At 40.0% G+C, this 144,179-nt stretch overlaps 1 protein-coding gene across 16 annotated transcripts; it reads right to left on the minus strand.

The window, feature by feature from the left end:
- Positions 1–16,743: 16,743 nt before the first annotated feature.
- On the minus strand, positions 16,744–117,439 carry MPDZ (multiple PDZ domain crumbs cell polarity complex component). 16 transcript variants are annotated; one of them, XM_054809274.1, is made up of 53 exons: positions 117,090–117,439; positions 113,543–113,625; positions 110,449–110,638; positions 109,634–109,771; positions 108,728–108,803; positions 107,974–108,140; positions 97,921–98,133; positions 96,844–96,983; positions 94,595–94,808; positions 93,512–93,559; positions 92,757–92,885; positions 91,325–91,528; positions 88,252–88,366; positions 85,761–85,849; positions 83,884–84,079; positions 81,331–81,420; positions 78,929–79,012; positions 77,541–77,683; positions 76,752–76,919; positions 75,585–75,770; positions 73,400–73,609; positions 71,648–71,761; positions 68,936–69,091; positions 65,704–65,991; positions 64,663–64,786; positions 60,931–61,129; positions 58,003–58,044; positions 51,873–51,977; positions 50,993–51,088; positions 50,335–50,512; positions 48,071–48,181; positions 47,459–47,542; positions 44,534–44,635; positions 40,413–40,572; positions 39,615–39,811; positions 37,440–37,531; positions 37,082–37,172; positions 36,657–36,737; positions 35,453–35,545; positions 35,286–35,360; positions 33,674–33,851; positions 31,139–31,284; positions 30,728–30,811; positions 30,427–30,620; positions 30,021–30,168; positions 26,841–26,927; positions 25,384–25,480; positions 24,682–24,725; positions 23,459–23,581; positions 21,131–21,235; positions 20,902–21,014; positions 19,709–19,832; positions 16,744–18,865 (listed from the first exon to the last, which is right to left on the minus strand). In XM_054809274.1, exons 5-53 carry the CDS (start codon positions 108,741–108,743, stop codon positions 18,719–18,721), a joined length of 6,390 nt encoding a protein of 2,129 aa, XP_054665249.1. In that variant the 5' UTR covers positions 108,744–108,803; positions 109,634–109,771; positions 110,449–110,638; positions 113,543–113,625; positions 117,090–117,439; the 3' UTR covers positions 16,744–18,718. The 16 variants fall into 16 exon arrangements, with proteins under 16 accessions (XP_054665249.1, XP_054665251.1, XP_054665250.1 ...); XM_054809276.1 differs by lacking the exon at positions 47,459–47,542 and having other exon boundaries at positions 50,993–51,085; positions 113,570–113,625; XM_054809275.1 differs by lacking the exon at positions 47,459–47,542 and having other exon boundaries at positions 113,570–113,625; positions 117,090–117,438.
- Between the last annotated feature and the right edge of the window lie 26,740 nt (positions 117,440–144,179).

Here is a 144,179-nt window from a genome sequence, read left to right on the forward strand (position 1 = left end):
GCCCATCTTGGAGCCAGCTGGCATTGGCTCTATCAGACACAGGGGGAGCTTCTAGCAGCTTCTCACAGAAGCCACCCCTGTAGCCCCCCCGCTACCAAAACCTTGCCACGCAAACCCAACACAATGGATAATCCCAGTTTAAGTCTAGGGCTGTGAGCCGACTAAAAGAACGTTTGGCTGACATGTTTCGGATGCTGCTTTGCCAATCACTTCCCACCACCTCCCTTCTAACCCAGAGGTCCTCACAAACAGCAGCCGCCCTTGGGCTGACAGTTTGACCACATTGGTAAAGGGTAACATGAAAAATTCCCCAAAACATAGAAAGATTAGAGCTCTCCCCCCTCTCCGCCTCAAATTTGTCTGTTGCCTTGAAGCATAAGGCCAATGGGATTCAAGCTCAGTAACAGCTACAATGGAATTTTTAGCCTATATCTGTGATCCATTTTCCATGCCAGCCGTATCAAAGCCAAATACCATCTCAGTTTGTCAGCGGCTCTCCCAAATTCTTTGAGGACCCTAGATATAACCATCAATTTTTAAATTGTGCTTCTAATTTCCTTGAATATTTTGGCATTTCTCTTGTAATGATATGTTCAAGACCAAATAAAACTTCCCTGGTCAACTCTTATCAGATCCAGTATGTTGTTACAAACTTTTATATTCCCCCACTTGAATGCTTTTATTGAATCTCTGGTATTACAGCCTTTCTAGTCCTTTTTACTATTTATTTACTATTTAGAGGGGAGAACTGCATCCTCTTCCTCCACTGAGTATCTTACAATAGCTTATATCATTTAGATCCACTAAACAACTTATATAGCTTCATAATTCCCTCTTTTACAATAAGTGAAGCAATTAGTGAGCAACACAAGCAGTCTCACACTCTACAAGGTGACAGCCCAAAGAAAGTTTTGGTACTTTGCATAGTGTAGGATAGGACGTCATATTCTTTGTCATTAAGGCAGCTGTGAGCTGGTACCTCCCCTGGTAAGTGCTCCAGTGGTGCTGTTGGTAAACAGCTTAGGGTCAGCCCTTTTCCTTACTGTGCTTACATGTGTATTACGTGTTTGCCTTGAGGAAAATATTCAAGATTTTAGATCCCGGAAGGACTGAGCTTCATAGTCTAAATGGGGTAAAGGGTGACATGAGGGGCAAGATCTAAGAAAGCAATTCGGTTAACTAGTGAAGGTGGCTAATTAATCTGAGAACAGTTTGTAAGCAATCTACTTGTGGGTGTTTGATTTTTCCTGTATTTTTGTACAGAGACATTTTGTAATCTCAGCGGACATACAGATAACAAAACATTTAGACTCCTGTGAGCCAAAGCTCTTTCAAGTTAAGAAAGTACCATTTCAGATAAAATTCGTCTTTTAAAACATTCTAAAAAAAATAAGAGAGAGAGAGAGATCTTCAAGACATCTCTCAGGGAAACACTATACTGTGATAGTTTCTACAACCAAAATAGTTTTGGAGTTTCTTTGATCGCTTTGGCTGAACTAATTTTATCGTCTGTATTCTCTAGTGGTCACCTCTGTGTGGAAAGGATCTGTTTCTGTTGACGTCTTCCTGCACACCAAGGATAACAAATGGTACGTTCTCCCTTGTTCATGATATATGTTTTTTTGTCACAATTGTTTCTGAGGGGGCAAGGGGAGTGGGCCCTGAGGGCTAAGATCATCTTTACCCAGCTTTCTTTTCAACTCTACTCACAGGTCATCAGCCGTTTCAACTCTGCTCACCAGCCACCAGCCATTTCCAGTCACTGCGTGGTAGCCTTCCAAGTCCGATGCCTCTGCTTGCAAGTCCTCTCTGGACGGGCTGTTCCGCAGGGTGGGAACCCCATGACACGGTGCGTGCTGCGTCTCATCTGCCCTGGCGTGCCTGATTCAGCCCTGCGTAGTTCAGCAGCCCCTTGCCATTTGACCTGCCTTTGCTCTTCTGTGCTATGCGATGTGGAGCACCATGGGATGTGATCTCTGCTGACACCAAAACCAATTCCGCTGATGGCAAATGTGCACCAGCGAATGGGCTAGACCAGTCCTGTTTCTGCAATCTGAGCTGTAACGCCTTTTGAACTGAGGCATCGCACATTGTACCTGGCAAGCAGAGGTTATTATCTGGACCTTTTCATTTCCCTAAAGCAAAAAGTATCTACAGTATAGATTCTAGATTTTAAATTATAATTGTTGAGTTGTCACAGTGTGTTAAAATGCAACACTTGTGTGCAGTAGAGTAAATAATAATTATGTAATAAGACAAGATGGAGAATAGCTTTAATAACGTTCAAATGTGTACCTGTGGCAGTGAAAAGGAAGCTATTAAAATAGCTCCTGAAAGCAAACACTTTGCAGGTACTTGGAGTTGGGAGAAATTATTTGGAGGTTTGTAAAAAGTCAGTGTGTGAGGACCATTTGACTTTAAAGCATTGTGAGAGCTAGCTCACCCCTTTTGTGCTCAAGAGACTTAATAATGAGACATTGCACTCTGCTTTATATGGCTTCATGTTTCTAAATGTTGCATCCATCAGTAACCATATGAGGGTAAACACAATTAAAATAGTGTGTATATATGTACACACTTATATAAAATAATATATATTATATATGCTTTTGTATATAGATATAGTGTATATATACCATTATATAGTATACACATATACTATATGTACACTATAGTATAGTCTACAGTATAGTATACTGTAATGTACATATATAGTGTGTATTTATACTATATATATTTATATATCTCTCATACCTCTGACTCAAAAATCTAATTCAGGATTTATATCCTACTACCTTAGAAAGACTGAAGTGAAAACACAAATAGTAACCTGTGGTTTTGTGACCGCTCACAGAGACAGAGCAGAGAGAAAAACGAAAATCGCTCCTCTTCCTACGACGTCTCCATTAAATAAATGAAGCATAAGATGCAACACCAGAAGCTACTGATCACAAAGGCAGCAATCTAGCGACGATTGTTCCACTTCACTAGATCTTTCCTAAACTGTTCCAGCAGTGCCTCAGTAATATGTTCACAGCTAATCAGGGCGAAGTGACATGCAGAGCTAACAACCCTTGAAAAACTAGCGCTGCCATTTTCAGCAGCTGTTGAAAAGCACAGAAAAGAAAGGAAGGGTAAGAAAGCCAAAATTCCTGTTAACCTAGCAGAGCCCACTGGCCCTCGTCCCACGTATCTGCAGTTATGATCTGTGAAACGCTGCCCTGCATCAGGGAGCAGAGCCCATTGTCTGAGCAGGAAGCGAAACCCAGAGCGTGGCGGGGCCGGGGCCACGCTGGAGCGCAGCGCTTGGAAAGCCCTCTCGCCCGAGAGCTGCACGGCGCCGTTCCCTCCCGGAGAAACGCACTGCGCTTCAGACTTCGGCAGCATTGACGTCTGCACTACTTCTACCCACTGTGGGTGAAACAACGCCGCTCGCTTCATCTGCCTGAGCCCTCTTGGTCATTCCTTCACTACCTCTGACTTTCTGGCTAGAGCAGACAGTATTGATTTCCATCCACAAAGCTCTAAATAAAATTTGGGCTTTGCTAATTTTCCAATTGTTCCTCCCTTTAGCACTGCAGCTTTCCTGGATGCAGAAGACAGGCAAGTGCACCTTTTCAAAAGAAGTTCTACATTATAATCTTGCACGTGAACCTTGTTCCCTGTACAGTCCTTAAATAAGCTAGAATCGTTGTTGGACTCAGTGTAACTGGTAATAAGTATAGGTCCTAGGTACAATTCAAAGAGAAGGTGGCTGTCTTCAGCAAAGAGCCAGGAATGCCACTTACCAGATGCTGCTTATGATTCATCACAGTGGCTTAATACACTAAGCTGAGGACTGATTTGTCAAACTGCAGTGGCCAAGTAGTAACTTGGAGAGACATGTTGTAGAGATGTATATTTCAATGGCAGTTCCTGAAAGCCGTCTAATATTTCCTTCCTAAAACACGTGCAGAGAAAAAGGATTCACTTTTTTATGGCTGTAAAACATGGAAGCATCTATGTTGAGGACAGGACTAAACACATGCTTAAATCCCATCACTCAGATGCTGCTCTGTATAAGAATGTATAAGAATGTATAACTAAGCCACAGCACAGTTCCTCCCTGTTTGCCCTCTTACGTGCAAACACATTCATTGTGTCCTTCATCTGAAACAGGTTAGACTTGGACCTCAAGTGAACACTACCTCTCTTTATCAAGGCACAGGTATCACAATAAAAATCTGTTAGTTAAAACATTTTATAAAAGTTATCAACAGCTTTGCTTGCTAACAACTACCTTATGTCGTCAAAACTTTATTTCAAGTATACGTATTTTTGTCTGGATTTCTCTGCATTAGCACTTACTCTGTATCAGAAGTTTAGGCCTAAAGTATGTCTGTGACCACACTAATTCACCTCATGTAGCAGATCACCCAAACGACACCTTTTGGAGGAGACCGAAGCTGAAGCTGTGGCACAAGAGCAGTCAGCTGAAGGAGTCACAGGAGACTTAGTCCAGAATATCTACACTGAAAAATAAGTAAGACGGATATCAGGTCTTCAGAAACAGCAGTTCCACTCTACAGATTCATTTCTTCGGAAACATGTACTTTGTAAATGCAGTCTCCAGTTTACTTGCATCTCCTATTGGAGTGCTTTTCCAAATCTCCTGGAATAATCAAGTCATAACTGAACGGCGTTGTGGCAGGAAGATCTCAGCAAAATCAAGCCATTGGAATAAACTGAACTGGTAGCTTGCCGATACTTAACTGTATGACTTCCCTCAGGATGATACCTGAAGCCTCTCTCAAAACTGAAATAAAGTCCTGAATTCCATCACGTAATCTGGAACAGCAGACAGTCCTTAATGTATGGTAAGACTTTTCTGGCAATTTACATCCTATTTGTCCCAGATAAATGAAAGTATTTAGGAAGGATTTTCTTTATATTCTATTAGGGTATTTGGACAAGTTTCTTCATAAAGTTCATGAATTTATACCTTTAATGGGTGGGATCATGTAGCTGGATTCGCATCACAACTACACTTTGGCTTAAAAACACATTTGGATGAAAAATGGGCACTTGTTCTGGCTCCTTGAAGGTGAGGGAGCCGTGATGCCCTCACCCACTGGACCGATCATCCCTTAAAGCATTTGGACCATTTGTCAATTATTTGTCCATAACAGTAGTTCCAAAGGAAGTTTGCACCACTGCTGGAAACTTTCATTGAGCAGATGGTGAGGGGTATGATATTTTTAGCTCGCTTGGCTACAAGGTAAATTTATGCTTTACAGATCTGATTCAGATCTGCCCTGCTTAAATTAATCACTAATGCAAAGCCAGCTGCTTACTATAGCTGCCTTAACTCCAGTTACAGGTTTTATCTGCTAAAGTAGTAATTATATGTCTTTGGAAAAAGCAAGGAGGAAAACAATTACACAGATGGAGAAGGAAGACTTTCCAGCTGGAATTCATATTTATTTTCCCACATCACCTAGCTTAGGAGCCTATCAATAAAGCATGCAATACATACACTACTTCTCTCTAGACCTGAGCTTGGCTTTAAACGTTAGCCATCTTTCACATTGTATGCTGCTTGCTTTCAGCTTGCCTCATCTCGTCTGAACGCCACAGCATAGCCTCAAGACAGTTTCTTGGGGTAACTGCACTTTGCAAAAAAAACCCTCCTTGTGTTTTATTTTGGTGGTGTCCCGCTTAAATCTTAACTGAGCTGTAGGGATCAAAATATACACAAATCTGAATCTCTGGCCTGTCTGTAAGATGTGTGGAAGACAAAGGTTGCTGTTTAAGGAAAACACAAAGGAGATTGCTTAGCAGATCTCCCCACTGACTCTTAAGTGACAGAGCACAATTTTCCCAGACTACCTGTGGTCAGCAGAAATTCCTAGGCAGGAAATTTCTCGATGTCTCTGAGCCTAGCGTTGCTGAGGTGCACAGTGAGCACTAGCAGAGTGACTGCCAGAAAGGCAATGCCAAGCCTTCCTGCACCTCTCCTGAGACAGGATAGCCTAGCGTGCGGCTCCTGAAGTTTTCGGTCGGATATCTTTGCTCATCCTCACTTTCTGGGTTGTCAGCTACCACACTTACCACCACTTATGCAGTATTTTACCATCTGTCTTTCACACAGTTTCACCCTGGCTTTTTGGGAACCACATGGGTTGTTGACAAGGATTCCGCGTTTTCCAGCTTCCATCTCCCTCCTGCCAAGCACAGTTTCCTAATTAAATAATGCTGGGCAGTGTACACAAGCAAACAATTACCCACACAGCTTTGATGTAAGCAAGTTTAAGACCACATCCATAGTCGAGAGGAAGCTGGAATTAATCATCACTACTAAAATGTGTGAAGTGTGGGTTCCAAAATTGTTTTTGGTCAACAAACCATAAGCTTTTATTGTGTGGTTGGCTTTCCTGGGCCAGGGCTTGAGTCTAGCTCAAGCTTTAATAAAAGGCACAGCTTTTGTGACAAAATGGAAGGCCATCTCCCTATTTCTGACCCACCTTCCTTGCTCTGATCCTTCCTCACAGATGAAGACTGCGTTACCCATCATTTTGAGACTTCACTGCATTGAAGACACAGCCTCAAAGCAGCCTTAGCTGTCTCTGGGGACTGAATGCAATTAACAAGGAGGATGTGTGACTTCCCAAAGATTCGGCAGCAAATAGGTGAAGGAAAATAAATTTGACCCTCCGGCCCTTACGTTGTTTTGTATTCTGTTGCTTCTGATCTTGCACATGCATCATTCTCGCCCAGCCTTGCCACTTCACCCAGCAGCTGGCCACTGCAATCCCCTTGACTAAACTTATAGCTACAGCAGTGTTCCTGGGATTTTGATTAATAGTTAATTCCCGTGGCAAAAAGTGAATCAAGGAAAAATTTCCCCATAGCGATTTAAGAAGCAGTCCTGCATGTAAGTGAAGTCACACCCAATGCTAATGGAACAGCATTTGAAACCAAAGGGGGAACCAAATGCCTCAGGCCATTTTATCATCTGAGGTACACAGGTGTAAATAAGAAAGGTCTCTGATGTAGATTAATAGGCATCACAGGTATGTAAATGACCTCTGAATTTGGCACATTATAGAACTTACTTGTTCTTAGATCCTAAAATATCCTAAAGGATGACTTTATAACACAGAATAAACTGATTCCCTACAAAAAAAAAATACATGTCCTTTTAAAATAAATGTAATTGGAAGAGAAACCTTGGAAATACTTCAAAATTAGTATTAAAGATCAGAGGTTACTTACTCTGAAAAATTCTTACTTCAAGTTTCACTACTGATAAGAAATACTATCAAAAAAAAAAAAAAAGAAAAAGAACTAAAGCACCAGACTGTCTTCTCATTTTTCGTAGGCTGCACTGGTGCAATCCTACAGCTCTCAGGAGCGGTAGTCTGGTTTACCTAGGCACGTCTCTCTGGCTTGTTTTTCCTCTTGCAGTAACTGCAGGTCCTTCACAAAGAATAGCATCCAACAGCACATACTTTTTACAACACCTGGCTAGAATTGTACTACGGCAACTAAACTAAATTTTACCACATGTAATAAGCTAAATGCATTCCGTCTTTTGCCCAAGTATGTGTGTTGCATCCCTTTCCCTTTACTTAGGAATCTTCCCAGCTCAGACCACAGGTGGGCTTCTGGGCAGAACCTCACTACTCCTCTAAACTTATACGAAAAAAAGATCCTCAGTGCATTGACAGCAGATTCACAAAACAAGGACTCTTCCCCCAAAAGAGCTATTGAATTACATAACTTCTGGTCTGCAAGACAGACCATCCCCTCTCCTCGCAAGGAAAAAACAAAACACCGAAACAGCCAAGATGCTGCAGAAAGGTTTCTGTGATTCCACCATATCTAAAAGTTGTTTATACACACAGAGGTTTTACATCTCTCTTGGCCTTTTCACTTTCCAGCTGCAAGTTAATGGGTGTGAGAACAATGTCAACATGTGCCACTTTGAGAACAATCTTTTATGTAACCCAGATTAAAATTTAACTGGCCTGTTTCACTATTCAGTATGTGCAGCCTTTTCAACGGGATCTGATAAAGATCAGTTTTGCTGGAACTTGTTTTCAAAGCACTTACAAAAACAGCTTCCCTGTCACTGGCACTTGGAGCAAAACAAATCACAGAACAAACTCTGTAAAATCCGCTGCATTTGAGAATGAAGTACAGTAGTACTCTGGACAGGCTTAGTACAGTTTTATACGTGCAATAAATAAATAAGGCCAAAAAGAGGCTGGAAGGATTTGTGGTACAATGTCAGTCGCTAATCTTGCTTTAGCTGCACTGTAATGCTAGTTCCACTTCCAGTCCTGTAAGTAACCTCTTCGCTGGCCTGCTAACTGCAAATAGCTGTCCACTAGTAAAGGATGCCTGAAACAGGCTGTAAGTGTGATTGACAAACCTTACTCAGCTCTATGTTCGCATAATTGACTCTTATCACCAAGGAAGTTCAGCCCTCCAAGCTGCAGCTGAAGGACTAGCGTGGGAGTGAAAAGAAGGGCTGCAAAATCTTCATTTAAATTGGGGAGAAACAGATGATCAAACTTCAGTGCTGTTAAATCTCTTATCTTCTTTAAACATATGCCTCTCACATACTGGTGGGAAAAGGTGAATTTCTATAGAAAGCTGGTAGGTAATGATATTCTGGATGTACTGTACGTGTAAGCAAGCCTCAAAGATAGCCCATGCATCTCTTAATAACAGGCTGTCATTTCTGCAACAAACAGCTTACCGGCTGAAAGAGTCCACACATGCATCAGCCCAGTCTGCTGGGAGTTCCTACGAGCTTCTATCAGCCAAGACTGCAGTCCTTGAAGTTTCTGTACCTAAGATGAAGTATGCCTATAGCAAATAAGCCTCAGTACAGGTGCATATTTTGATATCAGTCTGTTTAATGTACTTTAGAAGCAAGCCACAAGAGCCAGATACCCTGAGCTGATTATGAATCTGTCCTTCAAGACAAGCATTTAGGAGACGTTATTCCAGGAGTTCAAGACCTTCAAACTTCAAATTTTAGATCCTTGCCAAAAACTCTTGAGACATGTTATCAAAGTGGGATGTGGAATTTGGGTATACAAACCCTGTTAATAAATAATAGAATTTGTGATCACCTACACAGTATTTTGAAACCAAAGTCAGGAATGCACTTTTCAGAGGAGATTACCAAGTTTTTTACCTTGCACAGCACCATGCATACCTGTGTATATTCCTCAGGATTGGCATAAAACTTTATGAATGTGCGGATCCAGAGTACTTACATGCATTAAGCATGTGGTTTGCAAAAGGAGTGCAAAATCTGTGAAAATGCACAGCACAAGCTGGCAGTAACCCGTGCCTTTCTCTTATGACCTTTTTTCATCTCCTAATGCCCTGAGAAAGAACTTCATAAAGGGCTTCTTGAAAGGTTATCAGTAAATAAGCAGAAGTTATACCTTTATTGCTTTTTCATAGCAGAGCTTAAAAACATCAGTTCTTGGCTTCTCACAGAGATAGTCAGGAATGATTTCTTCCTTACCTTAAATTCTTCTTGGAAAGCTAAAGATGCCAAATAATTTTGCAAGATAGTGTAAGCTTCCATAAAGTGTCAGGTACAGACGATTTTTTTACCCTCTCTGCAAATGAGCTCTCTTGAGGAAGGCATAATTTTGGGAAGTGTATATCCCTATGGATATTTTTGGAGGTGCTTTTTTACTTCAGTTTTAAAGTGTTCATTTTGTGATGTCCAGCATGAAACATTTTGGATTTAATGCCCATTTTGTTAAAGCTTGTGGCCTTCAATAAAGATCAAAAGTATTAAAAAAGAGGGCTAGAATAAGGTAACTGTTCTTGCTACTTTTTTGCTTGGGAATACATCAGACTAGACATTTTAAATACACCAGAAGTTAAAATAACTTTATCCTGATTGAATAATTTCCATTAGGCAGCCGATCAGAGCTGGACACCAACCACAGACTCCAGTGGCTGTTAGCTTTGGAGTGCTCGAGTTTGTTTAAATCTGCATCCCACGCCGTTTGAGACTTACCTTGATTCTCTAGTGCTATCTAGCGGCAAGTACTGAAAATGATTAATGCGTAGAAATGCAGCTGCACAGAAGTCAGCATCGAAGGACAAATCCAGGTCCCTCTTCTGTGGCTAGTCTGACTTCAAGATGTACGTGTGTGGGCTGGGTACCTCAGACAGAGAGCCTCTCCCATGAAGCTTCAGCACCCCCAGGCTCCCAGGCTAAGTGCCCACGCTGAAACCAGCAGATGACTGCATAAACACTTCTTTTTCGTCTTGAAATACCAAAGAAACACTCATGCAGGCAGTGTTATCTTGATTGCTAGTGGCTACCTCCAGGTCTATTTGTCCCTAAATGGGTAAGCACTTCCCCTTTCCTGTTGCCATTCACTTTTAAACTGGAAGTTCAGAATAAGGCAGTTCCAGCCACGTTTCACTACTGAGAAAAGCAGACAGACTGCCAGGCGCCAGCATATACCTTTGTCTCCTTGCTGCTTGTTGCCCTAGATTTTTTTGCAGAAACATAGAATGGTTTGGGTTGGAAGGGACCTCAAAGCCCATCTAGTTCCAACCCCCCTGCTGCAGGCAGGGATGCCCTGCACTAGACTGGGTTGCCCAAAGCCCCATCCAACCTGGCCTTGAACACTTCCAGGGATGGGGCCTCCACAACCTCTCTGGGCAACCTGTTCCAGTGCCTCACCACCCTCACACTAAAGAATTTCTTCCTAACATTTAATCTAAATCTACCCTCTTTCAGTTTAAAACCATTACGTCTCATCCTATCACTCCATGTCCTTGGAAACAGTCCCTCTCCATCTTTCTTGTAGGCCCCCTTCAGGTACTGGAAGGGTTCATCTTCATTGGTTCATGTTCTCCCTGACATTGAGAAGGAAACCAATCTAATTCAGGGTTGCCACTTTCAAGCTTGGTCAAAGAAGTTTGCTAGCTTGGACAACAGATTTAAGGTTTAAGCTCAAGTCTGAGTGTCAATAATATACACAGGTACATGAATTCAAACTATCAACTGAGTAAAATTGAGTATAGTTCCTATATATAAGGAACAGTCCTATGAGCATGAGATCTTGCCATGGGCCTATATAAAAAGCTTTTAGCAGTGAGGAACTCTGGAGTGTATTCATACTTCATGGGGTGCTCTTAGCCCCACAAACACTTTATCACTATCCCAGACCCAAACATTTGTCATCTTCAAATAGGATTTCATTGCCCTGAAAGCACAAACTGGAATGTACTCCATTCTTAAACATACCAGGGTAATAGAAAAGATGTACACTCACATTAGAAAAACATTAATCAGGAATCACGATGGTCACAATCTAATGGAGAATAAACAGATTATTGGTCTGCTGCAGTTTTTCCTAACATTAAAATACATCAAATATTTATTCCCTTTTTAAAAATCCTTTGAAACCTATGGATAAAAAAGGGTTAGAGTGCCTATTATAATTTCTTCCATGAAAAGAAAATTCATGCCTGAAGGAAGGATCTGCAGGCTAGTAATTAGCTCTTTTACAGTACTATTCCCCAAACTACACATGCATATATACACGTGTGTGCACACACAACGCGCGCACACACACACACAAAGCCTTTGACATCCTCCCCTCACACATAACACACACCCCCGTCCCCAACACACACCCAAATCAAAAGAAATGGGAGCAGGGGAAGTGCAGACAGGAATGGTTTGGCTGCTGGCAAAATAGCTAGCTTTGAAGAGTTTCTGACTTCTTAGGGTGGAAAGAAGAGGATGCCACATGAGAGCAAACAGTAAACTGTTAATGAGTTATTTCTACTAAATGCTAATATTCCATAAATCTGCACTTAAAGACAAAGGTCCAGTTGTATTTTTCTTCCAGCTCTAGCGACTGCAATAGGAAAAGTAAAGGCCTTTTTCCAGAGGGCAAGAGACAATATACAGAGAATTCTGATGGTCAGCTGCCATTTGACACGAGCAAAAGCCAAGTTGTTCCTAGGGACATAAGGCACAGATTTAAAAGGGAGCATGCTTAGTCCTAATAGAAAATTCAGCTCAGTCCAGGAGGTTCCCACCTTGACTTGAGCAATTCCCTTTCCTGGCCAGGACAGATTTATACTTACTTCAAAGGCTTTGTAAGACATGCAATTTAACACAAAGGCAATCACTGTTGTTGTTCAGTGTTGTGAAAGGGGCTGTAAATGCTTCATTAGGAGACTGTGTCCACAAACATGTTTGTGAAGTAATTAACACACATATTTGGTTAGAACAACCTCTGACTCTACATTAATGATAAATTTGAGTGGATTATTTCTCCTTATATATACACTTAAAAGTGGAATTGTATGATAGAACTGAAGATAAAAGTAGAACAAATGCAGGTCGTCTGCGTAATCTTTAAATTAAAGCCAAGACATTCAAGGCTAGATCTTAAAAAACCAAAACAACCCACAACCCACCAAAAAACACCTGACTTCTAGGACTGCACGTGAAGCTCGTGAGATTTGTGGTACACGCCAGTATGCCAACTGAGGAGAGCCGAGGACGCATCAATCCTGTCAGGGAGTGCCCTGGAGCCTGCTTCTCCCAGGGTTTGGTTTCTAACTACCACATCTCTCAGAGGGAGAATACATCAGCAACAGCATCAGAGATTTTGTCCACCCAGGACCTAACACTCAGAATTTCTCATACAGACAGAAACTTACAGTTATTCTTTCAAAATCTGCTGGACCTTATTTTCCATTAAAGCATGACTTACAAGGGAAGCTCTGGCAGAGCCCAGAGGGTTGTGCTAAGCAGCGCAGACTCTAGTTGGAGGCCTGTAGCCAAAAGTGTGCCCCAGGGGTCAGTGCTTGGTCCAGTCTTATTCAACATATTCACCAATGACCTGGACGAGGGGACAGGGTGTACCCTCAGCCAGTTTGCTGATGACACAAAACTGGGAGGAGTGGCTGACACACCAGGAGGCTCCGCTGTCATCAGGTGAGACCTGGACAGGCTAGAGAATTGGGCAAAGAGGAACCAAATGAAATTCAGTAAGGGCAAGTGTAGGGTCCTGCACCTAGGCAGGAATAACCCCAGGCACCAGTACAGGTTAGGGGTTGACCTGCTGGGAAGCAGCGCTGCAGAGAAGGACCTGGGAGTCCTGGTGGACAACAAGCTCTCCATGAGCCAGCAGTGTGTCCTCGTGGCCAAGAAGGCCAATGGTATCCTGGGGTGCATTAAGAAGAGTGTGGCCAGCAGGTCGAGGGAGGTTCTGCTCCCCCTCTACTCTGCCCTGGTGAGGAATATAGTGTCCAGCTCTGGGCTCCCCAGTTCAAGACAAGAAACTCCTGGAGAGAGTCCAGCGGAGGGCTACATGGATGATTAGGGGCCTGGAGCATCTCTTGAAAGAGGAAAGGCTGAGAGAGCTGCGTCTGTTTAGCCTGGAGAAGACTGAGAGGGGATCTCATCAATGCTTATAAATATCTAAAGGGCAGATGTCAAGAGGAAGGGGCCAGACTCTTTTCAGTGGTGCCCAGTGACAGGACAAGGGGCAACAGGCACAAACTGGAACACAGGAAGTTCCATCTGAATATGAGGAACAACTTCTTTACTCTGAGGGTGACCGAGCACTGGAACAGGCTGCCCAGAGAGGCTGTGGAGTCTCCTTCTCTGGAGATATTCAAAACCTGCCTGGAGGCCATCCTGTGCGACCTGTTCTAGGTGATCCTGCTCTAGCAGGGGGGTTGGACTAGATGATCACCAGAGGTACCTTCCAACCCCTACCAGTCTGTGATTCTGTGATTCTGTGAAATGGCGGAGCCTAAGCCTTCTCTTTACAGGAACTTTTCCAGGACACAGGAATTCAAGCAGTGAACATTCTAGGTACATGCAAAAAGAAGCAGCTGCAGATGCAGCTGGTATTATCGAGCATTTAAGATCACCACGAAACAACACTAATTTACTACATTAAATGTGTCACTTGTCCTACCTAAAATTCCCAACTATCAAAAATGAAGTCTCTGACCCAGACACTAGGTTTACAGTTGCTTGGATTCCCCAAGAGAATTCTAACATTAAGAGCGACATTTTCCTTCACTACCTGTATTTGCAAATATTCATCAAAACCAAGAAAAATGACATAACTGAAACAATGATGGAGTCATTTTTTTAATTCAATTTAATTTCATTTTCATTCAGAAGAATAACACCTTATTAACTTTTTGCAGGCACTTTACACTTGGGGAAATGTATAAAATATAGGAAAAAGAGTTCATGTGGACTTACTAAAAAAGCATGACAAAAATATGAACATTATCACTTCTAACCATCTTCTAGTTTTGGCAACAGTAACAAAGGTTAATGCTTTCCCCATATGACAATCTTTATTATCGTCTGTCCTCAGTGATTTCTGTCACAAACAAGACTTTCCAGTGAAGGTTTGCTGCTTTAACCATTAGGATTATATTGGTATTTATATAACTCATCTGCAACACAGACCTTTCCACTCCTATCATCAGACATACTCACATTTAACACTGAGTAGTGAATAATTTTTTTTCAAGCTGTAACAAAATGTGTATGTCTTTGACAGTTGCAGTCAAAGATTCTCCAAAAACAGAGAACAACCCATTTCCTATTAACTACCCAAGATGCTGCTCCCATTGCTTTTTATAAAATCCCCAATAATGTGAAACTCTGAAGTGCTGGGTGCCCTTAAGTGTTTGGCATCCCTGAGATGACAAAGTACTACAAAGTTACAGCTTGCAGAGACTTTTAATGTGCCTCAGCCTAAGCGCATGGGATGTGCCCAACAAGAAACTCAGGCTCCCTTATTTATGGCTGGTGTGCAGCAGTGGAAACCTGACAAAGCATCCTGAAAATGTACCCTGGGGTCTTAGTCCTCCCAGTCCTGGTACCATGCACTCTTCTGTGGCTATGAACAGTGAGGAGCATAAATAAATGCTATGAAAACACACGAAACTATGACACTCTGTTGTTGGCCAGTGCTGAGAGTCTCAAAAAGGTAACCCCATCCCATAGAAATACTCATGAAGAAGAGTCACTCTCTTTCAGTTACAATGCATGCCTTGCTCAATCAAAGTGTACTCTTAACTAAACTGAGCTTAACAAAGTGTAATCGTAACTAATGAACTGCCAAAGGCTGAAATACCAGAAAACATTAACAAATGCTGACAAATTCAAAGCCTCCCATCTTAGACAAAACCTTTCACTTGTCTATCTATGGGTAACCTGGACATCTAACTGCAAGCACTTAAAATATCCAATATAGCATCCTCAGCTAAGAACACAGGTAAGAATTCTTGTACTCCCTTTAAGTAATTATTAAAAAAGTTATATATTTAAACTGCCTATCTGAAGATCAAAAAAATGGACTGACCAGAAAGTAGTTTGATGAGAAAGACTGAGTGAAAGCCTGCTTAGTTCACTTTCTAGAAACAATTTGCTACTGCAACTTCACAAAAAATAGAGTTAAAATTAATAATCCAGTTTGGATAATTCTGTTACCTTCAACAGAGATCTATACAGCTTTCAGGATTAGTAGTTTATCAGAAATTTTTCTCCTCTTCTACTGAAAAAGGAGAAGCAACACCTTTTTTCTTTTTTTTTCTGCCCATTTCACATGGCCATTTTCACTGGGAGTAGAAAGTTCAATAGTACTGTGGAAGATTTTACCACAGGAGAATGAAAACACGTGGCAAAAAGTTAGGAACCTTGATCTATTTAGGCATCATCTTCCATTAGTAAGTATACTGTTCTCTAGTGTTTGAAATAGCTCAGTCTAACCTGACATTGTTAGCATTTTCCCATCATCAGTGGCACGATTTCACAAGCTAACACATAATCCTGCAACAGTGGCTTTGAACTAAAATGCATTAAGATCTACACAGCTGTTGAGAAAGATGCACGATCTCCAATTCAGAAAGAAATAAAAACAGCTTGTATATACACTGCAGGTGTTGAATGTGCTATGGACAACAGTTTTAATAGTGTTTGTAAAGGAAGTGAAAATTTTTGTGTGTTCTTAGCAGTTTCAAGTGGTGCCTAAGACAGAAGTGCTCCCTACACATGAATATTTTAGATGTTTTAACCTTGTCAAGTCCCATTGTTAACACAGTCACACAGAAGAAAACATAACCAAAACCAGGAGACTTGGTAGAACTGGGGCCATAGTGCCCCGTACCTTACAGGACTAACCCCTGTGTTATTAAGGTTGCATTGAATACCAAATGATAAAGAAAACCAAACCTCTTAAGCCTATAAAGTTTGTTACACCTCATGGTCCAGTGCATGGCAGCAACTAATCAGCAGTCACGCAACAGCTTCCCTGGTGTGGGGCTCAGGGGAGATCCTGCGTTTTGAAGCAGCAGCGTGGGTCACAGATAAAAGCAAAGTCACAGACTCCATGGCTCACTGTTTTTACACCCCCGTGGCATGTCCCATACCTGAAGGAATGCTTTTTAAATAGACTGAACAATTCAAAAAAGCAAGGCACCTTCCTATTAATTCCTAGATAGTTTTGGTATCTGGTCTCATGGATTTGCTAAGAGTTTGCAAGGGAAGATAAAATCTTAAACTCCAAAGAAAGCAATTTTTAGCAGATGCTTCAAGGTTAACATAAAGAGTAATGCCATTTGGTTTTGTTATTTATTTTATTTTAATTAATCTTTCACAATAGAACAAACAGTGCAAGCATGCCATTGTAAAGAAACCAGAAACATATCCACTACTTTGTTTCTTCATCTTGACAGTTTGGAATTTATTCACTTAAATCCTCCATTTAGACACAACAACAGTAATAAAATATCTGTACACTACTTCTGTTACAAATATAGATACTATTTAAAAAGACTTTACATACTCTGATGTAGGCATTTCTCACTCTAACCAAGGAATAAGTATAGAAGAAGAGCAATTCAGTCACATCATCCAGTAACGGTACCATATGTTTGCTTTCATTTTAGCCTATCACTGTATAACTTCTAGAATAGTTAAAGAGATAAAGAGAGTGGGGTTTTTAGTTAATTCACTTAGACCTAAGCATCAATTTGTTAATCCTGTTTCACAGATATTTCTAATACTGGTTTTGTGTCTCACTAAAACAAATGCTAGTTTTTGTCTCTTACCCTAATAATGGCTTGAACATTGCCTGCATTTTCAGTTCAGATTTCTTTTAAATGACAATTGACATGGTGGGCTTCTTGCTACAATTTTTTTTGCTAATTCACACAAAAGGTCTTGCTGCTAATCAGCATGCCAACTAGCTAGGTATCTTTCTCTCTCAAAAGACTTGATGAATCAGCTAAGGGTTTCAGTGAGTGCAGTTTTTGGATAAAGTTTTAGTGAGGATCCCAACTTAGGAAACTGAGAACATTGATAAATGTATTGACCACACTGCTGCCCAAAGAACAGATCCATGATTGCATCATGCTTACTAGACAGTCTTGTGTTTGTGCCTCTAAAATTAATAAACCCAAACCAGTATTTGTGGCCCTCAAATTTCCTCTTCTGCTTAATGCTGATGCAGAAAGACGTTCACTGCTGTCTTACTACTCACCTCTACTCAGCCTTTTACCCACCCTCAACTCCTAGTTTTAACCTCTTCAGTCTAAGGAGGACTCTACCTTTGCTGCTACTGATAATGGCAGCAACACCGTAACATCAGCTTCTTCCACCTCAGCTTAACAAGTCTCTGTCTGCAGCTAAGTAAACCTGCCCTGCACGGTTTGTTCACAGCTCTGATTCAAGCAGCTCGCAGAAAGGTCTGCACTGAGCCCGTACTTAAATTTTGCACGTTGGAAGAGGACAACCTTTGCTTACACACATTTCATATTGTGACTGTTGCTTTCACACCCATGTAGGCTAGAAAATATTACCATCATAAAAGAAAAATCTAGTTCTTCTAAAACTGCAGCTGCTGGGCACTCACATTCACCAGCAGCAGTTTCCACTAGCAAATGGACTGTTCAGCCCTGCGCACAAGTCCTCTCCTTTCAAAACAAACACACACACTCCCCTGCCTCAAAAGCAAAAACCCCAAACGCTCAAACCTAAGCCAAACTAAACCACAGTTTTTATTTTTTGGGGAAATGTAAACACACAAACAGACAAGCAAAAATACTCAGCCAAGTTACCCTCCTGGTTTCTTCGACTTGGGCATTGTGGAATACAAATAACCATCTAAGTCCATTAATCATCTGCCTCCAGATTACATACTTTTCCTTCTTTTCTCAAAAATTCCGTATTTTGTTAATGCTTTCTTTCTTCAATAACCTTATTTCTGTTTTCTGACTACTGCTGCCCATGCCACCCCCTTGTTGACTTGGTGATTTTACAATTTTTCCAACATATTTCAAATATCCAAAGCCTCTTAGCACAACACTCCAGTTTTGTTGTGTGGTCATTAATGCAAACATTCCTTTTTTTTTTTTTTTTTTGGTGGCTTACAAGCATTCATTACAATACTAATAGCAAAAATATCCATGTCTTTCCATAGTTGACATAACTCCATCCCCATGGTTTGACAGTAAGAGAAATATTTCTATTGTATACAAAAATATGGTTAGATGTTATTTTTCTTCAGTATTGTAACACAATCCTGTGAAGCTGGAAGAGGAAGAAGACTATATAAACACTTGCATTCTCTTTGCTATGTGGAATGTAAATAATATAGTCTTATTAACCCTAATCCTTTGGGCAGCAAATTCACGACAAAACAGTCAAAGTCACTGTTCCTTTTGTCTTTTTCAGAATAGCAACCGCTTCCTCATGGGTCACCCCTTCTAAACTCTGCCCATTCACAGCAATGATTTGATCCCCTCTCTTCAGGCGTCCATCTTCTGCTGCTGCACCCTGAAACGATACAACACATAACTGCAGATTCATCCATTTCTTTCTCACTCTGCCACATTGTCCTTATGGTCTGAATAAGATGGGTTCAGTGCACGAAATCCCTTAAAACTGTTTTGATTTTCAATGATTTAACTACAGTCAACTGTAGTACAGCTTGCTAGTGCCGTGCCCTAAGTTTCACAACATCTAGAAATCGGATCTACAGATTTTTATATTCTATTAACCCTGTTCATCCAGCTAGTATAACATATAAACTTTACTACAGAAGTAAGATCTTCAAGACTTGAAGAAGTTTTCAGCAACTAGCATAAGAAATTCAGTAAACAAAACCCAGCTCTGTACTTTGATTTACCACAGAAGTTTGGGATTCTGGATTCCAGTTTTTTCTGACTCAGGGCTGTTTCCCATGGTAGTCCAAACTATCAAATCCAGGTCAGTACCTGAACTTCTCCTAAAGTTTAGACTGAGTTCAATTATTTTATCTTGGTCTACCTTTCAGACTCTCAGTCAAAATAAATAAACCAGTCCCTTCTACTACCTGACGAAAAGACACTTTAAACATAAAGCAAGGGGGCTGTTTTTCTAAATAGGTGCACAATTCCAGTTTTGAGAGTTGAAGAAGATTCTGCCAAATGCAGAGTCACATGCATTTGGAAATTCTGACTCTTCCTAAGACTACAGGCTTCAAATACTGCAAGCACATTTTGACCAGTGCTTGCACTAAGGAAGAAAAGCTGTGAGAAACTGTAACAATTCTTTGGCTTCAAACTCAGGCCATGATTTAAGACAGCAGCTGCTGTGAACTAACTAATAAATGGATTGACTGAACAAATTTACACTTACCTTTGCAAACACCGTCTTTACATAAATGGGTAGGTCTCCATGGGGACTGCCATAACCACCCACAATACTAAAGCCTAGACCATCTGGTCCTCTATCCAGAGTAATAGTCTTGTACTGAGGAGGTCTAAGAAAAGGAAAAAGGGTACTGTGATGTTGTCTGAACTTATAATTTAACATGTAGAATATTCACCAAGAAACATTTTTCCTTTCAAGCTTAGTAATACATTTCCCTTTCCACTGTAACTACAAATGCTTTTATTATAATGCACTGGCTATTTTAGTTCATGTAAAACACTATAATTGTCTAATGCCCTCATTCTTATTTAACGGTAGCTATTTCAAACACCTCTTCCACACAGCTCAGGGCATAGTTACAGCTGCAATGTCCCACTAACAGTGCTTACTAGCGAAGTAGAGATGCAATACCACTACTTCAAATCTCCATAACAAAAGTCTACTTTAAAAATCCTGTAACCCATTACACCTCCTAAAACAGATCTAAAATTAGCCCAAAAGTAAGGTTTAATTGCTTGTCCCCTCCTTTAATATATGACTGTGTATTTGTATGTATACATTTATAGAGACAATTTATAGGTACATTTCCTCTCGTATACTTTGAGTATTAGGAATTTTGAAGCTCCATCTCTTGAGGTAGATCTGTGTAGATCATTCTCTCTTTTCCTATTTCTAGAAGAAAAATGCCTCAGATTTATGACAGAGTTTGAGGCAGAACTTGTTTACATAGCTGTACCTTGCAGCATACCAGAAGCAGTATACCTTGTATACCAGAAAAGTTGGATGCTCTTGATAGCCCAGTGCTAGAAAGCACATTATGGAAACACAGGTACCACTGTGGAAAGGGCCTTGCTAATTAAGTCTGAGGAAAAACATTGTGGGTGTATCAATTAATCCCAGCTACCAAGACTCAGTGAAACAAAGGAGGCTGTATTTACAGAAAAGAAATCAAATCACGTCGTAGCTCTATAGAGGGGTAAAATAAAGCAGCACAGCAAATCACATCATGAAAAATTCAGAAGAGGACCTATGGCCTACAGGTCCCATGTATACCAAATGTGTAAGTCATGATTAAGTCAAACAATTCATCCATTATTTGCTAGAATTTCTAAGTTTTTTAGGTTGAGTTGCATCTAAAATAACAGGCTGCAGAGTTTGTATATTCTATAGTTACTGACCCTAAATCATCCTGAAAAATGCTGGTTGAAGTTAGTCCCACAAATGAAAGATTGGACGTAGGTGGATCCTGCTGCTGACCAGTTACGACACTTACTTCTCCTCCAGCTACAACCTAGGAACAGTTTGTAAAACAGTAAAATGAGAATGCTGACACTAACATAATTAATTGTAACAGCTGGCAAAATAGTATTCAGAAAATATTCCAAATGTCACTGAAGATTTTTTTACCTGCAACTCAATAGTCCCTGAAGCACTTTTTAAGAGACTAACAGCTTGGGAGTGAGTCATGCCCTCAGCAGATGTTCCACAGATGCTAACAATCCTGTCCCCAACCTGCAGAAGAGAATGTAGAAAATCCAACTAGCAATAAGTTTAGTTACTTTTTTTCAACAATAGCAGATCTGTGCATTTGCATTTAGCCAGATTTTATCAGTGATATAGAGCAGGAAAAAAGACATTAGCACCTGTTCATGGTCCATTTTCTCTCAAAGGCAACATAATGACATACATGACACATGAACTACATAATGACCTCAAAGGTATAAAATTTAACATAGAATCATAGAATGGTTTGGGTTGGAACGGACCTTTAAAGATCATCTAGTTCCAACCCCCCTGCCATGGGCAGGGACACCCTCCACTAGACCACGTTGCCCAACGCCCCATCCACCCTGGCCTTAAACACTTCCAGGAATGGGGCCTCCACAACCTCTCTGGGAAACCTGTGCCAGTGCCTCACCACCCTCACAGGAAAGAATTGCTTCCGTATATCTAATCTAAATCGACCCTCCTTCATCTTAAAGGTCACTACCCCTTGTCCTGTCACTACACTCCCTCATAAACAGTCCCTCACCAGCTTTCCTGTAGGCCCCCTTCAGGTACTGGAAGGCAGCCATAAGGTCTCCCTGGAGCCTTCTTTTCTCCAGGCTGAACAATCCCAACTCTCAGTCTGTCCTCATAGGAGAGGTGCTCCAGCCCTCCTGTCAGCTTCATGGCCCTCCTCTGGACTCGCTCCAACAGCTCCATGTCTTTCTTGTACTGGGGCCCCCAGAGCTGGATGCAGTACTCCAGGTGGGGTCTCACAAGAGCGGAGTAGAGGGGCAGGATCACCTCCCTTGACCTGCTGGTCACACTGCTTTTGATGCAGCCCAGGACATGGCTGGCTTTCTGGGCTGCAAGCGCACACTGCCAGCTCATGTTGAGCTTCTCATCAATCAACACCTCGAAGTCCTTCTCCTCAGGGCTGCTTTCAATCCATTCCTCACACAGCCTGTAGTTGTGCTTGGGATTGCGCCGACCCACGTGCAGGACCTTGCACTTGGCCTTGTTGAACTTCATGTGGTTGACACAGGCCCACCTCTCCAGCCTGTCAAGGTCCCTCTGGATGGCATCCCTTCCCTCCAGCGTGTCGACCTCGCCACACAGCTTGGTGTCGTTGGCAAACTTGCTGAGGGTGCACTCGATCCCACTGTCCATCTCACCGACAAAGATGTTAAACAGTGCCGGTCCCAGTACCGACCCCTGAGGAATGCCACTCGTCATTGATCTCCACTTGGACATTGAGCCGTTGATCACAACTCTTTCAGTGCAACCATCCAGCCAGTTCCTTGTCCATCGAGTGGTCCATCCATCGAATCCATGTCTCTCCAATTTAGAGACAAGGATGTTACATGGGACAGTGTCAAATGCTTTGCACAAGTCCAGGTAGATGATGTCAGTTGCTCTTCCCTTATCCATCAACACTGTAACCTCATCATAGAAGGCCACCAAATTTGTCAGGCAAGATTTGCCCTTAGTGAAGCCATGCTGGCTGTCACCAATCACCTCTTTATTTTCCATGTGCCTTGTATTAGCAGATTACAGTGGTTTAGTGTATTCAGTGTAAAAAGGTAATGATGCTTTATAGAACTGATCCTAGTACTGTAGAAATATACAGCATGTAAAAAAAGAGGTGGATTTTGCATGTCACCTGAAGACAGACAGACTGAAGCAGTAAATTGTCATCAGAGATTAGATGTTTGAATGCATCCTGAAATAACACTGTCCATTTTCCAAGGAGCGTGAATCAAATTCAACCACCTCTGGTACAGACTGGATACAGTTCGCACGTAAGTGCTGTATCAGACATGACCTCCCACTTTAACTCAGAACCTAAAAAGTACTCTCTCTATCCTAACACAGATAAGCGTAGGAAATATGAGAGATAAAACAGACTGCGTACATATAGCTGCAGGAATGACCACCATGGTCATCAGTGGAGCTCACTTACTGAATCCATCATTCTGAACCATTCTCTCTACTTTTAATTTTCACAAGCTGACTACCTCTATGATCCCAGATTGCTCTAGGACTTCCCAAAGTTAGTATCTTTCAGCAATTACCTTTTACCATACTACCAACCTGAGTTACTGTTTTGTCAATCCAAACAGCAAAAATTCCTGTCACAGTCAGAAGCATGTATGACTGTATCATTCAACTGCTAATTTATTGCCTGCCTAGAGTAATTACTGTGCATTATCCATGCAATCTTTACAACCTTCTTAACAATTAACTTACTCTGAGTTTCTGAGTCTGAGCTGCAACTCCATTCGGATGCATCATGGCAATAAATATAGGAACATCTCCAAGAGGACTTCCTACACCTCCAGCAATGCTCACTCCTAGTGAATCTGTAGGGGCCTGTTATTGTAATAAAAAAAGATTAGATTTTTCTGGAAAGAAAAACACATACAAAGAATTGTAGGCTTATCTCAAAAAATTACTAAAGCCTCTATCTTATGAAAATCAGAATTCCTATGTCTCAAGCCATTTTTTAAGCTAATACACTTTGCATCATTTTGAGAAAGTGCAGAGAGCACAATATATGTTGTTTCTTCCTATCAGGGGTAGGCCACCATTTCCTGACATAGTTGTATGTTTTGTCTTAACCAAACTAAATACTTACAGAATTCAGCATCATACCCTTAATGTCAGCGTAGAAAGTCTGGGCAAGGAAAACTGGACAGATGGGACGGCTTGTCTCTAATATTGTCTATACCCATCTCCTATTATGAACTCCCAAAGACAAGAATTAATCTTTATGCTCCCCCTAGTGTCCTATTGTTGAAGAACAAAACTAGCTGTTTACTACTGTACAATACGCTACTACCTAACTGCAAAAACTGCTATTGTAAACTGGTGTTTGCAGACTTTACTGTAGAAAGAGAATGGCTAAACACAATCCATGTAATTTAGTGAACTACATGCAAGGCAAAGTCAAATAGATACAAATATTCTAGACAATCAGAAGCAGTCTGTGACTCAGATCTCATGCTCCTGTAAATAAGGAAGTCAACTGAATTTCACAGTTGAAAAGATGGCAGCTGTCATCTAAGAGCCTACCCATTAAAAATATGTATGAAGAAAGACATTAAATACCAAAAAATGTGCTTGGAACTTTAGTACAGTTCCCTTGACTTCATTAAAACTGAGTCTGGATTTAACTCAGTCTGATAACAGTAAAACTAGGTCCCATTATCTCTTACTAATCCTTCCTCCTTTTGCTTTCAAAACAGGTCACAAAATGTGATAGCATAAATCAAACTGATTTTACATAAAAATACAGGCAGTGGAGATCATACAGTCTTGACCTGAAAAGACAGGCAAATTAATTAGCTATTGCCACATCAGTTCCTCTCTCAAAATTATTAACATGGCCAGACTTCTTCTCTGTAAACAAAACTATTGATGACATCTACAAAACTGGTTCCTGATATATACCACTTTTTGCTGTAACTTACCTTTTTTATTTCAACTGTTCTTAGTCCCTGTATTTCAGAAGCTGCTGCCAAATTAATAAAAAAAAAAAAAGAAAGAAAAGTTGAACTAGCATTTTTAGGAAACTTTTCCATTAACGTTATCCAAACAACTATGATGATTCAAACTTTCTGCTGGATTATTACAGACATACGTTTTAAGAAGATTTTGAAAGCGGCTGTCATTGAATTAATAGGATTAAAAAAAAAGGTGAAAAAGTAATTCATTCTCTCCATTTAAATAACTTTTGGAATAAAACTGCTAAGCATGCTCAAACAGAATAGAAAAAATCCACTATTTGCTAGCAATACTTTGGTCAGAAGTGACTTTGTTCTAAATTTGAGCACAAGGCAGCTATTCCACATCTATTCTAATTTAACTATACAGTATCTAGACTTCTATGAATGAGAGCTTGACTGAAGATGCATTTAGGATTAAACAGAAAATTATGGCTCAATTTAGATTCTCAATATCTAAACTGCTGGTATAACAAGCTGCTAGTTTCTTTTATAAAAGGCTATCCAAACATATATATGATTTACTGTACAATAACCAACCCTGCAGAGTCTTAATGACCAAGGAATCACTTTCAGGCCTACAGTACATAATGACATTTTAGAGCAAGTAAAAGATCTCAGCTACCAGTTCACATATATAAAATACTGAAAGCACCAAAGAAACCTTACCAGTATTCTTCTTCAGACCACTTTCAAAGACTTCAGGTGCACTGGACCCAGAAACTGGGAAACCGAACGATGAGAGACTGCCACTTCCTTCGCTGACCTAAATAGTGTTAGACTGGGATTAGAGAGCAGCTTCAGACACCCAATTGATAAAACTAACCCACTGTATTCAGTGGATTTTGCTGCATTTTACTTTTCCTGTGCCCAGTTAAAGCTGATACAGTGAACCTCCACATATTTCCTGGTCATTCTAGAGGGCTCCTTGTTTGAAACATTGTTAGACCAACAGAGATTGCATGCCTACAACCCCACACAATGCTTTGAAGCACTGCTTCTGAGGGCCAGACTGTGCTCTTACATTTGCACCTTCTATCACCTCACAGAGATCTTCTGGTGCAAATGTTAGCCACAATTATCAAAGTAGAGACAGAATACAAAAGACAGATCTCTATACATACATCCTCATGTGTACTCTCATATTCACCCATCCCGTCAGCTAAAACTAAGATTAGGCTCTACACTCAGCTTCATCTGCACAATTTCCAGAAAGATTTTCACTATACCTGCAGGGCAATGTAAAGGAACAACATGGCTCCCAGTGAGACTAGTTTGCTGACTGTTACAGACTCTTCACAGAAAACATTCAACACTGTGAACTACTTCTTAGTTAAGAACTTAGATTAAGTCGGCCTAGAGCCTGCATATTTTCATCTTTTTTTGGCATTACCCATTTTGAAGAGAGAATAACATTTCAGTTTTATCCACTTTTAATCTGTTCACTTGAAACTGTTTAATTATGATTTGTCTTAAAACTATTTATCTTCAGGACTTCATGATCTGCATACCCAGTTTAAAACCAGAGAAAGTTCTAAGGTAATTTGTGAGGTGTCAGAAATATAGCTCCTACTAGAGAGAATCAGAATTCAAATGCAGATACTATTTCAAGTTTGTAACACTCCACCATTAGACCAACAATAAAATAAATAAACTTGAGAGGAGCCAGATGGAAAGGGTACAGGTTTCCTGCTTCTGATGACCAAGACTACGGTAAGAAGTAAGGAGTGGATAAATTCATTAAGTTTACTGAAACAAAACTCCACTGCATGCCTAGCACTGCTAAAGTAACAACAAGGTTTAAAGTTCACTCCAACTTCTTCTGGTACCGACAAGAAAGAATCAGAGCTCTCTCTGCTTCCCAGGCTGCAGCCATGAAAACCAGACTAGGAAACACAGCAAAGCCATTTCTGGAATACATTTTTGGCTGGATCATGTCTTTAACAGATAAAATATGCTACAGTGAACATATAAAATGGTTATCAAAAAGCTGCAAAGTACTTTTCTTCATCTTGGATCAAGTATGTGGAAAATCATTGTCATCATAAAACCAATTCTTTTTATTTGCTTTCATTATTTAACCACATTTTATTCCTTCCAAACTAAACAGTTTTACAGTTACGCACCTGGCTGCTCTGGGATGTTCTCCTCTCAGAGTGGAATGGACCAGCTTTTATTCTTCCGACCTCTAGTCTTACTGTACCTAATGAACACTAAAGAACCAGTCATTTATAACATATCTCTTCTGTCTACAACATTAAAGCCTATGACAATATTTAAGTCACTTATTGGATGGTGGGAAAAAAAATATGGACAGAGAGGAAAATAATGGGCTAACAACCCTGCAAAGAGCACGGAGCAGACAGAGGTCATGGCAGGATCAGAGCCACACAAACTAAGTACACACCATGATATTCAATACTGAGCAGGCTACTTTTTGGATTAACAGATGTGAAAATTCACAAGACTCATTCTGTTACTTTTCACTTAACAGAGTTAAGTAGTTTTGGCTTCTCCACTGTAATGTCAACATACATTTTCAAGATGGCATTTTTTCAAGAACAGTGAAATACACTATTTTCACCATAAGCACTAAAAATAGTCTGACACCTCAAAGTATTAATCATTATTTCTGTTGATATGACTGACAACATGATACTTAAACTGGTAGTTAGTCATCTCTTGAAATGATCTGTTACTCTGGATACATACCAACCTAACTAAAGAAATTTTGGGCAGGAATTTTTCCAAGCATGTATCTATAGATTAAGACATCTTTCTGCATCTGACTCCCAACAGGAAGCTGGGTGATAGGGACTGTTTGCACATTGGAAAATCCTTCTACTACTCTTTAAGCTTTTAATTATACTAATAAGTATTTACACATCTGCATAAAATGCATGTATTGGAAAAACATTCACCCTGCAATCAAATATTTAGAAAAAAAGACATTAGGCTGATTTTGGAAACAGATAAGTTATTATCACAAACAACATTTAGAAAACTTGACTTCCGAAATAATACAAGTAGTGTCAAATCAACGTATTCAAATATAGAAATTTCAAAATTTTGTTGCTATTTTGTTTTTCCTTCTTTCTTCCACTGGGAAGTTGTTAGTATGAACTCCTGTATCCAAAGAACTTAATATTACATGTTTGCCTTTATTTATCAGGCTTTAGCTGTATTACCCTAAGAGAGGTTCATGTATTTGTCAGAAAATTCACAGTAAGAAATAAACCAATGTATCTAAACTAACAGCAGGACATACCCATTCAAACAGGGTTTACATACCTCATATCCTGTTGCTATTCTCTTAAGGGTGACACTAAAAGAAATTTATTCCTAAACTGCTTTTTAGTTTTTAAATAATGTTGACTTCTCTATGTCCTGGGAAAGACTTGATCACAGCTCAGGCAAAACCATCCTTTCCTGCTTATATGAATTGACTTGTATTAAACCATATGGACAACTCTTACGCAAAATGGAAAATTTAGGAAGTAGTCTATGTACCTAAAATTACCACATCCTCACATAAACTGCAAACCCACAAATGAGATTTAAAAATTGTAATGTGTGAAAGTGGGAGTTAATTCTTTCTAACTGAACTTGTGAATAAATCAATTCACGTTTACTTTTGTTACAGCTTTCTCTCTCTTCCTGAATTCTTGCATTTGATATATCTGTACATCAAATGAGGGGAAAAAATGATCAGCTTTTCACATTTTTTAGGGATACTTAAAAAGAAACTGCAAGAGCAGGCAGAATTCTCAGCCTGACAACACATTCTAGTGGTCTCATGCTATTTAAAATACATTGGGATTTTCCAAAGATTATAAATAATTTTCTAGCAAAATACGTTTCAGACAGTTTCAGACAGTTCAAGACAATTTGCTCCTAGATCTTACTCTCATGAAAGAAAACGGAACTGATACCTGAACTAAGACTGGTGACTGCCTACATGTGAGTGATCGTGCTTTATTCCATTTATACTGTGTGAACCAAACAAAATCGTTAACAATAACATATCTGAGGTATTTTAAAAGCCTTGTTTCGTAGGGCTAGGACAATTAATGACAAGCACTAGTGAGTGGGATGAAGTACTTCAAACATGAATATACGAATGATAAGTGGGAACTAAGAATCTTCAATTAGATACCCCAAAATGCTTGCCAAAATAAAAGAAACTTTCCACATAAAATGGCGTTTTAATTTAGAAGAGATGTTGAAGTCCAGCATATGAAGAAGAAATGCACTGTCTTTAGATAAAACAAAGTATGAGGTGAGAGAGGAAAAAGAACTACTATCCCAGAAGAGTATATTAACGAGTTCACTGCCAAAACACAGACCTAGTTCTGGCATTCTCAATTACTGGCACATGCTGAAAATACAGAGAAAGTGCTCCTACCTCCCCATTCTACACTCCCTCTCCCCAAAGAAAAGGAAAAAAAAGCTCAAGGAACTATTCAAAACCTGGGAAAATATACCTTTGCATGTGAGTGCAAAGAAGCATGGTTGTGTGACTATATATCCAAGAGTCAGCTATGAGTAGTGGCTGTTAATTTTTTTCCAGTGGAATGGTTTTCCATTGGAAAATGCTGACTTGATGGAATCCTTACCATGCAGCAGGAATGTCTCAAAACCCTGGATGGAAAACAGACAAGCTGGCTGACCATTTGGACTTCCTGCCAGACCACAGGAAATGTTGTATATCTGACTTCACTCTGATTTGGAAATAGGGGGAGGACATCAGAAGGACAAAATTTATTGAGAACAGAAATTCTGGTTCCAAGAGCTGCAGATCGGAGTTTACTTTGTGAGAAATATCTTTGTGAGAAATCAGTTTCTTTTACTAGCTGCCTTGGTCACTGGAAAATGCATTATAGTATATAATGGCTGTACACTGAAAAAAAAAAAAGAACATTATCAACTGTGAAAGTAATTACTTTTTGGCACAACTGCTCTGATGAATTCTCCATCATTTAAAGTCAGTTCTGCATATCTTCCTAAAAATGTGAGATAGTTATCAGTTTGTTGGAAAAAATACAATGTTAAGTTTTACGTTGCTCTAGATAATGGTCTTCTAGTGCCCTATAAACATACTGCACCCTGCACCACCACTACTCCCATTTTCATCGGGCAAAGTACCAAAATCTGAATGCTCTAGACTTCAGGAAGCTTAGATTTGGGTTCACAGCTCATTCTCACTGACATCTGAGTAACAGTCTGAACTCACTCTGAATAGAACTAAAGCCTTCAAAAAATCTGGATCTCAATTCTTCACTTTTATGCACCTCTTTTCTCAATACCTTTAGCAAAGCTGCAACGGCCTCCTGGTTAGCATTTCGAACATCTTCTCCATTCACTGTCAATATCTGGTCTCCTTGCATCAATCTCCCATCTGTATCTGCTATTCCTCCTTTGACGATGTCTGACACAAACACCCCTGTATCATTTCTGCAAATACACACATGGATTTTTGCATCACGGTATTGTTTGAGGGCCATTTTTATAACTTGCTGTTGGGAACACAATAAACGTCTCATTTTTCTGTTGAGTAACACTGGGCTAGTTCCTCTTGGAATGGCCAATTAGCTTAAGCACAAAAATGACATGCACAGTCTTCAAGCCCACAGCATCTGAGCACCAGACTCCAACAGAAACATGAGCATGCCCAGCAAGTCCCAGACATTGACTCTACAGGTACATTCATACCTTTTCCCAACAATACTCAGTCCAAGGCCTTTTCCAGGCTTCTTTTGGAGCTCTATATTGAGTACATCATACATGTCTTCCTCCTTGTACTGGGCCTCATCTCTGTACACAGTCAGACGAACTTTCTGGGGAGTCTGTCGGAGGACATTTATTGCTTCATCATGTGTGGCATTCCTGAGGTCAAGCCCATTCACCTGCAATGAAAGCATACCATGATAAAGTGTGCAGGACCTTCCAGCAGACAAACAGAAGATGCCCACCTAGCAAATGACAATAAATGTGACCAAAGAAACCACCACACCTCTAATATCTGATCCCCAGCCCACAGTCTCCCATCTTTAGATGCTGCTCCTTCTTCATATACTTCATGGATAATGATTGCTCCCTGTGGATAAATAAACCAAAAATAAATTGCATGTTGAAAGAGCACGCCCTTATTTTGAACCAAGAGCAACTGAAAATTTCTACAATAATTCATCAGTGATAAACAAAACAATCAGATGTATGATGAGTAAATTACCAAAATATTTAAGAAGTTTATTCACACTTTCAATTTTAAAAGTGCTTCTTTTTTTTTTTTTCCTGAACTGGTATGTTTGGTATCTTTTTATAAATGCTACAGAAACAAATGAAGAAAAGATCTCTTCTACCGGACATTTTAATTTCATTATTGTTATCTCACTTGAGTGACACATGTATTTTTCCAACCAACCAGCAAAGTGTCTGCTCCTCCAACTATGCTCAGACCAAGACCAGTCCGCCCTTTGGAGATATCAATGGTTGTTTCACATCCAGGAATGATGGGACAAGTAGCTGGGTCAGAAGCTAACGTGGCTGGAGTTGAACATCTGCTTGTGTCTAAAACAACAATTAGAGGAAAAGGAGTTAATATTAGAAGTGACTTTAAAACAGCATTTTGAGAGTGCATTGACAGCTCTACAGAAACAGCTGAGCAGCTGACCTATAAAGAATGATGCTGCCAACTCTCCCTTCCCCTCAGACAGCTACTATTCTGTAGTTTTAATCCAGTTGTCCTCTTTTTATACCATCAAGTACGTGGATCACAGTCTGGAAAGCCAAAGAATCTATTGTATACAACAGATTCTATTTGGGATAGAATTTAATTTAAACATCTATACCAGCAACTCTGCAATGTAGATCAGAAATAAAGGAAGTACATAGCATGTATGAAACACACGGATTCAAGGATGTCAACCCTGCGCTCTCACAACGGGTCAAGTCAAGGTCCATCTAACTAAATAGTCCATCTCAGACTCAGATCTGTACCATGAGAAAGAATGTTAAGTGTGAATCAAATGTAGTGATATTTCACAAGGCCAGCAATTCATGGTCAAGTCAAAGGTTTTATACACTTCATTATATTTAGAGGCCCTCAAAAAGACCTTTTTTACACCAGTCTAACTTTTCACTGGCCACTGACACAGCTTTTGGAATCAGTAATTTTCATGGTGTAAATGTATATTGTCATAGTGTAAATATATACGGCATCCTTATGTAGCAATTTACCTGTATATTCAGTATCTTTGGTATGTCACAAATGGATATTTGCTTCAGTGTTTTAGTCAGTTCTGTAACCTTCAAAGAAAAAAAACCCTAAAAATACTAGGAGGGGATATTGCATAGCAACTAAAGGAAAAACTCAGAAACCTAACTGTTCAGATTATCACTTATGTCCTCTGTGCTTTAAAAAAAACACCAAAATTACATTTTTTCCAAAAGTTAAAAACAGGGATCTAAATCCTTTTGAGGCACTTTGAGAGGGCATTGATGAAAAGAACTTCCACTGAAACTAACAGAGGACTTGACCATTCATAAATATGCATTTATGACAAATACTTAGGTATAGCATGAGCAGTAGGTCCTGCAGGAACAGCAAGCCTCAAACCTAATCTTGGCCTCTGAAAGGAACCAGAAGGGCAATTAAGATTTTTTAAGGGTAAAGCTTTTGTGTGAGTAGAGAACAGATTACTCAGCTGCTCTGTTATGCAAGTTCTTCATGTGTATGATGAGCAACTACTGAAGCTTAGTTGGACATAAGTAGGGTAGTCAAGACTTAAGTATAATAATTCTGTCCAGAAGGTATAAAATGTACATGAAATATATGAACCAAAAAATTGGAAGGGAGTCTGCAAAGTTGACTGCATCTAGATAGCTGGATAGTATTGGGCCAGAAATTGCCTACATAGTACTGCTGGAAACATTAAAGTTGGGTAGAAATCAGGCCAATCGGGAAAAAGCAGTTAGGGATGGGTTGCTTATTTGGAAGGAGTCTGTGCAGAGCAAACAAGGGGCGGGGCGACAAAAAGGTGGGCTTGGTAAAAGAAAGCTGGGGAATTAAAATACAAAATCAAGTGGAGAAACAAGAGGAGGGAGATATTCCAATAATTGGGTTGTGAATGCCTGTAAGTGGTAGTGAAGCCAAGTTGCAATCACAAATCCCCAGGATGCTGGAGGGAGCACTGCTGAAATCTCCATCAGGTCTTTACCCCCAAGACTTGCTGTGGCAGGGTGGAGATGGAAGGGATAGACTTGGACAAAGCAATAGATTTTACCCTAAAACTAAATGCAGAAGGGAAAACAACAGAAATACTACCTAGTATGTTCTCTGTGTGTTTCTTAAGATTTCTTTACAGTAGTATAATTGTGTATCAATACTACTGCTAGTAATAAGCAATAGAAACGTGACTCGGTAATAACTGCAGTGATGTACATATAAATTAACTGTGATGTGCGCATTACTCAATTAAGTTTTTATTAGTTTCTTAGCAGTGTGTTGCTTAACCAATAACCATCATCAATCAGTCGCATCTCGACTCTCCACTCTAAAGAGAGAGAGTCAAATGTGGCCAGTAATAAATGGCAAGACAGTCTCAACCGTTCCTCTCTTCTAGAAAAGATGACATGACTTTTCTCCCTCATTTGAAGGAATGCCTCCCACCTAGCTCTAGACATCCATGACAGAAGCACCTGCTGCACAGCCTTTGGGAGGAAGGAGGAAATCCCTCCATCCTCCTGCCTCTACAACAGGCCTGTAGGAAGGCAAGAGGTAGGTCTTTGGTGTGGAGCCTTACTGCTTTATTTAGATGGATCTGTAACCTGGAAGTACAAGAAAATGCAACTCAGAAGACATCTGAATGTGTACAAAAAGAGAAAAATTGTTTACAAGCTGTGTCTTCATTTTTATGTCACAACCCCAGTGAAGACAGACACACAAGGAGAATCTTACTTTTGGTGGCTTCTGGTTCTGGTGAGCTGGAAGAGGGGATAGTTGCTGGTGCCTGCAGATTCCTCCTCTCTGCCAGGGCAGTGCTAGAAGGGACTGGTGCTGCAGTCAGGCTATCCATCTCTGCGGAGTTGATTGTAAGCCTCACCGCAGTTTTGGATGCCTTCAGGAGACTAATAAACTAAATGATAAAGAGAAAAGCTGGTGAAGAGTGTAACTGGACTGTTCAGTTGTGAAACAAATATAAAACAGAAGAACTGTTCTGCAAACTGGAGCTACAAGTCACAATCCTGCAGGTTTTCTTGGTAATGAACAAGTACAAATATCCATGTTTTTTATAAGAAACAGCAGTAGAGTTAACTGTAGCTCAGACCTGGCTGATGTTAATCAAGTAGCTTCCATGCAACTTCACCAAACTATAACAGATTAGAATGTGGCACTCTTTCAATGGCTTCTCTGGACAAAATACTATGTTTACAGCAATTATTAAAAAAATCAGGAAACTAGTATTGTCTTTTAATGCTTGAGTGGAGCCCAATTCTGATCCCACAGAAGTCAATACCAAAACATCTACTGATTTAAATAAATGTGCTACTGTGATCCTAGTTCCTCAATCAGATGCACAGCTGGAAGGAAAATCTGAAAATATTACCTGAACTACGGGATGGTGAAAAGAACACTAGGGTGTAATGCAAAACTTAGTTTAAAGGGATACTGAAAAACCTTCAAAATTAATTGCCATCTCACAGAAGAGACACTAAATCCTCCTGAGACTTTACATGTCAGTAGACGTATTTTCAGAAATTACTTACTCAATCTCTGTCTCTTCTTCCAAAGACTACCAACTTCGTTGCAGACAACTTCACTATCTCTTACTCATTTACAGCTTCAGAGATAGCAGCATATCAAAGAGTAAGATGGATGCTCTCCTAATTGCCCTTTAACAAACAGAAAGTGATCTTCTCACGCCTAAAGAATCACTTCTCTTGGTAGCAAGGCAGATGCTAGAAAAAAGCCCTCCTTGATTCATTACAGAACCCAAATTGAGTTTGCAGAGCTACAAGTTAGAAACAAATCTAACTGTCTTGTTATTTAGGAATGGAGACAGTTTTCTCCAAAGGGCTGAAATACAAGACTTGGAATATAATGAGGCCATTATTATAGACACTCCCCATGTATAAGGACAGTTCATGACCTGATTTACCACTGATGCAACTCATCCATGTAAATTAACACATATTAATTTTATTGGTTCTAATACTTTTAAAGTGGAGTAGCTATGAAGTCATTATTTAGCGACAGTTCATGGCTTTTAACCCATAATTAAGTGCCTCTCAGTCATCAGATCTGAACAACAAAGAAAAAAAAATGATATCTGTAGCACAGAGATAGACGATTCATGTAACATAGCAACTGAGCTTTAAATTCAGGCTTTATCTTTTTCTGCAGTAGTTTCCTTATCCAAACAATGCCTATGGATATTTGGTTCTTTAAGCCAGCTTTGAAAATAAAGTCAAAGTATAGTCATGAAAACCTCACTGGTTTGTTTAAGACACAATCATCTCCTACATTAAGTGGTGTGATTTCTGCAACATTCCTGACACTTCAGAAGCACCTTTTCTACTGGATATCCCACAACAATTTCATCATCCACTGCCAGGATCTGATCTCCAACTTTGATTCGTCCATCCTGGAAACAACACAGAATAAAAAATATGAGCTCTGGATGCTACTCCAAAAAACATTTTTCATTCCCTATTTGGATGTTAAATGTTCTCACACCTTTGCTGCAGCACCATGATCTGTTAAGCTCTTAATAATTACTCCATTACTTGTGTCTTCTTCACTAATGGCAATTCCCAAGCCTCCTTGATCCTGGGGCAAACAGAAAAATGCAAATGGTTAGGCAGTGTTTATCAAAATGTTAGAATACATTCACTAAAGACTAGTGAAGCCTGCAGACATAACAAAAGTTTGGGTTTTCGCAGTGCATCAATATTTTTGTTTTAAACTTATCTATTTCTGAAATAGATTTTGCCAACCTACAAACAGCATATTGGCTACCAAGATAAATCTGAAACACTTCTAAATTCACATCTACTCCTCTGAAACTTAAAAGGTCAATTGTGATTCAGTCATTAAATTCATAAATAGGAGTAAGAAACACAAAATATTTGGAAACTACAAACTGAGGTAAATAAAACTTGATGATATGGCTTGAATTCATTATTTGAAACCACATAAAAAATACACATAAGAGTGGAAAATACAGAGGATGGAAAATGTATGCTCTTCCTGTGAAATTAGTAAATGTTTGTGGTAGAGTGAAATTTCCCTACTGCTTTCACCTAGAATTAAACCATCCAGATACCATCATCTGTAAGATATTCTCCTGGCTAATAATGGAAGGCTAGATGCTTTCCAAGGAGAAAAAATTACCAGCAGTTTGCAAGTCTTTATCCTTATGTTCACTGAATGCAACTGTCTTCTCCATGTCAATAAGCAGGAGCGGCATTTTTCTGCCCTCATTTGGCAGCTTCACAGGTACAGAACAGCTGGCCATTTTCTCCCAGCTGCACAATTTCCACTAAATATGTATGTTGTTGCGGTGATTTGGTGTTTATACTCTGCTAATTCATTTACTCTGAACAACTAAGGCAATGATTTTACCTGAGGCATCACCATCAGCTGGCTACCACAAGTTTTCCAAGTAGGACAAGATATGACATCTTCCAGAGACACAGAACAATTGGCAAATTTATGTGACGTTAAAGTGACTGACTCATGAGGTTGCCAACGACAGTCATTGCATCAGGAAAACTTTGGCAAGCATTTACAAATAGGAAGAGAAGACCTCTAGAAATCTCTATTCTGATTTCCAGTAAGTAAGAGACTAAGTTTCTTTGTCATAAGAGGGACTCCAATACAAAAAAGCAAGCTAGTGAATACAAATATAGCTGATGTAAATTTAATTTTCAGCACATACCTTAGGGAGTTCCACATACTGAATGTTTTTACATGAACTGAAGTCAGAACAAGCACTGGAGTTTGTAGTACTGATATCAATCTAATAGAAAATGAAAACATAGCTGTGAGCAACTATATTCAATATTTTGCATCAAAATAAAACAACACAAACATTTAAAGGGTGTCCAATCATTTTCTGGATTCATTTAAACTGCTATAACCCTATTCATGGGAATGTTAGATTTACTTCATAGTTTAGATGAACATAAAATAAAACAGAATTGAGCACAGCTGTACTAAATTTAGCAGCTTTACTAAAATCTGATTTGTTTTTCCATTGGATTTCTTATTCTTTTGTAGTATTTGCTAAGCAGACCAGGCACTCCTCTATCCAGAACAATGTTAGTATCTTATTCAAATGAGAAGAACAAAAATTTACTTTACCTCTTGATGTTGAAGAGTCCCTGAAGTACACTGTGACACCTCTACTGACTTTGCAGGGCAAACAGCCATCTGATTTACTGCATCTTTATTTCTACAATAGATTCAGTTAAAGAATGTAGTAAGAAAGTAGTAACACAGCACCATAGTTCTTAGAACAAGTTTAAGTCTAGCACTTCCTGTTACCTTATTTCTGGCACTAACTATGCAAATATCAAAACAGAAAACTCAAGACATATTTAACAACTACTAAAAACTGGGCTCAAAAGCACATCTGCCAAAATTAAAACAGAAACAGCCGGTAAAAATGTTAGCATATTAAAAATAAACCTGTTTAGACAAACCTTTAACCAGAACTTACCTGATAAAGATTATTTTTACTTTAGATGGTGCACATTTGATTATTGAGGAAGCATTCTGATGAGTCCTTCCATAGAGTATTTGCCCATTTATCTATATAAAGGAAGGCAGCAATTATTTCTCAAAGTATTTTCATTCCCTAAAACTAATTTTTAAGCCTGAAAAAAATCCATTATCCCACATCACTGCCTAATGCAGCAATTGTATTAAAATAAGAGTATTTTGTGTCCTGCTTTTGCTCCCTCTTCCAGTAAAAAATTCCTTATAGTTTAATTTCAGACTAACACTGTAATTCTGTGAGTTTTACTGGGCTGACTTGGCACATCATCTATTTCCACTTGCCACTGATCACCCCATGACTGATATGATGATGAAGCAGGGCCATGGGAAATTCTAACCATAACAAATAAATGAATCGCTTATATCCAGCAACAAGATTGCTATTATTTATTGAATCTCAGCTCTGATCCAGGCACTTTATACAAAGGAGTCTGAACACTGGTGCATTTACAATCCGAAGATCTGACCTGACAATCATTGTCTTCATTTGGCTGAGCAGACTCACTGAAACCCCTTGAAGCTCCTATGTTTCAGATATGATTGGAGGTATCAGTGTGAATTTGCAGAAAAAGGCCATTATTTGCTCACATTTTGTTAGTTGCATTTGTTCTTGGAAATGGAAAACTACAGTGCAGAAGTTCATTCTAAGAAAGGGGAAATGATTGGAAAAGGACAGCTTGGGCCTGCACAAAGGGAAAATAACACAACACACGCTGAGGTAATACTAAAAGAAGCTGAGAAGCAGAAAAGCAGTGAACAGTGTGCAACAGTCGCAAGACGCCGAACTGAGGGTTGAGCCTAACAGCAACCGCTGAGCTCCCACAGAGGCTGTGTCCACCAAGCATGGTCACAGGGATGCTGAGCCCTGAGCCTTTACACCGGCCGTGACAATCCAGATGCGGCACTGCTTCCCGCATTTTCTATGGGCTTGTGAAGAACCACGGACAGGCTGTTAGCTGGGGGACGGGGCATGGCCCGCCATAGCTGATGGACAGCTAATGGGAACATAAGGAGCAAGCTCAGATGTCTTCTCTTAGAAGAGGTTGAGACAATCTCTTGGCACCAGTTTGCAGGTTTACGGCGTGGACAGTAAGCAAGAAATCACATGAGAGCAGACTCAGACAGATGTTTCAATGTGTTCTGAGGATACTCAGCATCTGAAACATCAAGGTTTTAAAAACTGACGTTTTAACTGATTCAAGAGAATCATCTAGTAAGTAACATTGGACTCTGCAACTAACAGGTCCCTCCATAAGACTAGGTGCACAGTGCCACAAATCCCTTAGTTTCTCTCCTAGTCTGCAACTGCCAGCCTACATTGTTTACTCTCTCAGTGTCTCCCTCAAGCTTTGTTCAGTCTCACCATTCCCTCCCTGAACCATCTCTCCAGTGCATCCTCAAACACCTCCACATACAGTTTTGAAGTTACACAAAGCCTTTCTGTGAGGGTAATGCTACCTACTGCTATCAGAAAGAATGAGAAAAGCTATAGCAGAGAATATATCTGCAAGTATCCTCAACTGAACTGTGATAATACAAACATATACCTTATGATCATATACATATAGAGAATGTTAGCTGCACATTCAGTGGTTGGGTCTCTCCACAAAGCCATCAGGATACAGCCTGAATGTGTCAAGAGACAGAAGTTCATAATGCAAATGGATCTATTCCTGTTTCCCCAATTTAATTCCCATTTTATATGTTACACAACATAAAAATATTCTGATATTGTCACACTTCCAATAGACAGAGAAGTAATTAGAAAGTCTGGAGCGCTCCACAGATTGATGGACTAAAGGATTTCAGTATTTTCCATCATCTGCAATGCATTGCCCTTCCATGCATCTCCATCACCCAGAAACTGCTGTCATCCCCCATTTTTATCCATTTTAAACATGTACCTTTACTTAGTGCTACTACAACCAGGAAAAAAAATCCCAGCTGCAACTATTTGGCATACAACAGAATGAAAATCTACTAACATAATGTCAACTTGGAAAACTTGGGGATTTCAAAGTACACTGAAGAACATCTGTATTGCAGCAAGAATCTAATATTGTAGTGCATTTTAAGTCAGTATGTTTTGATTTCAGTATAAATTGCAAAAACTCACCTCTAGTAACTCATCTGCAATCTGTAACCTGCCATCTTTGCCAGCTGCTCCATTTGGATCAATTCCCACTACGAAGACACTCATCCTGGATCGGTCTTTGTTACCAGCAAGACTAAGTCCCAGACCTGTCCTTCCTTTTTCCAGCTCAATCATGTGTAGTTCCCCCAGCAGATTTCCATAGCGCTGCATGATCTTTTCTAAATGTAAAAGCACAGGAAGCAGACGTTGGATTTACATTAGAAAGTTTCACAAGTCACCTACAGAGTCAAGATCAGTGTCCAGTGGGCAGTATCTGACAGAAAAATCCCGAACTGGATGACAGAATCTTAAGTGTACACAATGCTTAAGCTAAGCCTTAGGTGATTTATAACTGTATTTCTAGTTCCTTGTTTTCCTTCTAACTTCGCAAAACATTTAAACTTCTCTTAAAAATAGACTTTTCACACATAAAAGCAATAATCTCCCATCTAGTAACACCTTCAGGTAACAGAAGCTATCACATCACTGCCATCAGTTACCTAGAATACACTGAAATTCTTCAAGTTGTCCTACACATGAAAACAGTGAATTTGGACCACAGAGGAGAAGAGATTGAAGTGCAATGAAGAAGAACAAATTAGTTTTATATTTCACCATGTGCATCTGACCAAGCACACCTGAAAGCTGACAGTAACACTTAACACCTAAACCACGAAGGACATGAAAACACAGTAGTTCAAACTGCCCCCCCCATAACTTATGCTACAGTGCTATTTCAACACTGAATATTTCAAATATTATCACAAAAGATAAACTTACTCCAGCTGTAACCAAACTCATCCTCCTGCTCCGCATCCTCTGGGACCCTGGTAGATGACTGTGCAACACCACAAGTCATTTCTGAAAATGCTGAAGGAGGAGACAGAGATAAGTTCCAAAGCGAAGTCTTTTCTGGCTCTGCATCAGACTGACCAAATGCCTGTGGAGAGTAAGAAAAATGCAGTGGCTAAGCAGATGCAGACTCTGTGTAGGGCAAATTAGTACACAAAAATGTTGAAATGGCAATAACTATGGCTTTGAAGTTTAAATACCAAGCAGCTGGAATTCTAAATGAGTTACACAGCACAGAAAGGCTGCAAGAGATCAAAGACAGAAACAACCACCACGCAAGGTAAAAGATAACATCACTCCAAAACGTATTCGGAAGCAAACAGAACTTATAATAAAAGCCCAATTCAGTAAAGTTTTATGTGCCACTTTACACTTCAGAAAAAGTCTCGTACAAAGACTCAAGTGATTTTTTTAATGCCATATTTGTAGAAGACTTCTACTTCATTTTATTTTTAAGAACCACCGCATATAATTTCTTCCTATGATATACTTTGGAAGCCAAATAGGAAGAAAAGGAAAGGAAAAAAAGAACTTCGTGCTTTCAAAAATGCCTCCAGAAAAAAGAAAGAAACTGGTCTATTAACTGAAAGGACAATTTAAAAACAAAATGAAACTGACTATAATGCAAGAAATCCACAGTAACTGGACTTTTTCAGTCTTATTTACTGGTTTCCTATAAGCTGCACAGGGGAGATCAAATAAAGGAGGATACAGACTAAATCACAAAAGAGAAAAATACTTTTGGTCTTGATGTATGTGGTCTATTCATATTCACCAAAAGTTAAAAGTATAAACACACGACTACTGCAATACAATGGTTAAAAGCCCAAATCCACAATCTGGCAAGCCCCCATTCAAGTCAGTTTCCCTGAGGAATATGGACTTTGATCAGGGATTTGGCTGTTTGTAATTTATATAATTTTGCCTTGCTCAAAGTAAACATGTAGGCAATAAACTTGTATCTGAATATCACCATTCTGAAGCTTATGCATGCCCAAGAGACTGATACCTGGTACATCAGATGTTGATGTCAACAACAAAAACTTTAGATGAAAACCAAGTATTTTTCCAACACTAGGATTTTTAGGTGTTGTCATAGCTTCATAATCCTGCTCTCATCATTTCTACTTTCATTATCTCCATCAGCAAAAATCTGAACACAGTATCTCAGATGGTGTCTCTGGGTGCCAAAACCACAATTTCTTCATCAGAGGCAACAGTGAAATGGATAATAACATACATCCTGGAAGACTTTAATCCTGTAAACTGAGGATGTTGAAAAAAACAGAAAGCTACCAATTTAGTCATACTGAGATTTAAGGAGGGTCCCATGAGTTACCTTCATTCTCTTTATACTCCAAAGATTTAAAGAAAATGCAAATGCCCTACTTCAGTTCCCTCATTCTGCTTCTGCTTGAAGGAGATTCTGCTTTCATTCAGGAACTTGTTCTAGGAGCTTAACTAAGAAGTCATTAAATGTCAAAAGTGTGGGAAGTTTTAATATGGCACACAAGCCAATTAGTTATCTAAAAAATGCCATATAAATGCCATATGATATTTTGTTATATGAGTCACACTGATGTGTGCTTCAAATCTAAGACAATGCCATCCTGCTGAGATGATAACTTTCATCGCTAAACTTCATGGAGGAATTATTTATAGTTTATGCAAATTATACTTGAAAACATGCTAACAGTTACTGGGTGGACATAAATCTCAACTGAAGCAGCAAAATGCTAGCAAAGACATTGTTACCCATCAGAATCAGAGCAGGGTGGAAACACTACTTAATAACATTCAAAGTGATTTTTAATAATTAAAAATTCATGTATCCACCATGGAGAAAAGCTGGTGACAGACCTCTACCTCAAGGAGGAGTGAAGGGGAGAGCAGTTCTAGAAACACTAATTTTTCAGAATGCTTCCTAGAGTTTTAACTAGAAAGCTACATAACATACTGAAAAAATGAGGAAATACAGTGTGAGAGCAGACCAGATCAGCAGACCTTACAGTAGTCTGTGTTTTAAAACCAAAATTAACATATCACTTTAGTGGTATTCTTGGTAAATGACAGTGTCCAAGAACTTTGCAAAATTAAAGAAAACATGACCAAAAAAAAGGACAAAAAATTGCTGTCAAGGTCCTCTAGAAGATCTATAAGGTATAGGTGTATGGCTGCATCCTGATAGATTAACACTTATGAACTGCAGCCACCATAATCTGATTGACAAAAAAAAATGCTTCTTTCTGTATTTCTGTGAATTTGGACATAAATCTGAACATGTCTGATGTTTAAGGAAATGCTGAAATGAAAGTAAAAGCAAGGTTCTTTTGCGAGAAGGGTAAAAAGGGGGTTACAATGCCATTTGGGCGGAGGCGACCATGTCCTACCTCCAGAACTGTCTGCCACACGTGCACTGCCAGCAGCAGAAGCTGTCCCACGCAGTTTACACACACATAAGACTTTTGCTCCCTGAATCGGGCCACACAGAAAAAACCTAAAATGCTTTAACTCATGAAATACTTTCAGTATGCCACAGCACAGTATTTCATTTAAAATGCAAAGCATCAGACAGTGCATGAACCCATCTGACTACCTGGGTCACTCTGATCACAGCCAAGCAAATATTAAAAATGGCAGCAAGTTTGGAGCAGTATCACTTTCAACAAAGGAGGCACACGCAGAGGAAGAAGCAGTACTCTGGAAAGTATCACAGGCCATGTACAAACGTACAGCACACATATGGTAGGACCCACTCACTGGAATCAAGACAAACCTTGAACGGTGTGGGAGCAAAAGGGTTAGTTGGGGAACAACGGAAGGTAACCCTAATTGGATTCGATACCTCCTACAGTAACAGAAAACAGCAATCCACATGTTACAGCACCTTTGGCAATACACAACATTATTAACGAATAACTAATTTTTGATTACGGATTCATTTTGCTAACCGCAGCAACTTTATTAACTCCGTTTATAAATGGACTAAAGTATTTAAGGAGTTATTAAGGACCCTGATTCAGCAAAGTTTCTTACTGTACATGAACCTTAGTTCAGCAGAAGCAGACAGAGATGACAACAGGCCATTCTTATCTCATTGTTAAAAAAGGAATTATTCAGAAACTGCAAAAAACCCATTAGGTTTTCTCTAAAAATTTGTGCAATCTTTTTCAGAAATACTTTTGAAAATATAGAAGATACAAGCCATCATTTATGTTATGCTTCTACTCCCTCTCCTCAGAACTGTAACAAACACAGATTTCAAAAAACACACATGTAATTATACACCTCATATCATAAATGCTCGTTGTACATTCAATATATTTGACAACATGGGAAAACAGACAAAGGGCACAATCACTCTCAAGATGTATAACAGCTACAAATTATTTTATTAAATCAGAAATGCATGCACATAAGAATTAAGCCTTTATTTATTGTTGTGTTAAGAGATTAACTCTGTTCCCAATATGAATAACATGCAGTAAGCACTAACCACAAAAGACAGAATCTAACTTTTTTCATATTTCCAAAGATGTCAGCATCCTGTTCATGATGCATTAGAAGAATTTTCAAGAAGCAGAGGGAAAATATTTTCAGCATCATAAAACAAAAGCTGTGAATGAGGGTTTTTTTCATGCAAAAAGAAAAAAGAGATATCAAAGCTGGAAAGTCCTAACCACATAAAAAGAAAATTACGTACATAGCAGCAAAACACCTCACACTGATGAGAGAGTTACGCTCAGGTGGATATTCTAATATACACCACAGGGACTGATTTTGTAATTGAGAACCTACTCCTTTGGTAGCTCTGATTGGATCAGATTTAGTGGTTATGATTAATGGAGCTGGCATTTTTGAACTTCTTCAAAACTTTTCTAAGTACATGTGTGTCTGTCTTTTTACTTCACTACACAAAATTTCCACTCTCATCAGCACAATATTTTACCCAAATTAGTATAAAGGAATTTAAATCCAGAGAGACAGTAATGGCAAAGAAGCACACATATAATGTTTGGTGAGTCAAAAGCAGTGTGTCATCATCCAACCTTGTCAGTGTTGAACTGAGAAGAATCAGCAAATGGGTTAGTGCTGCTGAAGACAGTTGACCTACACAAAAGACTGGTCTGCAGGAAAGGCAGGGAAGGGTTCTAAAAGGAAAACATAATAGAAACTAAACAAAAACATATTTAAACAAACCCTTTGTGACTCATGAAACAAACATTTTTTATCAGTTTGTGCTAACCAAACAAGGTCCGCTTCCTGCACTTTTCTACAGACACATGAAGGTAAGCAAAACTGTATTTACCCTGTGTTTGTATCAGCTATGTCACAGAGCATTGAGGAAAAGCACCGACGCTCATACCTGTTCTAGCCCACAAACTGCATAAAGTGCAGAATTCAGCAGCATGAACACCAGAAATTTTACTTGCTGTGCTAATTGTACAATTTTGCACAAGCATCTCAGCATTGGGGATACTCTTACACACTAGCTAATTACAAAATTGTGGGTTTCTGGATTAGAATAAACAAAGTTCTTTGTAATAATGTAGTAGGTTTAGTTTTATTTTAAAAACCATAGATTAATTCTCATAACCTGATTTACCTCTTGTAGTAACACACTCACGGTGTATTTCACAAAACAGGAGGCTTAGTAATATTAGGCATCTCTAAACAGACTGTATATCTAATAATAACTTTTACAGATCACTTTGCATCTGTAATTTTCTGAATTTATAGTTCAATTAAATTCTCTGCTCTTCTTAAACAATACAAGGTACTTTATTATTATTTAACATCAAAAAACAGTTTTCACATTTAAACAAATTTAAAGGGTATAATTTGACTATTTATATTCCTTATGCAGCTTTTGTACTGTACCCTACTTTGAGATCAGAACCTGTTTAATAAAGAGGGGACAGCTCTGATTTTGCATACTATGTTGGAAATACTGTTCAATGTATACTTAAAAGTGATTTCTACACTAGGTGTATCCATCTGGCAATTGCCTATGCGTCTTAGGGCTCTAAGTTTAATACTGCTGGAAAGCAAGATGCATAATAAGTGGAAAGGAATGTGAAAGGCTTGGAGCATCAACTGATACATTTTTATCATGGTAATATAATCCAGATATATGCTGCTTTTTAAAAATTTTCTTAAAGAATCTTGTTTTTTTAAATGTTCTGAAAATAAAAAATGCAGCCCTAAACATTTATTCTCAAATATCATTTTGCAAGACAGAGAGTAATGTAATTTGGTAAGACAACGTATGTCTTAGTTCTACAGTGTTTTCAGCAATGAGAAAGTCGAGCTGTGCATGAACAAGGTTTCTTCACTGGCGAGTCACCCAAATTCAACAGGCAGTTTCCATATAGTACAAGATTTTCTGTTTCCACATGCGATTCACATTTGATTTTGTCTTTTACGAAGACAATTTTGGGAAAAGTAATTTGCCAGTTCAATGAACCTATTCACTTTAACCATTACATTTGTCATCTGCATAAATCTTTGAAGTGTATCTTGATGAAATTTCAAGCAACTAATATAATCATCACAAACATTTTTTATATAAACAGTGAAATCCTAATAAAAGAGGAAACAGAAGATCAGCCATAGTAATTCAAAATCTTGTCTTTTGTATTTTGTCATGATGGCATAGCAGTTAAAATACTACTGCTAGCTCTAATTCTAATCTACACAACAGCATTGTATTAATATGGACTGACCACCATGATAAAATACGGAGCACATGAGTTTGCCTAAACAGTTAGGTTTTAAGCAACATGCATGAACCATGCTTTCTTGCACAGTCTAGGACAAGAAAACAAAATGCTAAAATAAAGAGTATTCTTCCTTTTACTGGTTTTTTTTTTGCAAAACAGAACTTAAAATAATAGGATTTATTTTACCTTTTTTCCTTTTTTTTTTTTTCTTTTTTTCAACAAACTTGTGTTCAGCATTTTATTAATGTGTCCAGGATGCTAAGGTATCAGAAACTAGCTAGCATTTCATATAGCATAATGCTGTAACCCTACAAATTACCTGGGACCATAACTGGAACAAGTTGCCCGGAGAAGCTGTGGCTGCCCCCTCCCTGGAAGTGTTCAAGGCCAGGTTGGATGGGGCTTTGGGCAACCTGGTCTAGTGGAGGGTGTCCGGGCCCATGGCAGGCGGGTTGGAACTAGATGATCTTTAAGGTCCCTTCCAACCCAAACCATTCTGTGATTCTATGATTCTATAACCATGCTGACAGATTAATTCTTAATCAGAAATACCCAGAGCAGTAACAGTATGCAACGCAGATCTGATGTGTAACTGCTTGCTAGCAAAACTATCAACTAGCTTTTCACGGCCTATTTGCATTATTTGGGCTATTCTGGAGTACAGTTAGGCTCCCTAACTACTAAAGCAGCTGGAAGGAAGGAAAAAAAGGGGAAGAAACTCACTCATTAGCAACATATCACTTGAAACTGACTGCCGTTCTAAATAGTGTTCCCATATTAAATACAGCTACCGTGTGCAGGCAGCTATCTGAGTGACTGCACATGAATGAAGGCAGGAAATTTCCTTACAAGATCTTATTATAAAGTACAGATGCAAGTTTCAAAAGATGAAAACAATAAATAAAATGCCATTTACAAAGACCACAACATAAAGCATGTGTACAGTAAGAGCATTTGCAATGTTCCCACTTACAGAGAAACAAGGGTTTGTTAATAAACAATCAAGAAATAATCAACAAGCTTAATAATTGGGAAATAAAGAGAACAAAGAACTACAATTAAAAATAGCAAAGGAGCATTCTCTAAATAAAAGTAAGTTGTGATAAAGTAATGGCATCATTCCCATCCCAAACTGGCCTAAATATTCAGCAGTGGCAATTTTGTTCACATCACAGCAAATGCAAAAGCCTTACTTTAGGAGCTTGAGTATCAGTCACCAACACTCAACAGAACTTTTTCATGCAACTTTACCTTAGATGACTGGCGATAAAATGGGTTAGTAGTTTTCTGCCCACAGGGAGCAGAAGCTGAAGAAGGGCTATAAAGAGACTCTGGCTGGGGAACAAGAGTTACGAGACAACTAGTAAATAAACATGCAGCTTACACAGACTCTACAATGAGGAAGTTTAGTTTCTAGTGATGCAAGCAACTTATATTAAAGCTCAGTAGCTTTTGTCTGCAATGTCCATGCAGCTTAGTGACGGAAAACTTCCGTGTACTTCTAGGTCCTTTCATTAATGTCCAATGAATTTTTTAACAGGTGCTGTATTTCTGCATGCGCTCCTCAGACATGCTGTCAATCTCTAAGAGTTGGTTTTAGTTAAGACTCCTACTCTGCCCCCCAACAAATTATCTTTCTTGAGGCTTTTCAAAATAGTTTGAGGACGGCGTGCTGGAGGGTAATTCCAAATCCAAATCGATTTCATTCTAAATGGAAATAATACTTAAATCAAATCTTTGTTTCTAAAATAGCTGAGATGGAACTTTCAGGATTAAATATCCCATGCCCAAACACCACCACCTTGAACATTTGTTTCATCTATTACTATGTATTACATCTCTTCTCATATTCTTTATGCTTACCCTTGGTTTGTTTATAATGCTCTGTACCATAAAGACTACAGGATTGCCTGCCCTCCGTATGGCTTCCACAGCTTGTTCGTGACTGGCATCTCTGAGGTCAACTCCATCCACCTGTAATTGGAAGGCCTCATCTTAACATTGCAAGAAGCTACAAGAATCATGAATTAGCTCTGGGTTTTGCTTAGGGAACTTCTACTAAAATCTAAGCCCAAACCTCTGTTACTGGTGGAAAGGTGTCTACTGACTTGGCCTGAGGTCCCTCATACACAGGTCTGAGATTTCCAAGAGCACTGAAAGGACATCAAATAAATATTCTCCATGGTTTTAAAAACAGGTTTTTCAACATTCTTGGTTCAGGCTCCATACGTTTTCCCATAGACAACATAATAAAAGAGATATGATAATAAGAAGAGATAAGATAATCTGAAGAGAGTAGTAGTGTTTGCCAAATACCCCTTCCTCTAAATCCTATCTCGGAATAACCTACCTCACAGGACTTTATGAGGATTACAAACTGAAACTTGTTAGGTGCTGGAGGGTCTTTCATTATGGGTTATTATGTCAGTGCAGTGTACTTTATTTTTTTTTAATACAAGCAAGATAAGACCAATTTTAGCTACGAGGCACTCTCCCCAGAAGCTAATTTTGTAGGCCAGAGTTGAAAAGCTTTCTCTCTTCTAGAAGAAAGCATTTACAAAGGATGGCTAAGGACAATTTTTTTGCCTGGCTGCTTTTCCTTATGTCTTCATATGTACTGGTGTGTAAAACAGTTTGGTTTGTGATCCAGGTAAGAACCATGTTATGGTGAGGTTAGCATCAGTAAAGCATTCTCACAATGACACAACAGAAGCTAGAAGCTAACACAGAAAGGTTATTTGTTAGTGGCAATTCTGGCACACAACGTTATGTAATGAGGATTACCCCTATCTTTTTAATTGCCTAACTCTCCCTTAAACTTAACCATCCAATGTAAATAAAAAGAAATAAAGAAAACAATCTTGAGAGACAAAATTCTAAACCCATGAGGAACTGAGCAATAACACTAAGGCTCTCCAACTCCCCATGTCTGAAATACTGTATGCACTAGTAGAGACAAAAGCCTAGATACACCACAGCTTGAGAAACTGAAATAATCCATTCAGAAGCAGTCACGTTAACACAACATTAGTTACTTAATTTCACTCACCGACTTCAACCTCTGCAAGCATCACTGTCATTCATAAAAATCATCACCACTGCATTCACAAAAACCCAAGTATGAATGTTTTTTAACTCTATGGCCTCCAAGCAAAATTCCACCTTCCAGTTTGTTATACACTGGAAACTCTTCCATTCTGTTGTAGGAAGTACTACCTATATGAAGGTATTAATTCAAGATCCTTTATATGGATCTTGTAGCAGACGATAAATGGCAGTTTAAGTATCACCATGTAAAGCAAGCCCAGTCTGATCCAGGGGAAGCATCACCATCTCCACCACCCTGCTTGTTACGTTCTTACTGATGGACAGCCAGCTAAGTACATGCAGCAGGGTGAAGAGGAGTGCAGTTCCTAATGGCCTGACACTGAAGATGGGGTAATGTCTGACTTATTGATAATCGCCACAGGAAAGACACACTCCTATCAGTATGTTCATTCTTCAGTATCATTAAGCAAGAAAGTAGAAGTGGCTGCGTGAGCACAGGATTGGCTAAGCAGCAGAGAAATCTAGATAAATTCCTCTCAGCAACACCACTGGCTACCCTGTCCTCAGGTATGAGCGCAATGCTTTTAACTTCCTCTGTATCATATCCAGTTTTCTTCATGTCAGCAGGAATAAACATCTGTCTCCCTTAATTCCTGCACAAGATGCACAAGAATTATGTGATCTAATTAAGATTTAAGAGGGAAATAAGTTTGCCATTTATTTGCATGATTTGCTATTCACTGGCTATTTCTGTTGCTATCCAATATGCAAAGGTAAAACCTTTTAGCTTCACCAAACTTAAGCTTTTTCCTACACATGCTGGCTTTAAAACAGGCAGGTAGAACTGCTGCCTTTGTAGACCCCTGCTCACAGTCAGTCATCTATGCTTAGGCTGTATATTGAACTTAAACATCACAGATGGTACTGCACACAAACATCAGCAGATGGCACTACACTCTATATGGCTCAAGTGGTGCCAGCTGGAGCCATTACACAGCTGTCAGCCCAGGACCACACATCCATCTCAGCGGCTCTCGAGATGCTGGGGGTATAGCAAGCAAAAGGCACTCAGCTGGTACCTCCACAATCCGATCTCCGGTTTTCAGCGTTTCATTTTTGCTGGCTGGGCTGTCTTCCAGGATGTGCTTGATAAAGATCCCTCTCATCATTTCTCCATTACTCAGGCGACTCCCCATCCCTCGTCCTCCAACAATGCTGATCCCCAGTGACTTGTTAGGCTCTCTCCAGAGTTCAACCCTGTTGTGATAAAGCGAGGACCAAAATAAATGAAACTCTGTTGTGATTATGATAATGCTGCACACTTAAGACACCTGGATTTGCACAATGGTTTAAAAACATTCAGAAATAACTCCTCCTTGGAAAGTTTTGTCAGGACTTATCTACTGAATTGCTCAGAAAGCCTGTAATTGGGTCCACCATTGTTCATTTTATTTTGGATTCTAATCAAAACTTCAAATCCTTCTCTTCATTTCTTCTTACTGGCTCCCAGAGAGTTAGCCTATAAAGATAAATTACTAAAGCAATCAAGAAACTGCTAGATTGCAGGTATTTAGCCCAATGGCAGTAAAAATAAACAGTGAATTACTCCTGCAATGCGCAATATATATAAGTGCAGCAATTCTGTTGTTTTCTTATTCCTCTTAAAATATATTACACATTTCAAATTTTTTTAATTTCAGATAAGAATTTATACTGTGCAACTAAATCTGCACTTACTTTCTGGGCTGGTTCCAGTTACTGAAAGCTGCATTTTGAAGTTCACTTTCTTCTCCCTCCCCCTCTTCACGTTCTGGAAGCTCTGGGAGTTCCCTGCTGATGAACGGGAATATGCAATTCAGTTTTAAAGAACTCACATAAACCCTAGATTTCACTGCAAAATGTCATGTATTGATTCACCCTGCCAGTGTTAGAATTTGTAAACAGGATTCATGTAAAGAGCTTCTTTTTCAGATGTCTGTTAGAATACATATTGTATTTGGGGATTCCCTGTCCACTTATCTCCACAATTAGGTTGCTATCAACTGACAACCACAGAATAAAAGACTGCACTTTGGAACTAGAACCAAATCAAAGCTGAAGGTAATTACTTACTTTTTCCAGAATGGAAAAAGCAGCATGCTTTTGGAGATGAATTTAAGAAAACAAAAACTATTAGTCACTTTGAATATTCTGGCCTGTAACTGTAATGAATTTTTGAAACTTAAGGAAAAGGACAGCATAGTTCAGTCTTTCTAGTATACATTCCGGAAAGACCATGATGCCAAATTCTCATGTTGGAAGCACCTAGTATTTGTGGCAATACTAAATCAAATTGCACAGTATTTAGGAGAAGTTTGGGATGAGGCAGTATTCAATTTCCTTTCTGGGTAGATCAAACACCTATAACACAGCCTTGTAAAAATGTCAGAAAAATTTGCTAGCCAAAGCAAAAATTGTATTCTGAACAGCTTTTTATTATAATGGCTGCTGGTGTGAAGAAAATCATCCATCTTTCAGCTCTTCTAATATAAAACTTATCTTCCTGAAGTGTGCAAAGTGTATGGAAGGAGTTACATCAGAGAGCCCTCTGGAGAAAATAGTAAGTCTTTTGACTCACCTGACGGTATGTGAAGGAAAAAATTCAAGTGGCACAGGTCCCTCTGTCTGTTGTCCCAAACTGGCCCTGTACTCGTCTAAATTTTCTGCTGGCACGTACGTAATACTGCAATAAAATGGGACATGATTAAAGTAGTGTGAGGACTGCTGGTCCTGCCTTTGGTGGGTGTGAGGAAAGGATATGAGGAAGCCGCCCAAGACTACTTTGTATGGTCATTGACTTCAAAGCCACAATGCTGCTATGTTGGGAATAAGGAGTTACATGAATCCTTTGTGACTTTGCAACAAATATGCATTTATGGTCAAAACAAGTAGCTGAACAGCACCTAATTTTCTGAGGGCTGGCCACCCCATTTTAAGTAAATGTTGTTTCAATAGCGACATGAGTGTAATAGAGACAATCCAGCTTCAGTCAAAACAGAGATTCCTCATGCAAAGACAAACACTGAAGGATCTGTGAGGTGTGAAACATCATCACCATCCTAAGTGCTGGCTGAAAATGCTTCTAAAAGTTGCCTTGCAGGAGGTTTTGTGCTTTCCTGGGCAGTTGTGTATCTATTTTAGGTGTTTATTCTTTTGGTGAAAAATATCGCATCGGTTTGGACACACAAATATGTTACAGCACACTACCAATGCCACAGGGAGCAATGCCCTGCTCGACTCCTTCCTCCACCCCTTCACGCACTTCCAGCCAGCTTGGGACAGTCAGTCAGTCATGTTTCACCAGCCAAATGGCATGCAGACTCCTGAAGCCCTGGGTAACCCAATCATGTCTGAATGCCAGAAATAGAAATGGCCCAATAGACTGTGGAGGGGGAAACAAAAAGAAGGAAAAAAGATTAAGGTATGAAGAGTATTTCTTTAAAAACTTCCCTCTACAGGCAAAAGGACACCATGATCTAAGCAGGGCTACTTAGATGGCTCTCCTTTAACGATGCTTTGTCTTCTTGAAAACCTTTAGCTGTTTGATAAGCAGCTTAGCTAACAGACCCATGTTTGCCAAGAAATAAGGCTGATGGAAAAAGAACACAAAAAAAATAGCTTTCCTCCCATCCATCAGATGGTTAAAAGAAATATGAACCTACTTCCCCACAGAATGGGAGGGCAAAAAAAAAATCAAAATCTTGACCTCTTCACAACGCCATGTAAGCTGCCGAGAAGAGACTCCTTCAGCTCCAAGTCTCTCACTTACTTGAAGCCCTCTCCTATCCGTCACTCCCTGATTGGAGTCCTCTTCTGTCTGTCACTCCCTGACTGCCACTGATTACCCCTCTCATTGCTTTTCTGATGAATGCAGCAAGCAGCAGAAGGCAGAGCAAATGAAATTTTATATGACTAATGTGGTCTGTCCCAAACACTCTGCCAAAATTATCATAAATATCTTTCTTTGTCTTCTTTGGCTGTGCCCAAGCATGTTCACTACCTCCTCTCACATCTACCATATCTAGAAAAGTGCAGAAGATGGTCATTAAGGAGGTGCCTACGGTGCTGAACAGAAGGAACTCTCCAGTTCTTTTAATGGAAATTTCTAAATTGTAATTCTAAATAATCTAAATATTATCACCAGCTTCTTTTCTCTTCCTTATATCTCCTTCCTCTTCTGCTTTGGCCTTTTTTCAAATACACAAGTGTTATGTGCTTGACACAGGGTGTTCATTCTGAAGTGCTGAGGAGCTAACATGCACTAGGGAACAAACAGCAGAAGGTCACTGACTCTTATCTGTCTTCCCGAGGGCATTCCAGCACTGGGAAACACACAAGACAGCAGTTATTCTGTGAAACCCTAGCAGTGAAAAAGAGAGAAGAAAGAGGGAAAAGAGTCTATTAATTCTCAGCCATCTCCAACTCCAAATGCATTGAACTATAGCAAAGTGCTAGCCTGATGGTCACGAAACTCTCATGGGGCAAATGCTGCTGCAGAAGCACCACCCAGTAAGCCCATAAGAATACCTTGCCTCTACAAAAGCTAAGAGATGAGCAAGCTGCGTTTCAAAGAAAGATGTGTCATTCATCTAGTTACATCCATCAATTTCATTCCAATCAAATTAATGAATTTTCATCCCATAAAAATAAGTAGGAAATAATGTATTTTCTCTTGAAAGACAGCTGCTGTAAAGAAACCAGAATTGCAAGCAACATTTCTGCTGGCTAGAAGGCTTGGACAATCTCCTTTATGCTAAACTGCAGCTGGAAGCTGTTGTTTGAAGTATGAAAAGGAGAACAGCAGGCTCCTAAAAAGGAAACAGACATGCCCAGATTCAGCCTGGATGCAGACAGTACGGTGTGATCACTGACAGCACAGTGTCCAAAATCTTTCAACTCGTCGTCCTTTTGGAGCACACGCCAAACAATTATGCAGGGTCCCAACGTCCAATGGTAGTAGCAGTCCTTACCTCATACGTCTGTGCAACATCAGCAATAAAGATCAGCTAAGGGGAAGGCAAACCACATGCACTCCAACTACTAGCATACCATCTCTTTTCATTATATGAACGAATAACTGACATTGTACTGCGACATTCAAAAGGTATGGCTCAAAGGATCATAGAATCCTAAAATCACAGAATGGTTTGGGTTGGAAGGGACCTCAAAGCCCATCTAGTTCCAACCCCCCTGCCATGGGCAGGGACACCCTCCACTAGACCAGGTTGCCCAAAGCCTCATCCCACCTGGCCTTAAACACTTCCAGGGAGGGGGCCTCCACAACCTCTCTGGGCAACCTGTGCCAGTGCCTCACCACCCTCACAGTAAAGAATTTCTTTCTAACTTCTAATCTAAATTGACCCTCCTTCATCTTAAAGGCCACTACCCCTTGTCCTGTCACTACATGTCCCTGATAAACAGTCCCTCTCCATCTTTCCTGTAGGCCCCTTCAGGTACTGGAGGGCTGCTAGAAGGTCTACCAGGAGCCTTCTCTTCTCCAGGCTGAACAACCCCAACTCTCTCCGCCTGTCTTCATAGGAGAGGTGCTCTGATTATCTTTGCGGCCCTCCCCTGGACTCGCTGCAACAGCTCCATGTCCTTCTTAAGTTGGGGGCTCCAAAGCTGGATGCAGTACTCCAGGTGGGGTCTCATGAGAGCTGAGTAGAGAGGAAGAACCACCTCCCTCAACTTGCTGGTCATGCTTCTTTTGATGCAGCCCAGGACATGGCTGGCTTTCTGGGCTGCAAGTGCACACTGCCAGCTCGTGTTGAGCTCTTCATCAATCAATACCCCAAAGTCCTTCTCCTCAGGGCTGCTTTCAATCCATTCCTCACACAGCCTGTAGTTGTGCTTGGGATTGCGCCGACCCACGTGCAGGACCTTGCACTTGGCCTTGTTGAACTTCATGTGGTTGACACAGGCCCACCTCTCCAGCCTGTCAAGGTCCCTCTGGAGGGCATTCCTTCCCTCCAGCGTGTCGACCTCGCCACACAGCTTGGTGTCGTTGGCAAACCTGCTGAGGGTGCACTCGATCCCACTGTCTATCTCGCCGACAAAGATCTTGAACAGTGCCGGTCCCAGTACCGACCCCTGAGGAACGCCACTCGTCACCGTTCTCCACTTGGACATTGAGCCGTTGATCACAACTCTTTCAGTGCAACCATCCAGCCAGTTCCTTGTCCATCGAGTGGTCCATCCATCGAATCCATGTCTCTCCAATTTAGAGACAATGATGTCACGTGGGACAGTGTCAAATGCTTTGCACAAGTCCAGGTAGATGATGTCAGTTGCTCTTCCCTTGTCCACCAATGCTGTAACCTCATCATAGAAGGCCACCAAATTTGTCAGGCAAGATTTGCCCTTAGTGAAGCCATGCTGGCTGTCACCAATCACCTCCTTATTTTCCATGTAAGTTCCTCTTTACTGGGATACATCACTCCTGAGCTTGGAGGAGCTGACCCTTGAATATTAGTCAGCTGTCTTGGGCCCCTCTTCCCTCCAGGGCTTTGTTCCATTGTACTCTACCAAGCAGATCCCTGAAGTGGCTGAAGTCTGCTCTCCTGAAGCCCAGGGTAGTGAGCTTGCTGTGCGCCCTCCTCACTGCCCTAAGGATCTTGAACTCCACTACTGCAGCCAAGGCTACCCCTGATGCTCTCAAACAACCTTATAGGCTACTTACAAACATCTCCCAAAAGCTATCTTAGGTTGGTAAGCTTCCCTTTCTGCCTTTCTGTGTACAGCACAGGAACTGAGAAGAAAAGAGGTTCACTACATAGTTTTTAAAAATGCAGCTAAAATTGAGCAACTGAATTACCTAAATAATACCTTTATTTCCACAGATGGAGTCAAATTTAGACAATATCACCAGGAGCTGTTACATATTAGCTCTTTGGAAAATTACATGATTTCTATTCTAGTGCTTAACTACAGTTCTAATTGCTTAATTTTAAGCACTCAAAGGAACATTCAATATGTTTTTAACTGTTCATTCTTATCTATAACTAAACTTCAATAATGCTTCAGCTACTTCATAAATAAAACCAGAACACTTACTTGAACTTAGCAAAAAATAGCATAGAAAAGAAAACTAAATTACATAGATCAAATGCATGAAAAGGTATATTCTGTGTAGGAGTTCACCTTTGTTTCTTGCTCATGATTTCCAAAGTTCAGTTAACTGCAAAGGTTTCCCTAGCTGCTCTTATTAGCTATGCTGTATTACTTTTATATGACTGTCGTCCTCCTCTCTATCCTTTGCATGTTATTATTGAAATGAAGCATTACAAAAAACCCTAGCTCTGCTGAAAATTACAGTTTTAGGAGATATGTATACCAGAAAGTCATCTTTGCTAAGTGGTTGTCTGTCCTGTTCCTGCCTGCTGTAACACACAGCAAGGTGAAATTGTACTAAAGATCTTGGATTTATATCTGCCAGGAATTTTTTCCCTGTTTAGTACTTCATGGGCAGACATCCCACAGCTATCAAATCCATCACTTGCTGAATTGCTACTGTAGCTCCCTTCTTGGAGGTCACAGTGAGGTCTGAAGACATTCAGCATCATCCTGAACAGCTCAGCGTGTGACTGGGGTGATGAGGGGCCCAGAACAAGAAGGATGTTGGGCTCCTCTGGTCAACTCTGTTGACCCTTGTGCTGTAAAGTGGAAATAAAAATCCGCCCAAGCACCTGAATGGTTCATCTGCAACATGAGCTGATGATTACCTTAACATGGTCACAGGGAACAGAGTAAGAGAAACAAGCGCCAGGAAATAGGGATGATGACACAAAAAACAGTAAACAAGTAAATGTCTGGTCTACTATTCCGTTGCACTTCTTATCTGCAAGAGAAGTTAAGAGTTCAATAATTTCAAGGGAAAGTGTATGCAGGGTTTAATCACTTCCTCTTTTTCATAGCTGTACAGCTTCAAGGAGAAAGTGTTTTGGTTTCCTTTCTTGATAGCTACAACCACCCTCCTCCCGCCAGAGATATGCACTAGCAATGAAAGCAGTGACAATGGAAACACCAAAGAGTACACATATGAAAATATCTTGTAAACACAACACCACATGCAGTACAGAGGAACATTTATCACATGCTTGACTGAACAGCCACACAAAACCTTGAAACACCAACAAACCAAATAACGAAGTATGGAAAATGTTCAGGACAAATTACTGTCATTAACACTTAAGGTCTAATTTGAACCTTTTTATACATGAAGTAAGTAAAATGTAAGTGCCACAGAAAATATGACACTGAGATTAATCCAGATATCAGTACATCATACTCATGTCAATTCGAGCAGTGAACCCTATACGCACACACACGTACACACACGTACACATGCTCTGAGCACATCTGGGGTGGCTGTCATAGACGAAATTTAAAAATATTAGCAATAATTTTTTAGAATACAGATGTTTTCATTCCAGTCTTAGGAAGTATGCTCCAAACTTCAAGTTTAAAGCTATATATACATACACATACACACACACACACTCTCATCCCTTTTTTGAAAAAATATATATATACATATCCACATGTGCAGCCCCATAGGCATGCACGCACACAGAGAAAGAGAGAGAGACTATGTACCTATATCTGGATATATCCCTGACATTACTATGGATGTCATAAAAGCATGGAATGATTTTACAGACAAGTTGCAACACAGAGCCATAATGAGTTTGTGAATCGCCAATACTCACACATAAAAGAGGGCCTGATCATCAGCAGGTGCTGGAGAAGATCTAGAATGTGAAGCATACGATGCAGCATCTTTTTACAATGATGTTAACAAATGTCAGTCTCATGTTGAATGCGAGAGGCATACTTATGGAGTTAAAAGTGTGAGCTGCTTTTTTTTTTTTCTTTCTCCTTTTTCTTTTTTTTTCCCCTGTTTCACCTCTGCTTCATATGCACCTCCCCCAGCAAGCATCTGCTCTTTATTATTGTCTATAGCAGTGACTATTAACAAGCATGGAAAATGGAATTGCAATCTATCTTTTATTTCTTGATCAGGAATTCATCCCCACACTTTAGGCAGGTGAATTCTGATTCAGCTCTGTAATTATCTGACAGATGTTACAAGCAGCTGCTGCTGAGCACAAAACCCTGGCTATTATTACAGAAATGTAAGAGCTCCTGGCAAGGTGGAGTCAGAAGTGAAACAGAACATATTCTGGTAAGGCCATACATCTGGTTTTCCACACACAAAGGGGAAAAAAATTAAATACCTAAGTCTGAAACTCAGATTGCTGGTTCCTGAACTATTCAAAATCAAATTTCTTTTAATAAAATAAAGCAAAGCCTTTATGTGGCAAGTAAGAAGAGCTTTATGTTTTCTCAGCAAATAATATTTGCCACTGAAACACAGCTTTGAAATTAAAATGCTTCACTTAATCACTTCTTGGGGACACCCTGCTACCCAAAAAAGCCTCAATCTAAAAGTTAAGGTGCCAGCTTTGCAGCCCTGTATGGATAATGAGGAATGATATCAAGAAGGCCACACCTGAGTGCTTGTGTACCTTTGTTTCCTAAGACACCAAAGAGATTCAACTTGCTTGTTTGTAATGCTGGCCCTTAAATCATAAATCTTGCATGCTGGTAGATGACATTGGCTCTGAAATGACATCTATATAGCTGTGTATTCCTCTCAGGAAACAGGAAGAACTATCATGAAATAATGCTCCATATCTCAAAATTTCTGATTTGGGACATTACCCACATGTTTGTATCCTAATATTTTTTCTGGGATCCTGTATTGCTCCTGAAAGTACAAATTACAGAAAAGTTTAATTATGCTGAATAGTTTTGTATCAAAACTATGTAGGCCCAAAAATATGGTCCTTATTCTTGCAAGACTCCTTTAGAACCTAACAAAGGATTTAGTGTTTCAGTTCTTTGAAGCTCAGAAGCTGGTTTCACTTTAAACCCTTACCATGGGAATGCACCAAAGAGCATAAATATAAAATGAAAGACAAAAATCTTAAGTAAGAATATGAATAGCAACTGCCCCTTTACTGTGAGATCTTTCAGAAAGGGAATGCGCTTTTCTCTCGAAAATCTGAATATCCATGTCTAAGACAAGACTTTAGTATTTCCGATATATCTGCAAAAGACTAAGACTACAAACCAAAACTTATAGACACATAGTGTAAAATGCAGCAGCTATAAAAAGATAAGCACAAATAATGAACACATCTGTGTTTGATCATGTAAATATGGCACTAATAAAAGATTCCTCACAGAAGAATGGAGCTGTAGCATTTGTTTATCTAAGCAGACGTACACACACATGCATGCGCACATACCAACTGATTTCAGTCCTGGCAGTCGGAATTATAATACAGTTTGAAAGCCTACAATAATAATCAATGTTACATTTTATCAACACTGACTCGCTCATATTCATGACAGCATTGACAATAATGTAATTCATTATATGAGCATATCCTATTATTTAAACAAGCTTGCATTAACTCATAATCCTAAATGCATGACAGCTACGAGGCAGACAGTTAAACCTACCACCCACAGTGAAGACACTTCGCCTACCTGTCCCCAAAATGCCAGGTCTCTTCAAAGCTAGAATACTTCTAGGGGAGAATGGAATGCCCTGCAGTCCATTTTGAACTGACAGAAACCACAGTTACCTACAACCACACTGGGACTGAACTGATCCCTTTCAAGGCCACTCTCTTGAGTAAGTAGAGGCTTCTATTACCAACAGCTCCATTAATCCCATTTACAGATCTGACCCAATCCATGTTACCATAGGTTTGAGAAAAACAGCTACCAGATTTTTAGAGCTGTAAACTCAGCATTGGTGTGTCTAGAGCACCATCCATAAGCTTAGGAACAGCCTTGATTCTAGATGGTGCATGTTCGCTCCACAACGACAACAGCTAGAAAGAATTGTACTTCAAGGGAAAGTTTAAATTCTGTAAATTGAGTGAACTTGAGAAGAAGAAACTTGCTCATCAAGCAAGTGGATTTTTCAAAACTTGTATTAATTACTTGAAGTTTAAAGTGGTAGTCCCAAGAGCAGATACTTATGCACTAGAGCAACAGCTCCTTCATATGTACTAAAAAAACTTGGAAGTGACTTCACAAAACAGACTGTTTCTGCTGTTTGTCACAGATGTACTGAAAATGTTTTAAGTATTACTTCTCTGCATTAACATCATGTGTCATACTTTCTGTTTGGCAGTCAAAACCAAAATCCATTACAAAGACCTCCATCAAATGAAATCAATTGTGCAATGGCCAGGACAGTCCACCTTTGAGAAGAAACACAAACACCTTGAGGAAATCCTTACTTTCTTTAGAAGAGTCATACTAAGAATGCAAAACTCTGACTAATCTCATTCCTTCAATAAACCCAGGCAGGGCAGAAAGGATGATGATTAGTAACGACAGTAACAACTTTTCTAAGAACATCCTCTCACACAAGTGATTTTGTCTTTCAAACCCATGAAGCTGTAATCTGAAGGTGAATCTGAAGTTACATCTGAAGCTGTAACTTAAAGGTAAGTTCATGTTGTAAAAAATCTTCATTTAGAATACTTGCATAACAACTCAAATTTTGATTATTAGCCTCTTCCTACCACAATTCATCATCTAGCTTTACTTACTGTATATCTGGTCCAATGAGTGAATGCCTCCTCAGCATAGCCCGGGCTTGTGCGTTGGTTAAGTCTGTGGTTGCCTCTTCATTAATGGACAGGATGCAGTCCCCCACACTAATTCGTCCATCACGACTTATTGAGCCTCCATGGATGACGCTGCGGACTATCATTCCTGAGCTATCCTTACTGGAACTTACTGTCATCCCTATAGTGAAAAACACATGAAATAGTTAATAATAACATCTTTGAGCCCCAGCTCTGACTGTCAAAGAAAAGAAATGTAACCTGGGGCAGGGAAGGTAAAAGCCAGTCAGCCAACCTGTCAATGTCAGCAAACCTATAAATGTTGCTCTTATTCTCCCTTTCATTTCCTTCTTTCCACCAAGAGACAGCAGTTACAAATCACAGTCACAGTATCTTTACTTTACCTTGTGTCATTTCACATACCAGGTCCAATATGAAAAAACTAAGACAGTGGAAAATTTAAGCAGAAAATAAACAAAAAAGGTAATGAAATTGCTTCTGAAACAGCCAAATTTACCACTCTTCTGGATGGTTCACTAGTTTATACACCACATTTCAGTTTAGTTTATGATGGTTCTTTTTGGAAAGGAGGTGAAATGATTAAACAGTGAATCAGGAGCAGAGGGCCAATACAGCCACACACATATTTTCAGCAGAAAGCCTGAATCAGATCCCACTGAGATAGTGGCTGCCTTCCCACTCTCCTAGGTGGGCCATCGCTTAGGTTCATTAGAGCATCCTGACTTCTGTGAAAGCCTGCGAACTCCTGCTGCATACAGCCTACTACTTGAGTTACACCAAGATCCTACCTGTGGCACAGCAGGATACTACTTGTCAATGTTCATACACACCATTTAACTCCACTTCCTTTTCACTAATGGGAAATGAGACAAAGATGCTCTTCCTCCTCCTCCCCCACAGGGAGCCTATGGGGATTTATTTGTGGTGCTGGGCTTCACATGTCTTTGTGACTGTTCTTTTACTGTTATTTTCAGGGCACTTGGTGCTCATGAAATCAACCCTGATGACAGCTTCAGGAAAAACTGATCTTCACTAAGGCAATGGAAAGGTAGCTGAAGGGCCAGCATCCTGGACTTCCACTATCTTAATACTGCCAAACTTGTTTGCATTCTTTTTTGTGCACTAACATGGAAGCTTTACTAACAAGATGAAGCCACTGAAGTAAGAGTGCCTTATAGAGGAATTTCTATTGGAGAAGGAGGCGGTGACTACCCCACTATATGTTCTCCGGGTTTTGCACGTAAACACCAGGCTAGCAAGCAGTGGGAGTGCAGTTGTGTGCCTGCATGCCCTTACCTTATTGTCCAGACTGTGAGTGGAAGGACGACAGCTACCCAGAGCAAAACCTCCAAGGATACCACATGAAAAAATCCTAACCATTTCTATACAAACATGGCTACAGAAGACAGAGACTGAACACTTTACTCTGTGACCTTAGACTTTGGGAGACAGACTGGCTGAACAGAGTTTAGAAGGCATCTGTAAGCCCCAGGGTACCCAGACTCAGTCAATCATACAAATATCTGCTATATATCTGTCTCAGAGAAAAAAAATAAAATACTGTAACCATTCAAAGAACAACACTAATCTGGATATTAATTTGTGCTTTTTAAGACTCCTTCCAGAAAAAAAAAAATCTCTTAGTGTTGGCTCCTCACACCCACCTGTAGTAGAGATCAACATAGCTGTCTAAGTATCAGAAGGTGGCCCTGACTAGCAAGAAACTGCCCTATTTTTAGACACAGGAATACATGTAGCGCTCTACTTTGGTATGTGGAAGTCAAGGTTTATCTTTTGGAAAAACTGCAAAATCTATCTTCTTGATGGCACTTCATATTAAACTGATGAAAGAATATGATGTTACCATTGAATGGAGATTTACATTTATGATTTGCTAGTTAACGATGTCAGCTGTGGTCAGGCATAATTTAAATATAGGTGTATCAGACTTGTGATACAGACACACAATGCCACTGATTTATTGCCTTGCTTTTAGAAAAAGCAGAGGTAAACTGCCTGTCACCTACCCCTTAGATTAGTCATGTTGAGCACATCACAGATGGCATTTACAGGTGCCGCCTGCCCTGGGGTGGTTCCCCCAGCATTTACACTCACATACTCCTTCCAACAACCATCTCTTGACAGATCTGCTCACACGGGTTAGTCAGTTAGATCTGAATGTAAACACAACTCTGCAACAGACTGGTCTCCATCAGAACGCAGGCAGCATACACAGAAAAGCAAACTGCCAAGGAAACAGCTGAAATGTGGTTTGAAATTCTGAACCTAACTTTGCTGCTTGGTTAAGCCAGTAACAACCAACAGTGTTACTGAGGCTAGTGTAATAGCACTTTAGAAAAACATCACCCTCAGTTTCTATGCTGACATCCTCATTACAACACATATGCAAGACTGATGTCACACTTTGAACAGCTACTGTTTCAGGTTCGAAATGCAAATGCCACTGGCGAGTTGCCAAATGAATCACACAGGACAATGGCACCTCAGCTCTTCTTGTGCGTGGGTGCTCCATCCTCTTACCTTTTAAAAATCATAACCAAAAGGTTAGAGCTCCAGCTGTGGCAGGATTTGAAGAGCTGTTGCAAGCTATGGGTGACACCATTTAAAAGGAAAAAAGAAGTGCCATTTCTCAATTGAAATAATTGATGCAGCTGCAGCTCTCAACAGCATTCACAGCTCTTGATTTAGCTCCTTTTGTAAAAACAAAAGTTAAAAGCAGTGCAGCCATATGTGTAAATTGGTCACCAGGCAGCTTCCTAGGCCAGAGCACATACAGACTAGAAGAAAAAGACTACAGTCAAAAGCCAGGAGAAAGCACTATTCACATTCATACTATGTATACATGACAGGCCAGTATTACTTTTCCCGCATGTAGTGTCTGCCAACGTGCAACACCAGAGAGTCTAAAAGGACATGCAGTTGGCCAGAAGAAACGGCTCCACCATCTTAAACCAAGGCAAATGAACACACTGGCCATGAACAGGAGGGGAGCACCTCTGCCTCCCACCACAAAGGCTCCTCCACGCCAGCTCTGGGAACTAGCCTCGGAGGACGTTATCCCCGTGCTCCCCCTCACACTTTCCAGGTCTGCACCAGAGACCAGGAGAGGACACTGAAAAATGTTTGCATCTGTTGTGCCTGTTCACTCCAAAATGTGCTTCTAGTCGGTATGCTCAGAAATACTGAGGTACTTAAGATAAAAGTACAAATAGGTAGCAAAGAAGTGAACAGTTTGTTTAGACCCTTTTGATCATCCTCAGAAAGAAAGATCATTTTGTGTTTACATACATTTGAAAGTCTAGCCTGCAACTCTGACCAAAGTGTTCTTCTAATCATTCTCATATATTTTCTCCGCTATATTACATAAATGTATAGGCATTAAAAAACAATTTATTAGAATTGTTCTGTTAACACTTAGGAATGATTAAACTCCTTTATGAAAAAAAAAATATCTCTCAGTGAGACTGGACACTTTACTTTTGTGTTCATGGTGACAGTAAATAGATCTATCGCCACCACAGCCAAACAGGGCAAGAGCAGCAAAGAATGAGTATCTTGTCATGCTTTCCCCACTAAAAGAAAAATGTTTAGTCCTTACTAATAAAACTGGAAACATGAAAAAACAGAAAGCTATGTTCCTGACCAGGTTACAAAAAAAGTTAGCTGCCTTACCTAGACTTGAATTGCCTTTTGCAATAGTGATAGTCTTCTCATAGATGTTTTTGACTGAATTTGGAGTTGTGGAACTTTCCTCCAAAGATATTGGGCATCTCTTTTGCGTTAAAAGCGCTTGATCCTAACACAAGGGAAAATAACACCAGTTCAGAATACAGATAAAAATATGATTGGACATACTGACCTCTACTCATCTTACCTTATATGAAAGCTAGGCACACAATTAATTCAGATTCCTTATACAGACATTGGAAAAGTCAGTCCAAAGATCAAACTGTCATACGTGAGGTTTTTGTTTTCATTCAGGTAATATAGCAAATCTACCACAAAGTATGCTTTTAATTTATGAACATCAGTTACACTCTTAAAATTAGTGGGATGAATTCAAGGGCTCTCCAACTCATTCACCACAGATGTCTGACAATCTGCCAGCACTGAAGTAACAAATCTTATAAGAAATTCCAGCTCTTTTAAGAATTTCTTAATAAATCATAGAAGAAAAAAGAAACACATGTCACAGTGACTGTCATATAAAGGAACATTATGTTTGCACACTGTGGCATCACAGGCTGGTCTGTGAACTGAACTGTGCAGGCTTGTGCACGCACCAGGATGCAAGCCTTTCACACCACTCCCCCTTGGCCTCGCAGGCCTGGTTTCCACTTGTGCACCTCCTCCTTGTGCCCATGCTCTGCAGAGGTTAACAGGGCATAAAAAAAGCCCCCTGCCCTGCCCATGCATATGCTGTGGTCCAGCAGTGTCTACTGCTGTGAGGTATGAGCACACTTTTATGTACCCCTGTATCACCAGTCTCTGGGAGATGACTATCTTGACACCATAAATTATCTCCTGTTTTGGTTAGGTCTAAATCTCTAAGTTTTGATGTGAGCTACCACATCTGATGGACATTTAAAATCAAAGAACTATACATGGCTGTTGGCCTGTGTCAATTTCTCTAGCAGATTCTATGGTTTAATATAGCCTTTCCATAGTTTTTTTAATTATTATTAAAAAATCCACCAAACCAACAAACTTTACTTTTCCAGTGGGATCAAGCTGTGTGGTAGTAGCGAGGCTTGTACTTAGCGCAGTTTCTGCTGTTGTCTGAGATCCAGTCCATGTTGCTTTGTTTTCACTTTCAATTTGGTTGCTATCTGAAACATCCAAAGGCAGAAGATCCTTTTTCGTAAAACCAGCTGCAGTTTCCAGGCTATTGCTCACTACGGACTTTTCCTCTTTCAGACTCTGATTCTGATCCATGTTGTACAGACTCTCATCCAATACTTGGAAAACATATGTAGCATGTAAACCTTCCTCTCCAACAGACTGTTAAACACAGGAGATAATGAACAATCAACATTCTTTTGCAGTGTAATTAAAAACTACATTTCATGCTAAAATCTTAAACAGAAATTAATCTCACAGAATTTAAACATATTTCTTATAACATCAGTGTCTTTAGTAGATGCCTACCAGCATTTTACTCTAAAATTTAACTGATGCCTCAATTTCTTGTTTTAAAATACCAGAAATCAATGAAAATAAAATTACTGCTGAAGGACAATTTCTAATTTGGTACCCATCAATAAATCTCCATTAACTTGAGCAAAGTAACCTCCATTCACACATTCTCAAACTAGACATAACTCCAGCAAGTTATAAAAATTAAAGCCTACATCCAACTGTCTTTCTCAGGTAGCAGAACTCTGCAACACCAAGGTCTTTACTTTCAAAATATTTAGCAAGCAAAGAGCAATTTCAAGCAGCTCAGACAATAAGCATGCAATCTAATCATCCATTTAACAGAGTAGAAACATATTCAGATATCCCTTCCATACAAAGAGGGAAAAGCAAATACTTGGTCAAATCTCAGCAAAAAATGAACATGGAGATTTTGAACTGTGGCAACAATGATATATGATGGTGCAGTTACAGAAGCTTAGCAGTTAGTACTTTATTGCAAGTGTATCCTGCAGTACTAGGATTAAGTTCTCTACATAAAATTTGTTCAGACTTTCAATATTCCAAGGTACTGCATTTCAAATATTTTAAGGCATTTCAATAGTCACAACCTTCTGGAAAAATTTTTCAAATATTCTCTAGCTGAGTTTTCAAAGTAAGTAATTTAAAAAACATGTGGGCCATTAGATATTAGAAAGATATATCAAGGACATAGAGGTTGGACTTAGAGGCTCTGTATCAGTACTAGGGATTTTTCTCTGACATGTAATAAATGTAGACACAAGAATGTCTACCTCCATCTGTCTTAGCTGTTACCCACCAGTCCTACTAATTCCTCTATCACTTTTCCAAAAAGTGGGGGAAACATGTTTCCTAGGATTTTAGGATATTTTGCAACATTTTGTATCAAGGGTCTTAGAATTAGTTTTTCTTATCTTTCATGAAGTACATACGTGCTTGCCCTGTCTCCAGTCATCAAAAAAGGTTCACCCGTAAATAATTGGTTTAAGTAACACATGAGAAGATAATTGACCAAAGCCTAAATATAACTAATCTGCATGACATAATCAATGAAGTAATTTCCTACCTTTTGGAGAACAGAACACCAGGACTATAATTTATTTAAATTATTTTATTAGGTTTCAAAGAAACCTGGGACATCTACTTTTAAGTCTGTTTGCATCCATTACCAAACCAGTGAAAACAAGACCTAGATCTTACTCAACATTATGCCATATGGCATATATACATATTAGAGTTGCAGCATGTGCCCATTTTTGGTTTTGTTTCACTTAAACAAAATACAATGCTGTAATTTTTTAAGACAAACACTATTTCAGGAATTTTTAATGACAGCAGCATGTGGCCTCATTAGACGATTTAAGTATTTTTTTCATCACCTGGTTTAAAAGTGACACCAAAGGCATTCAGAACATGTCAAACACCCTGCAGTCAGAAACAACTGAAATACCTCTGCATTCCTCATAGCATCTAATAGCAATTTTTAATTTTTACTGCATTTCACTTGCTTCGAAAGTCTTTTATGAACAGATTTTCTCACTAGGTTTACTTTGTGAAGTCACTCATAACTGCAGAGTATAAAATGTTACGTGATGAGAACTTAATACTCACTCTATACTGGTGCATAGAGAGGAATACTGAAAAGTCAGGACCATAATCTTTAAACAAGCATGCAAACTGAAGCCATCTTTAAGTCACTGCTGAAAATAACTTAAGACTTTCTAGAGCCTCAACGTGATATATAATGTAAATCCAGCCTCTATCTCATAAAATGCTTCTCAGTATGCAAAATGCATAATCCATTTAAGTAACAGAGTTAAACAATGCAATCTGTCCCACTGGCACAGCAGAGATGTGGTCTTCTGTGGATTAGGAGAAACCATTAGAAGATGAATACAGCTTTCCAACCAGTGCCTCGTAGGGGCTGAACATATTCCAGAAGGGATAAAGGGAGTTTCAGCAGCTCAGGTGTGGAGGAAAAAGCAGCAGCTACTCTATTCAAGACCACAGACTGCAAAATCTGGAAGAAATCCCTACAATGTTGCTTTGAAAGACGACTACTAGGAGAAGTGACATGGAAGATTCTGAATTAGCAAAATAAATCTATAGATTACCAAGAAAAAGGAGCATGAAAAACCATGGAGGGAAACTAAACACCAACTGTGATACAAACAATCAAGTCATTATGGGTATGTGACCAGCAAGAAATAAGACACTGATCTTTGTAATACTCGAAGAATTTATTTTCATTTACTGACTTTAAATAGAAAGTATAAGTAATCAGATGTTTGATAGATATATATATATATTTACTTTTAATTACAGTATCATTACGAACATTTCATTCTAGAATAAAGTAAATGAATTAGCAAACATACTAACTACGAAGCATAAAAGCAAAGCTTAGGATGAAAACTTACTCTTGCTTTTCATACCTACAACACTGTAGAATAATGCAGTTATTTTGTGTTACCACTCTTTACTATGCTCTAATGTAATAACAAGTTTTTGTAACAGACTGCTCACCACAGCTTTAACACTACAAACATCTTACCAAACTTCTTCTGGCTATACAAAACACAAATCCAAGCTTTCAACCTTCTAGCTGCATCTCTCTTCAACACAGATGTCTGAAAGACATCAGCATAATCCTAAGCAAAACCGCACTTCAATCTGGTAACAAATAGTATGGTTTGAACCAAGATGACATAAAGCATTTATATCTAGTAACAGTCTTCCCACACTTATAATTAAAGTTTGTCATCAATAAAACCATCCTCCTTTTTACCTTGGTAGTTGACAATTGAAGACAGGTGTAGGTCAGCTCATCATTACAGGCAGTGCTATGCAGACCTACCATTGAAGACTGATAGACGTCATCCTCTAGAGAATACTGTGATTCAAATGTGAACTCATCCGACTGATCTGCCTCGCTGGAGTCCACCTAACAACAAAAGCAATTCAATCAGACAGGCTATCTGTTACCTTCACACCACATAAGCCCTGAACACATGCACCTCATCCGCTACATACTGACTGGCACTTTCCTTCTTTTTTTTTTCTTTCTCCTTCCATGTTTTACAGTGAAGTTATATTTGCACAGCACAGTAGGAAAAATTTCTGTTTCCAGTTAGAATTCATGTCACTACATCTTCAGAGGTTGCAAAGAATATCTGAAGTAAAGTGAGAGTCTCAACTGGAATGAGTTGCGGAAGCAGGCTGATGCCTGTTAATAGAAGTACGAGGTGTTGGGAGAATTCTGCTGTACTCCCTAGTGTCAAAATTTTTATTTGTTTACGGGTTTTTTTGTTTGGTTGGGTTTTTTTTAATTTTCTTTTACAAGAATTAGCACTGAAGAAATAATGAGCTTCAATTACTGCCACCTGTCAGGAATGTTCACTCCATGCAACTTCTTAAGTTTGGTTATTTTTAAAAGAGTACAAAAATAATCTTTAGGAAACTGCAGTGCTTTCCAATACATTTATAAGAAACATTTATGACATGATATTTTACGATTTCCAAAATATTTTACATTGGATAACAAGATTAATATGGACAATTCTCCTGTCTTACAAGAGAAATAAAATTTTAAAAAGAGTTCCAGATATGGAGATGGGCAGTAATTTTTTGCTTTTTTTTCTTCTTAAATGAAACATTTGTTTTTCAAGACTCATCTACTTTCAAATACTAGAGTAAGATTAAGTCCTAAAAGACTTAATTTATGGTGTTTCACATACTACATTTTTACTGTAATTGCATCTCCCCTGGCAGAGCTCAAGAAAGCAGTGTATGCTAACAAAAATGATCAGTGAGTTCAGAGCCATGACCATACCATGAACTTGTGTTGAAGCAGCCAAATGCACCCATCTGCAGAGATGGGATCTAAGTGTTGTTTTTCGGTCTTTGTGGTTAATCATACTATGAATTCATTATGTCAGATTCATAATAGCAACAATGTGCAGTGATTCACCATATTGATTCCTTTTTGGGGTACAAATGATCCATTTTTTATTGTATAAACCTTGAAGACTTAATAGCTAATTCAAACTGTTCCTTTAGTGTATCTTACTCTCAGCCTGTCTTCTGGAAAATGCAGACTAGCGTTACCGAAGCTATGCCCTAAAAAAAAATATTGTGAAACACAGGGACAGACCTGTAGAATCTGAGTGTAGATTTATCTATGATAAACAGTATCTCATGAGTGTACTCTGCAAAGACATCTTCAACTGGGTGACTGCATATTCCTTTTTTGCACATTTAATTAGACAGTTGACAGAGCTGACAATTTAACCATATTATTATCTGCCATATATTTTCATTCTTCTTTCATAATTTTTTTTTATACATCACAGATAGAAGTCCAATTTTTAAATACTTAGGTTTTAATCTGATATTTTCAACACATCTTTAATTACAGGATATTTACAATATATAACCTGGCTTCTTCATACTTCCTCTCAAGGAACAGAATAAGGCAAATCCTATTATTAGTACTTACCGTACCACCAAGGTAACAAAGTGCAGAAGAAAAAACAAGCAATCTTATTTCAAAGAAAGTTATTAAAACCAGCTTGTCATTTGCAAATCTGAAAAAATAGCAAACATACTGGATGGAATCAGTAATTCGGAGATTTTTGCCTTGGAAGAATCCATTTCAGGTTTCTGTTTGGTTTTGGGTTTTTTCTAATGAATTAAGTTCTGGTGTTTAGTAGAAACTGCTTCCCTACTAATGTCCCTAGAAAATGAGGGCTAAATAATTTCAATATCAGGCCCAGATAAGTACAAATAACCATGAGAAGAAACACTGAGAATATATTTATATTTTGGGTTTGGATGTTTTGGAGTTTTTTTTTCCTAGAGTCCTAATTCCTTTCTCTTTTTCATCTGAGTTCTTATTGCTAACTTCTGGGCTATGTAAGGCACTGAACGCTCAGGTAAACCACATTGTTTGCACAAGTGAACAGCTTTTGACCTTGCAAATCTCATAATCACTGATTGATGCTGAAGGCTAAAGAATACTATTAAGAGTAAGCATTGGCAGCTTTTGAAGACAGACAACATTCCTTTTAAGGCTGGCTTACATGCAAAAAGAGAGTTCCAAAAACTTTTCAAGGTAGAGAAGTGATGTATTATGCTATATAGGTGAAGAGATTTATTACAAAATAAGCACATGAACATTTCTCTACACAAAGTGAGACTTTCAAAGGGATACTCAGTGCATGCAAAGAGAAGTGGGTAGTCATGCACTTTTGAAAATCCCAGCAAAATATTTTCCTTTTACCCCAGCAACTAAAATATCATAGGCCACATTCACAGTTCATGCAAACAGCCAAAATCTCCAGATGCCAGTTTCTACCATGTGGGGATCCACCCTAACTATGGTGGATGAGTAATGTGGTGACAGTAAACACCAAAAAATAAGCATGAACAATGACAAAACCGCCCCTCTCATTACAAAATGCAAAGACTTAAGAAATCTTTGGTAAGTTGGGCCACTAACCAGAGCCAGCTCAGCATGGAAGAGGGCTGCATCAGCTGGCCCCTCCTCAAGTGACTGGGCAGTGTAGAAAAAGCAATCTTCCTTAGCAGAGACATAGCCCTCCTCTGGTGAAAGCTGCAGAAAGAACGAAGCTCTGAGTTGGATGAATGGGCAGGACACAGGGCGTGCAGAGTGCATTATGTGTGGGGGTTGAGAGGCAAATGAATTCCAAATGCAGCAAAGAGTTCACTTCAATCACAGTCACGGTGTTGGGTAGGTAAAGAGATAAATATTAATTTTTTTTCAAATTTACCTGAATTGATTCAGCTTCATATCTCATTTTACATCCCCAAGTAATGAAAAAGGCCTATCCAGCTATACCACAGAGCCCACAGCTTAGTCTAAACTCACTTTCAATTTCTGCTCTTATTAAACATATACTAAAATTCTCATCAGAGCTGCCACCAGGGAAAGACCCTAACAGCAGAGGCCTTTACAACCTTGCTAGCCGCAGAGCAATCTTGTTAGCAGGCAGAAAGTCTGCATCCACTGTCTGTGTTTTAAAATTGTATCTGCTGGGGGAACAGCTTCAAGATGACAAGCCATAATTCTGACTATAAACCAGTATTTTTTTCCAATGTAATTTCATTGCTAAGTGCAGTCATCCAGTACTGCAAAAAAGCCAGTGATTATTCAAAATGTTTAATTAATTGGCAAGCATAATACATGAAATATTAAAGTGCAAATGCTGAATGTTTACAAAATGCTGGGAACAGAAACAAACTCCCCATGCATTTTCTCTTTTAGAGTAACATCTTCTTAAGTATGAAAATGTTGATTTGCAAGACCTTTTAGGGTGTAACGCAGTCTCCACTACAAAAAAAGAATTTAACAAAGCAAGTTAGAAAAGTACCCTATTATTATGAAAAGGAAAGTTTGTAGTAACTTAAACATCAGCCATTCCCTCCAACCCTCTCCACAAAGACCCATGAAGAACAAAAATTTGTTATCTGCATCCACAAGGATTACAAGATTGTCATTTCACGAAAAGCAAAAGTGAACCCCAAAGATTGCACTTTGGCTCACCAATACAGTAAAAGGTATCTTCTTTGTATGTATCTACTGATGCCATTCTACTGATCTGAATTTTACAGACCAGGGACACTAGTCCACTAGCATCCTTACTGACATGCTATCTTGGTAACCCTAAGTCTCCTTCAACCTCATTCTTCTCATTGTTACAGACTACCTTCTAAAGTCAAGCCTGAAATTATTTATGGCTATACTAAAATAACCAGTTTTAGGTACCTGAACTGCAGACTACTCACCATACTTTGAGCACAAAGTGCACAGTCTAAATACAAAGACTGCATATGTACTATACCTTGCAAAGCAAAGGCATAGGCAAATTCCAGGCAAACCGCAAAAAACTGACTTTATGTCACTATCTCACACATTCAGAGAACCTTGTAAAGTGTACAAAATTATGCCTGGCAACATGTAGCCCTGAAAGACTCTACTGGTTGCAAGATGCTTCGCTGTTTTCTCAGCTGCAAGACAGGTGTGCTAGGTCCTGCAATGACTCCACCAGTCATACACTACACAGGCCACTCCTACATACAAGGAGATACAGGACTCTGTTACAGACAGTTTCTGCATGTTTTGAGCCACCTGGTTGTACACCAAAGCACACAAAGTGTATGCAGAAGTCAGGATCATCATGTACCAGCTTAAAGGACAAGAAAAGTATCCATTGAATTCCCAAATCCTTACAGGCAGTGGTTTGGCAACTCCTATTTTAACTGTTCCTGCTGGGGCTCCTTTCAGTGCTTGTACCGCTTCCTCCAGGCTGCCATTCTCCAAGTTGATATCATTGACAAACATAAGCCGATCTCCAGGAAGAAGTCTCCCATCTTGCTCGGCCACACCCCCAGGAACTAATGAGCGAATCACAATCACGGTGTTTGCTGGATCAACAGGATCCTAATTAAATAAAAGGAAGAAAAACATTTCATTTTATTTACTGTTTTATGTCTTGAGAAGCTAATTTTTATGCAGTTGGGTTACTAAAAATGGGAGCTCTGCTCCAGATAAACCCTCAGCAGGAACATATCCTCCTGTCCATACTGCCCCTATGTTCAGACTTCCACCTATTTTTCATTCTTAAATGTGAAAAATGTTACTCCTTTCTAGGTGATGTCCCATCATACATCTTCGGCATAAAACACTGCTAAATTGCAGAGAGCTGTTCATACTGTAAGGAGTAATTAGACACCAGGAATTCAAATACTTCCTACTGCAATGACAGCGTTGCAGACTTCATCCTGCCTTACACTCAGTGGTCTGGGAATACAGATGGGCAGTGCAGCTTGGGGCAAAGTTAATAGGCGCACTCTGGCAGAACAAAGGGCTTATTTTCAATAACTCTTATACTTCATGGCACCAGACCATGCCCAGCTGAGAAAGCACTTTTTAAGAGGCAAGTCTTTGTGTGTGCCTAATTAAACACTTTATGGGAAAATACCAATACAGCACGCTAATCAACAAGACACAACAAAGTGGCATTTGCTTTAAAAAAAGGAAACTGCTTTGAAGTTCCCATCCTTCAACATACTGATTTTTATAAAAACACCAGCATCAAACACTCAGAACAGGACGTGTGCACACACACACCTGATTCTTACAGAATTACATTCACAAGGAACATCATTACATGTTAATACTTCCAACACATGGCAATTCACTTGAGTGCACACACAGAAAAAAAAATGAGCAAGGTAAGAATGTATCAGCTTTACTGATAGGAAAAGGAAGAGAAAAGCAAACATCTACATACTGGCGTGCAAACGTAACAAGTTTCCATGCAAGATGTACATCTGAAAGGACATAACACTATCAAGGCAGCAACCAAAACCACAGGACTTGGAGGCTGATGAAAGCTAGCATGAGAGAGGGGCATGGAGGGAGGGAGGGAAGGACACCAAGATGGTGTCCTTCATGGCAGTTAATGCAGTAAGAATGCCACAGAGCAATAAAACATTTCACAAGTTTTCAAAAAACAGATACTTGACTATGCCTTCATTCTTCAGATTATTACACTACACTGCTCTTCACCTTTGTCAGTGTGCAAATGCAAAATACTACTGAGGTACAGATTAATTCTAAGCAGTGCCCTGTGGGCATAACTTCCACCTGGAATTCATATACTCTTAGGGATAAGATCCAGCAGAGAGCTGGGAGGAGACTGGGTCCTGCAGCACCACCAAACAGTTGGGCAAAAGCCTACACTGACCGCAGGGAGAAATTACTTGACTTTGAACAGATTAAAAATTATCCACTGTGACAACTGTGAACAGGAGGAACATTTGTTCTGGGATCCTGACCAAGTGCAGGCAGGAGACAGACAGCGAGCTGTTCATCAGGACACACCAAAAATCAAAGCTTGACATATCCAGGAATTTTGAAGTCAAATACAAAATGAATGGGGTCTTTAGACACATCCTGGACAGACAGCAGCTAAGCAAGTGATTTCAGAATTGCAGTTCTAGATTTTAGTAAATCCTGCTTTAAGCACCTAAGTCCTTTATTGGCTCTTGCCCTAAGCACTTCACTGCAGGTGCAAAATACATGGCTAAATGCCTGAATATTCTGACTGCATCATTTATTGCCCCTGGGGCACCAGCAGATGAGCTTTCTGAAGACTCTAGTATATTACGGATTATCTATTTTTCTGGACCAGTATTACCATTATCATGAGAACCTGTAGCCTTAATACAGTAAGAGGAATAAGTAATGTAACTAGTGGGATGCCCACCAGTAGTGACATCCATTTAGCTTTACTGTATTGCTTCGTTTCCACTAACATTTACGCTTAAAATACATGTTTAGATCATATTGCGAGATCCAAACAATACGAAGTATTTTGTCCTCTACTCAAATAAAGGAATGCAGAAGTTACCTGGTAGTCCAATATGCTAAATCCAAGTCCTATACTCCCCTTCTCCAACTCAATGTGCTGTACTTCTGTTTCCCACATCGCCAAAGATGAGCTTTGCTCCTCTCCCTTACGATGACCCTCAGCAGCTATTTCCAAAGATGCTCCTTCCGTGTCCGAGGAGCTAATGAATCCAAGTTCTACATGAGCCTGAGGAAAACAGTGAATAATCACCAATAAAATTTAAATATTTGTGAATCTGCAGAGATAAAATTCTGTGCACAAAGAAGAATTTAAAAGCGGAATGAATTTTCTCCTAATACAGAAAGTGCAAACACTCAGCAGAGTTAACAAGTGAGTCTGATAAACCTAGCACAGAATTCACACTTCCTTCCAACAAAATAGCTATGCTGCAAGTATACGGAAGTACTCACTGGAAAAAAATGTACAAAATGGAGTTTCTGTCAGACTAAAAACTTCAGAAAATTTCATTAATTCATGTATTCAAATATACAGGAAATATCTGTTATTAAACGGTATGTCTAAAAATATGCCTTGCTCTAAACATAGTAGCACTGGTAGGAGTCAGAACATTTAAAAAGAGAAATAGACACACACACATACATACACACACGTATATGTTTTCCTCTTCCCTTGGTTTCATAGAAAAGCTTAGCAACAATAAGCTGAATTTGGTGCCTTGCCCAGAACTCAGAATTAATTGTGTCTCTTTTCATAGAAATGCTATTGCTTTGTATACTATATGGCAGACCATTCCTACATGTTTAGCACATCAGGCTGCCCAAAGCTTTGCACTTACGAGTAACAGAAGTGTGTCTCCAGTGAATGCACACGCAGTTCCGCACAATGCAAACCCAGAAAGCAAAGTTCAAAACCAGATTAAACATATTCAGATTCTAAAGAACACGCAGTTTGCCATAACCCCACAGCCCACCTGCAGAACAGGTGTATAGACCTGTGTACCAGAGTATTTCTGCCCATGACCTACCAGGACTGACATCTTCTGGTTGGACTAAAGTACGGTTAATGAATATAATTTGCCTCTTTCTATTTATCTGGTTCCAAGTCCTGAAATATTAAAATGTATTTCTAATCTTGTACATGAACTTTATATGGGTTTTTTCTCTAGTAAAAGGTCATTTTCTCAGCGATTTTTTTAAGACAAAATACCTTTTCTGTGAGCTGAACCTCAGATAAACTTAGACTCTCCAGTACTTCTGGGTGAGTGATGGGGGGAGCTACTGGACGACAGCATACCATTGTCACCTTAATAGGCAGTTCTTTCAAGATATTGACCACATCCTTGTGGTTTTCTCCAAGCAAAGAGATCTCATTCACCTCAATAAATAAAGAATACATAGTGTTTAGAAGTACGATGAACAAAAATGGGTAAAATAAGAAGCCCAACCCACTAATCACCTGATTTAAAAACAAAAAACAAAAACAACAAGCAAATGGACATTGTAAACTCTTAATTTCTACTCAATTTGCTGCTCAGAATCAGCACCAAGATAAGTTTTGAACTGAATGGATAGTCTCACAAATTGCATGACACCACCCTACAAACATCACATACTATGTCACTTCATGTTTCTTGCATTCATGCGAATGCAATTCACATTTTAATTCTAAGAAAATTATTTAGTAAAGTAAACAGCTGTTTAGTCCCTTCACCATGTAGTGATATTCCTATGAAATCTCAATGCTTTTGCTAGGTATTCTTTTTCGGTGACCTTGAACCGTATCTGAAAAATCAGCTATCAGTTGAGAAATGCATGTAAGCATAGGCATTCACATAAATATGTGTAAGTACATATGAAGTGACTGCTCAAGCACTTCTGGTTACAGCTGGTATGCAGTTAGATATGCTACAATCCCAAGTCATAACCTGTAAGAAGCAAGTCATTGCTAAAAAATCTTATTGAATGCAGACTAAGATAATGTAGTACTTTTCCTTACTTCCAGGAGCTCATCTCCACTGAACAGCTTGCCGCTTCGTCCAACTGGCCCCTCTGGTAAGATAGATCTGATGAAATGATGTCCCACTGTAGCTTCAAGACTTATCCCTAACCCACTGCTTTCACTAAATTTGTTAACTACAGCTACCTAAAATAAGATTAAGAAATGGTTAGTTTTGACATATTTACAGCTGTACCTGTTACTTTTCATTTCAATTTACATACAATGAGGTGAATATTCCAGAAATGAGAAGCCAGAAATATTGTCATGTGTAATGCAGACTTTTAGACTGCAAAAGCATCCAAAGCTTAGGATTTTCAACAATAGTGAGGGAAATAACAACTGCAGCTTAAAAGAAAGAATCCAACTTTAACTTCCCAGTAAGATGAAAAGCGCTGAGAAGGGAAAGCAAATACCAGATAAAAACTAAAATCTGCAGGGCACCTTTAGTGAAAGTTATACAACCACAAAATAGTAAACTAGTCTGGAAAGGAAACTACCATTACAGATTCACGAAGTATTATTCAGGAACCACAACAGACCAAACACCCTGACTGAAGTAACGTGACTATGCTGCCTCAGGGATGTGGACAGGAAGTCAGTATCACAGACCTATTCTTTTACCTGCCTTTACATGGTGTTTCAGACTCTCACGCAAGAACAAAAAGAAAAGCCTCTTAAGCACAGAAACTGAAACACAGCCCAATCCCACATGATCTATGCCAGACGGCAGAGAGGCTTGGCATTGCATTTGTGTAAAAATGTGACAAATGCTTGGATTAGGACACAGTCAGGTAAAAACTGAAACTCTTATCACATACCATTCCAGCATAAACATGTGGGAACTGTGTATGACAACAGTATATCTAATAACATATACTTTTGCAGAGACTTCAGCTCTGGCATATAATTTTGAAATAACATCCTAAACTCAGATACTGCTTTTCAACTCTATCTACAGTAGATGTCCTATGCATTATTTAGATCATTATATCAAACAATTCATTCAGCATGCAGAATAAGTAGGACATTTCAAGCACTAGCTTCAAATTCTGGCTAATGAAGGGAGCTTTGAAGTTCACCTTAAATATAATTTTTTTCTCTGATACAAATTTATCCTCTTGAAGGTAAGAAATTTGTTAAACAATACTTATAGGCACAGTAACCTAAGAAGCCTGTGATTATTTTGCTAAAATCAATACAGAAAAACAGATATCTATATTTAAAATTCATCATAAAAATAAAATAATGTCAACAAATTAAGAAGGATATGTATGATTTTTAGAAATAAAGGAACAAATTCAATAGAAACATATTTATATCTGTATGTCAGCAACATAATAGGTGGACACATCAAAGGGCATTGAGTAATATTAATCAAAGTTTACCTACCACTATTTCATAATTTGAACCCATAATCCTCTGCCACTTTGCCTTTGTAGCTTCTTCTTCTGTAGGAGTTAGCTGGAAATCTGAAAGTAATGTCCGAGATTACTGTGACAAAAAGTAAAACGTCCTGTCTACTCCTATAACTGATAAAGTATATGGACCATGCAAGACTACATAACCTTCCTGTGATGCCAGCACTCTCCTAAATATGACTAAAAACTTGACATGATTTGTCTCACCAGGTTTGGGTTTACCAGGCTGATACATGATACCGCATACTGATCCTTTTGGACAGATCCTGCATTTTACAGAGAGTGTCCAAGGACAGTTTTCAAACAAAATTTGGAGGTTTTGTACTTTCAAAAGTATGAGCACAACTGCAAAAGATTTATTGAAACTGTAGGCCCTAGAGGACAGTGAGAGAATTTAAGTCCTAGGTATTTTTTTTTTGTTGTTCACAGATGTGCACACATAGAATGAGAAATAATCCTAACAGTTAAAGAGCAGAAATGAAATTGGAAGGGAAGGAGGGGAGAAAAGTAATGATGCTGTGAAAAATACAATGACAGGCTAAGCAGCAAACTGCAGCAACTCTTGATTGAGAGTTTATCTGCAAACTGAAAAAACAAAGAAATGCTTTCCTCCTGCTCATTTTCCCCTCATTCACACTGTTTAGATTCTAGAGCAGGAAACAATAAAAATCAGTATTTAGAGACAACAGTCAGCAAACACAGGACCCTGCATATTAAAGATCCATGGTCTGTGCTGTGCCCACATTAAGTTTCAAAATAAACTCTTCAGATCTGAATGCTCATCACAAGCGAACACTAGTCTTCATTACAAGATTAAGGTCCCAGCTCCCACTGACTTTTAGTAATGTCCTAGTTTCAGCTGAGATAGAGTTAATTTTCTTCATAGTAGCTAGCAGGGAGCTATGATTTGTGCTGAAAACAGTGTTGACAATATAGAGATGCTTCGGTTACACAGAGGTGCTTTTGTTGTTGCTGAGCAATGCTTACACAGAGCCAAGGCCTTTTCCGCTTCTCATGCCACCCCACCAGCAGTAGGCTGGGGGTGCACAAGGAGTTGGGACAGGACACAGCTGGGACAGCTGACCCCAGCTGGCCAAAGGGACATTCCATACCATATGACATGGTGTTCAGCATATAAGGGGCTGGGGGAAGAGGAAGGAAGGGGGGGACAGTCCGAGTGATGGCGTTTGTCTTCCCAAGCAACCATTACACATGACGGAGCCCTGCTTTCCTGGAGATGGCTGAACACCTGCCTGCCCATGGGAAGTGGGGAATGAACTCCTTGCTTTGCTTTGCTTGTGTGCGTGGCTTTTGCTTTACCTATTAAACTGTCTTTACCTCAACCCACGAGTTTTCTCACTTTCACTCTTCCGACTCTCTCCCCCATCCCGCCGCGGGGGGGAGCGAGCGAGCTGCTGTGTGGGGCTCAGCTGCCGGCTGGGGTAAAACCACAATCAGTAACAATTTAAAGTGACTAACAGCCTCGGACAGTGTTTTAAATCTAACTCAGAGACATTACTAAAAGCAAAGCCAGGTGTTGTGTGCCATTCAAATATGACAACACTTTCCCCAAAGCACAGACTTTGCAGTATCTGAAAGAAAGGTGTTAAAAAAGAAATTCTTCAGCTATCCAGGATAATGGAAAGCACGACTTACGGAAAGATACATATTACAGAACACATATGGGAGATGCTTTTCAGTTCCCCTCTAGCTCTGGAAGCAGGAAAATGTTAGAAAGCACATCAAGTGCTGTCTCAATCTGGAAAACATAGGACTTCTGAAATGCAGCACAGTGCCCTAACAGCTCAAGAGGGAAAGGAAAATATCCATTAGACAATAAGAATTTCCACAAAGACTATGGGAAACAATCAGAGCATATCAGTACACCGGAACTGACTGAATTTCAAACATTATCAGAGAACACAGACTTAAATGAATACAAGCTCGGGAATTTGTGAAAACAAAATTTATCAGAAGAGGCAGAAGTTCTTAAGTGCAATTGTGCAGCTGGGCAGCTGCAGGTAGCTAGAAAGACAAACCACGTTGGGGAATGAGGAGGGAAAAAGTTTAATACACAACAGACTAAAAAGAGCAGAAATACAGAAGCAGACTGAGAAGAGGACTTAGCATGTACCAAAAGCAGAGTGCTTCGTGTGACATCTTTGACACATAATTATTTTCAGAGACATACAGTAGTCAATGATCTTACAGCACTCAAGAGTACATGCTTACGTATGTGATTACTTTCACTTTCTAGCTGTACCTCAGCTACACAGCACACAGGAGATGGAAAGGCACACAAAATACCTGATCTTTGTGAAGCACACCCAAGTGCATTTTCACAGAATAAAATATTAAACGTTGCAAACCTGTTTCCTGTTGTTTCACATCCTCTCCAGTATTTACCACACTGGCACTGCAGGGCAGTGATGGAGATCCCTGTTCTGTTTCACTGTTATCTGAAAAAAAGAAGCAGCAGCCTTTTCAGCTTTTTTATGTGTTGTAATATTCATCAAGATCACAGGCATGCCTCAGGGCACTGACTCTCTCTTCCCCTGGACTTCAGAGGATTCATATTTGGCAAATGGAATGTGGCATAAGAGGCCCAGAAGAAATGCCATATTTTGAAGACATTTTGTCTTCTGCTCATGTTTTGCCTTCTACAGTCAATTTTTCAATGAAACAAGAAAAAAAATCACAACTATCAGTAGCTGCACATCTATGACTGAATGAAAAGTAACTGGAAAACGTGTAACTTTCTTTAGCACCCTTGTATTACCTCTTTTTTTCCCTTCTCCCCCTTCTTTCCCTTGTGCAATTCAGGAAGCTGACCCTGAAAAATGAAAATGCTACAGACTTGGAGACCTGCATATCCAACAGGCTTTTCACTTGTAGAAAGCATCGCCTACCACAGAGTTCTTTTAGCTATGTTGCTGGCTGTCAGCTGTCTTGAATACCAATAGGCTGGCGAAACAGCACTTTCTGAGCATTTCCTCTGTAATTTTTGCTAAAGGTGGGAATGAGAGGACGCCACACAGATAACATACTACTGGGTCTTTCAAAGTCTTGTGTGAGGTGGGGATAATGCCTCCATCAATGAGTTGTGACATACTTCTGCTGACACCAACCTATAACACAAGTAGCTGAAAAATACCTGTGCACCCAGCCTCTGTGCAGATACTCTGTTCAAACACACTGACTTTCAAGATCTGGCACATATACTTCAAGATGTGCGCAGTATAAGATTAAGCTTCACTAATCTCATCTCGGCAGCCAAAAATTAATATTGGTCATCGGCTTCTGAACTTTGTACACATATATAATTAATGCTCTATCAGATTATTAATAACCTCTAGATATAGATCATTCCTCTCATACCTTGAGGTTGTGACACTGACACACAAGGGTGAAATGAACTGAGACTTGCTTTTGCTCATTGTGGAGAGTATCTCTTTGCTTGCTCTTGAATGCAGCTCTCACTCTAGAGCACTGTGTTGCATGGCAAGGGTTTGGGGGGGGGGGGGCTATAGGGGTGGCTTCTGTGAGAAGCTGCTAGAAGCTTCCCCCTGTGTCTGATAGAGCCAATGCCAGATGGCTCCAAGATGAACCCGCCGCTGGCCAAGGCCAAGCCAATCAGCACCTCTCTGATAACATATTTAAGAAGGGAAAAAAACAAGTTAGAGGGAGCTTTCGCAGCTGGAGAGAGGAGTGAGAAGATGTAAGAAACTCTGCAGACAACAAGGTCAGTGCAGAAGGAGGGGGAGGAGGTGCTCCAGGCGCCAGAGCAGAGATCCCCCTGCAGCCCATGGTGAAGACCATGGTGAAGCAGGCTGTCCCCCTGCAGCCCATGGAGGAAGGATGAGGGGGTGTAGAGATTCCACCTGCAGCCCGTGGAGGACCCCACACCGGAGCAGGTGGAGGCACCTGAAGGAAGCTGTGGCCCATGGGAAGCCCACGCTGGAGCAAGCTCCTGGCAGGACCTGTGGACCTGTGGAGAGAGGAGCCCACGCCAGAGCAGCTTTGCTGGCAGGACTTGTGACCCCGTGGGGGACCCCACGCTGGAGCAGTTTGTTCCTGAAGGTCTGCACCCCGTGGGAGAGGCCCACGCTGGAGCAGTTCGTGAAGGACTGTAGCCCGTGGGAGAGACTCATGTTGGAGAAGTTCGTGAAGGACTGTCTCCCGTGAGAGGGACTTCATGCTGGAGCAGGGGAACGATGAGAGGAGTCCTCCCCCTGAGGAGGAAGATGCGGCAGAAACAACGTGTGATGAACTGACCATAATCCCCATCCACCGTCCCCCTGTGTCGCTGAGGGGGGCGGAGGTTGAAGCCGGGAGTGAAGTTGAGCCCGGGAAGATGGGAGGGGTGGGGGGAGGTGTTTTAAGATTTGATTTTATTTCTCATTGCTCTACTCTGTTTTGCTTAGTAATAGATTAGATGAATCTCCTCTCAGTTCAGTCTGTTTTGCTCATGACGATAATTAGTGAATGATCTCTCCCTGTCCTTATCTCGACCCACAAGCTTTTCGTTGTACTTTTTCTCCCGTCTAGTGAATAAGGGGAGTGATAGAGCGGCTCTGGTGGGCACGTGGCCCCCAGCCAGGGTCAACCCACCACAAGCACGAATAAAATATTTACTGCCTTCTTACCATTTGAAGATTTGCAGGATCAAAGTCTTGAAGCAATTCAGCCAGAAATGCAATGCAGTGCAGAGCTTTCAACACTCACTTTGAAAATATAGCAAATAATACCATTGTGTCTAAAAGATTAATCAAACCACAGTAGACCAAATTCTCCCCTCGTGTACAGCAGCTCCACCACCAGTAATAGCTACCCAGAATAAAGCTGGTCCATTTTATTTCCAGATTGCAATTGAGAAGAAAAATATTACAAGCCAACTTTAAAGCAAAGCCAGTTTTAATTACCTTTGGTTGTGCTACTATCCATTGTGTGGAACACTAAGTCCTTTTCAACAGCAGCACTGAAGTCCTCCTGAGGCTGAATGTGAGTTTCCTGCTTAAGCCCTCTTCTGATCAAAGTGAGCTGGACTGTTTGTCCCGTGTGCCGCAAAACATCAACTGCTTGCTGATTAGTAAAACCTTGAAGATTTGTTCCATCCACCTACATGATTAAGAAGCTTTTCAGCCCACAAGACAACATCCGGAAAAAAAAAATGTCCAGGGGAACATAATATGCTGAGCTCTCAGCATCTGTTAGCCTAAGTACAAAGCAAGTGGAAGGACAAGAACAAAAACCTGGACGACTTAGCAACATCAGATACACTAAGCACTTTCACTGCAGTACCCCACAGCTACGTAATCACCAGTACCACAGCAAAGCGGGGAGAAGTGCTTTGTGTGCCCACCACGGTGGGGCCAGGCAGATCTGCTCTGCGAGGTGGGAGAAGACACAGCACATGCTGTGCAGCCTGCCTGCTTGACCTCTCCAGCCATCCCCACCTCTGAGGAGAAAATAGTGGGTGCATAAACCAACACAGACATGGCCAGGAGAGCTGGGGAGGGGAGGGTGAGGAGAGATGCACCTGTGCACTGTGGCAGGAAGAACTACAGAGCACAGCCGTTCTGAGGCCACATAACACCAGACACAGTGAAGTCTACTACTGAACACTGTGAAGTCCAATTTCCCAATCAAACATTGTCCCAGCCAGCCAGGTGTTATCTCTGGTGCATCATTTTCATATTTTAAAGAACAAGATTTTGGCCCCTTCCATTTGAAGCTTCCCTATTACCTCATTAACTCAGGGTTTTTTCTGAAACTCAAGACTTTGGTATTGCCCAATTTCATCCTATTGTCCCCAGTACACGCCACCTTTTATTCTTCTTCTCCCCACAAACTCCATATTATCCTATTCTTTCTCCATCTTGCCCCTAAGTACTTTTAATTTCTGAAATACTTCCAACAATGCCTTGGCCCCTGTAGTTGTTTCAGTCTGTCTATACGACACACATATTCCATTATTTTAATTTCTTCTGCATGAAGAGTGACTCCCCCTGGACCCTTAATCATTTTGTTGCCCTTCTCTGAACTTCTTCCAACTCTGGCGCTCTTCTAAATATAAAGTAATTAAAAAATGAGCTGGGGTTATTTAATTTTTCTTGCACACTTCAGCAAACCATATTGTAACAATGTTTATTATTCTTTTGTCCCAGGTCACTGAAATCTTTTTTCTCCTTCTGCATCTGCAGTAGGAGAAGAAATTAAACTTTGGAATAATCAGTTTTAGCCATTTGTACTCAGCATTTAAATCATAAAAATCATATACACTTCTCCATACAAACATGCAGACACATTTGTACTTGGAGAGAAACCGTATCTTGCTCTTAGTGCTGCCTTCACACAATGCACGATCAGATCTATGACAGACACAAAACCAGGGTTCCTGCATTTATGACCTGATTTTCATCATACAACTAGCATTTTATGCATGAAAATATTTTTTTCTTTCTCTGAGCATCTAAAACCTTAATGACATACCTTTAAAAATCATTTTGAACACAGTTGCTTAATTTGAATCAAACTTTGAAACCTGGCCTTTACTAAGCAGTCTCAAAGCTCTTACTGATAAGATACAGACACACAACACTTTTTCTTAAGAAAAACAAGTTATACACACACACAGATAATCAGAAAGATGTGACTGAATACTCAGTCAAAAAAAGGACTCACCATTTCAACACCAATCCTAAGTGTTTTAAACAAATACTAGATGAGTATTTCTTTACAACTGAAAGAAGGAGAGTTTTGCCGACAAGTGATCTAATTTCGCTTTGTGTTTACTTACAACTATAATTTGATCTCCCACATGGATTCTGCCATCATGTTCAACCGCACTGCCTTTTGTAATGCTTTTCACAAAGATACCAGAAGGTTCTGAGATGAAAAAACAGAGAAAATTAAATTAATTTATTAAGAAACAACTTAAATAATGCTACAACCTCCAACTAATGCCACCAGCCAAAGGGAGGAAAAGAAAGAAAACACAATCTCCAGGTAAGATAAGGAAAGAATCATCAAGAAAGTATTTGCTTTAAGTAAAACATGGTATATGCTTTAAGTAAAACATACATATTACTATTTTTTCTAAAGGATAACCCTGATTAATCAGGTTGCATTGGATGAGACTTCATTCAAAATCTTACAATGCTGAATTCCCAATTCTTGCTGCAAAAGAATTTTAACTTATTTTAATCTAAATTTTGAAATGAACATAGACAAAAAATGTATCTCTGACTCTTGGCCAGATTTAAAACTGCAGGACAGAAAATTCACTAACCTGGTAAATTCTGTATTTTCTATGTACTTAACTGCTTAAGAAAACTCATGCTTGGATAACCAAATGCACAAAATTATAAGCAAACAGAACTACAACTTACGTATGAACCAGCTTTTAACTACAGCTGTAAGTCAGTATTTGATCCAATATAAAAAAAAGAAGCAGAAAAGAAAAAAAAAATCCAACCCCAAACCAAAAAACATTTTAAACAGTTACAGACTTTGAATCATAAGGAAAAGCCTTATATATAAAACATCTAGAGAAGGGACGTTTTACAAAAAGAGATCTATTTCAGGAAAAACACTGGAATTTGAAACAACTTCAACAGCTCAGTAAAGTGAAAATCTATGGAGCTCCTATATGCACATTTTATATAGTACACATGAAATCGAGAAAAATACTAGTATGAACCGGAATGAAATCAGGTCTGAGGGTCACAGGCCTATAACATTGGTATCAGAAAACTTAACAGAATCTACTTTCTCACAACAAATGTTCCAACTCTGTTAAATCAATACATTCAATGGGAAGACAATCCACTATAAAATGAGTTTTAACAGCTGCCAAGACAACCCAGTGCCTTTGCAGACCTGAAACTCATCTTTTACTGAGCCTCAATATGGCATAAGTTAGCAGAAAGGAGGGCAAAATCTATGTTTTGCTCTAGTGACTATATTCAGCTTAGAAAAGATAAGACTACAAATATATTTAAGTCATGACATTGACAATTCCTTTCTGTTTTTTCTTAATCTGCTGTTTTCCCAGGTTTTGTGAATAATTGAATGACTGGTCCTACTAATTTCCAAGTGGTTTTATATCCTGTAACAGCTGCACCATAACATGACAAGTTGCTATTTGTCATTCAGCCATGGAACACGTTGCCCAGTAGTTTTATTGCTGCTTCTCTGACAGCAAAGTTGTTCTTTAACTAAGTGTTAAGTCACAAAATTAAGTGAGATAGATACCCAATTAGTTCCTAAAGCAAGAATAATTTCTAACAACGGAGTTATATGCAGCACAATAATTTAAAATCAAAGGTTGGTGATACTCCAACACTAAATCAGTTAAAATACGCTATCAGATCTATCATATGCTCTACAATTTAATTTGCCTTTTAAAGATTTAACTGGAAGTTGCTAAAGAGTAGACTCACAGAAACTGTGACCATCCTGTCTTACGAAACAGACTGTTAAAATTTAGACCAGCTTCTCAAAGCCCATAAATTACGTCTACAGACTGCCAATAATGTGGGTTATATCTGTCCATACATTTTGCTAACAATATATAACATGGGTAAAAGTCAAAGAGCTCTTTGAGAAGTCTTCCAACATATTCGGCCACTGTCTCTTCCTAGCAGCGCTGCATTTGCCAAATCCCCTCTAGGGAGGCCTAACAAGAGCTCTGGATCATTTTTCTGAAAAATGTAGTGGAAATTACAAAGTAAAAATACTCAACTGTACATGAACACTGTTGCATTTATTTATTTAAATTAACTTATTTATTGGCTGCAACAGCCCAGAGGTCAACAAACATTCACTGTATTCAGAAGCCACGAAGGAATTCTTTATCTGCTAGCAGTCCTATACACATTGTTTAAAAAATAACAACTCCTAAAAAAACCTCATAAAACTACTCAGAAAACTAATGCATTATCTTGTAAGAGCCTTTTAAAAATGAAAATGTAATATAAAAAGCCCAGCCAGTTCTAACAAAAATGGCTCAGTCTATTTTAGAATTGTTTCACAAAAACATACAAGCACAAGCTTTAGCCAAGAGTGAATATAAAAATTCATTTAAAAATACTGAGGTGGAATTTTATAATAAAACTGATTGCTTCTAATCTGAATGTCCTTCTCACAAAAGGAAAACAATTCCTTTTGCTTTACAAACTTAAAAAAGATTTTAGATGGTCAACGTTTTATTTCAGATATGCTATACCAGAACCAAAATTTAAGTCTTTGATGCACACATACCACAGTACCTAACAGATTATCATTACCTGATGTTTTGTCTCCGATGTAACCAGCAATAGTTATTCCTAACCCCTGAATGTTTTTAGTGAGTTCAACATTAAATTTCTCCCCATCTTCACAGCTATCAACAGAAGCAGCTACCTAATAAGAAAAGTGTGATTAGAAAGGAAGCTTTTTCTCCTTTAAAGTTTTTTTTATGTCATTAACATGCAAAATTAGACACAAATGTAAAAAAGAAAGTACCAACTCTGCTCCTGCTCTTATTTGGTATTCAGCAGAGAAACTAGACATAGGTAACATTCCTCACTGCAAAGTAATACAGGTCATGCCCTCCCCGCCCCCTCCCCCTGGGATATTACCCTCTAATCTATAAAATCATTATTTGATGACAAAAATGACTGGTGAAATTTGTACAAATTGAACAATGAACCTCTTGAACAGTAAACCATGCTTAAATGTTAGAATATGTAGCTTGCTTCCCTTCTGGGACTTCCACAGAACAAGCTTTAGACTGCTATGTTATTTAGAAGAAGAAAAAAAGATCAAAATTATACTTTGTATTCTATTTGTTTAAATTTCTTTTCAATAACTGTAGCTATTTCTTGCTATGCATGCCCAGTTTAAAACAATTGAAGCTATTTCTACTGAGGCAATTATGTTTCTTGTTTTTGAAAGACTTAACGGTTTTAGAAAGTAGCAATTATACTTCCAGCTAGTTAAATAATTACAATCACCGCTAATACCTACTACAACCCTCTGAATTTCATTACCCCAAAAATTCTTTGTTACTGAATTCATTTATTTGTTGTTAATCAAAGTATAATACTTACTAAAATCCCATTTCAACAATATTGCTTTCGTATTAAAATAAATCAACTTATAAAACTTAATTTCAACTTTTAAAAAAGGGATTTTTTTAAATTTTTCATCCTTCAGCTGTCAAAAACAGGTACTTAACAGCCACTTCCATAGATGATATATATCAGTGTATGATTACATATACTAGGTTTCAATTTCATTCTATTTATACGAACATCAGTATTTATGCACATATTTAAAATGGGAATTCATAAATATAGTATAAATCTATCAAGATCCTGCTATACTCCTATTTTATTCTGTCTCTTCTGCATGACAAATAGCAGCTAATACTTTTTAAAGTGCCAATACAGCAACCAGGCAGATACTAACTAAACCCAGTTTGACTAGATGAGGATGCATGTGCTACGAAAGACTTCAGGAGAGCTATGATGCTACTTGCCAAAAGAGAATCTGATTTCAGTTCTTTATCTGAACAGCTCCACCCAAAACCACAATGAAACACAAGAAAAATAAATTTCTACTGCTTTAACTACCTCTCTGCTTCATAATACAGGATTATTTTGGCCACAGGTAATGCCACTAAAAACCTGCTCCAATTTCCATAACCTCATGAATTTTTACAGGATATGCATCTACAGGGGACACGATGAGAAGTGCTCATTTTGAAAAGCCATTCTGGTCCCACTAACAGCTTTAAGAGCATCATAAAGCCTTCACCCACCCTGTATTTGCCAGGAAGATATAGACAAACCAAGCTGTTTCCATCATTATCTTCACTCCACACCCAAATTAATAAGGCCTGCAGCACTATTAACTGGGTGTTCCCTCCAAGAACAAGATGTTGTGCTGGCAGAAGCAAGTTAAAAATAGCCTGCCTCCAGCCAGGAGAGATGTACCAGGCATGAGGTAGTGAAAAGGATGGAAAAGGAGAGGAAGATGGCAAAAAAGTCAAATTTTGCTACTTGGTGGCTTCGAGGTACTTCCTCAGTACTGGAAATCCTATATATCCTGCAGCTGCAGATATAGCCTTCAACATTACATCATATAACCTCAGAAAGGCAAATACTGAATAAATATACACAGATTAAATCATCAAATTCACCTTCTCCTTTGAGACTTCTGCTTTTCAGATAAATAATATTTGGACTAAATATTGATGCCTTTATCTAAAATGCAGCCATGCATCTAAAATGCACTCATGCCTCTGAGTGCTGTAAAGACACAAAAGTCTGTCTCCTCTTAGATGCTCAGAAGATGCTCCATGTTAACTTTCTTTGTGTTACAGACACAATAAAGGGGATGAATATATGTTTGTTTTCCAGAGATACCACTACAATGGACAGAGGCAAAATAATGGTAATCATGCAAAAATTGTTAAGGCTTTTTTTTCTTCCAAAGTGACCTATCTGAAATGTAATTTGTAACTGGGAAGAAAATGTCTAGAAAAACAACAGGGGAAAGTAAAACAAAAATTTCTTTTTAAGGTGTAAATTCTATCTGGTTGTAGGCTCAAAACCACGTTTTTCTTCTCTCATTCACTTACTCCACATATTCACATTTAAATATATCTGGTCATAACTGTATGTGACAAAACACTACTGTTCCTGGCTCTCACGAAACCAGGCTTTGCTGCAAACATGCAAATGACCTATTTTGTAGAGGTTTAGAGCTGACAGGACATGATAGTATTTACAGCATTGTTTAAGGGGCTGACGGTTGTAGCAGAGTAACAGCACAGAGAGTACAATCATCAGCAGGGGAATAAGGGTAGCAGCTGGCTGACTTTTTTTGGAAGACATCTAGCAAATGAGCAATGCCAGGTGATGTAGGAAAGAAGGAGCATCTGTGTGCTGACTGGCACAGGGAGGAACTGTCTGATGGATGGCTGCAATGATATGGAAATAAGAAATGTTCCTGGAGAGGAAAAGGACAGGTGGACAGAGAAACACTCCAGAGCCAGCTGGAGAAAAGACTTCATGGCTTCAATTGTTCCCAGTGTATTACTGCACAATCACAAGCAATCCAGAGCCAGAAGTTATTCAGATCATACTTATGGTAGCCCTAAGCCTTGATCCCAAATGGCTTCACAGATATAGTTCCTTGCATTGTGGACTCGTTTAAATTCTCCCAGACTGTCAGCTGAGAACATTGCTACCTGCAAAGAAAATCCTGGCTTTTGAGAACATAAGCATGAAAGATATTCAAATAGCAGTTAAAAAAAAAAGCGAGTTTGAAGTACCAGTTCGCCATGAGTTAAGTATATTCACTATTGCTTACCTGTTTCTCTGTTGTGGAGATGGGTACTGGTGTACCTGGAGGGACTACTGGTGGAGGTGGCTCCTCAACAGGACCTCTTGCAATTACCAGTTTCACTCGATTTCCACACTGCCTCAGAACTTGTGCCACCTGCTCACTGCTCATTCCAGCCAGGTCTGTATCACCAATTTTCAAGATGTGGTCTCCACTACACAATCTCCCATGCTGGATGAAGAATGATGATGAAAAAAAATAATCTGTTAACATCCCGCCATTTTTCCCATGTACCATACAATTAGAAAAAGACTGCACAGCTTTAATCACTTTTAAGACATATGAACCAGGTGACTTTTTTTGAGTCCCAAGTCAATATCCTGATAACATGGAGAAGAAAAGTAGTTTGCCTAACGGCACACTAATTTTACGAGAAATTTCCCCAGAAATATCCAGGACATCCTTTTTCAAGCAGTCGGTCACCCGAGTGCAGAAAAAAAAAATCATATAGTTATGTTTAGTACCTACTGGTATTTAACAACTGCATGTAGATTAGAGAACTTCAGGTTTCATTTCCACACTTCCAAAAGACAGCACACAAACATATATTCAGCTTTGCACTTCTATTTAAAAACTGGTCCTCAGGATTAACCGTAACTTCAAAATAAAATACATTTCTTCCTTACTGTGATCCAGTTATTTATATTGCTTCACACTGGCTTACTCTTCTAACAATTTACTTTTAATGAATAAAAAAGCTTCACGTGAATTTATCCCACGTGAAAAGCATTAAAGAGACAGGTCTGCAAAAAGAACCCATCCACTTGGTCAGGGAAAGAGTGCAGCAGTAAATCCTGTCCATGCATCTCCAGGCCCTGTTATCAGGCCACCTCTTCTGTGGTCGGAATACAGACCAGTCTCTGTGCCCATTCAACCCTTGACCATCTTCAATGCAGCCCTAGATACTTGTCCAACGGACAATCTTGAAATGGGCTATGATCACCAACTTAAATTCTCATTAGCCCTTCAGGCAGGACCAGAGCCCATGTCCTGAAGTGGATGCACAATGCCACATACCTGCTCCCACCTTCCGTAAGCCCGGCAGAGAGAAGATGTTCTTCTTAGCTGTCTGGGCAGAGCAAGTAAGTTCTTGGTGCCCCCCCACCCCTGGATTACAACCAATATATTCATTAAAGAATTAGGAGTCTAAATACATCTGCACCAAACGTGCATAACGTAACAGGTTTGAAAATGTGATTTAGAGCCTAATCCAGCTTTTACATTCAAATGCACAGATCCCTTGCAGTAAACACACCTTTACCGAGGATAAATTTCACCACTTGCTCTCTCTTTTTTACATTTATGAGGAAAGAAGCTACCATTACTTAGCATGATTATAAAAGTAAAGAGTAACTTCACACTTTACTGAATGGTAAACGGAAGGGGAAGTTGAATTTACCTGATCAGCCACCCCTCCTGGGAGGATGGTTTTAACAATCACTCCAGTTGACTTTCCTCCCACTATCCCAAATCCCAAACCTGAGCCGTCGTTCACCAGCTCAATGGTCTCCACATGCTGCCAATGAACCTAAAAGGAATAAATATCAGCTTGCAAATGATTAAAATAAGGACATACGTATTAAAGCTTGCAAAATATTTTCTCTTATTTCTTGGGTATGTTTTTGAATAAAGGAAGGTGGGAGGAAGGTGGAAATATGGGACCTTTCAAATAATTACTTTTAGGTATAAGATTACATAATATTTAGCAATAAATTGCTCATTCCGTAACAGTTGGAATTTCTCTAGTACCAGCCAGACCTGGGTAACGGGTCAGGCCTTCCAAAACTTCCTGAATGTATTTAAGCAGGAACCTAGGATTGTCCATCTCCATGCCCCATTGCAGTCAGTGAGAAAAATACTGCTGCTTGGAAATCTCAAAAGACTGGAAATTAAAGTCCTCAGGGAAGTGCATGTTCACACTGGACACTGTAACAAAGCACAGGAGAAACCATAAACCTCATTCAGAGGTTAAGGCTGACAGCAACACCAGGCATTGTGAGGTACGCATTAGCAGAATTGCCTCCTGTGTAATGAATGAAGATTTCCAAGTTGTCCGATGTCAACAGCACTGGAATGAAGTAGCTCTGACGGCAGGCTTCATGTTCTGACAGAGCAAAACTGCTCTGAAAGAAAGACAAAGGCTAGCTCACTCACGCGGGGTGGTACTGAAGCGACAACTGGGAGCTCCTGGTATTCTTTCGCCTGAAGAAAAAACCATACCGTAAACTCATCTGAAATTTAAAACCACAGCTGGTGCTCTACCAGGTAGGATCTTGAAAGTAAGCAGGAATTGTGGAATAATCAAGGTACTGCAAATTCAAAGCCCTATAGTACCTGTTTGAGTATCCACAGTCTTAACATAAAGCCTGAAGGAAAAAGAATGGCTCCAGATAAGCTGCTTTCCCCCAGCATTTGAAAGCAAAGGGAACACAAGGACTGGGAAAGGCATGCATAAAAAAAAACAGAAGGAGCTGCAGCAGGTCTGAAAGGAACATTTTTTCAAGGAATGGAAGCTGTTCAGAGAATGCGGAGGCAATCATCCAGAGAAAGAAGTGTAGGAATACTGGAATATACTACAAGAATACTGGAAGAGAGCAGGCCTCTCCTATCCGCTGACAGGAAAAGTTAGGCCAATCAGCTTTATTCAGGCACACAGAAGAAAGTAACACTTCTGAAACTTCTTCACTAAAAGTTTTATGCGAAACACTAAAATAGCTGCTTTTTCAAGACTGATTGCTTCATATACTTCTGATTATCAGTTCCCTTACAGAAGAGCCACAGATGACTAAACAGTGAAACCTACACTGGCCATTTCATCCCACGACAAGCCATTACATCAGGAAGATACCAAGAAGAGAAAGTGTAGTTAATATCACCATCTGTTTGCTCAAGCAGAAGGGAAAGAGAAAAAAAGATCCTGTTTACTGCTACCTCAAAATAAAGCTTCATAACATAAGGTAAACACGATGTATTTGCATTGATGGATACAGAGACTTTGGCAGATGGGAAGAAGGAATATGGCCAAGATCAATATCCTCCCCCCCACCCCCACAGCAAGCTTGAATATTTTCTACTCTTTGCATGGGAAAAGGTACAACAAAGATAAATAGAAGAAAAACCTCGAGAACTGTGAAGGAAATGTACGTACAAGTTACAAAAAAAAGGTCTCAAAATACTAGATGCAATAAGCTCACACATGCCCAGAACTGAATACACAGATGTTTGGGGTACACTCACCGGGTTGGAATGGGCTGAAACTGTGCTAGCAGCAGACGGAGACCGGGAAACTACAGGACTGATCAGCTGAGGGAACGTGCCCCTGGCCACAACCAGCTGGACATTATCTTTTGCTTTCTGTAGGATGCTGATAGCCTGTTGATGTGTAATTGTCTGATCAAGGGCTTGTCCATTAATAGCAAGGATTTGATCTGCTTCCTTCAGCTTTCCATCTCTGTCACATATGCGTAAACAGGGAAGGGGGATGACAAAATAAACAAACAAGAAAAAAGAAAGAAGTGTTGCCACAGGAATTACAATATTTTGACAATTTTCCAGTATTTTTAATAGCCTTTTCTCTATTCCCCCCACTTTTTAATCTCTCCCTGCAGTTCTGCTGAAAGGAGCTGATGCGGTACCCTGGTGATCACTTCCTTTGAAGCTAATCCCACTGCCACTCTCCCCTGGCTACTACCCCTTAGCTAGCTTTCTTCTCCCTGTACCCCCATCCGAGACTAAGCATATTAGATCTCAGTCGCTCCCAATCATAGCCTGGGAACTTATGTTTATTCTTGACTTTGAGCCTCTTGCTTAACAGACCAAGTGCTCCACTTTGTTCATTGAGCCGATTCTGAATATTCATCAAACCGTGGAGTGGGACATACTTTCATCAAGATGTTATGGAAACAAATTTATTTTTGCACAAAACCAAGGGAAAAAAAAAAAGAAAAAAGGAAGGCAAGGCAGAGAGAGAAACAGAAAGAAAATTATAAAACAGATCCCTTTTAAATGAGAGGGGAAAAAAACCTGAACAAGTTAAAAAATAACTCTTCACTTTCTGACAAAGGAAGCACTACTGTAGAATTACATACTAAGCCCTTCCCCAGACCTACTTCAGAGGAAGCCTACACAGAAGAGTTACCCTCTGCCTCCTCCACCACCACTACTGCTTTTACAAAAAAACAGCAAAAACTCTGGAGTCTTGTCTTCAACATCCCAAAGTGGCAATGCTTTGAAAACAAAGGGCAGCAACGAAAACACCAGCTTTACACCATCTTCTGTGAGCAACTACAGTGCAGAAGCCAAAGGTACTCAACAGCATTCAGGATAAACACTACTTAGCTTCAACCCATTATATTTCACTTGTGAGTTTGAACTGTTTTTCAGAGTTAAGTCTTCTCTCAAAGACTTATTACTGCCAGGGCCTTTCTGATTTATGAGCCCTGTAACAGTTGTTCAATGTTTCTCTTCTTGCCGCTGAATCAGGTCAATTCAGTTAAGGGCATGATTCAGTAAAGACACATCTCAACTCCATGGAGCAAGAGAAGTAAAAGGAAAGATCTCTTGAAGGGGAAGGAAAAAAAAAGAAAAAGTGAATTTAGGCAGATTAAACAATATTGTAATGATATAGAACATGCCACTTTTTATAACTGAATTAACTCTGCAGGTCAAGCTCTGCCCTCTGTTAAAAGGACAGTGTTCAGATCACAAATAATCAGAAAACTTCTCCCTGCATCACAGTGAGAACTAGCACTGAGATGACTCAGCCACACCACACAAGCAGCTCTAGTGGGGATCCTGATCAGCAAATCCTGATACACCCCACCAGTTTGCAGTGAACCACTGCTGCTGCCATTCACCAGTGAGTTCATTTGCTCCCTTGGGCTGTTCTTACAGCAGAAACCCATTTCTCTCAACAGTACTTGTGGAATCAGGATTAAAGTCTACAGCATACGTTCAGCAAGCTATTATTACTGCTGAGTTTCTGGTAACATCAGCTGAATATGCCTTTCTAAGAGTCCAACGACTTCAGGTCAAGCCTTTCTTGACCTTGAGGCTGGGTTTCACACCTGCCCATTGGGAACCTACCTAACAAACAACCCTGCTAGTTACAACTGATTTTTTTGCACCAAATTGTTTTTCAGTGCATTCATGGATGGCAAAATCTGTATTTCCGCTTTAAAAGCCATGACACAGAATGGTACCCTCCTCATTTTCACTGCCGGAAAGGAGATATAAACAAACCGCAGAGAAACTACATCTTTAGTTTCTGGAAATTCAGAACAGATCATATGCTGCCCTGTTCCAACATTACATTAAATTTTAGTGATGACTAATTTTAAATCTGCTATGATACATGGCTTAGAATACGAGAGAAAAGTTTCCTTGCACCACAAAAAAAAAAACCCAAAAACAACAGCAATAACACAACTAAATTGCAGTATTGTGTTAACACTTGGTACAGTAACATATTCCAGTAGTAATCTTACCTATGTGCCACACTTCCCTCCTGGATTTCTTGCACAAATATTCCTAGTTCTCCCCTGTTTTCACTCTTGAGTCCCACAACACTGAAGCCCAGACCACCACTTAAAGGTTTAATAAGCTCAATGGTCTCCACAAGACGACCCTGTTCAGTAGAAGAAAAAAGGGCACAAATGTTAAAAATGTTGAAAAGTGGCATTAATGAAGGTGGTAAACAATTTGGAAATTATTTTCTAATTTGACAGCTATGGCTGGACAAGGCTAATTTCAGTTCCAATTTCTCACTATCATACAGAAAAGTGACAATTATGAAAGATTTGAGAAATAAAGATTATTATGGCCCAGAAGAGCAAAATCAGCAAACAACAGCTAAATATACAGACTTGAGGCTTAGTGGTGACTAAACTACAATATATGCGTCTATAAAATTTTAGAGGGTACAGGCCAACACTCAAGCAGAACTAGAAAAAAGAGGACGAATTTCAGGAAGAGGGAAGAAGTAGGACTATGCAAAAGGCTCTCCAGGAAAAGAACGGCAGACTTCCCCTATCTGGCTTTATTACAGGTTAATTAGAAAAATGCTAGAACACATGCCTGGCCATTTTCAGTTCCAGCCACTGAAGGGACTCATACACCATTTCTGCCTACCACAGGAAAGCAGTAAGATTACAGAACAATGTGTAGCAAGGCCAAAAAAGGAATTTTCCATCTTATTTCCAAGCAAGTCACAGAACTAGCTTTCATTAGTTATGCATACAAGAGCATGCTCTGACAAAGCATCTCCCTCAAACACAGCACTGCAGTCCTACAATGTGCACGGAAAGATAATGGCATGCTGATCTATGAGAGGCACACTGCCCAGCTAAGGACAATAACTCAGCAGTGACAATGTCAAGGCTACTTTTGCAATTGTTTCCTCATCAACCAATTGGTCCTTAAATTAAAAGGTTATTTTTGTTTTATATAGCAAGTGAGCTCTGGTTTGCTTAATAACTTAATTTCTTTTAAATAAACATACATGTATTTTAATCTTCCAGATAATCAGTGATCCACGTTTTGTGGTTACCAGACAACATGCTTACCTGAGACATATTTCTGATCAGCTGGTCAAAGTCATCACTAGAGGACTTCCCATTAATCTGAGGCGTAATGGATCTCATCGATGCTTCTAGCATGTTAGCTGTGCTGCCATTCTGCTGAGCCAACAAATGTGACTCATTATGTGGCACATTCACACCATGATGGAGAAGCTGGGGGAATTCACCAGTGGAATGTATGGAAGGTGTAATATTTACCTGTAAAACATTGATGGCAACATAGATTTACAGACACAACAGAAACCTTCTCCTTATCAAAGAGCATTATGATAGGCCAACTGCTTGTTAAAAATATTTGAAATCCCAATTTGCAATTTTAAAAACACATTTTAAAAAGAAAATTAATATTTAATAGTTATAATTGGTGTAAAACTGTGAATTATCAGCATAAAACATAAAGAAATTGATGAAAATAATCTAAAATTATTTTCCATACTCTGCCTATGATTATTTTGTTCATACCAGCATAGCAGCTTGAAGCACTCCAACACAATGGTAGAGGTAAACAACTATGAACAAACTTTTTCTACAGTGCCAGTATTTTTAAAAACAAATTTATCAATTACTTTAAAAGTATCTGGTTTTGGCTGGGATAAAGTTAATTTTCTTTCTAGTAGCCGGTATAGTGCTGTGTTTTGGATTTATTATGAGAATAATGTTGGTAACACATTCCTGTTTTCAGTTGTTGCTAGGCAGTTGTAGTGTCTACACTAAGTCAAGGACTTTTCAGCTTCTCACACCCTGCCAGGTGCACAAGAAGCTGGGAGAGCACAGCCAGGACAGCTGAGCCAGGCTGGCCCAAGGGACATTCCCTGCCATAGAACGTCAGGCTCCGTATAGAACTGGGGGAGCTAGCCGGGAGGTGGGATCACTGCTTGGCAACAGACTGGGCTTTTTTTTTTCCGCAGGTCATGAGCAATTGCATTTGTCCATCATTATTATTATTTTGTTGTTGTTATCTTCCTTTGTTATCCTATTAAACTGTCTTTATCTCAACCCACGAGGACTTTTTTCCATTCTCTTCCCCATTCCACTGGGGGGGGGGGTGTGTGTGCAAGCAGCTGTGTGGTGCTTAGTTACCGGCTGGGGTAAATCATGACAAGAAAATTAGAAAAAAAAAAAGTATGTGTATTTTGATGAAAAAAGAGAGAAACCTCACTGGCTGCCTCACTGGTCAGGGTTCCTCCATCACTAAGCACTACGGCTGCCACTGTGACTCTCTACATGAGCTAGAATTAAATACAAAATTACTGAACAAGTCTAAAATCACCGGGCTGATCTGAAAACCACAGTCGTACCTTTACATAGACAGCCTTGACAATACACTTGTCTTAGAGCAGAAAAGAACATAAGAACATTCTCGACTTTGCCCAGCCATAGTAAATTACCTACTTTCAAGCAGGTCTCGGACAACCAATCTAATGAATGGCTGGGGGGGAGGGAGGAGGGGGAATGGAGACACCATTTTATACAAATGTACAAAGCTCACGTGAAACAGAGGCCCTCACCTGGCTGCTGTCCCACTTGACTGTCTTATTCCACATCAATCTGTCTCACACTTGCCTGGCACACTAACCACAATGTAGGACCGCAATACTGCGGCCTCAAATACTTTTCATAGTTTACAGTGCAAATTTTCTAGCATTCTGCATCACAGTACAAAAGACTGGGATTCCCCTTCCTCGAAGCCTTATTTTTAAACTGCAAATACCAACAAAAAATTTTAAAACTGTAACTGTATTCTAAAACATCTACTGCACCAGCCTCAACCATTTAAGCATGCTACTTCCATTAGGTTTATCGTATCATTCTCCGAACAGTCCAGTCATGAAAAGGTCAGCATCATTCTCCATCACACAATTCCTTCTCATATGGGTGCTTTAGGAAAATGTAATAGAACAAATGTCATTTGTTGAACACCTTATGTGCCTGGGAAGAACCTCAAGTTACAGAAAAAATACCACAAGACAGCACTGGGAAGAAAAGTCCTCAACAGCACTTTGCCTGCTCTGCCATAAAAAACTGGAAAGAAAAACTAGGATGTTTAGAACTCAGTGATTTCCATCACACAGTGATTACATTCTGTTTGTGAGGAATCACTTGGGTTATGTTTCAAACAAATCATTATGCCTAAAACGTGCACACACACACTGTCTTTAATCACATAAAGTCCTTTCAGCAAGCCTGTAAGGCAGAGGTAGATAAGCCTTGTTTCACAGTTCATTACATGTAACAACACCCAGAGACATAATCAAATTCTGCCCTTCCATGGACACAAGACTTCCCCTTACATTGTATGCATGGATTTGAAACTAATAAAGTCTATGCTTTTCTGATCTGCATGAGTCCATACAATAGGTTAATTCACCTCCACCTTCCCAATGTCATCCATTTCAATGTATTAAAATGTATCACTGAACTTGGACAATTAATTTGCTTCATTTCTTGTTCTCCACCTTCAAATCTTTTTACACGTCCTGCTGTCATGCTCCTTCCTGCAAAAAGCTGTCATGGGTCAAATTATTTTTTGTACGAGTATCTAACACCACTGTAATTAGTCAGTCTTGCCCTGCTTCTACTTAAAAACATTTTTACATTTCCACAGCAAGACAAAGCAGCATAAGAGTATATAAGACGCAAATCCAAACTGTTTCTCATGTGCACTCAAATGCCATAGTATATGGGTCTGATATCACAAATGTTACTAAGTCATGGATATACATTAATTTTCTAAACTGCAGTGCTCATTGTAGAAAATAGCACTGAACCGCCCTTCCTGCTGCAGGTTACCCCCCTCAGAGCTCACTTGGTGAAAGCAGTCACTATAGAAATTATCACCTGCTCAGGTAAAGCCAGCAAAGTCAGCCTAAACAAGCAACAGCATAGCATGAGCAAAACCTACTGATTTTGCCCAATGCAGATTAGCAAGAGCTCACATAACCTCTTCGGTGCAGCCTTTGGAGTGGTAACCTCAAACTAAGTAGGCAAGGCTCAGCAGCTCAGAGTGGTAATGGCTCCAGTCAATATGATTAAAACTAGAGAAAAATAGATGAAATGCATTCAATTTTATTTAGCACTGTTCTAAGCACAGCATTAGTCTGTCTTGGGACCCCTTTAATGTGGCAGGAGCTTCCTGAGGTTTCATCCTTCAGGATGGCAGAAGGGGAAGGGTCACTGGTATTACTGATAGTGCTATAAAACCCAAATGAGCGTGAATTCCCTGCTTTGAATGGAGCATGCAGTCATCTTCTGAGACAAAAGAGAGAAAAGAAGGAAAATCCTACAATAATGCTAAAAGCCAAATTTGGGACTATATACAGAAAGCTAGTACCCTTTCCACTTTACAAAGAAAAAGTCATGCAGGCAAAATAGGACAGAAACAGAATTTTAAGGCACAGAAACTGACTGTAGCTGAGGAACTGCTGCTGTGCCCACCTCACTGTCTATTTCCCTTCCATCTTCCTTCATGAATTTTACTTTAAGCTTTTTCCATGTTACCACATGATGTGCAGACTGCTAACACAGACACAATCCCAGTCTGTGAAACCTCTCTCTGGATAGAAAGTCAATGTCTTTCCTGTATCTAGAGCACCCCTTTACACAGAAATGCATAGGGAGCAAGTTGCAACACTGGAAAAATCATGCAATGCACAAAAAAATTTAGATTGGGCAAGCCAGAGTAACCCTAAGATATGACAATTTTAGAACATTATGAATGATACAAATGGTGTTTACATCATGTTATTGTTTTTCTCTAATATACAATAAAACACTCTCCTGTATGCACAAAGAGCAAAGAAAAAAATGGAGCTACACATTAAAAATAAAAAGTTATTGAGTATGACACATTGCCCTTATTATGAATTGTGTTATATGTCTTCTCTGAATCTAAAATCCTTCTTGTACCATTCAATATCCCATACAGCACAACGTTCATTATGCAGAGGAGCTCCGTGCCCATCCTGCACTATGTTCTATATATGTTCTGCTCAACAGAGCATTGCTTTAGGCAGCTCATTTCACTGTTTGTAATGTTCAAAGAGCAGGAAATCCATGACGGGCACTCTAACTTCCACCTGAACATTTGCCCAGTATCACCATTTTCTTCTCTAGGTAAGTTTGAAGGTGTGCTTCAATTAAGATACAACAGTATCCTTAGGGATTTATGTTTTCCTCTCTGGTAGAAAACCAACACAACCGCATGCTAAAACAGAAGTAGCACCAGGCCGATTCATATTTTGGTTTTACACTGTTACATTTTCATACACCAAATCCTGTTCAGACTGGCAATATAGGGCCCACCTTCTCAGTCTCACATTTCATCTCTTCTATGTACTTGTATGAGCTGGGACATGAGCTATGACTACAAACATAAAAGAACTGACTGACCTATCAAATTCCTTCTGCCTTCCAAACCAGAAGATGGAAGTTGTTCATGCTTTTCTAAAATATTTTCCATAACTAATTATTATCTCTATTATTCTGAAGACTCTGGATGCTTTTTATTTGCACGATGGTTGAAATACCACTGAAAAGAACTGCTACACACTATATATAGCAGGAAAAGGCAAAAATAACTCTCCAATCCACATCAGTTTAACCAGAACTTTAAAAAGCTTCACCTCAAATCTTTAGTACAACTGTGATTACAGCTCAGCTACAACGCAGTATCAAGCACCACCTCCTCAGTAACAATTGACAGCAACACCTCATTTTCATCACATCTTTTTTAAACAATCACAGCTACACTTTCAGTGGAGGATGTGCTTAACAGAGGAAATCTAACTCACATAAAGTGGCTTCTGACTTGTGAAACTCCCAAGAAAAAAATGAAACTCTAAGAAAATGTCAAACTGTTAACACAATAAAGTTTGGTGTATGTGTGTGTGCAAAAAACACAGATTTCAGAATGTCTCCTCTCTTGAAACACAGACACACACTTACACTTTAGAAACATTTCTGGTTTATGATAACATTGCTAATGAACCTAAAGGTAGAAGTTCAGAATCCCCAGAAAAATTACAAGTAGAAACGTGATGACCACTCTCTTCCCTGTGCCCCCCCAAAATACAGGCATGTAAAGGTCGAGAAGATCTGGTGTATATTCTTGCTAACCACAGAAGTATAGGTCATTCCAGGGGGAGCAATAAACCACAAGTGGAAATCTTAGAAAGATGATGCTTTTGTGGCTGCATGAAGTATATTTCATAACATATAAATTGCAATACTTTGCAGTAATATCATTGCAATTCCATCAAGACGTAGCTTTACAGCACTGTGATTGTGTAAGTGCTGTATGAAAGAATATTGCTTTGTTTTATAATTTGGCTTATGCTGATTTTCCTTGACTGGCTTTCTCCTTACTGTATGTAACATGTGCAATGTGGACATAATCTGGTGTAAAACAAACAGAAAAATTCACAAATACCACTGAGTATGATAAAACTGATGCTACAGTCTCACAGACAGACACTAAATGCAATCAAACAGTGCTCATATGTATGTCCTGGTTTGTCTGGGATAGAGTTAATTTTCTTCTAGTAGCTTGTATAGCGCTGTGTTTTGAATTTAGGATGAGAATAATGTTGATATCGCACTGATGTCAATGCTAGGAAATGTTTACACTAAGTCAAGGACTTTTCAGCTTCTCATACTGCCCTGCCAGTGAGGAGGCTGGGGGTGCACAAGAAGCTGGGGGGGACACAGCCAGGACAGCTGACCCAAACTGGTCAGAGGGATATTCTGTACCATATCATGTCATATGCTTAGCACATAATTTGAGGAAGCTGGCCAGGGGCTTAGACCAGTGCTCAGGAACGAGCTGAGCACCCACAGGTGGTCTGCAGGTAGTGAGCAATTGTGCTGTGCACCACTTGTTTTGTATATTCTTTTGTTAGTAGTAGTATTGGTGGGGGTGTTATTATTACTTTTTTATTCTCCTCCTTTTCTGTCATATTAAACTGTCTTTATGGCGGTCCATGAGTTTTACCCTTTTTCCCCGATTCTCTCCCACATCCCACAGGTAGGGGGGACTGAGCAAATGGTTGTGTAGCTGTTTTAGCTGCCGCCAGGTTAAACCACAACAATACAGTTGTTCAAAGTATTTATTTAACAAAAAGGAGCCATCCAAGCCATATCTGCAGCATATCAAAGCAATGCAATCAGCACTGCTAGATCTCGACTTGGACAAGAACGAATTCTCGGTGTTTCTGGGCTCCAGCCATTGAGCCCCAACCTTTGGAAACCCCAAGCTGCACAGGGCAGTACTTCAGCGGACTGCAAGTGTCCTGAGCAGTAAATAGGTCAGCTCCAACAGCAACAGCACTAGAAGTGAGGAAGAGGAAGCCGGCAGCCCTGCACACCCCACAGGGAGGCAGCAGGGAGGACCGCGCTCCCCGCAGGCAGGCTGCCCGCGCTGTGGCCAGAGCCCCTGGGCTCCCCAGGAACCGGCACTGGCACCAGCACTGCGGCAGCACCGCCCTGCTGGCTGCTCCTTTATGTCTCTGTTTCAGGGCAGGTGAAGCAGATCCCAAATTAGCATTTCTTATAAGCGTTTTGTTTCAAAACATAGAGCAACTGGCGTTGTTGCAGAAAGGGGTTCAGGATAGCAACTAAAGGTCTCCTCTGGCTGCACCAACCAGAGGGTTAAGCGACTGTTCACAGGCAATATGAAAAGACACAGTTTCCCTACTTCTTCCCTAAATCCACTCTAGCACTGACACCCAGCTACCCTGGGTATCCCAGTATGTGCAGCGCTGCAGGAGGACTCTTCACCACTACTACACTGTAAACAAAAAACTATGGTCACACTTGCAAGCAAAAAAAATCTGAGGAATGCGTCCCAGCCAAGGGAAGGGTATTTTGGTCAGGCAGAGCCCTGAGTGGAATGGAGGCATGAGGAGGACGGGAAGAGGAGGTAAACAAGGGAGAGACAAAAAGGCAAGGACGAGAAGCAGGAGGGGAGTGCCAGCACAGTCTCAGTATTTTAAAATATTTTATAAAAAAAAATGTTATTGAGAAGTCCAAAACATCACCATCTCTGTTTTTCTTTTCTGTCACTCCCTTATCTTCAAACAATGAGACTGCTCTTCAGCATGAGAAAACAAGCATTCACTGAAGAATAAAGATACAAAGAGGCAGAAGAAAAACCTGGTTCCTTCAGTGCTCCTCAGTTCAAGTGACTAGTGAAGTCAGGACAGTAATTCTCAAAAAAACATCCCTTTGCTGTCCCACCCCAGTTGTTAACTTCACAAGGACAGATTTGTAGTGCAAACAAATCCTGCTTGCTCATTTAAGAAAAAAAAAAACAAACAACAAAACTTTAAAGCACCTACCAATAAGCACGAAAGCATCAGTTTTGCTGACTCAATGCCTCACCATTCAGATGAAGCAACATACCACTCAGTCCACACCACTGCATGTAGCAAAATGTAAACTCAAGTGGCTCTTGTCAAGCACGCACCAACAATGAAGGGGATCAATTTCCAATTAACACACAGAAGCTTGAAGTAAATGGGACAGGAAATCTGAAACACCTCCACATATGCAGAAACACACACTTTTTCAGATGTACTTTTACTGCTTAAGAGATCACTTATCTCGGGGGGGGGGGGGGGGGGGCGAGAAAAGGAAGTCTACTATTTTACCATAAAAAGAGGCAGCAACTCTCACTGGAATGCAAGTCCGATAAAACTGTGTATTTGCCTCTTATTTTGTGCTAGGAAAACATGACAGATGTTTACAAGATTTGCCAGCTCATTTTCCAGGCTCACTGCGCAAACAGAAGGCCGGGCTCTCACTATCCTCTCTATGCCTTCCAGACACAGTGCGTCAAGACAGGAATACATCCTACCCTCAGATTTACTGAGGCCACTACAGGCCCACAAGCAGGTCTCATTTAGTGACCTACTTTTGCCGGGGTGCTTGCAAAGAATCAGTTTGTCTTAGAAAGTAAATTGCCATTATCGCTTCTCTGCTCCCATCCTCTTTCAACCTATACTTTCCTAGAAGATGGCCTTCTCCTGAGAATTTTGCAACAGTCTTGTAGCTCTTTAAAAACTCATAAATTAAAAACATATGAGCAGTTTAACAGACTGTCACTTACACTTAACCTTGAGTAGAAACAGACCACCATTCAACCTTCAGTGCAGCTCATCATGAAACATTTAAAAAATGTACCCATCTTAGTCTCAAATGGGTTGTGACTGCAACACCTAGCCACTGCACAGATCAGTACCACTTGTTATCCTCCCTGAAACATAGTTCTAACTGCAAGTGCTTGGGAAACAACTTGTCTCCTTCCTCCGTCTGGCATGGCTTGGCTGAAAAGCCTAGTCACTATTCACCTGCCTTGCAGTTTTCACCAACCTGTAGCTTAAGAGTTTCAAGAGTACAGTTTCCTAGCCATAAAAAGAAAACTAAAGGGTGTCCTTTGAACAAAACTGAGTCTTTGAAAATACCAAGAAATACAATTTTTTTAACATGATTGCCTATTTCATGATTTTATTCTTTGTCTCAATATGCTTTATAAACATTTAAATAAAGCAAAGACAGACAATCTCATATTGTATTGTAGGGAAGACATGATTCTATACAGAAAATACAGGATACTTTCTAAGACCTAACAAATCTAATAACAGCTAGAAACAGACATTTGCATGGGTGAGCGTTCACATAAGCCCTTATCAAGAACGGAATTCACATCCAAGTAGCTCCCCTGTCAACTAGACTGGATATGTACCATGCAATGTGCACAGGCCACTGAAGTTACTGCACAGATAAACCTGCAGGGTTAGGGAAGCAGGTAAAATTATTACTTGCTACTTAAAAAATACACGTCTGATATTACCCATCTGTAGTATCAGCCTCTTCATTTTACCAATTTAGGTGACTGCATTTAAAAAGAGAAGCATCCTCTAATTTCCCAGCAATGTCTGGAAGTGAAAATTTAATTTGCCTTTTCACCAAATCCCCATTAATGTAATGCTTCAGGCACGCTTTCATTTCTTACTACGTGATCCCAGAGTCATCACCACATAATTCACATAATTTCTGGATGTCACTGTTAAATTCTCCTTTTCAAATAGCAGAGAAAACCAACCCTCAGAACAGCTTTTTTTCCCAGATATTTTTTTAAATCACTCCAATGTCATCAAGTCTCTACATACCAAACATGCAAAATTTGAAACACATGGTCATGTACAGCACTGCAGACACCATTTTAACTTATTTCTTGTCTGTGCAAAATACCATCAAAATGAAGCAATAAAGGGCCAAATTGTGCTCTTCTGCCACACAGCTGTAGTAGCAGTAAGACCATGAGGACTCCTCACCAGCCGCAGTTCTGTCACAGACTAGATGCGGCTCCAAGATCCACTGACCATGATAAGGTCAGCACGCAGGGGCTGCATCCTTCCACTTCGGCATTTCTGCATACCAGCCACAGAGCCACGCATCTTGCAGGAGTCAACAGAACTATTTGCAAAGCCAGATACAGTTATTGAACTACTTTTTATATTCTTCAACTTCTTGTTCTGCTGATAAGGAAATTAAATTATAGTAATAAATGATCAAGTCAATATAGCCAAGTTACTGCCCATTTTACTCCTATACACAAAAAAAAGATCTTCATTTCCTTATGGAGTCAACATTCCACAGCTTGCTTCATATATTCTCATTTTACCAGACACAAAAGAGGAATAAAAGGCTCCTACGGAAAAAAATGCTAAGATCTCATACGAAACATGTCCCTTTTGAAGGACAGAGACAGAAAGCCTTATGTTAACTTCCCACCCGGTATCACCATTTCCCTACCGTGCATATCTTAAGTAACAAGCAGATACATAAAAAATGCACAAACTATGGGCCTCCACAAAGGCCAGAAAAGTCAATGGGTATGTCCCCCTCAGTTTCCTGAAGCTTTGGATTAGACGGTTAATTTAGGCTACTGGATTTCACTATTCAACATGAAGAGACACACACATTTTTGCACCTTCTTAGCAAATTTTTCTCTTGTGCCTGGGAGGCTGCTTTTCCCACCTGATCTCTCAGTTGTTGAACAGAAGTCTGAAGGTTGAGAATTTGGTTGAAGAGAGGACTCTGCAGTACCGATTTTAATAAGCTCAGTTTCTCTTCATTTGCAATGTCACCTCGATCCCGAAGTTTTGCCTGTAAGCGCTCCATGGCCTGGAGAGCCCGATGTGTATCTGCAGTGATAAACATTCCTAGTCAGCAGCAGTTTAGAGACAGCCACATACAAGCAGGTAAGAGGTTTAAAGGTATTCCTCTCTACTGCTCAAACTACAGAAGGACTTGAATGGTTCAGTTCTGAACAAAAATCCTAACCCAAACATGCCTAATGAATCAGGAAGTCAGAGGCAGAGCACAAAACAGAAGCCAGCAAAAATTACATTTTTGTCCATCAAGAACTGGGTTACAGAAGTGAAAAAGCCTTTACTAAAATTCAGTTGTATGAACTGTAGCTACAAACCACTGTACATAAGTAGTGACAAAACCAGCCATAATAGAAAACATATGTCTTTTTCACACAAACATTTTTAATTATAGTAAAGATTAAACCAATGAAATCAACAGGCTAAAAATTAAATACACTAAACAAATGATGGTACACCTTTTGTTTTCAATTAATACAAAAACCCAAATACATCATGTATTTCTAAGCACAATAGGTATTTTTACAAAACCTCTCCCAGCAGTATATACCAATGTCCTAAATCTATCATGTACACTTGATTTGGTCACATAAATACAGAGATACAAATAAAATTATTACCAATTGTTTCCAACATGTTTTCTGCTTCTCAGCTTCTATTCCAACAATAGTAAGAAGCAGCAAATACAATATCTCCCTGAAAAATAACAAAAAAGGAAGAAGGTCAGATTTGTAGAAGCAGTAAGCTCTGAAGAAGAAGAAAAAATCTTGACTTCTGAAAACAAGAAACAGCCCTGCAAAGTAACAATCCACAAAGAATACATCTCCTTGGATAATTAAAATAACCTCAGAGGTGACCATATTCTGAGCCAGTTTGGAGCTTAAAACCTGTCTGAAAATTGCTTTTAGGAATATACTTTGTAATATTTTTGCATTTCCATATCAAAGCTGCTGTCTGCATACTGTTGCACAACAACTCCTCTATTGCTTTAATCAGAAGCTATGAATCATAGCTGTCACTGATACTTTACACAGTTTCATCGCTTTCCTTTTCAGTGATTCATAAAAAACATTCCCTGCAGGATCAGTTTTTAAGCTCTGTGTTGACAATTTCAGGTGCATGAGGCATAGCACATTTTTTAAAGTCACCTTTTAAAAAGAAAAGTCACAAAAGTCACAAAGTCTTCATGCTACACAGGCTTGCAGCACTCTCACACTACAGCCTCCACTATTAAACCCTGCTGGAAATGAGACCCGGATCTGGATGATGGCTGGGATTTTGCCAGTGTGGGTTTCTAGGCAGGAAATTCTACACTGGGAGGAAGAAATTCTGAAATCGCTCTGGTTATTCTTTTTTGTTGCTTTTTGGGGTGTTTTTGTGGTTTTTTTTCTCATCAGTGTGTCTGCAATTGCTCAGAAATTTGTAGTGATGGAGTAAGTTTGATGGAGATGGATAGCTGAAGAGAAGTGAGGAGTTCAAATATCACTGCAGGTGTATGAACTGGCCTGTGCATTTCATCGTCTTACCTTTCACAATGGTGCCTTTGGTTTCTTGATAATAGGAAAGCACTTCAATCTAGCACCCCGACTTGAATCTAGTGAGCTTACCAATACACAGACAGCTGTGATCTCTAAGCACTCAGGAAAAATGAGTTTTTCTTGAAACTTTGGAGAAAAATAGAGAAAGAAATGGTGTTGACAGATCTCTGGGTAAGGGAGCCTAACTAAAATTCAACAGGACCGTTAGTTATTGACCCTGAGCAGAATTAGCATGAATCGACCCTCACAATAAAAGCAAGGAAATAGCTGTTAACATAGATTCACTTAGAAGGAAGCCGGGATGTACATTTTGAAAAGCCTTTATTATTTGAAGTTTGTACAGAAAACCCAAATCAAGTGGGTTTAAAACAATTTCAAGTTTGACCACCAAGACTTTCCTAGTTTCAATATGCCTGAGACTTCACATCAGTTTGTTTTATTGCATTTGAATTTGCCAATACATTGGTATAGAATCGCTGATCATCCCTTTTAGGACACAGTACCATTTAGGGAGAGGCACTCAAATCCTTTGAATGTGACTTTGTCAAAGTAACCTTATTCCATGATCCAAATTATGCATATCAGTAATAAATAAAAACAAGTCTTTATGAATTTGGTTTTTTACTTGGCAAGACAAATCCCTGCACATGATTACCAGATCTGAAAAACAAACCAAATACTTTGTGTTTTCACCATGCCACCCTACAAAAACAAGACAAAAAGTCTATCTTACGTGGGAAGAGATGGATGAGATTTAAACATTATGAAGGAAGCTGGCTCCCCCAAACCTTAATCACTCATACCTTTTGCTTCCAGATTAACAAACTACTATCACTTCTTCTATTCACAGCCCCTATTTACAAATAGAGGCATTTGTGTCACATTCACAGGTGTTTTTCTCAGCGGCAATGCCAATCAAAGCAGTTCTTTCCTGTTTCACCATTCCAGTCCTTCCTCTACTCTTGGGGCTGTGTTGTGAATGCAACCAGAGAACTGCACACACAGGAAAAAAAAAAAGAGTGAAGTATTTTTCAGTCGTTTCAGTGCCATGATCCTGTTTATCACAGTACTATATGCACAAGCACATCACATCATATGTTCAACTCTCATCTTCTGAGGAAACTAATCAGAAAAAACACAGGGCTATTCTTCTGTTTTAGCTCCCTGAGAATCGCAAGAAGAGATGCAGCTGTAAAAATCTTTTGGAGTAGCTGGATATTGCTTTATATTATGATTCAACTTGCCTAAAATCTCATTCTTGGTGTGCTGTGAAAGGCATGTTTTCTAAGTGACAGAATAGACAAGGTCAGGACTGTGTTCATGCAATCCCAGAGGTACAAACTCTGATGATTTATAATGGAAACTTTCTAAAAGCAGACACAAGTCCTAAATATATTCTATAGATGGAGATGATCCTACCTAATTTGCAATGAACTAAGTCCTTAGTTCTGCTAAGACACTTATGATATAATTCCTATTTACTTCATGCTTTAAAGGTAGGAATACTGCTCCGGAGCAATTTTAGTGTCAGCAAATCCATTTTTAACTCTCAGTTTAATTCTCTTTATTTTGTGTTTATATTAGCAGGGAATCCCTCCTCAGCTGACCAGCTGACCAGAATTTTGTTGATTGCGGCACTAAGCAGGAGCAAGACCAAAACTGCCATCAGGATGTTTCCCTTCAGGACATTTCCTCTGACGCAGAAGCAATGCATAGAGGCACACCAGCACTTCTACATGTTGCAGTCCAAGATGACCCCCGTTCACTCTGCCCGCACTCTGAAATGGCGAAAAGCCACGTGACTGTGCTCCTGCTGTGCCACGTCCATGCTAACAAGTGGGATCTGTCAGCAGCAGCTTAGTGGCACATTAACATAGCTGAAGTACAGCGGAAGCAAGCACACATCTGTCCAAAATGCACCGCGGACACATACCCATAACCACCGCCACCCACTACACCTCCCACTCCTGGCCTTTAAACCACCTCGCCTCTAGGTATTTTAACAATAATGCGCTGGGTAGAAGCATGGAGGCACACATGATTATTTGTTGAAAGGCCTAAGTAAGTCTATCATTTGCTATAGGAAATATTTTTATAATGCCATCACAGACTTCTAGATGCACAAATGGGAAGTTGAGTTCTGATTCTCTCATTTTTCATACTCCTGGCAGTCTGTATCACAGCAGTCCGAAGCCAAAACCAGCCCTTCTATACATGATACAAATGCTGTTCATGCCTCAAACAGCTTACTAGCTTAGCTCAAAGTAGATTTAACTATTTTTGTATTTCGGTGTTAAAGTTCATTAATCTCTTCACAGTAATAAGAACACAGACTGACTGAGACTTTTTTATTGGCAACTTGAAGAAATACTGTTAAATGAATAGCAAGTTAAATTCACATTTAAGTTTTTAAAGGCACAGGTACGTGTGCCTTTTTTGTTTGGTTGTTTGGGGGCGGGGGGGTTGGAAAAAAAAAAGCACTTCTCTTTTTCCTCCTGCTTTATAACAGGAATGTAGAAAACACAAGTAATTTTAGACAGGTACATGGTGAGAAACTGCCATCTCCTACTAGGCATGCACAAAAGTTAAAGATGATCCCTTTCAAAATTCCACTTCTGCAATTTGATTCTTCCCATGCTAACAAACAAAAATGTGTTATATACACATTTCTCCACTCTTTATGCTGCCATTCTTCTGTAAGTTCAGTCGCAAAAAAACAGTTGGCATGCTACAGCTCTAGTTTCTTTGTGCCCACTCCTAAAACACTAAAATCCACAGGTGTCAAAATTTCAAAAAACAGACATGAAATTTATGTTGATTGCCTCCTTTCAACTGCAATCACGCAAGCCACTTAGCTAAACAGCCAAAAGATTCAAGAAAAAGGAAAGATGACCCATTGCAGTGATAACTCTTTCACACTTAATCATGTAGTTACTATAAGGAAACTTACTCTATTTCATTGACAGATACTACATCTACTATATCACAAAGCCCTTTCAGATAATACCCTGGAAACTAATGCTCATAGCAGTGGATTAGCAAACACGCGATGCCAAAGATAGACAACACAGTAGTAGGCTTTGCCCTGTAGCTCCTGCAATACTTGAAGCGCTCTGAGGATACAGAGGAGGATACAGAGGAAATGCCTATCTTAAGAGTGATCTCTAGGCCCAAACTTTGGCTAGGAGTTGCTTGAGATTAAAATTAAATCTGTTCCAATTAAACAGCACAGTAATCACAACATGCATTTTATAGCTGCTAAAAAGAGTATTTCAAAACTTCCAGTCCAAATTTCAAGACCTGGGCCCAGATCTGGCTGGGCTAGAGATACCCCTTCATACCTGATTTTCACCCCATGTTGTTTCCCTCCCCTACTTTCTGGCTATCCCTCAAACAGGCATGCTGTGTTAGCACTGTCTGGCGCGGGAACGGAAACAAAACCACACAGGAAGTGGAAGATACTAATTACTGCTAAACCTTCTGCTTTGCCTGCAATTTCCAGGAGCTATTCCATTTCACACAATGACCTCCCGCATGCTGGTTACCAACCCTGGGATTCTCAGATTCCTTGAGGGGAGTTTTGTCAATATAAAGGCAGCTGAAACCGTTCACGGTAAATTGAAAGATCCCATGATTTTCTATGTATTCTTCCGCTGTCAGAAAGGCGATTTTGCTGTTGCATACAACACATCCTAGGATTATGAGCAATATTACAAGGATGTAATAACATGAGGCTGACTGGTATAGCCTTCACTATTCGTAATGAAAGTGATACACATACTTGAGCATGCAGCGTAAGGGTGTGGAAGTAAATGCAGGAGAGCACTGACCAACAGGGAAAGGAGGATAAACAAAAAAGTGGAAAGGAAGAAAGAAGGTGAAAAAAGGCTAGCCTACCGTTTTACTGCCAGGACATCAGCTTACCAGATTAGCATCAACCACTTGGTTTCATCAGCCAAGAGACCCTGGACTGCACGCTTCTGGATGACAAAAGAGAGAACTGATTCAAATTAAGGATTTAATACAAGCAAAATTAACATGCACTGTTCCACAAGGAACAAAGCAGATTTCCACTGAGTACTTGGAATGTAACAGGCAAGCAGGAGAAGCCTGAAATTTACATTTAAAAGTTATGCTAAGGAAAAATTGTTCTGAAACATTCAAAGCAGAAATAAAAAGGCAGTTCAGAAACTCACAGCCTATATTAAGACTAAGCAGTTTTGTCTGAAAAGTGACATTACTGTCCTCTTGAAATTTAGCACAACACTGAATGCATCACAAAGATGCAAAAAGATGATAGCAGTGGCTCTGTATGTTAAAGGACTGTGATACAGCTGAACAACATTATGTATTTTGAAGCAACTATGAAAACATAATTTTGAATATTCAGCTATTTTTAAGCTTCTGTACACATCACACTAATGCATTAAGAAAACCTACAATGCCTTTGGATGAACAAGCAATCTGTTCACTTCTGTTTAATTAATACTGTTCTGTTACACAGTAAGGAGCTTAATATCCAGGTTAGCTGATGTGCAAATTACAATTGCAACTTGGAAATGGGCCTGAACTATACTTAATGCTTTCACCTACTGACAACCATGTGTGATATAGGGTATTCAAAGTAATTTGTAAAAAGTATTGCAAAAACAACCGCATAGCAGGGGAACTTTTTCTGGTGGGGTTTTTCAATTAAGGAAACTAACAGATCATCTGTTTACAAAAAAAATCTTTCAGTAAATATTTTAAATTGAGATTAATTGGCATCACTTTCTTCTAACTTTTGGAATACAGGATTAACTCCAGAAACTTAAAAGTAACTTTTTAGTACATGCAGAATATATGTGACACTACATACACTGAATTAATGTATGAAACCCAGGCATGGCTAATATTGCCTCTTTATGTTTTCAGCATAGGCAATTGATTACCATATTCATTAAACTCAGTTAAACTTGATGAAACATAGCTCCTACAACAGTTGCACCTCTTAATGTATACTGGATTCTTCACAGAGGCAACAACAGCATACATAAATGAATAAATAAGAAGCCCCACTGAACAGTTGCCAGTAAGCTTCAACGAAGAGTTGCCATTTTCCTTACAAACTGAAAACACAAACTTCTCATTGCACATTGTGACAATAACGGGTGAGTAATGCAGAAAACCATTACAGCATGTAATAAGACTACCATGCAAGGTGTCTCAGATGCAAGGACAGGGTCTGAAAAGCCTACAGAAGAAATACTCCAATACTGCCTAGGCCAATTATTCCATAAGCAGCAACCAACACTCCTCCACTCCTGCAAAGCAATTTCTATGTGAAAAGGTGGCACTGAAAACAAAAAGGCATATTTTTATAATGACTTGCTGGGAATGCCAACAGTGAAACAAAACTGTCCTTACTAATGATGATACACTATGCTGCCAGCATGGCATTGTATTGGCTTAAACTGCTTCAGCAGGGTGCTCAAACAGAAAGCCAATTAGAAAATCTACTGGATACGCTCCACAGAATTTTAAATTTTCTTACATGAAACGTGGAGCAGATGATTTAAAAGGTCTTTATAATGGTTCTCAATACACTTATTAAAGTGTTATCTATTTAAAAAACCCCAACATTTACAGCGATTTGCACAACTGAGAAGTTGTATGGCATTCCTCTCTGAAGACTTCACGGACACGGAGCCAGATGGAATACAACGATCATCCATTAGGATGTAAGTAGTGCAGTTCTCTCTTCCCTAGTGCTGATATGGATCTAACCTTCCTAGTGCACTGTCGTGCAAAGAGAGGGGAGAATGTATACAGTTCCTGATGAAAAAGCTTCTTGAAAGCACAACTGAAGCTATTAGAAACACCCGTGCTAATCAGTAAATGGTACATGCACGTTACTGTTAACAAGATACGGATAAAAAAATATGTATACTAAAAATGGGTAACACCTTTGAAAAGAAAAAAATAAGGTGAAGTCCACTGTCATAAAAAATGTTGCCAGTTAAGGTGGATATGTCCTTAAATACTTTCATTCTGTATTCTTTTCTTCCAGTGTTACATTACTTTCCATTTCCACAGAAGCATCAAATAACATTTCCCAAAAATATTTCACCACTTTCCCGTTTTCCAGTTTAGCTTCTTCCCTCCTAGCAAGTTGCTGTTGTCTTGGGAAATTCAGTGCTGATATGGAAACCGCAAGGCGTTACACAATAGACTTCCACAACGGCAGAATTCAGACCTTTCAGCTTGACTACAGTAAATCACAGCTCTGCTCCAGCAAGAGACTCCTGCTACCCTTCCTGGCATCACAGTCAGTAATGACGTTTTCTGTTCAACAGCTTATACTAACAAAATCTTCTGCATGTGTTAAGAAGCAAAAATATAAAGGGATGAGGCAGAGTTTATAAAAGCAAAATAAAAGGAAAAGGAAAAAAAGAATACAACATTGTTCAGCCAAACAGCAAATCAAATCTGTTAAATGTGGTAGATGGAGTTCAAATGGTCGGCTTTGTGAGTTTTCTTCTTTTACTTTCCTTCTACCTATCACTCGTTCCAGTAACGTAGGGAGGTACTGGCAGCAAGGGAGAACACCGCACGAGAAACAAACCACCGCAAAAGCAGACCCACCAAAGGGCACAACCGAGGCTTACGCCTCGTCCCTCCACCTCGCCACAACGTTTAAATGCAGTCCCGGGGGGATGACAGAGAGCTACAACGGGGTCCGGACCTGCGAGAAGCGCCAACGCCAGCACGGCAACAGGTACCGGCACGGGCACCCGTGGACTCGCGGTGGCCGCTCCGCCAGAAGCCCGCACACCCGCCGCGGAGGAAACCGCCGGTCCCGCCCGGGCCTTTGGGCCGGCTTTGGCTCGGAGCGAGTCCCAACGCCGCCGACCGCAAAAGCTGGGCGAGGGCCGCTGCGCCCAGGGACCCTCCCGGGCCGCGACCGCCCGCAGGTCTGAGACACCTCCCCCGGCAGGAAACACTCCCGCTGGGGTTAAAAAAAAGAAACGGGAAGGGGGAGAGGAGAGGGGCGAGCAGAGCTCCGTGCAGCAGCCCGAGGGAGGCTCGGCCTTTGTTTACGTGAGTACAACTCCCCGCCAGGCCGCCCGAGCCCGCCGACCGCCCGCAGGCCGGAGCCGCGGCCCGGCCCCCAGCGCCGCTCCCAGCCGCCCAAGGACAGCTCGGCCCGGGGCGGGAAGCAACAAGCTCAGCCTTCCCACGGCTCCCCGGCCTCTCTCCTCTTCCAACCGCCCTCGTGACCCCCGCAAACCCGACGGATCCGCAGAACAATAATAAATAAAACTTTGCGAAATAAATACGTTTTAAAAGGCCGCTCAACACTCCAGCGACAAGGCGGGCCCCTCCCCGCCCTGCCCGCATCCCCGAAGGATGACACGGGCGGGCTCGCCCCGCACCCCGCCACCCTGCCCGGCGCCCCGCTTACCCCGGCGGCTCGGCGGGCCCCGTAGCCCAGCTCTGCTTTCCGCCTTCGCCCTTTCCGCCCCCAAGTAACGGCGCCGAGCCGCGCCGCGGGGGAAGCGCGCTCAGGCACGCCCCGGCGGCCTGAAACCTAATCCTGCACCGCCGCCCCCCCGGCCCCGGCCCCGGCCCGGCGCGGCTCCCCCGCCGGCGGATCTCCGGGCGCGGCGCCCTCCGGGCCCGGCTCAGGCGACCGCCCGCTGCGCAAAGGGGACGGAGCGGGACTGCGGCCACAGCCCGACAAGGGGGGGCGGGGGTACCAAGGGGGCTGGGGGGGCTCGTTTGTGGGTTTCCCGGCCCGCTCCCTCCCCGGCGTGTCGCGTTGCAGCCCTTCCAGCAAAGTTTCTCTCCCCCCGGTTGCTGGCGAGGCGGCGGAGCGCACGCCTTGCCGGGGATGACACCGAGGAGCTGGGCTGCCCTGGTTTTCCCTCCCCGGCTTGCCAGGCTGACAGTTTGCCCGTGAAATGAAGGCGCTTTCGGGGGGTGCCGTGCCTCCTCCGGCTGGGCCTGGCCCTGCCGTGCGCGGAGGCGCTGCCCCGCTAGACACCAGCTTTGCCCCGCCTGGTTCAACAAGATGAGCCCCGGCTGGAACGGAGGAAAATGGGAAATGTTGGGAAATGTTAAAAAAAAAAAAAAACAAACACCAAAACCCAAAAAAGCCCCACAACAAAGAACTCATGATGAAGTTAGACAAAATGATTAATAAAGTCATAGGGCTAATGAAAGGATGATTTTCCCTCTAAGCAACAGCTGTTTAGTGTCTTAACTAAAAGAAGATGCTGTGTACCTTTAACATATGTATATACATCGTAAGAATAAAGCACATAATGCAGGGGTTGTTTGCAATGACCAGAGGGGAGGGAAAAAAAAATAGGTTCCTGCAAAAAGTGGAAGTATTTTGCTGTATGTTAACTTTACTACACCTAGCAAACGTTACCAGGATCGCGGTCTCCCTTTTTCCTTGCCAAGCGAAAATCCCTTGTTGGCGTGCCCGCAGAGGTAACACCCTGCGCAGGGAAAGGAATCGCGGTGCTCCGCTGGGCAGCCCGGCCCTGGCCCTGCAGAGGCTCGGTGCGCCCTCCATCTGCTTGCCTTCTGGTCTGCTTTGCTTCTTTCTCCAGATGGATTTTAACTGTAAGCGTCATCATATTCAAGTGATAGTTGTTTTGGGTGGGTTTTGGTTTTGGGGTTTTGTTGTGCCAGAAACAATTTAAAGAAAGTTACTGTTTTGGAGATAGAATGGAATACTGCCCTATTTATTTGAGAGAGGATCAATAAATGCCATCCCAGTACAAACACTTTCACAAGGAGAACGTTTATCATGTAAACTATAAGAAACGCAGCTCTTTGTGCATCAAAAGGATTTTATTTTTTTTATTTGAAAGATTAACTTCTGAAAAAAGTTGACCCTCCAAACAGTATTTCTCTTGCTTATTACAGTTGGCAGATTGAAGAACGCCAAATGATTAGCTACCTTTTTCTCTGCTGTATATTAAAATATACATGTAATTTACACCTATTTAGCAATCATTCTTTCACTTCTTAACTAAGAAAAAAATAATTTTCAGGATTTTATTCACAGGTTACATTTTATTCACAGACCCAGCATGTGCTAGCAAGCATATTGCTTTTTTAAATCAAATATAAATACTCTGCTATAGATAGGACATTGAATGCTCTGTAAATTGTCCCACTGGCTTTCTGTGTTACATGAGCTTTTATTGAATCCAGAATGAAATCTTAAAAATAAGGTACAATTTGTTTGCATGTATCATTGTTCAATAAATAAACCACAGTAGATTAGATAACTGCAAAATCAGAGAGCTATTGTTATTTTTTCTGTTGCTCAGGCTTTAATCATGGCATCCCACTGAAATAAAATACAGTGACTCTAGTAAGTTTATTTGGATCTAAAACCAGGTCATAATTAGGTGAAATGGTACTTTACTCCTAATGTATAACAACATCAGCTGTATAATAGTTCTTTCCAGTACAATTTGTATTTGTGTGGGATATACTTTTCAGATAATTTTTTAACAGGCAAACTGCTATTCTCAAGTAGAATTGCATTTTCAATTATATTCCAATTTTGTCAAGTCCCTTGAAGTATGTATTAAGTAGATTATACCTACTGAATTTCAAAATGTCATGCTACCTTAGGCATTGCCTGTATTAAAAATATTTGCTTGGGTATAATTATGCTAACATAGCTGTACCCACAAACCTAACTCTCTCGGTAAACATACAACACCTTTGTGACAGGAATTTGCATCACAATAACATGAGCTTATACGTACAGTAGCTGATGACACTGATGAAGAGTCATGCAGACACAGTTCTAGTAAATAGCAAAGCAAACTATTAGGGGTTGGAGTACACTAGTGGTCTTGTGGATATACCTGCTAACAGGTTTACAAAGATAACTAGAAAGACATCAGCAATTAATATTTACTCATTTCTTGTTTTTGCCAGAAGTGTTATAAAGTAGGACAAAAAGATAGTCATTTCACTGATTCCACAATGAGGAAACCATATTACCTCTCCAGCCCCTTCCCAGAAAAAGAGGGTCTCAAAGTATTTATGATTCCCCGGGGTGGGTCAGATGATGTACAGTGACACAGAATGTTTAAATTATGTCATGGCTTCGTTAGTAGAAGTAGTGTGGCCATTAATGTTGTGTAATTTTGAGAGATGCTGTCCTTAAAATGTCCTTGAAATGTGAGGAAAGAGAATCTACTTTGTATTTCAAGTCTAAATGTGTTTGCAAACTAAAAAAATAATTGATATACCTGCATACATTTATCCACGTGATTTTAAATAAAAACTGTAAGCAGTTTTTTTAAAACATAAGCTTTCTTCAAAAGACCATTATGACCACAAAATCCATAATATAATATTCTGTCAGAAAGGACTCTTAAGGAAGTGATGAAGGGGAACTAAAAAAAAAATTAAAAAAATGTTATCTAGTATTAATCTCCAGTAATACTTCATTTCTCAGGCCAATTTATAATATACTAATGGTAGAAGTATCAATATTGGATGAGATGTCTGCCTTCCTGATTTACTTACTGCTGGTAAAATAGCAGTGATTGATTAATATTAATGATGTACTCCTTAGATTTATTAGAAAACATGAAGGAGAAGTAAACTCAGAAAGAAAAGTCTTTACAAAAATAACAGGGTCACCAAAACCAAGGCTATGTGTCCATTAAATCATTTATCAGACCACTGTTGGGAATGCAGTCTCTTAAAATAGTAATGGGAACAGGATCTAGCAAATGAAATGAGAGTGAGAGTCTAATCCTGCTCTAAGTCACAAACATTGACTTCACTGTGAGAAGGATATTGCCTGTGAAACACATTTGGCAACATTTATGGCACAAGTCAATTTACTTCCTAACAAAAAAGATTCATTCACAATAGTAATTGTTTGGTTTCATCACTCTGGGTATTATATTTTGATATGGGCATTGGTATTGCATGGCCCATTGCAGAATGGGTAGAATATATATTTTAGAGACCTAGAAGAATTCTGAGACGAATAACTCAGAAATATTTACGTATTTTACATTTATGCTTGAAAAATTCTATTTCTGAACTTAGAATAAAACATAGAAAGAGATCAATAAACCCTTTTCATAAGCACTACCTTAATTAAAAATTGAACACATTTCTGCTTTTATAACCTTACTCTTCAATATTACAGCATCATTTTTGTTAATGTATATTCATGTGTATTTATGCATACATAGACACAATATTACACTTTTCAGCAGAGCATTAATTCAGATTTTAAGTTAAACACAATTAATAACAATCTTCCTTAGTATATATGATATATACTATAGATCTATAGTAATTATAGATTTATTCCCAGATGTGTAAACCAAGAGTAGTCCATTGCATTAAGTGGAATTAAACTGTTGAAAACCCAATCTGAGATCAAAGGTAACTATGATCCTAAATGCTATACCTGCTAATCTAAATATAATAAGTATGTGGTTATGCATTCTATCCTTACCTATCCAAATAAGGCTGGATCACCATCTTTCTTCTTCTTTTTCATGGAGCTCTTTAGAATACAATAGTTTTGCATGACATTTTCCAGAAGTTATACTAGCAGAAGTGTACAGTCGAATTGAATATAACACTCTTCTCCTCCATCACCTCAACATAAAAGTTACGCTTCAAAAGTCAGATGGCAAAAAGTAACTATGCAGCTGGAAGTAACGCCATGCATGTTGTTATGCAGAGTTAAAATTAGGAACTTTCTCTTAACTTTGGTGCTTGGAATTTATTCAGGTTTTGGATTATTATGCTGGCAAGTACAGAATATTAGTTTCACTTACTGGAGCATACATGTTGGCAAGAATGGTGCATAGATTTACATTTTAAAGGTTTTTAGGGAAATTGTCTCCCCTGGGGACATACTTCGTAACTGTTATTATTGCTATTGGAGGTTACACATGTGCGTAGAAGAGAAAGTATGCCCCGTAAGGGAAAACAGAGTAAAAAAATCATAAAAGGTATGTTAATTATTTATAACTACAAAACAAAATACTTGAAATTATGGCAAATTAAAAGGGTATTTATTTACACACAAACAGGATTGTTTAAAACCACAGGCCTTGCCCATAGCAGAGAAGTGAAGCCAAATAAGTGACAAAGCATATTAGCCTTATCATAGATTTTTCAGACACATAATACCTACAAGGAGAGTCTGGTTTTGCCAGATTAAGGCTTCTTCCCCCCCCCCCCCCCAAATGTTGTGTTTTACTGAAGATGGCCACATATTTGACAGACGCACTCTCAGAAAATCTAATTTAAAAGACTTTTTTCGGAAGTGCCTCAAGGGACACAGTCCAGAGCAACATGTGATCTGGGGTGCTTGTCAGTGCAACAATTGTTCCAGTATTTCAAAAGACAAGATAGTATCTCACTAATAAAGTTTGTGTTAGAAAAATTGGTACGTCCTACATGAGATTTCCTTGAATTTTAAAAAAATCAGAATGGGAGGAACTGACCTGACTAGTTCAGGATTTTGTATGGAGCCGATCACGTTAATGTTACGTATTGAAAATGATACCTCTTCCCTAAGTGTTGGCATATCAGAACAGTGATATAAATGTATCTGAAAAAATACTATGTAATTAACCAGTTTTACAGTCAGGTAAACTACAATACATTAGATGGGAGGAAGCCATGTTTATAGGAAATAAAGGAAATATTTCTCTGGCAGGTTGATTTATTTTTAGAATATATCCTCCTGAAGATGAATTGGTGAAGCTAAAGTAAAGCAGAGCAGTATGTATAGATTAATTTGTCATACGGCTCTGCAGTTTATCACTGTCCAGATAGCTTGTATTTTCCTCTGCATGCACTATTTAGCTAATCAGTGTGTCTGAGATCCTGCCCTATACAGTGGGTGAAGCAGACTAGCTTTAAAAGTATACATCATCTTCAATTCTTTGCTTCTGATCCAAAATGTGAAATTGGAGACGTGTTTGTCTTTCAGCGGTTTTCAGCGTTAAAAACTTAGGAAAAATACAGCTCTGCATTTGCAGTCTCGAGTTTTTTGTTCCCAGAAACAGGCATGATATTACCCATTTTGGATAAAGAGTTCCCTACCTTTTGGACCATCAAAATGGTATCTCCCGGTCCCAGACAAGGACCAGCATCAGTTTGTAATCTGTTTGAGAGAGCAAGGAAGATTTTCAGATCGCTTTGCCAAGTCATCGTGTGAACAGATACACCTTTCAAACAACACTTCTCCATGACCTCTCACAGATGCTTTTCCAAAGGGAGTGTTCCCACGTGGCTCTGTGTGATCTCTCTCAGTTTTAAGTTATGTATAGAGAAAAGGCCAAAATGTACATCTGTGTCCTTCTTTCACCTCACTTATGATGGAGCAGCACTTTGGTTTAGGACTAAAACTATTAGTATTACTAGTATTATTAACTGCAGTTAATAGCATTAATGTGCAGTTCAGTTGAATACCTGATTATTACAGACTACAAATTCCCAGCACAGTGTTAGTGTTGGTGTTGGTGTCGGTATGGAGTTTTTGAGTCCAAAATTCATACATGCCAAGTACATATCCCTCTGCCTAGGAACCCAAAAACTACATATTGCTCATTCACATCAGTCCAGTCATTTGCACATTGCAGGTGACATCTCCGAACGAAATAGCTCTGATCTCTTGAAGAGGCTACCCAAGAAAAAGGCTTTATTAGCCATTATCCCTGTCATCCTATACCAACTTTGTCTATTTTGTCTGACAAGATCAACACCTGTAAAAACAGGAAGAGTGGGGGGGAACTTTTGCTGTATTGAGAATATCTCCTATTCAGTGAGCTGGATGAGAGGAGGAAACTTCTGTTGCTTTGAGGTACAGACTGTTGGCCCAGATGTGAATGAGGATGTCCGTAACTGGCCGAGATTTTAAGGTCTCGGGCAGGTTCACTGATGTAAAAATCCTTACAGTTTGCTTTGATTGGTGCCACGCTTGACTTCCTCTGTATGTGCTCGGACACTGCAAAGGAGTTCACCATTCCTACCTGCCACCAAGAAAAACTGAAAAAACACAGTGAGGAAAGAGGTTTGAACAGACTAAAAGACTTTGAAAGGTTGGTGTTTCTGGAATAAGCACATTTATACAAGTATCTGGCAACTGAAAGGTCCCTTTTACTTAATTCTTAAGTAGGAATTCAGTACTAAGTGAAAATCACTTTAGCAAATAAAACAAATATAAGTTTAATTCAGCTGTGCTCTCACCAACATTGAAAAAGCTTTGTTAGAACGGGAAGCTGATTCAGTAAACCTCTTTCTGTTAAAGTGCACTTTGGTTCAGGTCAGCTGCTTTTCTTATAGATAACGGTTCCTTCTCACAATGATATTGCCATAACGAGCTCTTAAAGACTTTGATATGAAATGTGAAAATTTGCCCTTTGCTGTTCAGTAATCACCAGAAACTTCCATCGTAAGTAAAAATAAGAATGAATATACCATATAAAACCATGCAACTGTAGTAAGCAGAAACCTTCACTTTCAGCAGTAAAATGGTTGCCCATCTGTACTCACAACTTTGTATGCAGAAAACAGTTCATTTTGTAGCTAGATGGTGTTGCCTTGCCATTGGCTAATTCTCCATTTTTTTTCTCCAACCTTTTAAGGATTCATACAGTGTGCAGAGTACAGGACAAGATCTCAAGGCACTCATAAACTTCCTCCAGTTTTCTGGCTTGAGCCAACATTAAGTCTACAACCAGTCAGAATCTCAAAATGTGTTATGCAAAGACAGGCTCAGATGAGCTGCAACTTTTTTTTTCATCATATGGTTGCCTTTTAATTTTTGTTGCCAAGGGGACAAACCAAGAGGAAATGGATTTAACAACTGCAAAGTGATGAATTTTAAAGCTGCTGTTAATAATATTGGAACTCTGAATCTAATTTGTATGCAGAAGGAATGAAGAATAATAATGTCATTTCAGAAAATAAACAAAACCTGACTAAACAAAAATCACCCTTTCCCTCCTGAGCTCTTCCCTCTCATGTCCATATCATTTGAGAACTTGAGCTTTGAAAAAACAGAATTTTAAATGCCCAGGCAACTACAGGAACATGGTAAGATAAAGGGAACAAAAATATTGAATCAATTTTATCTCATAACCCTGTATTACGTTAATATGCACAGATGTTCTTGAACATGAAGAAGGTCCAAAATGCACATCTGGTTTGTAAAATGCTGCTCTAACAGCAGACAGGAGCTGCTGCAGACAGCAAGAGACACATTTCTATACCTCTCCCTCCCCCTTGAGTATTTTCTAATAGGAAAGACTATACAAGAGAGACAGGAGCGAAGTCAGCAGCAGGGAAAAAAAACAAACAACGAAAAACAAACCCTTGTAGTTTTTAGGAGTGTTCTTTGCATAAACTAGTTGGAACTAGCTGTATGCAAACTTAGACCACAGTTTGCCTACAACCCGTTGCCCCGCAGCACAGAGCCCATCATCCTGCTCATGTGGCTACAAGCAGCCTTTCTCCTTCATTCTTCCGGATTATTGTGTGTGTTCTCCATTTCTGGGACCTAATGCTGGACAACTCACGTGGACTTCACTGCAGGAACATTGCTGGTGCCTTCAGACATCTGTGCCTGCAAGGTGACCCTCACTGCAGGCATCTTCTGCAGATGCTTTTTCTAATAATGCCACTGTCTGTTCCTCTGTAGTGAAATAAATGTCGGACAGAATTTACTCAAGCTGGAGAGATCAAAAAGCCTTTCTCCAGATCTGCGTAAGTACTTAGAGAGGGCTACCAATATCGTTACACCCAACACTCGGCCCCATCCAAGTCTGCTGCCTGGCTCATCACACCTTGAGATGAGTCAGCATTACGTTTGTGACATTGAATTTACCTAGATAACTCCATCTTTCTTTCCTGATACACTTTTGGTCTACCAACAGGCTAGCCCTGCTAGAATTCATAAACCAGACATTTTTCCACCTGATTTTGAGGACTGTATCTAGGCTTATCTGTTAGAAGATACCTTCCTGTCCAGGTACCACAATGACCAAAGGGTATCCTGCTTCTTCAGTGTTTTTAAGGAAGAATTTGGCACTCAGTCACATGAATTGAGATCCCTCTTGGAAGGGATTTAAACTCACATTTCTTGCAAAAATAACCTAGACTATCCTAGCTAATGTTGTGCTGAGTTGGGCACAGTCCCAACTGTGGGACTGTTCCATCTCGCAGTCTTCATACATGGCATTATTGACATTTGAAAGCAGAAGTCTTTAACCTAGCTCACTCCAGGAATGTCATAGTAGTATCCTTGATCAAGAAAGCCCTTAGTCCAAATAAAGGGAGGAATGAAAATTGAATCAGGGTCTGCTACACTTCCAGTGGAGAGTCTGCCCACTGAACTATTCCATGTATATGTGGACATCTCTACTCTGCATGAAAAGGAGCAAGCTTTTGTTTCAGGTATCAACTACCCAGAGAACTTCATGATCCATAAACTCTACATGATAGGAAATGCCTCAGTCCGAGGAAAGAGAAAGGTTTGAATACTCATGTCTATGTTCTTCCTTGCTAAGGCAGGTTTTGGCTCAGCATCATTTCATAAGACAACAAATGCTCTCTGCCCATATCTCAGTACTTCAATGAAGGATCTGAAAGCCATAGCAAGGAGTAGGCATGTAATATATTTGCAAGCGTATACCAAGCTGGAGTAATCACATTTTCTTTGGATCCAGGTCTGGATTCGTTACCTTCTTTGTCTCAGGATAATATCTAAACAGGTGTCTTCAAATAATGCTCTCAACTTTGGGAACATCTTTATTTGAATCCTTTTCTATGAATTGTAAAGGAAATGGTCAAAATAGTTTGAACAGGCAAATTTATCTTCCGAATAGTGTACTAAGACTTACTTTGCCTCTGCAATTTTATTCAGGAACAGTATGTTTATACCCAGTTATAAAGAGTTTTGAGAAAATATATATATATACATACCAGTTTTGCCTTCTGACTTTCAGCTGCCTCAAGCTTTCATTAAGTCATGAGCATCAGCAGTCTGATAGGGGAGTGTGTATACCAAGTACAGCAGTGACAGTCATGCATTGCTTACAAGGGTATTTTCCTTACAAGTGTGACAGGGGATAAGTGATTTTTCAACCTTGATGGGATATTTGAGAAATCAAATTTTCTGTGGGAACATAAACGCCTTGTAACCCGTAGTTACTGAAGACACTCATTAAGACCAGGGGGGAATTGCAAACTCTAGAAATTATGGAATTTGAACATCTGTTAAAACTCACTAAGTGTTTCTCCAATGAGTAAAATAATAAATCTGATAGACTTTCAGCATAGAAGCTTGCAGAGAATCAACAAAAGAGATTTATACTTCAAATTAATTTGGCAGATGGCTCAAAAAAGGATTTCTTAATTTCTCTTCAAAATTGTAAATAAATCAGTTGAACCCCCAAGAGAAACTAAGAGAAATTTAAGGACTACATTACCAAATGTCAGATGAAGAGAGGCATATAGTGTAATCGAGTATCCGTCACTGCAACTTGCTGAACCTATTACAAGCTCATAAAGCAGGAAAGATGTCAGGTCCCTAGTAGTTTCTCTGCAGAGTTGGTCCCCAGGGTGGTTCAAGCTCCCACTGGAAGGAGTCCTGGCTTATTGTTGCTACCTAGCACTTCAGATATGCCTACCTGGCATGATGCACTGCTGTGCAGAGATAGGCAACCTAGCTTCAGGTGTTCAAGAGATGGCTTAGGTACCGGAAACACTAGATCCATATTAGTGCAATACCTTGACTTGGCTCGTTAGCTCTGGGCAACAGAGCATTTTAGTCCCGGTGGACAACTATGCTAATGTAACCATCCTGCTCCTGGTGCTGATGTGGTTGCATTGTGCAGACACATGTAATTACCAAATAGACACTACAGGGAATGAACAATCCACAATGCATGCAGACAATTAACATACCATCACTGTTTTACAATACAATAAAATACAGGCAATGTTTTTAGTGAAAATGGTTGACATTGAAGATGTAAAAATTAGTTGAGTGGTGCAACATCAAACATTTTTCCCCAACAGGTGCCATATTAGCTGCTACAGTCTTTGCTTACAGGAAGCCAACACTGAGGGACACTGTAGAGCAGAAAATGTGACAGAGAGGGAAAATGGGAAACAAAATTTCATTGTCTCTTCCACTGCAAATAATAGGAGGCCTCAAATTAAACTAAAAGTTGCTAGTTAAAACAGAAGGGGATAATTTTTTGTGCAGCATGTGGAGCTCCTTGCCACAGGACAGACGTTTACATATGTGTTGGGTTTGCGTGGCAAGGTTTTGGTAGCAGTGGGGAGGTACAGGGGTGGCTTCTGTGAGAAGTTGCTAGAAGCTCCCCCTGTGTCTGATAGAGCCAATGCCAGCCGGCTCCAAGATGGACCCGCCGCTGGCCAAGGCCAAGCCCATCAGCACCTCTGTGATAACATATTTAAGAAGGAAAACAAAACAGTTGGGGGAGCTTTTGCAGCTGGAGAGAGGAGTGAGAAGATGTAAGAAACTCTGCAGACAACAAGGTCAGTGCAGAAGGAGGGGCAGGAGGTGCTCCAGGCGCTGGAGCAGAGATCCCCCTGCAGCCCGTGGTGAAGGCCATGGTGAAGCAGGCTGTCCCCCTGCAGCCCATGGAGGAAGGATGAGGGGGTGTAGCGATTCCACCTGCAGCCCGTGGAGGACCCCACGCTGGAGCAGGTGGAGGCACCTGAAGGAGGCTGCGGCCCGTGGGAAGCCCACACTGGAGCAAGTTCCTGGCAGGACCTGTGGAGAGAGGAGCCCACGCCAGGGCAGGTTTGCTGGCAGGACTTGTGACCCCGTGGGGGACCCCACGCTGGAGCAGTTTGCTCCTGAAGGTCTGCACCCCGTGGGAGAGGCCCACGCTGGAGCAGTTCGTGAAGGACTGTAGCCCGTGGGAGAGACTCCATGTTGGAGCAGGGGAATGTTGAGAGGAGTCCTCCCCCTGAGGAGGAAGAAGCGGCAGAGACAATGTCTGCTGAACTGACCGCTGGAGGGGGCAGGAGGTTGAAGCCGGGAGTGAAATTGAGCCCAGGAAGATGGGAGGGGTGGGGGGAGGTGTTTTAAGATTTGATTTTATTTCTCATTCCTCTACTCTGTTTTGCCTAGTAATAAATTAGATGAATCTCCTCTCTAAGTTCAGTCTGTTTTGCTTGTGACGATAACTAGTGAGTGATCTCTCCCTGTCCTTATCTCAACCCAAGCCTTTTGTTACACTTCTCCCCATCCCAGTGGGGGAGGGGTGAGTGAGCGGCCACGTGGTGCTCAGCTGCTGGCTGGGCCTAAACCACGACAACATAGGATCAATACAAGTTTAGAAACATATAATAGAAGTAGACCTATTAGAGATTTCAGTATGAAGACATGAAAAACAATGAGACAAAGTATTCATTACGTTTATGATCATAATTCGCTCATACTCTTCGTTTTAAACAGCCAGGTAGTGAGTGCCTGGATGCCTTACTGGAAGAAGTGAGGTCGCTAACTACAAAGTATATTCTATTCAAATAAATACCAATAATCTTCATGAAAGAAGAGACAATATAAAATCATAGAATTCTGGAATGGTTTAATTTGGAAGGGACCTTTGAAGATCAACTAGTCCAACTGCCCTGCCATGGGCAGGGACATCTTCCAATAGATTGCGTTGTTCAAAGCCCCATCCAACCTGGCCTTCAACACTTCCAGTGATGCAGCATCCACCACTTCTCTATGCAACTTGTTCCAGTGTCCCACCATCCTCATGGCAAATAATTTCTTCCTTATGTCCAATCTAAACGTAGCCTCTTTCAGTTTAAAACTGTTGCCCCTTGCCGGTCACTAGGCCCTGGTAAAAAGTGTCTCTCCACCTTTCTTATAAACCTCACTTTAAGTACTGGAAGACTGCGATGAGAGCATTCTCTTCTCCAGGCTGAACAACCCCAACTCTCTCAGCCTGTCTTCACAGGAGAGGTGCTCCAGCCCTCTGATAAACTGTGTGGCCCTCTTCTGGACCCACTCCAACAGATCTAAAATCCAATGCCCCAGACTACAGAGAAAGTCAGGCTGGCTTGCCTAAGGTTACCTTCATGGTCACAGCATCAGTGAATTGATGAATTCATGCGGGAACTCTTGGTTTGTTTAGTGACAATCCTTCAAAGGTGGGTGTCAAGTCTACTATCATACAGTATGTGGTAGACTTGACCATAGGTGGCAAAGTTTTACAATATATAAGGCATATGATGGAAAATTTAGTCATATAGGCATTTAAGTGTGATGTCTAATTATATGAAAAGTTTCTAAAAGCATCCATTACAACTTTACCAATATCCTCACCTTTATCTCCTTTTACAAAAAGCAAGCTTTATCACAATATTCTCACAGTTGGAAAATAAAAGATAAGTTCTAAGCCTGTTTAGGGGTACCAAATTTTCATTTTCAAATATTTAGATTTTCTAGTTACAGCAGCATTTCCATAATTTCTTAAATAAATTCACTATTTGCAGCCCTGAATGACAGTTTAGATTTTCCATTACTAGAGCTTTAGGGATTATTGAATGATATGCAAGGATTATTTGGTATTGAAAAATATAAAAAAGAATGTAATTCTCATAAACTAGCACTGCAAAGAACTGGTTTTTAACTAATATTTGTGCAAGACTCATTTGGAGGGCTCCAGCTAAAAGCTGCTTTTCATATTGTACTATCTATAGTAACAATAAATTAGTCTTTTAAATACCTTGTCAAATACTCTTTTAAATATATTGAAACCAAAAGCCATTTACTCTAAATTAGTTTATATTCCTAATGCCTTGTTCTAATGCCACACTGAGAACATGTCATGTCAAGATGACTAGATTCAGCCAGATTGCCTGTAATTTGTTGTAGTTTTAGAAAGTTTCACATCAGTAAAGGGAAAGCACTTAACAGTTATTGGTCAGCGGTTTCTCTGAGCACGCTATCGTGAGTCGTGTATGCTTATAATGACTGAAGCATAAAAGGATTTATCTACTGTAATTATGATGTTTAATTTACAAAGAACATGAGATCTTCACATGTACAGAACATGCTCCTGTCCAAAGCTACTGGTAATGAAGACATCTGTCAGTATTTTCACCTCCCAAATTAAGCATTTAATCACTTATCAAGACTACTGCTCCTCCATCTCAGACTTCATAATTTCTTACTGTTTTGATAAAGTCCAAAGCTGAGATAAAAAATATAATCACATTTAAGATGTGTATAAAACTGTAGTTCCTGTCAGACTGCAGGTAAAACGTAAATCAACTGTTTCAAGGGTTGCTCTGTTCAACCTAGCATGGCCCTGTGATGTGTTACGTGGTGTTTTGTGCATCTTGTTAATGAAGTAAATTTAGTGATGAGCATAGACAGAAATCAAGCAACAGCTGCTATACATACCCTGGAACTTTCATTATTAAATGGTCTATTCCACAGACCATTTCAAAGATCCTTTGAAAGAAAAAGCATACAAATTTCTTATTAAATCTCAGAGGATCTAATTAGACTTTTTTCTCCATTCCTGAACTGGCATAGTACCCAGTGTGTCTCCCTCCTCTGGTCAAGATTAAAATATTGTTTGCAGTCAGGGCACTCAAGCAAAATTAGAGAGAACATTCCCAACATTGGACTTTTTGTGAAATGTGACTTGAAATCTAGCAATGAAACTTTATTTAGAAGGTAGTACCTTACCTTTTTCTTCCTCACATTTTGAGGAAAAAACATCTAAAATAAAGCACAAGTTATCTATTAGGAGGTTACAGACTGATGTTTGAAAAAAGACTAACATAACCTCCTTCATGTGTTATATGGCTGAGGACACATTCCATTGGAAATTTTATTACATTTAAAAGTTCTTGTTTGTTTGTCTTTTTGTGTTTTAAAGACATGATTTGTGAAGAGCAATAAATCACGTGTACTGTTCCCTGCCCATCAGCTTCTTAGCATGTTCATTTCTAACAGGATTCCATTCCGTTTCATGATGTGCTTGGCCAACTATAAATTAAAAACTCTTCCAAGAAGTGTCAAAATAACTTCAGTCAGAGGTGATTGCAGGAGAGAGTTGGGCATCTTTCTGTCCTCATGCAGATGCTGTGCTGCAGGGCGTCTGTACTACTGGAGTGATAATACAGCAGTTCTGATGTAATACTAGGGCTATTTAAACTCTGACTCAGAAAACCTCTGCCTACCATTAAATTTGTGTTCTATCGCTTTTATGTCATTGCAATGACATTTGTTTAGTACCGAATTAGCCTGTAGCATCCCCAGTCCCTTTCAATACATGTCTAGGGAGGGCTAAAAAACCAACCAAAATCAGTTGATATACCAACCAACCAAAATAACAATCAAAATACTCAGATTGCAACCCTGGCAATGGTATATTTCATTACAATGAAAATGCAGTTCCTGAAAACATATTCTATTATTAGCAAGATGTGAGCATAACAGCATAATTGGTTGTTTTCATGAAAAAAAAAAGTAAAAGTAAAATAAGTACTTGCAGGGAGTGATGTTTTCTTATACCACAACTAACAAGCTTGTAATTTTGTACCTCAAATATCACACATAACAGTTAAAAATATTATTATACCAGTAGATGTCAGTACAATCATTAAACTCAACTACAATATAGCAGAGTATATTCTTCGTATTCACTGCTGCAAACAAATGAAAGTATACTGATGAAAATTAGTATATCATGTAACACTTAGTCTGACAGTTTTGGAAAACATTGAGTCTGGGGTTTTTTTTAAATGGACACGTTTATAGCATCAAGAGCTTGAGGAGATTTTCAGTGTTAAAAATTGCAAAGGTGTTTTCTAGGCATCTTCTTTACTTGCTGAACAGCAACTCTAATTTTCCATTTTCCTTCCAAACCCATTTGTTTTAACAATAATGAATTCATAGTGTTTACAGAAATAGGTATTGGGGCTTGGCTTTTTCCAGCCAGAACCTGGCATTAGAAATCCATCCAAAGGCAACAACTTATCAAAGAGAACTGTAGTTTTCTCTGACCTTTCCAGGATGAGTCCAGAGCTGGAAGGACTATAACTCATGTCCCATTAAGTCTATATTACAAAATTTTCCTCCGACTTTCAAGGGGATAGGGAAGTTTGAATAAATCTTGATGTAGTGTGGTGGGTTGACCCTGGCTGGAGGCCAGGTGCCCACCAGAGCCGCTCTCTCACTCCTCTCATTCGCTAGACAGGGGAGAAAAAGTATAACAAAAAGCTTGTGGGTTGAGATAAGGACAGGGAGAGATCACTCACTAATTATCGTCACGAGCAAAACAGACTGAACTTAGAGAGGAGATTCATCTAATTTATTACTAGGCAAAACAGAGTAGAGGAATGAGAAATAAAATCAAATCTTAAAACACCTCCCCCCACCCCTCCCTTCTTCCCGGGCTCAACTTCACTCCCGGCTTCAACCTCTGCCTGCCCCCCGCCTTAGCGGCACAGGGGGACGGGGAATGGGGGTTACGGTCAGTTCATCACACGTTGTTTCTGCTGCTTCTTCCTCCTCAGGGGGAGGACTCCTCTCATCGTTCCCCTGCTCCAGCATGAAGTCCCTCTCATGGGAGACAGTCCTTCACGAACTTCTCCAACATGAGTCTCTCCCACGGGCTACAGTCCTTCACGAACTGCTCCAGCGTGGGCCTCTCCCACGGGGTGCAGACCTTCAGGAACAAACTGCTCCAGCGTGGGGTCCCCCACGGGGTCACAAGTCCTGCCAGCAAAGCTGCTCTGGCGTGGGCTCCTCTCTCCATGGGTCCACAGGTCCTGCCAGGAGCTTGCTCCAGTGTGGGCTTCCCATGGGCCACAGCCTCCTTCAGGTGCCTCCACCTGCTCCAGCGTGGGGTCCTCCACGGGCTGCAGGTGGAATCTCTACACCCCCTCATCCTTCCTCCATGGGCTGCAGGGGGACAGCCTGCTTCACCATGGCCTTCACCATGGGCTGCAGGGGGATCTCTGCTCCGGCACCTGGAGCACCTCCTGCCCCTCCTTCTGCACTGACCTTGTTGTCTGCAGAGTTTCTTACATCTTCTCACTCCTCTCTCCAGCTGCAAAAGCTCCCTCTAACTTGTTTTTTTCCCTTCTGAAATATGTTATCACAGAGGCGCTGACTGGCTTGGCCTTGGCCAGCGGTGGGTTCATCTTGGAGCTGGCTGGCATTGGCTCTATCAGACACAGGGGAAGCTTCTAGCAGCTTCTCACAGAAGCCACCCCTGTACCTCCCCACTGCTACCGAAACCTTGCCACGCAAACCCAACACACGTAGTCAATAGGAAGAAACTCTGGAATTGGTTAACCCTCAAAGTAAAAAGGAGGTAGGAATGGCATGATGATAGCCTTAACAAGTGCACAACTAGACTGTTTCTACGTCATATCTCTGCATAGGGGCATGGCAAACTCCCATTTATCAGCTCTGGTCTGGAAAGATTGTATTCCCACAGTATTATCATACTGTTTTACCTCCTCTTAATGCCTTTTTAAGATCTTGTTCCTTGGGTTGAAATCCTGACTTATCCCTATCCTCCAGGAATCCCGAAGAGCTGCAGAATTAACACCATGAGTAGCACCAAAATAACAAAAAAAATCTGTATTTGTAGCAGTATGCCATACTCACACCACCAGTTCTGATAGTCTAATAGCTACAACAGCATACAACCCAAAAAAGTGTCTTTTCCTAGGTATACAATGCTCACATGTTCAACGATGATACATGACCCTGTTGTTTAAAATAGGCTGGATCCTGGAAACGAACATTATCAATGTCAATACACTGAACACTGAATCGTTAACACAGCTTGGTTTTGCTTACCTTGGACCAAAACAGGCCAGTAGCATCCATCAAAATAAAGAATAAAAAATGAGATGTACCTTCTTGGTCAGCTGCTTTAGCTGCCACAAGCAAATGCTCCTTTTCCAAGACCTTCAAGTGCCACCTAGAAAAACTGATTGCTGGTCAGACACAGTAGATATTAATTCACACAATGTCAAATTCCAGCTTACTTTCATGTCTCGTACATTGCCCTTTTATATTTGACATGCTTATCCTCACCACCCTCCACAGAGATGCTGAAATAAGCCCAAGAAAAGGAAAGTCACGGCTCAGCTGACTTCCAGGTACCTGGATGTTGCTTGCTGTGGTTGCTTTCCTGTGAGCACTCTGATATTGCCTTGCCCTGGAGATAGAGGAGCAAAGATGTGGGGAGGTGAGGGAGACCGTGGTGGGTGCTGGGGTCTCCCCAGTACAGCACTCTGGCGCGGAGTCAGGGCGTGAACCCCGTGGGCTGAGCCTAAGAAAGACAAGAGAGCCAAGGAGGTAACGCAGGATGTCATTTCCATGCTGCTGCTATCCTTCCTCCCTACTGGTGAATATTAATTGAGCAGGGTTGTAATGGACTTCTCATTCTTGTGCCAGTTTGGCTATTTTTAAGGTATATGCTTTTAACTGCCCCGCTGAGGGACTTCTGTATCATTTATATGACTGTTTCCTTTGGGGCACCTTGGGACAACTGTTGAAAAGAGCATTTGTACTACACGCGTGGCAGTGACCAGTTTCTCGTTCTTTTCCTCCATGTGCAGTGGATACACTTTTCCTGACTCTTTAGCTACCCTTGCATAGATGACAAACTGATCCACAGGACACGTGACTGGAAATACAAAGGCTTGGCTTCTGTCTCTGGATTTGAACTGCTCTGAGCACTTTCTGCGCTCCTGCTACTTTGAGGACAGCAATGTGTTTTACAAACTGGAGGTAAAACCAACAAATGTTACAAAAGGCATGGTTAAGCCCTTTTTTGTCTCACAGAGAAATTTGCAAAGAAATTTTATTCATGCAAATAATGAGATCCAACCTAAGCAGAAAGAATTTGCTTTAGTTTGAACACCACTCACATATTTCACATTCCTGTTATACTTCTATACACACCTATCTTTTTTCACAAATGTGCGTGTGTATGGTGGCTTATATAGGCAGTTAAGTTGGTGGGACCAGATATGTTGAATTGATAGATGTATATCACATTAAAAAGTAAAATAGCTGATGATGCTGTTCTTCCTTATTTTAAGTTTTCGTATGCCAAGACTGTGATTCTTTATTTTTTCCTGCAATAGCTGACGATAGTCTGACACCTAAAGCAACACAAAATTAGATTCTCCATGATGATTTAGTGTTAGTGATGTCATTAGCTATGGGCAGATAAACACAAAACTCTCTCCAAACCCCAAAGTCCATGGCCGTCATGCAGAATGAAATCAGTTGAGACTTTTACCTGAAACCAAAGAAGGAGAAGAAGAGAGAAGAAAAAATGTCTATTGAATGACCCTTTTTAAAGAAACTCAGACATACTACTATCAAGTTAAAGAAAGTCATTATGGGGAAATTGCCCTACTTGTTTAGGGTTTTAGAAACTCATGTGAGAACCCTCAAGGTGGAATGCAGATCAGAGCGCACTGAAATGGAGGAATTACACCAAGGCACATGCTCCTGTCTCCTCCCTCTGACTCCTGTTATCTGTGTCTTGGCTGTGCACAAATACCAGTTTTCTACAATGAAGTGAAATATTTTGTGAATGATTTGAGAAATGCACATTGTTCTTTAAAGACGCCAGGGTAATCAGCAACAGGTCTGTTCTTGACTAATATCCTTCTTGGCTTCATGAATCATAGAAAGTTTCACATCTCTTCATCAAACTTAACAGACTGTATTATTTACAATCTCCACAGTTCTCCTGAAAGTCAATAATCAGTCCCACATTGCTGATCATTACCAGACAGCTGGCATTAAGATGTATAACGTACATAATATTCAGTACAGGAGGATGGTTACAGAGCTTGGGATGAATACACCTCAGTGACACTATGTTCTCTGACCAGTTATGTGAACAAGAAAGAAAAGAGATGAAATCAGGCACTCAGGAGACTGTAGTTAATATACAGCCTGGGAAATGTGGTATAGGATCAAAGACAGAGAAGAATAGAGAAGAATAGATATTCTGTGTTAAGGGATGGACTAGCCTCTTAAATTCAACAGACCCCTGAAAGCAAATGGAAAGTAACATGTAACACTGCAAAGCCTTTTGCCCATTTGTCCAGTACTTCTATCAATCATGCAGGAAAAGGTACTACATGAGCAGGGCTGGTCTCTGTGAAAGAGAAAAAACTTTCCACTTGTTGCTCTCTGAAGAGCCAAACATCTAAAGTTAGTCATTAATATTTTGACAAAATGCAAGGGAAAACTTGGTTCTCTCAGTAACTAAAGTTGAAAAGAGAGATGAAGGTTTATAACCATCAGACAGAAGATAAATTTCACACAATATAACTTAGCAAGGACAGACTTTCTGGGAGAGAGGGTTGTTCTTAATTAAGCGCTATTGCATTTTACTTAAAAATAACTTTAAAAAGTGATAGGAGACTGCCTGTCTTGAATTGCCAGGCAGCGTAATCATTCAGACCTTGCTAATATTTCCTGACTGAGTGTTCACTTTGTCATGCCTTCACCATATGAGTAAGACCTTGATGCTATTGCATGTGCTGTTAAAGCTTTCAGTGCTTTAATAACCCTTAGGTGGCTTGGCCTCACCACTAGGTCACAAAATTCACCCCAGTAGGGAAATCATAAAGTCCAAGAGAAACACAGAGCATAACCAGCAAGGATCTCACTGTCACACATCTCCTCTGACCACTGCTGAATTGCCTGCTTTCTGTCACACAGCCGGGCTGACCCCAAGACAGCCATCCTGACCCTGGCACCTGGAAGGGCATCTGTCCAGACACAGGTGAGCTGAGCTCAGACCATAGCCTTTGAAGTGACTGCTTATCTGGTGGAGGCTGTCATGACAATCTGCTGTGAAAAATGATAGCTCACCAGATGGTGGCATCACTTAACAACATATGCAACTTGGCTAAACCCTCTTACTTCTTCCTACTTCTATCCAGGAACTCAGCAAGTACCAGTTGTGTCCCAACATACCAATTCTGCACTGCCATGAGATAGGAAGACACTCCAACTTCTATAGCTTTGCACCGAATACTTGGCATAACTTGACGAGATATGCAGCATTACTAGCTTACACAAACACTAAACTGGAGCGGGCAGCCATGTGTTTCCCTACCCTCCATATTGCATGGTAGTGTTGCAAAAAGTAAAGGAAGGCAACAGCTCTTCACTCGTTTTTTTTTCTCCCTTTTGAGGGCTGCTAGACCACTCCTTTTACTGAAAGGGATCTTCAATAGTGAGAGTTATGAGAGAGATCCACAAATGGGACATGAAAAGCAGCCTGTCCTAATAAAGCTCTTCATAGCAACAGAAATAAACAAGCCCTTTGATGCCATCAGCAGTTTTTCAATGGTTTGCCTCAGTCGTAAAGTGGCTTATGGCAGAGGCAATATCCTCATGATGCCAGGAGGAAAGCATTGAGGTTCAAATCCATAAAGCATTTAGGCACCCATCTCCTAACCCACAACTATTTGGAGAATTATGCACCTAGTCTTCAGTCAGGGCAACAGAAAAAAACACATCATCTGAGAAAAGCACAAGGCCATGCAGATTAGTAGCAAAAAAAGTACAAGGACATGCAAATTAGTAGCAAATGCAATGGGGAGTCTGCCCTCTTGCAGCCTCCCCCACCCCTTTTTCTAGACAGTACCGGGTGCCCAGCTAATCAAGATTGGCACACACAAGGGTGGGCAAGGTTAGCTTAGTCAACGTTCAATTTGCCCTCACACTACTTGGTGGTGCCCTCAGGACTGCGCTGTCATGACCCCAACAGCTTGGCATCAACAAAAGGCTCACAGCACTCCTAAATACTTGGAATCAAACATACTAAAAGTATGTGTCATGAAAGTAATAGAATTGCATATGAGTGTGCACTGATGGAAGCAATATGATGAGTTTGCTGATTAAATTGTTCAAAAAAAGTACTTTTAAAAGACAGAAAGAAGAGTCTTCATAGAATTTTGAGGAAAAGGAGTTTTTTTTAAATACAGAGTGACTGACTGAAAACCACAGATGCAACTAAATATTGAAGGGATTTGGAAACCTAGCCCAGATGCAAATTTCATCTTTGTGTCTGCAACGATCTAACCTAAAAGTGAGAAACGAATATCACGGAGTCTGGAGGTGAAGTAGTAATAGAAATCTGTGTGTGAATTCTGTGATTCAGATGTGTGTCTTCATGCACATACTACTTTTCAGGAGACCCCCATCTTTATGTAAATGATGGATTCCTAAAATATGTACCATATGATTTGCAGAATGACTGTGCCCCAGTTTTGCATAAATTAAACAGCAGATCCCGATAACTAGGCTTTCCCATTTACATTACGCCTCAGTTCCAAATCCATGGGATATAAATGAGAGCAGCATATGGTCCAGAAATGGGAAAGCTGTGGGACTTTCATGTATGCACCATGGGAGCAAATGGCTGTCCCACAGATGGTGGAGTATTTAGACGCATCTCCTGTATGATGGATGCCAATGCGGACGAGGATGAAGCCATGAGCAGCCTCTAGAGGTCTCTGCTGGCTGGTATGCCTAGGACAGATGCGAGATCAACACAAAGGGTTTGCAAGGGTAGCGCTTCTTTTTTGTATCTTGGCTTTCCATTTTCAGTGCTTGTCTGTACGTGGAAATTTACGGCACAGCTGAATGATCTTTCCATTAAAGCTGTACTATAGTTAGAACTTGTCTGTGAGAGGACTAATAATAAAAAATAATTTTATTTCAGATTAATTGCTTCACTCCATTTTTTTTTTTTCCATGAGCAATGCAGGGACCAAACAAATTTTTTTTTTTCCTCTCTTGGCATGGAGCTGTGAAGAAAAATTCACAAGGCAGAGTGGATGATAAAGAAAGATCCGAGAAGCTACTTCCATATTCCACAGAATTCCATAGGCACAAGATATACAACACTATTAGCATTGACAGAGGTAAGCATTTAGACACAGCCAACAGGGACAATGTAATTGGAAGAAAAGTCAGAAAAATCTTTATGTGAAGAGTAAATCAGTCTGCTGGTATATTTTGAAATACCAAGCCCAATTATTTGGAGATGACTTTCAAGATACTGAAAAAAACCCCACCAAAAACCAAAAAAAACCAAAAAACCCCAAAAATATTACTTCAAAACCCACTTTGTATTTATCTGTGAATCCTTAGCTAGCTGTAACAATAAATAACACTACAGGGCCCGTAGCACGCTGGTGTACGTCCCATCAGCTCTAATCAAAACATGCATATAAAAGCCGCAGAAAACTGTCACAAGAATCAGATACGAAAATATTCATGCCAAGTGACAGCACTGCACTCACTAAAGAAAGGTATTGTGAGCAGACAGAATTCCGCTCCCTGCCCTCCTCCCACAGCTGACCACATCTTCCATATCCCACCAGCCCCACGTGGACTCTCCTCCTGACCCCACTGCCATTGCCCCCTCCTATAGCCATGCTCCTCTGCCCTCCAGATGCTCTCGTGAACATCTTACAGCGTTGCTGGCATCAGACTTCTTACCATGGACTGGGAACTCGATGTCCCTTTGATAATATCTAGCTGGGCAGGCTTCCACATGAGTTTTGGAGAGGGCAAGCGGTGGGAGCTAGGCCAGGAGTTGAAAGGATTGACCCTTTTCTGCTATCAGGATGGGGATTTTGGGGTCATAGCCTAGGTAGCAGAAAGGAGAGCAGCAACATTCCAAACCAGGCATGGGTGCAGAGATGGGGCAGCAGCAGAATCCTTGGGTAGCTCCATGTAGGGGTGTTGATGCTGTTTGGAGATACCCTCTGCTGATGCCGCTCGAGACACTGCAAGCTCCTCCAGCACAGCACTGCAGGAAGAGCATTTCTTCACAGTCTTGCCTCCTCACCCATTTTTTCCCTCCTTCTCCAAAACACAGAGTTTTCTTTTGTGGCACAGTTAAAGCGAGTGGGTGAACTTCTTTATAAGATACCATCTCAGCCCCTCAAAAAGCTATACCAGCACTTTATAAGGGTAAGGGGCAAGAAAGAGCAGGGACACTTCGGGATTTTTTTCCCACTTTGTACTGGTATATCTAAAACACCAGTTCATCTACAACATATAATAGGAATATAATACGTAGAGGGAAATTTTATAAAATCTTGCTGTATTTAATATCATACATCAGATGTAGATCTTGGAGCTCTCTAGCAGGTTCACTGCACTAATGGCATCCAAAGAACAGAGCTTTTTCTCTGTGGTCATTTTGTAAATCAACAGCAGACTGTATGTATGTATGTACGTTATAACAAGCTTAATCTTTGATTTTGGGGGTTGTGGGTTTGGGTTTTCTTCTTTAGCTATTTCACTGAAATTTTTATTCAATTTGTGTTTACAATTAGTTTTATTAAAGACATTCTCCTTCATCCTACTTTTCTGTTCCAAATATCTGTTTTTCTGATTCTACTTTGTTTTTTTCCCTCCTAAATAGTGGTGAATCATTTTTCTTCTCAGTCTTTCATCAGCCTTTTCTCCAAAGTGTTTTGAGATTTTACAGAATTGGGTTTTTTATGTGAAGTCCTTTTTCCCACTTCAATTCAATTTTTGAAAGCAAATCCTTTCAGTCTCTCCTCTTCTGCCTTCCACTTTTTTGTCTTCAAAATCTGACAGTTTCTACCATTAAAATGCCTTTCTACTTATTTAAAACAATACGTATACGCAGACTGAAATGGAAAGTTACAATCAATCCCTGTGTACAGAACTCTCCTATAAGAAGCATGTTGGTCAGCAGCAGATACCATAAACACCCATAGGTACCGTATACATCTATATATGACATTGTGTAATATGACATAGTGTTGCATACCTGGAAACTTCACAGCTAAATATGCATGATTGTATAAAGTCGTCTGTCCTCCCCACTCCCAAAGGGGTCTCATAGGGGACCAAATATACCACTGATGTAGCTGCACAACAGTCACTGGAGGAACACAAAAGCAAAATCTGGTACTGAGTGTTCTAGTAGAGATCAAACACCCATAAAAGATCTAAATTTCTGAAGTATAATGAATGTTAAAAATGAAAAATAATTACATGCATAACTGGATACTTTTTTCTAGTTATTTAATTTGTATTTATATTATTATATTTTATTGTTCATTTACTCAGTAGGATGTTCCAATTACATAGTTATACATACGAGACCCTGACAAGTTGGATTCTATACAGGCAGTATCATGAATTAACTTACTAAACATTTAATCATTAGACCAACTTTCAGTAAAAAAAAAAAAAAAGAAAAAAAAAGAAAAAAAAAAAGAAAAAAATTGCATGAAAGGATAGCTAGATTGCTAAGCACTCAAGATAAATATCCAAATGAAAAATCCATCATCTCCTCAGTTACAATGGTATAGATCAAAAAAATGACCCTTTATTTTCACTAAATTAATTGAGAAGGGAATTAATTTTAGAACTATTTTTGTAGTTCTTTTGTTCTGTTAAGATCACAAAAAGGTTGATAACTTAAGTAAAGCCAGGACAAGCAACTTGTTTCTTAATACAGAGAGTGTCCTCTAATAGCTCAAATGAAAAAAGAAAAAATCCCGCTTGTCATGAAAATGTAGCAAATGAGCTCTTGGCTTTCACTGCATTTAAAGTTCCAAGGTTTAAAGTTGACCTGTTTATTGGCATCCGAGTGAGTAATGGAGGAGTTTTATTTGGAAATACTTTTGGAAAGTATTCAGCCCAGTTTTGGCAGCATTAATTTCACTGTAGTTTAGGGAGATTTTCACCTTTCTTGGAGTGTGTAACTTGCTGGCATCGACCCACGTGTAATCCACCAGAATCATGTAATCTAGTTTTCAGACGTGTTCAATGAACATTTTGGGAAGAGTCACTAAAAAGACTTACAATATGTCTTCTGTTTTGCATGTGGTATCTTATCTTTTGGTCTCAAATGAAGAACTTCAAAGCCTTAAGATGTACTCTCCATGGAATGAAATGTTTTTCACAAATGCAATAAGAAGCTATCAACATTTGGAGTTGATCTTGCAATTTATTCACTGTCCCCTATCTCACTGAAATTAACCTGTTCAGAAACAACTTCCAAAATGGAAAAAGAATACCATCTCTTGTGTAACTTATTTTTTTCCACACAGATACTCCACCCCATGAGCTCCATGTTCTTTTATATATTAGAAACATAAAGAAAACTTATTTTTTATTGTTTTTAATTGTCTCAGTCACAGAATCACAGTGTGGCTGAGGCTGGCTGGCACCTCTAGAGATTGCCCAGTCCAGCCTCTGCTTAGAGCAGAGTCAGCTGCAGCAGGTTGCTCAGGGACACGTCCAGTTGGGTTTGGGACCCAGTGTTGGACCCAGTATTGACTGCTGGGGTAAACACTAGTAATGACTGGCCTCCATCTGGACTTTGTGCTTCTGTTCGCAACTGTTTCAGCCTAGCTGTTTCAACAGTTTTCAATCCACCTCACTGTGCACTAACCTAGCCCATACCTCATCAGCTTGTCTATGACAATTTTATGGGAGACAGTCACAAAAGCCTTGCTAATTCAAGCTAAACAGCGTCCACTTCTTGCCCCTTATCCATTGAGCCAGTTGCCTCATTGTAGAAGATGTGATGTCCCCTTCATAAATCCATACTAACTTCTTCCAATCCCTCTCTTGTCCTCAGTATGTTTGCAAATTCTTTTCAGGATTATTTGCTGCACAACCTTCCCAGGGACTGAGGTGAGGTCAGTTAGCCTGTAGTTCCCCAGATCCTCCTTCTTGCCCTTCTTGATGACAGAAGTGACATTTGCTGTCTCCAGTCATCAGGGATCTCACCCAATCACTGCGACCTTTCAGAGATAACTAAAAGTGATTTCACAGTGATCTGTGCCAGCTCCCTCAGCACTCATCGGTACATTCTGTGAGGTCCCAGGAACTTGTGTATGTCCAGTTCGCTTAAATATACCCTAGCCTGATCCCCCTCCAGTAAGGGTAAGTTTTCTCTGCTCCAGATCCATGTCTGTTGGTTTTAACTGACTGTTCTTTAAATTAATTTTGTGAGGGGATTTAGTCATATGACTCATGACATTTAATAAGCACCACGAGGCAAAACCACTACATCACTCCTTGAAAAATCGCCACTAAAACTTAGTGATACCACTTTTGTAATTTTTGGGCAGAAAAGTGAAGAGTTACATAAATACAAAGTATTTTTGTGGGAAGAGTAGGAGGAGACAGGTTGGCTGAATGTTAGTGTAAGGGTTTGAGAAAATTGATGGCCTAAAAAGTCCTTCATGTGGAGGTCAACTGTTCAAATCATTGAAATCAGAATACAGTGTGGAATAACAGTTGCATCAGTGACCTTTATGAAACAGTCTTTTCTCAGTTCTCCGAGATAAGCAAAAAACTGTTGTAAATGGCACCTCCACTGAATATCCAAGCTGGGTCCAAAACAAGAGTGAGCAAGGTATGAGGACAGAGTTCTTTTTGAGACCTGTACCTCCA

This window comes from Grus americana, chromosome Z (genome assembly GCF_028858705.1).
Source record: "Grus americana isolate bGruAme1 chromosome Z, bGruAme1.mat, whole genome shotgun sequence".
NCBI lineage: Eukaryota > Metazoa > Chordata > Aves > Gruiformes > Gruidae > Grus > Grus americana.

Coding starts and splice junctions, on each gene's coding strand:
- MPDZ (XM_054809274.1), bottom strand. Junction 23,582..24,681: donor GAACAGTTGAAATAAAAAAG/GTAAGTTACAGC, acceptor TTACAATAACAG/GCCCCTACAGATTCACTAGG. Junction 18,866..19,708: donor TAAAGACGGTGTTTGCAAAG/GTAAGTGTAAAT, acceptor GTATCGTTTCAG/GGTGCAGCAGCAGAAGATGG.